The sequence below is a fragment of the Pagrus major genome, chromosome 14 (genome assembly GCF_040436345.1).
Source record: "Pagrus major chromosome 14, Pma_NU_1.0".
Lineage (NCBI taxonomy): Eukaryota > Metazoa > Chordata > Actinopteri > Spariformes > Sparidae > Pagrus > Pagrus major.
The window spans coordinates 5346642-5490820 of NC_133228.1; the positions used below are offsets into that span (position 1 = coordinate 5346642).

General features: G+C 41.2%; 3 protein-coding genes across 6 annotated transcripts; 1 reads left to right on the plus strand and 2 right to left on the minus strand.

Moving 5' to 3' along the window:
• Nucleotides 1-18745: 18745 nt before the first annotated feature.
• chst11 (carbohydrate (chondroitin 4) sulfotransferase 11) lies at nt 18746-104922 on the minus strand. 2 transcript variants are annotated; one of them, XM_073480977.1, is made up of 4 exons: nt 104820-104922; nt 41530-41615; nt 19519-19748; nt 18746-19370 (listed from the first exon to the last, which is right to left on the minus strand). In XM_073480977.1, the coding sequence occupies exons 1-4, from the start codon at nt 104920-104922 to the stop codon at nt 18746-18748; spliced, it is 1044 nt and encodes a 347-aa protein (XP_073337078.1). The 2 variants fall into 2 exon arrangements, with proteins under 2 accessions (XP_073337078.1, XP_073337077.1); XM_073480976.1 differs by having other exon boundaries at nt 104805-104922.
• Nucleotides 104923-107085: 2163 nt separating this feature from the next.
• LOC141008512 (thioredoxin reductase 1, cytoplasmic-like) lies at nt 107086-121805 on the minus strand. 2 transcript variants are annotated; one of them, XM_073480910.1, is made up of 15 exons: nt 121758-121805; nt 120734-120859; nt 118285-118357; nt 117840-117956; nt 117512-117654; nt 116192-116307; nt 115856-116081; nt 115724-115763; nt 113729-113826; nt 113504-113580; nt 113256-113412; nt 112946-113053; nt 112734-112829; nt 110094-110228; nt 107086-108535 (listed from the first exon to the last, which is right to left on the minus strand). In XM_073480910.1, exons 2-15 carry the CDS (start codon nt 120821-120823, stop codon nt 108470-108472), a joined length of 1542 nt encoding a protein of 513 aa, XP_073337011.1. In that variant the 5' UTR covers nt 120824-120859; nt 121758-121805; the 3' UTR covers nt 107086-108469. The 2 variants fall into 2 exon arrangements, with proteins under 2 accessions (XP_073337011.1, XP_073337010.1); XM_073480909.1 differs by having other exon boundaries at nt 121603-121798.
• A 299-nt stretch (nt 121806-122104) lies between these two features.
• nfyba (nuclear transcription factor Y, beta a) lies at nt 122105-128111 on the plus strand. 2 transcript variants are annotated; one of them, XM_073480911.1, is made up of 7 exons: nt 122105-122250; nt 124806-124899; nt 124993-125123; nt 126299-126496; nt 127165-127243; nt 127378-127457; nt 127570-128111. In XM_073480911.1, the coding sequence occupies exons 2-7, from the start codon at nt 124806-124808 to the stop codon at nt 127600-127602; spliced, it is 615 nt and encodes a 204-aa protein (XP_073337012.1). In that variant the 5' UTR covers nt 122105-122250; the 3' UTR covers nt 127603-128111. The 2 variants fall into 2 exon arrangements, with proteins under 2 accessions (XP_073337012.1, XP_073337013.1); XM_073480912.1 differs by lacking the exon at nt 122105-122250 and adding an exon at nt 122323-122550.
• The last annotated feature ends 16068 nt before the right edge of the window (nt 128112-144179 follow it).

Consider the following 144179-nt stretch of genomic DNA (forward strand, 5'->3'; position numbering starts at 1 on the left):
AGTGTTCTGCCTCTATTCTGTTCATTTAGCCCTCAACTCTAAATGTCATCATTTGCATAAATCAGTGGATGATTAATCATCACATAAGATAATTCATTCAGTTTGAATTTCCTGCTCATACATCTTCTTTATGGGTGAAAAACTGATTAAACATGTATAATGTTTTACAGCTAAACCCTCCCTAACAATTAAGGGGCCCAGTGTGCAGCAGAAAGTGCCTTACCGAAGGACAAGGAAAACAATCTCTATCATGTTTTTTTTCTTACAGAGCACAGCAGTCGCATGAATGTTAGAGAAGTGGGGTTGAAAGTCAGAAAATGCTGGTGTGAACTTGGACCTGCAGTATAAAATTGCAGTGACAAGCCTGCTTATCCCAGTCATGGGAAACTTGAATGAGAAACCTCAGTAAATCTGATGTTATCTGTGATAACGAGGCATGAAAACCATCTTATCACATTTATTCACTGCAGTGCGTCAGTTCAGGTTTCACAGTTGTGCTTAAGTTCCTCGGCATGGTCAAGAGGAATTTATCTCATCCATGTGTAGTAAGTTTTACACACAACTTATGTCAGATCTTTAGTTAGACCTTATCTGAACTTTAGAGTTCACCATATTAAGTTTATCTTTTGCTTTTCTTATATGAACACTGACTGTGTAATGTGAAAGGAGCCTCTTGTGACATTCCCACGGAGAATTATCTCCGGACAGTTGGCCCTGGTGTTTAGCATCTTTTAACTCATCCTTTTTTGGCCTGCAATTTGGACTTTTTATGTTCACTTACTTCTGGTCACTTACTCATCAATAACTTTTCGAGCAGCTGCTGGCAGTTCTTTTCAGAGAAAGTAAAATAAATAAATAAATAAATAAAGAAACCCACTGTGCTCTACCTACCCAGCAGCATACAGCAGACACACACAGTTCGTGACTAGCTGGTGAACATAGTGTGTCATTAAGCAGTATTTTTCAACAGCGCACTGTTAAAAGAGAGTGAAAAATGGACTTCCATTCATCAGGTGGCCAGAAACACAACTCCACATGAACGCTCTTGTTGTTCTGTGTGTGCTGGATGTGTAAAGATGTAACTGTTGGCTATCACTGTAACCCTCACTCCTTTATTAGGTCATTTTCAGCTTCAACACCAATTAAATGTGTTGCTCAATATGTGCTTAATATTTTAATTAGCTAGTGCTTGTTAACACTTTGTCAGTAACAACTTTATTAGACATAATGTTGTGTCACCTGAAGACAGAAACTTGGACACCATCATGATCGTGTTAATGGCGATATGAATAAGCAGGCTTTTTTATGTTCCATGTAAATGCATAGGCTGTCCTCATCAGAAAAATGAGCATATAGGTCTACTGTGTAAGCTAAGACATCCTCATACCTAAACAACTGAATAGGTCATTTGTCAGCATCGGTTGGAGCAACAGCAACACACGTACTGGACCTTTGTCGTACAGTCGCAGTTTGGCTAGGTTTAGGCACTCAAAGTACTTGGTTATGTTTAGGAAAACATCATTATTTGGGGTTAAATCACTACGTTACTTCTATAACTTCCGTTCTTCACTATGTCAGTAAGTTCAAATAACTCACTGTTGACTTCTGGTTTCATACTGGACATGAACAGTGATTTCTTGAATGCAAGTCCTGTGCTTGTTTAACCTGACTGTCCATCCCTGACCTCCTCCCATTACGGACTTTTCACTCTTTATACTACTTCAACTGACTTCCTCCTTTGCAGCCGTAACAATTACTACGGCCACTAGAGGTCGCTGCCTGACAAAATAACGTAAATATTAGTAGTAATGAGCTCAGTGAATTTTCAACATTTTTTTTTGTTAGGTGGCAACCTATAGTGGCAGTAGTTAGTAGTCCACATAGGGAGGAGGAAAGGGTGGTTGGTTGGGTAAAACAATTCAGGACTTTCACCCAGGAGACTGCTGTCAAGAAGAAGAAGAAGAAGAAGAAGAAGAAGAATCTTTACTTGATCACATATCATAAAATGTACAACATAATAAAACAGAGATTCTGCATTTAACACATTCCAAAGGAACAGTGGGCAACAAATGCTCCAGATCTTAGCCAGTGCTTTGGTCAAGGGTACTGACTGGAGAATCAACCTAATGTACATGTTTTGATGGTGTGGGAAACCTTCGTGCCACGAGGAAACTAATGCAAGGACGGAGAAAACATGCAAGCTCCAGCAGGATTTCAACCCAGGACCTGCCTGAAGTGAAGCAGCAGTGCTAACCACAGTGCCACCATTCTGCCAAAGATACAGGAGTAATATAGTTATTTTAACCCAAACCGAGATCTTTTCCCAAACTTGATCAAGTAGTTTTGAAGTCTACAAGCATGCAGCGAAGGTCCGGTAGACCTGTCCCTGGTATGTTGCAATGGTTATGTCATTTTGGAAACAGTGATCTATGTTGTTTTTGCAGTCATGGCAACTGACTTATTCAGTTCCCATTCCTTCCTATCTGTGTGTCATTTCTGAGTCCTTTTTTGTTGCAAATAAAAACATTGCATTCAGCATGTTGCTGCCCCCAAATAAGCTAAAAGATATGCAGGTTTAAAGAACATTACAGTTACTCCTCCTGCTTGTATTAATGAATATTAAAAATTGACAAGTTCTTACCTGATGGTGCTCATTTTCACTAACATAGACTAAGTAATCCATTCTACTCCACTGACAGAGAGCATTAATCTGAAGTTAGACTTGCCTTTAATTTTTTTTTAGGTTTAAATTAAAATCCAAGACTTCTCACATTTTTCTAATGTTTTTTAGGGACCAGGAACTGTATTCACAAAGTATCTTAATGAATATGAATTCACTGACACAGACTGTTTACCTGTCAAACACCAATCACTGCAGACAAAGATAGTGAAGTTTCTGTCTTTTTGTTAAAGTCTTCACAGCAAACTCTTAAGATGTATGAGCTTCTTGACATTGTGCTTTTTGTTAGTGTTATGTTGTTAGTGATGGGGACAAATCCACAATCCTCGTTTTGTGCATAAATGTCAAGCTGCTATGAGGCTTCAGCAGCCTTAGCAAGTCAAGTCATGTAGATATCTTTCAAAGTTAGTCTTTTTAGTTCAAAATTCACTGCAGCTCAGCAGGGAAACACTGTCTGGGGAAACACAAAGAGAGAATTTTACATTTTACTAAATAGCCTGTTTCCTCAGAAGCCCCACTTGACTTGTCTCCAACAGCTGAAGTCTTAAATTAACTTCAGTTAAACTTTGAAATGCATTTATGCACGGAACAAGGACTGTGGACTTTGTCCCCCATCAACATTCAAATCTCAAAGGCCTATGGATGAATGTCTAACAGTGTGAATGATTACAGCAAGCGAAATCTGCCTCAAAGCTCATGTAGGCACCTGATAATTGTTTCAAGACAGACCTGAAAAAGTGTTTTTGAAGTTTCCTCCTAACCTCCCAAGAGTATGAATTGAACTGAACTGCAGTAATGATGCACCCACATTAAAAGCATATTAACCTTTAAACTAGGGTTTGTGAGTAATTCTAGAAGCATTTTTTGTAATATTTCTCTTAACATCTCAACAGCAACCAATAAATAATTGCCCTGACAAATAAAAGAGAAATTCAAATAACTGTGGCTGTTGCAGTCCTCTAATTAGCCCATCCAATTGTCTCGGTCTGGTGATATGAGAGGACTGAACAGGCTACCTCTCTGTCTACCTCAGTACCTGCCTGCCTGCCTGCCGCACTCTACCCATGCCTGTGCAGTCATTGTGCTTGTCTTCCACCAGGCTAGGTGTATATAAATTGCTAAAGCTATTTGCAAGCTAGTGACACACGTGCAGCTGAAATTTCCCAGTACTAACATACTAGCTTGATAGAGGTTTGTAACAAAAGCCATATTTGTTGTTTATGTTCATTATGATAATGTTAGATGTTTTCTTACATGTGAGTGAGACATGAGGTAATGCTAGCTGGATATGGTTAGTGATGACAAAAATGCGCTGCACTCCCAGTACAAGCCCCCAGAAAGAACGGCAGGCTTTGAAACCAACTTGCATATTGACTTTTTCTCATATGCTTACATTGTGAAAGAAGCGGCTGTAAAATGGTGGATAAATTAGTTTGAACATCACAACCCCTGCGAAATAACTTATTTCACTATCTGAATTTGAGCCATTCGTTCCGATAACATTTGGAAATTCAAGAAGGGCTGCATGATTAAATCATTTTATTCCCATTCAAGTTAGCCAGGCGCTAAACCGGAAGTTAGCCGACGTGGTCGGCGGAAGTCTCTAGTTCACATGGCCTTTGAGTCCCACAGTGCGACAGATCCAGGTTATTTTATACCCAGGAAGTCGAGCTTTTTTGGCTTCATGCGCCACTGACTGACTTAAATGTAACTGATTATGATACAAGATTACTGCCATTAAAAAGTAACTTGCTACGTAACCGCGTTATCTACTGAGGAAATTAACTGGTTAGAGTACTTAAGAGTTACCAAAGATTACAGTGTAACCCCTTTGTGACTCGTTGTGCACATTGGTTATATCTTTTTAAACACACAGACTCACCCAGCCAATGTTCTTTTCTCACCTGTTTACTTTACTCACTTCTTAAAGTAGTGATAATAACATGTCCTCTTGGGGGTAAGGACAAGATACAATAGATATTGTAACTCGTTACAACAAAAAAGTACCTAGTAACCTACTAACTATCGCGCTGTGTAGCCTTTTTGGTGCACGTTATGTGTTTTGGAGGAGTTGCTTCAGGTGAGGCTTGGAGGGAGGGGGCGGGACTTTCAAAATTTAGCTTGCTCTTTGTTGGTTTCCACAATCTTATTTTCCTGGATTTTTTCTCGTGCATTTTCGGGGACAAGAAAGAGATATGAGACAACTCACTGTCTCAACTGTATTTTGCTTGCCTTGGTCAATTTCTGAAGAGTCATCAAAACATGACAGTTGCCTTTTAGAAGAGGCAAGTAGCACACAGCCTGTTTAGGAGGGAACCTGCCTCCCTCTCTTTTGTTTTTTCTTGGTTGGAATATGAGGCTGCTTTCCTTTTTTTCATCCTTCACTGAAACACACGCACACTCACGCACCAGTTGCTGTCGGCCTCCCTCTAATGACAGGGTGTGTAGTGGGAGAGGGTAGGAAGGGCAATGTGTATTTCAGAAATCTAACCACAAGGTCAGCCAGGAGGAGGAATCCTGCCAATTGTGTGTGTGTGTGTCTAAATGTGTGGTTGCTGAGGGGGTGGAGTGAAGGTTGGGGGGGTCAGGCAAGTGGTTGCACTCAGTTGGCAAGAAAACAACACCACCACTCCCTGTCTTTTCAATCTGTCTGAACGTGTGTCACACGCAGGGTTTGAATTGCGGACATGTAAAAAGTTGCCACAGGGTCTACATCAGGCCATGAGCTAAAACATCACAGTAAATGAAATGCATACATTAGTGTCATTGTATTGCTCAAGGAAACTGCCAAGAACAGAACCACCAACCTGTGCCAGTAATGAAGAACCCACTTGCCACCCCTGACCATGAGAAATGGCCAGTAGTCTAAGGTCTAAACTGAGCCTAGACTCATAACTTAATGTGTGATGTTTCAAGTACTTGATATAAGCAGGAATACATTGAAGTACCACATGCTGGGTGTTGCTCACATGTTTGGATTAACGGTCCAGTGTGTATTTAGGGGGATTTCGGGGGATGGCTCGGCAGAAATGGAATTTAATATTCATGATTATGTTTTCATTAGTGTATAATTTTTTTTAACTTTGTGTGTTTCTTAGCTACAGTGGGAGCAGGTCCTCTTCCACAGAGTCCGCCATTTTGCACTGCCGTGTTTGTACAGTAGTCTATAAACTGACAAATCATACGCTGGCTCCAGAGAGCGACTTTTGTGCTTTCGCATTATTAGCAACACCCTAGGCTGTTCATACACACTTGGAAGAAGAGGGTGAGTTGAGGAGTGTTCAGTTGGTTACAATCTTCAACCACACTGCTACATGCCACTAAATACTACACACTGGACCTTTAAAACTGCCATTATTAGATAATCTATGCATTATTCTTTATCTGTATATTTAACCTTTTACAGATATAATCCAAGTCTCCAGAAGCCCCGAGATCCCAAATTAAGTAACATTCTTTACACCCTTTTTAAAACAACACTCTTCGCTCTAGCTGCTAAGCTAATAGCGTTAGCGTGGAGTCACCCAGACACCCCGTCTGAAGTGGCAGCACAAGCCTGACTGCACATCGAGGGTGTGAATAATGTCTTTTAAAATCAATTTGTAATGTCTGAGCTTCCAGAGACTTGGATTACTCCAGGTGAGCTGGATGAGCTATTTCAGATGTTTAGGAGAATGCTGCAACGCTATTCTGCTGTGAAGCTAATCCTTAAAGGAATACTTGGGAAACACCTTATTTTCTTTGTTGCCGAGAGTAATATGAGGAGATATCATATCTCTCATGGTTGTACATGTAATGTCAAGCTAGAGCCAGGGGACAGTTATCTTAGCTTAACTTAGTTTAAAGACTGAAAGTAGCAGGCGAGCCACGTTATTGCTGGAAAAATAACTAGTTCAGAAGTGTTTATAAGTGTTTGAACAGCCAAAATCAAAGGCTCTGATTAGGGCTGCTGACAGTGTGGCCCACAATAAGGTTCAGTTTTCAATCATTTTAAAAATGATAGTAGACATCCCTGTTTATACTGTTTTATTCTGTGAGGTAAAATGTTCTTTAAATAAGTAGGATCCCTAATTAATAGTTATTTTTACATAATCTTAGGCTTTGGCTGGAAGTAAGTCAATTAAGGAACCATTCTGCATCTTAACAATACAAAACACAGTGGGCCCTATTTAGACAGTCTATAGCACATGGTCTAAAGCTCAGTGCGCGTGCGTTCAGGGAGTGTCCGAGTCCATTTTGCCAGTTAAACAGCAGATGATCTGGGCACAAAGTGTGGCGCACGTCGCACAGAGGTGGTATTTAGACTCTGAATTAGTCATGGGTGTGTTTTGGGCGGAACATAAATCAAACCAATCAGAGTGTCGACTCCCATTCCCTTTAAGAGCCAGGTGCACCAGGACCTGACACATATTAAAGAGTAACACTTGTCTTCACTGAGGGACAGGGATGTGATCCTCAGCAGCTGGACCCTCTGCCCCGCCGTTTCACAATCATCTGTCCCATCAACAACTCTGTTTGACTGCATATGAAAAGATACACTGATATTAAACTGAGGAGGAGGAGGAGGAGGAGGAGGAGGAGGAGCGCTGCTGCGTCCTTCTGTGTGTGCTGATCTCAGTCCTTGGATCAGGCAGGACGGGTCATAAAAAGTATCATCCTGATCAATAACGGTGGGATGAGAGGGGTGAAATACTTCCTTAATCCTTAGCAATCCTCCATCAGTGTTCCTGACCACACCTCACTTTAAGACCAACACGCCCAGGGGTGCACAGGTCCATTTGCTATTTACACAACGTGGGCACTGGGTGTGAAAATGACAACTGCCTCAGTCTGAAACTAACAATGACACTTGTGCGGCGCTGTGCGTAAGACAGAGCCCTAGGTTTGCTTCTCACCATTAAGTTTCAGTTTTAGCCCTCTGAGGGAAAAAAGTTTAGGCACTCCTGGCACAGAGACCAACCAAGACAAGCTAGTTGTTCACATGAAAAAATGACAGAAATAGTTGTAATACAAAGAGTGTTAAATGGTAGTTCAAATCTTGGCTCCACTGTGTCCGATTGTTGGTTGTAACTCTCCATAAAATCACAAATGTATTTTTTAATGAAGCATACACTGAGATAGAAATTATTTACAATGTCAAATGAGTAAGTCATGCCACTTAAACAAGCCCAATACAGGATAGATATTCACTCAGACTACTGAAGCTAACTTCTCGATTTGCTTCTACATTCATATTTGAGTATGAATATTTTGTAGGACTTGCAGTGTTTCAGCTCCAAATCTCTCCACACCAAATCACTCCTCAGAATTGCATCCAGTTTGGCTCAGAGACATACAGTAAATAAACACAGCATTCAGAGTACACAGCTGGCCTAGGGGCTTGGACACATTTCATCATTTCATCTCCCATGCCTCTTATCTCTGCTGTGAACTCTCCAGTAACCTTAAAATGCTATGAAAAAGCTATAAAATATGCAACAGTTATGTAGAACTTATTGTAAAGCAGGAAAGATTGTGTCAAAATCTGGCCTGGAGTCCCAACACTATGACACAGAGTTTGTGTGTGGAGATCAGAGGTCAGTCAGCGGGTTGTATATTTTAACAACACTCCAATGTGTGTTGCTCACGGATGAGAGCAATCTTTCTCTGCCTTCCTCTTTTATCTTTTTTTTTTTTTGCATTTTTCATGTGGTATCATTTTTGGACCCGGGGCCTTTTTTTGTAGAGCGAGCCACTTTAAAGGAACCACTGAATGCAGCAGAGCACAGTGTTGGCGTAATGAGAGAGATGGTGGTCTTTGCAGCGAGGCTGTACAGGCTCAGAGATGGACAGAGATGTAAGCTGAGATATAAACACAGCTGCTGCAGCTGTAATGAGCCGTGGCTTCAAACTAGCAGGTGCATCAGAGGCGGGAACGTGACGGAGGCTACAAATCATGCTAAATTCTACCAGCAATTCTGTCAGCCAAGATTGATCACATGTGTTCATGTAGTAATGACAATCGTTGTTGTCATGCTTTTTGTTGCAGAAAGCTACCATTCAGTCTGACCTACCTTGTCTTAATTGGTTCCGGGGTATGCATTAAGTACAAAATACAAAGTAATTTTATTACATTGTTTATGTCATGCAATACACTTAGGAACTACAGAAATGTAATTCAGGTAATTAACTGAAGTCTAGTCCAGAACTGTTATGTGTACCATATAATATATAAAGAATCTATAGCGTCAATTCACTCAAATGCTTTTATCCAAAATATCCACCTACTTATATAAATAGACCATATTTACCCTGTTGTGTTTATGGACTGTGAAGTGCACTCAAAAATTCATGCAAAGAAATGTGAAAATTTGTGTCTGTGGCATGTACACTACTTTCTGATGACAATCTATTACACGAAATGACTATGATTAATGAGCGACCAAGTTCTCCTTTTACTTCTTATTATAAAGTAAATGAGGGAGTAATTTTAAAACATAAATTCAATCAGAATAAAAAAACACAAGTGTGCAGATGCTTCAGTCTAATAGATCCTGTCAAGAGACCCTGTCAATTAGATCAATTTAAAGGGGCAAAACCCTATAAATAGAAGCCATTTAGAGATGCCCACGAGGGAGCCATAGACAGGGCATTGACTGATAATGATGGGGTGAAGTGATGATAGCCGAGAGACATCGGCTGGAAGAGAAGGGTGTGAACAAATCACAGCAAATTCACTGTAGTATAACTAGGGAAAGCTATTGAGTACTGAAGTGGTACCAGCTCCTGATTAGTCAGTACCGAAATATTGAAAGGCTCCTGTTCAAACGGTTCTGCTATCGCTATTTAAATAATGTTATATATTTATATAAAGCTTCTGTTGTCAGGCGAGCTACGTTTGTATACGGTTGTATAACTGCGTGTTTACATTCTGTGCTCTGCAGTCATGGCTGACAGAGGAGTATTAAAAACATGTGGGCTGCTAAATTTAATGAAAATCTGTTAAAAACAATGGTAGTTGACCCAAGAAAAAATAGCAGAATGTCACAGCGCCGTCACCAAGTTTATCTGGAAACATTTATAGCCCTTCTAAGTGCTGTATCGTAGGCAACTGGACATGTTTCAGTTCACCTCTCAGCCAAGAGGCTTCTTCAGTTCTAACTAACTGGAGGGGAGTTGCAGGCTTTTAAACTCTGTGTGGGAATGTCCTTACAGAGTCGTTAAGGACACTAAGAGCACGTCTGGGGAGGGACAGCTTAACAACCATTCACACCTGGGCGTTCCAGACGGCCATTCCAGTTTGACATAGATGGATTCTTTAATTCTTTTACAGGAGTAAAAGAATCCATCTATGTCAAACTGGAACGGCCATCTTTAAAGGTGGCCTGCGACCCACCTACAATGCAGTACTGAGTTCCCTCCCCAGACATCTTAACAACCATTCACACCTGGGCTCACCTAGCCCTAACAACCCACATGAAGGCCAGTTGACTCTGACACTCAGAGCTCACACGTGTCCTTAGCGACTCTGTAAGGACACTCCCACACAGAGTTTTAAAGCCTGCAACTGCCCTCCAGTTAGTTAGAACTGAAGAAGCCTCTTGGGTGAAAGGTGAAACATCTTCAACAAACTGAAACAAGTCCAGGTGCCTACAATACAGCACTTAGAATTACCATGACCTGGATGACTGAGAACCTTCATCAACATTTATAGCCCTTCAATACAGTCCAGTAAGTCCTCAGTCTTCAACAGGGGGTCTGTAACCTTTGGGGGGCCTGAGAGTTACTGCAAAATTATTGTTTGATAATATTTTGAAAAAGTTTTTTTGAAAAATTTAAATGTGTGTGGAAATACAAATGAACACCAATCCAACATATGATTGGAAAAGATACATTTGTAAAAAACAAAACAAAACATTAATGGGTGCAATGGTGATAATTTCAGCTCAAAACATACAAAAAATGAACTAACTTTATCAACAGAATGATACTAGTATTAGAGACGTCTATGTATTGTGTTGCAGAGATATACTGAAGTTAGCATGTAGCCCCTGTCTATCCTGTCTTGTAATATCATTTTGCACCTCAAGTCATCAAAATAGGTCACTAGCTGCACAGCTACTTTAGCTAACTAGCTTACGGCAGCTAGTAGCTACAGCCAAGAGTATAGCAGCAATTAGCAGTTACAATGGTGATATACTGCACCCTATTTGTTTGGAGTGACCTTCCACCTCAGTGCAGAAGGTGAGGCTAACGTGTCGAAACATTAGCCATGCTTCAACTGCTGCTGACTTTTTTATACATGGCACTCTTGGCTGCCCTACATGTTATTGTTGGCCCAGTTTAATATGCAACATAACTGTATGAAATATATGTATAGAGGGTCTGTAACTGTCTCAGAGACAGTTTGATTGATGTGTTTATTTTGTATGTTTCTGTCATACCTGCATAATCATTAAAGTTCATACAGTCATTAAAAGGTTAATAAGAAATGTGTCTAAAGGGTACTTAAACATGTTTTAAAAATATGTTGCTCTTTATATAAGGTCTTTACTGCGAAATGTACCATGACTGCAGTTTAGATGAGGGCATTTTAGGAAATGTGATGTTGTATGTTGGTCATTGTTGGACAGAACAGCATGGCTGCGGATGAGGAACATACGACTCCAGATGATATTCTACATGTGGTCCAAGAGGCGCACACAATCATTTTATATGTTTAATGTTTATGTATAATGTTGTTAATGTACCTTTGCATGGACATTAGTGATGCATTTTAAGTTATTTTATTGTACTTCAGCACATTTTAGTTATGCTATCTTTTATTTTTGTTGTAGTTTTCACGGTGTCTGTCGAGACAGAGAAAGAGAGAGCAAATAAATCTTCAAAAGACATCTGTCTGGCCATTATTTAATTGGACCAGTGTAGCTATGGGAACCCTCTGTCTCTCTATCAGTCAGAGGTACTTGGCCTGAAAAACACTGAAGACCCCTGATTTAGCTAATCGCTAGGAAGCTTAAGTTTGACCCTAGTGTGCACTGTGTTAACCCATTTTGTGAGTCATCTTATGGTTGTTAAAATTGTTAAAAACTATGGGAGGTGACCACAGCCCTTATCACTTGAAAAAGTAATAATAAAATTACTGTTCAGTCTTTTTTTTAAACACATTTTCATGGCATGTCTTCAGTATCGATAAGCAGTATCAGTATTGATATCAGTAGAGATAAAATCCAAAATCCAACCCTAATTATATCTAAGAGGTAGACTTAAAATAATAATTCTCTCTCTATTTGGACTGGCACTAAAAGTCTCTATGCTAACCTATTGAGCTCTATCACCTTTATCTTCCATTCTGACAGAAATACAAAGGTTATTATGGAACGTGAGATGAGCTCACGGCTTGTTGCTCTGCATGGTGTGTTCATGTGCTGCATGTACTTTGCTATGTCAGAGGTCATGTCCAGCTGGTATGTTCTGCTACATATTTGACGTCCACACGTGAAATAAGCAGTTGGAGGCTCTGAGGGTTTCAGTGTTCTTTTATTGTGAAAACATCAGACAGATGAACCGCAGGTCGTGCTGCTGTAGGATCGACACCACTCTCCTACACTCAGTGTGCAGTACACAGTCAATTATTCATGATTTCAGTGAGTGCGCCTGAAAATGAACGGAGTAAAACAGAACAGTAAGAGGCTGTCCCGGGAGGAAACGAGAGATACAGAGAGTTTAGGTGTGTTGCCATGGCGATAGCGAGGAATGAATATGGGAAAGTTGTCTGAGAATAAATAAATAAATAAGTGGCGCCTGTTTGAATGGGAATCACGCCCCACTCGGAGACGTTCCCTCTAAGGCAGAGTGGGTACAGCACACACTCACTCACGCACACACACACACACACACACACACACCTACACACACTCGTGCAGCCGTTATCCAGCCGCTCCGCTTGAAGTTACAACACATGAGGCACTCCGATACACACACTGGTGAAAAATGCTGATGATATGGTTTAAATTCAGAAAGAGACACTACAGATTTAAGACTTACTCCTCAGAAGGTCACACAAACATTACTGTACAGGTTACAGCACAACATCCACACCATCTGGTCGGACATGGAGCTGCTGGAAACACTAAGGAGATCAGAGGTTGTGTGACCTCTGCTCAATGGAGGAGGACGTACAAGATGTCAGGGCAACACAGAGACACATGAAACCCAGCAGGCCTGCTGAGGCCACAGCCACGCTAATGTGGACAAATTTGACAAATGCTGTTAAAATGTGAGAAGCCTTCCACCCACACTAATTTATCAAAGCAAATTACATAAATATGCTCCACCGGGCATGTTCTTCACACTTACTCTGCAAACAACTATGAACTTTTCAAAGACGGCAAGATCATTTCACTTTATTACACCTTGGATCATATTATGGTTCTTTTGTCCATTATTTCCATTGGTTATGATAACGGACTGACAAAAGTCATAGCTGAGACCTGGGATCAGAGGCAACAATCCCTGCCTAAACTTTATATACCAAAATCTCATGATGTGGAGGACAAGCACATTGAAGTACGTTGCACATAATGTAGCTAAAAAATGTAGTAAGCTTGCTATGTTGGTTGTGAAGACAGCTGTTCTGTACAGTTAGGGGTTATTAGTAACACTGCAGTGATCTTGCCATGTTCTCAGACCTCAGCAGTTGCTTTGAAACAAAAAACAAAGATTCTAATGTATCCACATTGGTGTGAACATGGCCTGGGAGCCTCCTGAGCTTCCCTCTGCTCTCTGTGTGTCTTGGTGCAGTCACATGGGCCTCTGCAGGTGTTTCACTGTGTAATATCACAGTGAGTGCATGTAACAGTGTGTGTGTATACTGTAGTGAGGGGGGAGTGTGAATGGAGTTCTCTTCAAGTGAAAATAAATCCTCAATGGTGATACTGTATGAGTTTTGTGTTTCTCAAATTAAAAATCAGTTACAGGGTACTTCCTGTTGCAAAGTTGTTTAAGGAGGGTCAATGGCCAAAAAAAACATCCGATAACAGAAATGCTCATTTAAGTTCAGTCCATTGCAGCTGGACTAAGGTTTGCACTGTGACAAAACTAAAAATAATTCTTGCAAATCCAAAATCTGAGCTCAAACAGGCAGACAATCTCGTCTCCTATGGTCCCAATTTCTTTTTATACTTTTATTCATAATTTACAACAGCAGAGCTTGTTGAAGGCAACAAGTAGTCACTGTGTGTATAGGCCTAGGTGTGTGTGTCAGTATGTAGGGAGGCCCAGGTGACCACAGAGACAAGGTGCTCAGAATCTGTTCAGCGGCTCTGTATTGCTGTGAGTGAAAAATCAAAGAAAAACAAGTGCCACACAAATGTATTGTGTGTGTGCATGTGTGTGTATGTGCGTGTATGTGTGTGTGAGGCAACCAGAGTAATTGATCGATCAAACATTCACACATGACAGCTCAAAAACAACAGCAGTATGAATGACATCATGTCTACATTGTACAAAAACATCCTGCACTGGGACTGTAAGATATGTGAGAAATGAAACCGGCAGAGCATGAGAGAGGTTGATAAAAGCTTCCTGGCTTTGTCCTTATGTGCTGATGATATTAGATATTACAGTAGTTTTTCCAACAATGTATTTTTGGTGCGGAAAAGGAAACAAAAATAAAACCAAACCACCAAATCTATAGAAAAAACGTCTTGTTTATACTCCAGGATATCTTCTGCCTTTCAAAGGAGTAGTCTGACATTTTAGAAATACATGTATTTGATTTCTTGCAGCGTCAGTTGAGAAGATTGATACCACCCAGGCCTATCTGTTCAATATGAAGCTATAGCTAGCTTCCCTCAGCATAAAGACTGGAAACAGCTCTAAAGACACACTAGTGATGTGGCATCAGTCGACCCACTACTACGGTCCAGACTTAAGTCTCTCAACAAATCAATTGAATGCCATGAAGTATTGGATATAAATCAGTGGTGGAAACTAACTAAACATTTACTCAAGTACTGTATTTGCGTACACATTTTTAAAAGATAAATATTGTACTTTTTACTCCACTCCATACACAATACACAATACATACAATACAATATTTGATGATTAATACCTTTGTACTTTTACTTAAGTAAAAATATTAAAATATTTGACCATAACAGAGTATTTCTACACTGTGGTATTGCTGATTTTACTATAGCACAAGATTGAGTTCTTCTTCCACCACTGATTCATGCTCCCCACAGGATGAATCATATAACAAATATTAGCATGCTAACATGCACAAATAAGATGTGAACATATTACCTGCTACACATTAGCATTTTGGCACGGATTGTGAGCATGTTAGCATGCTAACATTAACTTAAAGTACAAAACTCACTAGCAGGGCTGTAGACTCTAAGTTTTGTTTTACCTTTGGTCAGAGCCAGGCTCGTTTCCAGTCTTCATGCTAAGATAAGTTAACTATTTTCTGTTCGTAGCTCCTTCTTTATTAAGACTTGTATTAATTAATTAATTAATTAATAATTCAACACAATGCCTTACTATATAAAAAAAATGTGTTCATCTGTGCATAAATAACAAAATAAAGATATAAGCACCAAATCACATCATTCATTCCTCATCCAAACAGCACCAAACAAAAATGTAATTCAGTCTAACAATAGACATCGTCAAATGCAACACACTTGGCTAGACTTGAATATAAACAATCCTACAGCAGGAGCGGACACTGGGCAGTGCGCAGGCCTGGATTTGTGCAGACTAAGAATAAGGACAAAAGTGCCCAAAATGCAGTTGTTTGTTTTTGTCAGAGGCAGAAAATCAGCCGGGGCCTCTCAATGCTCGCTTGGTTCCCTGTGAGAATTTTTTTCCAGCTCTGTTTGCCTGAGCAAGCTGCCCTTTTTCTGCAGGGATCGTAGGGATCATTGACACTGACTTCTTTTTTTATATAGGAGGCCACTTTTAGAGTGAGTAAGGAGAGGAGAAAATAGCACGAGGAGACGAGAGGCCTCTGTAATGGCTTGTTTGCAGGCTAAGAGGTCCTTTGTGTATCGTTCGTCTTCCATTCTGGGAGTTAAATGAGCAATTTAAGCCGAGCCTCAGTCACTGTGTTAAAGTGGAGAGGTGCTGCCCGCCCGTGCCTCTCCTTACAACTGCTGAGTAAGATGCTGTGTGGCATCAACATCAGCAGGAGTGCTAATGTACAAGCTGAGTGTGTGTGTTCATTTTTGTGTGCCTGTCTCAGGAGGAGGCCGTGCTGAGAATACAGCCATTGTTTCTGCAGGAGGACGACTGCCGGGGCTACAGGCCAGAGCAGTAGCTTTCCTCTTTTATTAGAGCCAGATGTATGTCTCTCTCTCTCTGTGTGTGTGTGTGTGAAAAAGAAAGCTGTTCTCTCATTATAACCCACACACAGACATGCAGACATGTGCATACATGTAGGCCTACTATAATAAAACTAAAGCTACAAGAAGAGCTTGGCAGGGAAAACCACCACCAGAATGTGTCCTGAAGGACATATCTATTTGTAATCTATGATTTGGTCATGGGCATTAGTCATGGACATCCATTAGTTATGGTGATATTTTACTTTTAATGACATGGGGTCTTGGGGTGGACAGAAAACTGTATCCAGTCAACAGCAAAGGGAGTCAGATCTCTCACATCCCTGCCTGGTGAACGTCCAACTTACTGTACATACCCATGCTGGGTTTAAAAGAGTCTCCGCAACACATGTTCTTAACTTATCTGTGTTCACCTTCAGCAGCTTGAAACAAAGTTAGCTGGAAAGCTATACTGAGGAAGCTAAGCTAAAAAACGCTGTTGGGGCCCTTAAAATGAGGATGTTATGATAATCTGGGCTCAGAAGTACATGGCTGTCAGACATCAGGGATGGACAAAGGCATTGTCTATTGGCCCAACCCTAATGGGGTCACCACTAGACATAACGCTATCGTTAAGTTGACCTTTGCAGTATGTGCTATCAAGTACTGTACATTTTACCTGACTCAATTTTGATGAAAATAATGAAGGGAAAACATCTCCTGCACTGCAAAGCTGTATGTTTGGAAAATAACTGAAAAGCTGGTACTCCAGACAATTATTGCACTGCCAAAAGATTGGGTGACTCATTAGAAACAGATTTATAAATGAAATCAAAGTCAAAGTACACGAATGCGTTCGTTAAAATATTATGTCTGGTTCAAACAAGTTGAACAAAGAGATGCAGCTTTTCCAAAAAATGTCTCTTCCACTTTGAAGCTGGAGTGGTTTAGAATGTACAAAGAGGTGTAAAAAACAAAACCACTCTCTCTCCCTCCTGTATGATGCCCACACAACAGCCTGTAATCCAATAAACTGCGTGATGGAGAGTACAGTTATTAACCTTGACATTGCTTAACTTTGCTAACATTAATCACATTACAGTATGAGTGCAGTCTCTGTTCTGTGATGTGGGCAGTATATTGTTGATATGTACACTGAGAGCAGCAGCCAGTTCTCATGTTCTGGCTGGGGAATTGAGGGGGAGATGATGTACACCAAACACCGAGTGTGGATCTATGAAGCTCTCACAGCCATTTGGCACCAAATGTTTGACAACAGGAAATGGAAAATAACCCATAAATCTCTGATGAGCTCAGACACAGAAGGACAAAGCCATGGGCTGTGATGTACCGTACACCCTTCAGAAATGAAAATGCTGTGAGGCATAAATAATGTATCAGAGGCAAGTTGCGAGGAAGAAATCAACATGACAAAACAGTTCAGCTTTAAAATGTCCTAAATTGTCATCAGCCCAGGAAAACAAAAAATTAAATCTTTTCTCTTTAATCAACAAAACAAATTAAATAATATTTTGTTATTGCTGCTCGCAGCAATGCTTCATAAGACAATAAAAATAAAAGTAAGCAAGAAGACAAAGGATAATCTTAATTTACTGAAACACATGTTTGGTCGTTGGAGTAGGGCCTTGTGCCCTGGGTGTGTCCACTGAGCCCCCGGGCGGGGCATGGTGGTGCACGGCAGGGCGGGGTTATGAAATCCAGTGCCTTTAACCCTTTCGAAACCACACAGGCTGTCTCTTCTCTTTCAGTTCAGACTTTCTGCACAGACTTGTCGCTACAACTGGTGCGCCCACTCATGTGAGAACAACCCCTACCTTTCTTACCACGTCCTGTAGCTCTAAGTGTTAAGGATGCTTGGTGTTACAGGCAATGATTTATTAAGCGCTTCCACACTTTACTTCTGCAACAGGAGTCTCCGTTTTCAATGGGTCCTCAGATCGTAACACAAGAGGTTCCTTCTGCCAACATCATGGTGAGAGAGACCGGTGACAACTCATTTCGTTACAACTGTTATCTGAAGGCCATGTCACCACAGTTACAGTTGTGAGGTCTTGAGAGTGAAGTCAGTAGCCATCTATTACAGGGCGTCCTTGAGGCGATGATGAGCCAGTTTCCCTCTGAAATGTATAAATCTAATGAGGGCAAGGGTGACGGGTGCTAACACGCCACGCTGACAGCGCAGCAAAGGGCATGAATTGTGTTTTACAATTTGACGGAGTTTCTCTATTGATCAGGGGGAGGTGGAGATAAGCTTAGCTCCCACGATGCATTGGGGTCAGGGCACGTGCGAGGCCGCTGTTTGCTTTGTAGAATCTGAAAGCAGCCTAATTTGTCAGCAGTTTGTTTAAACATGTAGGGAACATCATCAGGAGAATTGCTCTTCAAGTCCGTCCTCTGAGGATAAGTTCCCCTTTTAAAACACCTTGAAGACCTGCTTCACCCACACATTTTAGTCTTTGCATGCGTTTGGTTCATTTAGCCCACAATCTCAGCCAATCAGCTTTCTCTGTAACACCCCGAGTTGACTGGACATCCTCCCCCTGTGCCCAGACAAGCATCATTACCTTTCATTCTTTCAGCACCTGTTTTTATGTCTAATTCTGACCCCACGCCTGCATACAACGACAGTTTTTTAAATCAAGTTTGCTTCCAAAAAATTCTCTCCTTCACTCATTTTGTTGCCTCTCCCTAAACAAGGCAGTCATTCTCAGAGTCCCAGCTCTGTCCTCCATTAGTCCAGCCGGAGGTAGCTGGGTGTGGAGTAGTTGAACATGAGGAAGTCCATCTTGTAAAGCTGGTAGAGTTGGACCTGCTGTTGAGTGCTGATATTGCTGAAGAACTGGGCTGTCATGGCATCTGTGGTACGAGTGGACTTGGCATAGCTCGGGAAGCGCAAGGAGTCGCCAACACCCACCAGCCGCAGCACGTAGTTTGCGTCATCTTCCAGCGTGTCATACTTGCCCACCAGATCATAGTGGATGTGACATGGGTGACAAAGCTGGTAGACAGTCTGCCAGTGCTCGTTGAGTGGACCATCACGCTGCGTGGCCGGGTCCACCAAGTACTCAGCAAATTCTTTGAATTTGACATCAGCTCCGTTGAGCAGGGCGTCCTGTGTGGCGTTCTTGCGGTAGCGCCGGATGATGCGGGTGCCAAAGCGCTTGTGGAAGGATGAGTTGTACTTGAGGGTGAACTTGTTGCGGTATGCGGAGACCAGCCTCTCAAAGGGCTCACGAACAAAGAGGAACTTGAGGTAGTTCTTGAGGCGGTGGTTGATCTCAGCAATACTGTACTGGTTCAGCGTCTTCAGGTTGGAGGGAATGTGGGCTTCATTGGAAGGTATTTCCATCGGGTCACTGTGGAAGAGAGGCACAAGGACTGTGAGGAATGACGACAAAACAAACAATATACATTCACGTCCTTGTATCATCAACATAAAAATGGAATGAATAGACCTCAATACTCTCAAATCCCATTTAACAGTCTGCCAGGCACTAGACTGACCTGTATTTGCCCCGGCCTGTGAGCACCATCATGACGCGTTTCCAGTTGGTACAGGCCACCTTTGGGACATAGCAGTAGATGAGCTCATGGTCCTCGTCCACCACAAGGTGTTTGAGGTCTCCGGGTGTCAGCACTCTGCGCTTACGGCTGGATGCACTGTAGACTCGACAGGCATCCACGACTTGATCCCTCCTGGCCTGGTGGAGGACCGCTGCTCCAGACAACTCCGGCTGGGTTGGGGAAAGATAGAGAGAAAGAGACATTGCTGTGAAATTTTAACAGCTTAAGGGTGTCAACCATTTTTCATGTGGCCAACCTGTGTGACCTCCCTTCTCCCCCTCAAACAAGTGTGTGTGCCGATTGCAAGACTTATGAAAACCCAACATTTCCTGGTTTGCTGCTTTAGAGTAAAAGCTTTTCAATAACTACATAATGGGGGACTTTTATTGTGAAATTTCTTTAGGAAATGTAACATGTTTATCCCAGAATTACTGGAGCTTTGTTAGCGGCTATTCTTCAATTAAACTGTGGGGAGGATAATTTACAGCTGCTCTTTGACTGCTACTGAAGACAAGCGCATCATTGGTTAAAGAGACACCCTCAAGCAGGGGGCCCTGTTGTAATGGAGATGCAAATTCCTGCCACGCTTGGCTGATGTGCTGAGTAAAGCGGAGTCAAGCCAAGCCGGACCCGAAACTTATAGTGACAAGCGATCAAATAAAACACACCATTACCTTGGTTAAAATTATAGATTAGTTTGGGTTTGAGGCAAAATGTTATTTGATAGGTTTTGCATTATATTGCAAACGCATTACAAAATATCTTTAATTTCCATACATGAAAAATCTATTACACTCTTTCACATATATGTTTTTCTGGTCTGGTCTGTTTTTTTTTTCCATATGTGTTACTATGTAATTTCCTTGGCATTGTAAGGAAAGACTTACTGTGCCAATAAAGCACTCTAAAATGAATGAAACTGAACCAAAGCAGGAGGAGGAGGAGGAGGAGGAGGAGGAGGAGGAGAGAGAGAGAGAGAGAGAGAGAGAGATGAAGAGAGATAGCCGGGAAGATGGGCAGACAGATAGTGAGAGAGAGTTATTAATCTCAGCCTTTATTATCATACTCATCTCTTTATTGACTCTATCTTTTTCCCCTATCTGAGTCACTCCACAGACTATGATAGAGATAAGTCCATGGCTATGGGGGAAAATAATGATATTGGAGGATATTACAGATATTGAGTGTTCAATATGCATAAATTCAGTCAGCAATCATTCATCTGAGACATATTTCATATACACCATGACGCTTGTGATGAGGTGGACCACAGCATGGGGGATAGGACGAGGCTGGGGAGAAATTGAAAGAGTGTGAGGAGGAGCGATGCATCTGAAGGGCAGGAATGTTTTCTTGCACCTCTTGATTATTTTTCCTCTGGGTCTGAATTCCCCTTCAGGGCAGTACCCTGGATTCCTCACGGAATCTAAATTGATTGTACTGTGGCCTGCATCTTTACCACTACGTCCCACTCACAAGTGTGGCCTTTCAGTGCTACACTGGCCCGGGCTGAGAGGGAGGGAGAGCTGCTGACATGACGTGCTGAAATAACTCAGGGACCACCACCGAGCGCTATACACGAAGACAGCTTCACTGAAGAGGTTTGTTAGTATTTCTCTTTGAAGTCACCCTTCATGTGTCCAAGTGGGCAATTCATCATGCACCCAGCCAGCTACAAGAACCTGGGAGGAAACCAATCATTGCAAAAGCATGGAGAAGTTAGGATTGTAACAGCCAAACACATGACAGCTATTTCTGACTGTCTGTGAAAATCATGTTTCATAGTCTGTTATTTTCTCAATAAGCTCCATTGGATAGTCATGTGGGGATACAGGTCATCGTAGGTTGATGTTTTCTGGTTTTATTTCCTTGAAATCATTAGTGTGCAGAGGTGGGGTAAGACTTTTTACCAGAGTATTTACCACAAAAACATGCATATTCAAGCTACTACAGGAAACTTTTATTTTTTGTTGAGTCTGGTCTGGTCTGTGGACAAAAGATGACGATGGTGAAACAAAGTAAAAGCTGTTCTAGTGCCATACCACCAGACTACAGAGAAGCTTCTTTCCCCAGCTGTGAGACTCCTCAATTCATCCTAAGCACTCTGCCATGAAAAATAGTCTACATTTTATGACTTATGTAGGTCATATAGAGACATAAGTACTACATTGACAATGGCTCATAACCAGTGAGAGGTCTGTGTGTGTTTTGTGCTGTTTTTGTGCAATATGGTGAATATTCAAAATACTTCATTGCTAGCCTCAGGATGCAATGTATAGTTGGTGAACTGATCTAAAACTGATCCAAAACACAATAGTGAAACGATTCATATAGCTGAATGTGTCTAATTGGCAGTATTGGTTTTAAGTCCACATTTCTGGAGACTGTCATGTACAGTCTAGTCGAGCTGGCAGCGTAAATGCTGAAAATGGAAAGTTACTTTAAACTGGTCGCCAATGGTACACCATAAGCAGGCTGGCAGCTGTCACCTTTTCTTATTGTGGGATTTGGTCATTTTAATGCGAGGGCTTGCAGAAAGTGGCAAAACATGGAGACTCATCTACTCACTAGTTCATCCTTACTGGCAGACTTCATTTGCAAACTCTAACTTTACAATTTGTAGATTCATCAATTTATAGTAAAGTGTCTATAGTATAGTATAGTAAGAAGCATTTAACCTTCAAAGCCATTAAAGGTTTAAAGTAGTGTTCATTCGTCAAGGCTATCTTGATGAACAAAACATGTAAGTATCATGAATTTGTATTTGCCACAGAGCTTATTTACTGCAAAAATCTAACTGAAAAATTCTCAAGGCTTTTTGTCAAGGGAAACAGGACAATGCTAATATCTGGGTTGGCCTTCAAAAATACGTCATCCCTGCAGCACTCTATATCAGACTGGCAATGGTTGTAGCCAGATCTTTCTCTAGCAAAGGCAGAGTGCTGTAGAGACAGGTCTGGTGATGCAAGACTATGTACAGTCTTGAAATGTGTACAAACAATAAATCGATCTTGTACCCACATGGTGAGAACCTGTGTGCACAGTATATGAATCTTGTCACAAAAATAATTTCACAACATAACACAACATATAAATCTTCTTTCAACAAGATAATAACTTCTGCACTCAACATATGAATCTTCCCACAAAAGAAATCTTGCTTGCACACCATCTGGCTCTTGTTTACAAGGAAACATATTATCTTATTATGACATGATAGTATCTTATGTGGACATATTAATATCCTGTTCCCACAGCATATAGTTTATCTTCTTGCACTTTATCAGTTTCTTATTCTCTATGCAAATACTGACTTCCCATCTCCTTGTTGTTACCTCTGCTTTAACCTGTAACACTCTTATCTATATCTTTTTTTTATATCAAACATCATTTGATTTCTCCGTCATATCAAACAGTGCTTTAAAGCATTCTGAGGGAAGTGTAAATTGACAAGGCGTGATGAATTTTGAACATCTCTGCTCAAGAAGAAGGCCTCATCTTGCCCCCCTACCCCTTCTCCTCTTTGTGTGCTCTCCACTCACTCCTCCCTATGCATCATCAAAGCCCGCTAAGGCATAACAGTGCATAGCAAATAGCAGCTCTTTGTTGATGAAAATCTTTCCTTTCTACATCCGCTCAGAGACATCAAGCCATGATTCACACAAATGTTGCAGTGAGTGTGCAGCCCTCCATCCCAGAGGAGGACAAATGCTGTAATTAACATGGGAAAAGGAGACAAGGGAGGGAATCTTGTCATCTCTCGCTCCGTCTCAGTGTTCCTCTCCTTATCTCTCTTCTTTCCACAGGATTACTTTCTGCCATTTTATCTCCTCTTCAAGCAGCTCAGTCATGTCTCTTGTGCAGTTTCGATGAAAGGCTGAGAGGGAGGGAGCAGAGGACGAGATGAGAGAGGAGATATGTCGATACAGTGTGAGAAGGAGCGGCGATGGAGATCACTGACCTCTGGCCATGTCAAGCCATTCCCACGGGAGAGCAGACACCATTATTTGTGATTTGCTTGCATATTACCCCTATACTCCCCTGTGGACATTTACTAGCGGGTCAGCATCAGATAAGGGCTAGCAACAGCCATAAAATCACAGCTATAAAAGTAGTTAGCAGCTTCACATGATATGGTCAATTTAGTTTGATATAGTCTGACTGGTCAATGTCCCAGAAGAGCCTCAAACCTTCAGCTCAGCAGTTTCCCTGCAGCCGTGCTATATGATGAAGTACTTAGCATTACAGCATACTGATACGATATATTCATTTGAATGCGAGGGTGTGGGTGCATTAGATGAAGACGAGAGGGACAGAAAATCCTTATGCTTACATTCAAACCTAATCTCACTATAAAAGCCATTATCTGTGCTGTATATGCAAATAGAAAAGTCTCTTTTTTCTTATCTTCATGAGACGAGCCCATTGTACATTCACAACGATGCTCTTTTGTTGTCGCTGCACATTTGTTGTTAAAATGTGTGAGAAACTGATGACAGAGTAACGCGGAGATTGTGTTTCCACATTTCAAGTCTTCATTTCCTCGCCACCTCTGTATTATTCTCACTGAAAGTTGTTATGAGTTTGAAAAATGATCTGAGAATCAGTGTGGAGGCTTGTGGACGCAGTGGTGGTAATGAATAGCTTCCTCCTGATCTGCTGATGGTTGCAAAGTAAGAAGGACACAGGAAGGAAGCTACGAAGCAGGAGATTACAGATGGAAGAATAGAAGGAAGTTACTAACAGGACAAAATGGGTATCTAAAAATCTATCTATAATCAACTCAGATTACACAAAAATATATTTTTTTAGATAATAGCAACAATTTTGACTGTGAAACTTTTGTCATGATCGCCAACACTCTGTTAACTCTTAAAAGTGCATCTGACATATGAAGAAAAAGACCTCAACTTCAAATCTGAAAAAAACACCCATATTATGTAGAATGCAGTCAGCACACTTATAGTTTGTGCCAGTACTGTTTTATAAGAATAACTCAATTTGTAAATGCTGAATATGCGTTTTATTTGCAATGAAAATATTGTGAGAATATCTGTGGAACTTTAAACTTTTTTTTTTTTTAGTATAGGTGAAACGTTTGATTTTGAAGTAATCTGATAAAATCTTAATTACTGTACATTCTTATGTAATCCAATGGATAACGACACTGATTTCTTTCTCTTGGTGAAGCCGGAAGGCAAAGCTATTGATTAACCAGTTGATCTACATTCCTTGAGCTCGGACATCCGGAAGGAGCTCGGAGAGCCTCATCTGACCTGGGAATGCCTCGGGATTCTCCAGGAGGAGCTGGAAAGCATTGATGGGGAAAGAGACAGCTGGAATACCGTGTTTAGCCTGCTGCCACCACTACCCGACCCCTGACAAGCAGACGAAGATGGATTGATGGATGGATACTTTTTGTATAGTTTTTGTTTTTGTGTGTGTGTGTGTGTAACCCCTGCTGAATTTTTGTTACAAATTCTTGTGTTGTATATTACAATGAAATTAATCTTGAATCGTGATGTAAAGGAAAAAGAAGAAGAAACAGGGTTCTCCAGTGTACAAGGTAAGTACACACAGAGGTGCAAGGGGGGTATAGAGGTCAACAGCAAATATCTCCCTCAGGCCCCTCTTAACAGTTTATTATGGCCGTAGTGAAATCACAAAATAGAATCTGTTGAAATTAATCACAGACTAAGTATTAGGGCTCCAAGACAGTGACTTAAAATCATATTGAAATATACTGTGTCTTCAGAATGTTACATTTGCACGTTGAATTACCATACATATGGAAACAGCTTTCTGCTGATGAATTATCCCTCAGAATGCAAGAAATATGTTTTAAATGCTGTTGGGGAGAAAATGAGATGCTAATGCACCGTGATTTGTAGCCCAGGGATTCAGCAACAGAGCACTTTGTTTAGGGAAGATGCCTGAAACATTTTTTCCTCTGAGAAATGATGAGAAATAAAAAAAACTGCTTCCTATTGCAATTTAAACACAGCAGCAGTCAATACTGCTATTTGGATATCTCCTCAGTTAATAGTGCAGTCTTGTTTATTTCCCGTGCAGCTTCTTGGGTATTTATGCTCTTCTGTCTCGGGAAGATTCGAAAGTGTCTGGAAACAGGCCACGTAGAAAAAAATCATTGTCTTGGAGAATTGGTGAATTCACGCCCCGAACGTCCAAAGTGAATGAGGTGACGGCAAAGTGCTGCAGAAAAAAACTCCTCACTTTAGTCTGACATTGTTAATGTTTGACACTTTCCTCTGCTAAACGGCTCGTCCATTTTGTCTCCTCAAACTTGAGCCATCTGCACGCCTCGCCTGCTGTTTGTGCATCAGCTTCTCTCTCTTCTTTCTAGCCGTGAAGTCATCTAAACAAAGATCAATAGCATTCATCAAAGCACCTCTCTTTCTCTTGCACACATACACACATACACACACACACACACACACACACACACACACACACACACACACACACACTGAGCACTAAAGGCAGTCTGTCTCTCTGACCCTCTCTGCTTACAGACTGGCATTCATAGAGAAGGAATAAAGCTGCCAGTGTAACACAACTGTACCAAACACACACCTCACACACACATACACATACACATACACACACACACACACACACACACACACACACACACACACACACACAAACACCTGATTTTCAAGTGCGTAATGCTTCACCTGAGTCTCTGTAAAAGGCAACAAGGCAAAGCCCCTCTATAAACCCTTAACAATGCTGACCGTTTATGAGGCAGATTCGTCCTTTCCACTGAGGCTGGCATCACATTAACTTTCCATAATGTCATTTATGAGAAGTCGGACCCACAGAGGGGGATCATGCCCTCACCCCAGCTGCACCCGCTGCGACATGGAAAAGACCTGAGGAACTGTTTTCTTCACCTTTATTTATGCAAGGAAACGACTGAAAACACATCCTTTTTTAGAATACCCAGCTTCCTATTCATGCAGCTCCACACATTTATACCTGGAAAAAGCTCAGGACAGCCGCAGACATCTACGGAGCAGCCCCAAACACGGGGTCAGAGGGCAAATATATTCATAAGAAGCAACTGCTGTTGGGAATGATCTCTAATTATATGGAAGAGACATAACCAGTTGATCAGTTAACATGATAAAATGTATTTTCTGTCTGTCGAATAACAGCTCATTAGACAGAACTACAACTATGATTATTTACTACATAATTTTTCTCAGTTTTGAGAAACTGGTTCTCCAGCACATCAGAGACAACATCTCTGCCAGCCTGGATCCTCATCAGTATGCTTTCAGAAGCAACAGATCCACAGAGGATGCCATATCTACTGCCCTCCACTCAATCTTCACGCACCTTGAAAATAACAACAGCTACATCAAGATGCTGTTTGTCGACTCCAGCTTAGCATTTAATACAATCTCACCCATGGAGCTGATTGGAAAACTAAACACTCTGGGCTCAATGTAACACTCTACAATTGGATATTGGACTTCCTCACAAGCAGACCCCAGAGAGTTAGGATTTGCAGTCACACTTCCCTTACGTTGGTGCTCAACACCTGAGCTCCCCAGGGCTGTGTGCTCAGCCCCCTCCTGTTCACACTGTACTTCATGACTGCACTCCCCGAACATCAAGAGAACTCTATTGTGAAGTATGCAGACGACAACATTATCATTAGCCATATCATAAATCAATCAAATAAGTCAATCTAGCTTATTACCCATAAATGTGGCTAATGTGAGTTTATGGGTTGTACTAACTCTGCGCTCGCCAACTCTGTTTTACAGATTCAGGGCAACCAGGACATGTGCAAAACAACATATACTGTATATGGGCAAACCCAGATTATAATATCTTAGACCTACCAGCAAAAAAACAGAAGTATCTGGTTATACATTTACCTTGACCCACTATGAAGCGACAGGTATTGTAAATGCTTCATGTAAAAATGTTTATTTGGAAAGCTTTAGGGCTCGTGCAGCTATCTGCGATATACACTGATCGCGATATGCGCAAATCCTTATTGTAAAAGTAAGCATGAGTCATAGCGTCACAACAGCCACATTTATGGGAAATACACCAGAACGAACTGTACCACAATTTTCCTTTAACAGGTAATCAGTTCTGTTACAGGCAAGTAACAAGTACAAGTGGTGCAAGCAGCAATTCCCATTCCAAGTGAATACATCATAAAAATCAATGCTCTGCCCTTGTATATTCTAAACAGCTGCTGAAACAGATAATACTTCACTTTAATGTTGGCTTTTCATTGACAAGTAGCATAGCATACTGCCTGACAAAAAAAATCTAGAGGTTAAAAATGTATGGTGTGTATGACTGACAGCAAGTGGTGATGAACTATGCCATTTAATGTAACTTTAATGCAGATTATTTCTCATAACACTCTTCAAAATTCTATTTCAATGTTTTGTTAATGACTTTGCCTGGATGGGGAAGTTGTAAATTCAAAGTCATATCTTGACTCCATGTTGTTACGGTGCAACCTGTATTTTTATAGTCTATCTCTCATAAATAGCTGGTGCAACAGGCTGCAAGTCATAGCCAGCATCTCTCACCTCTGGACATCTCCCAAACTTTTTGACACACTGTAAAAAAGCAGTGAATCTACTGATTCATGATTTTTGTGCTGATGCCTGTTATGTAAGAGCACTGCAGGGAGGCAGTGAATGGACACTGTGTATATCAGAGGGCCAGGGGCTAAAAGCACTGGGATTTCCTGTTGGGGCCAACGAGGCCAAACAAACATGCAAACACATAGGCATCCATACAATACAAGGTACAGGTTCAGTTTTTTTTATCGTTCTACATTAGAGGGCTGTGCAATGAAATAAAATATATAGTCCCTTTATGCTACTCATAGAACAAAAATGATGTAAATGGATGAATAAATAATAAGTCATAAAAACAGAATATCATTTATGGTAGAGTGTGAAGGATGAATTTAGCTTGAGGAAAGAAGCTGCTCTGTAGTCTGGTGGCACGGCAGCAGATACTTCTGTATCCTTTTCCAGATGGCAGCAGGGTGAACAGACTGTGGCTGTTGTCTTATAGTATCCTTGGGGCTCTGTGCAGACATCTCACTTCACTGACATCACTAATGCTAGCTGGATGGGTACCAATGATGTTCTGGGCAGTTTTAATCACCCGCTGTAGAGCCTTTATGTACTGGGCCGACGATGAACCATGCCAGTTTGTTATGTGTCCAGTCTGGACGAAGTTCACAGGAGCCACTGGCCGACTCATCTGCATGTGCCGCCATGTTAAAACATGATCCTATTTGCTGCAGGGTTTCTGTTTAATTCTTAATTTATTCTCAGTAGCAATTAATGAGAATAATGATAATGTATTCATTTGCTAAATCCAAATATTTCCCTTTCGGCAAAAGTCTAATTTAGGTGAGTCAGTGTTACCCACCAGTGGGAGTGTGGATATTATTTTTTCTCTAAGCACTTCAGGGACGGTTGTCTGTAAAAGGTGCAGTGGAAACCTGAGTCCTAAAGGTGCTGTTAACAGATGATCATAGCAGAGGTTTTTTATTGGAGAGATTTTAGTGCCCCATGATGGCCCTTCCACCTGACAGGGATATATCTGTGGGAGGAAGCACTAATTATTGAGATTTTTTTTCTCCTGAAAGGACAATATTAGTGGTAGAGGAATCAGTTTAAAGAGGCACTCCACTGATTTAGTATTCAACTTCCATAAAGTTGGAGGAGTCACAGGAGGCAGATAAAAAAGAATGCTCTAATGAAAGCTAAGGCCCAGATAATATCACTGTTAGTGTCACTATTAAATATCCCTGCAGTGAAAAGTATAGTTAGGCCCAAGACTAGTATAGTCTTGGGCCTAACATATGGTTAAACTTCTGATATTCACTCTTCAGATATTCAAAGGGCAGAGGACAGGTCTGACTCAACCCAGGAGCTGAGGAGGAGTCAACAAGGCCCAAAGAAATTCCATCTGTCCTTGAACCCTCACTTGAACCTCCACTGAACCCTAACCCTCTGTCTGCATGACACTAAGCATACCTTACAAAACTATACAGAAACCTTTAGTTTCAGTGTTATGTTATCATTGTGTGCAATGATGCAGTTACTGTCCTCAAAACTCTTCTAAAAATGACCCTGTCCATATTGAGTCTTTGACTCTGTTGTTTACCACATGGTGGATCAGATTTTCTGACAAACCAGCCTCTGAATGCATTGCTTTTCAGCAACCAAAAAAACAACAACAAAAAAACATACACTATGATTCTGGTGTGTCCTTGAATGCCCCACACGCCTGTAAAAGCATTTTTTTCCCTCTCACAGCTGCTATGCAATTCTCATAAAATAATGCAGTAAGTTGTTTGAATACAGGCCCTGCAGTTCACTGCTGACAACAAAGTAGAAACACATAAACCGCATAAACATGTCGGGTCAATGAACTCTGCTGTGGTCAGGTAAATCTGCAGGATATCTGACACCTGGGTAAGCCTGACTCTCCCTGTCCCACGGTAACATTAAACCTGTTACCTGAGCTCAGAGACATGGCTGCTTCCCAGGGTAGAGTCAGCCCGCCTATGACTGCCCCTCAGACCCTGTGGTAAACATTTACACTGTGTTTTCTGTCATTTTGACTCATTATGCTCGAGCTATGCTGTGAAAAACAGGACAGTAGAAGAAGCAGTGTCACTAATGCTGCAGCTGCACATGTAACGTAGGCGCTGATATGTGTTTGCTGCTGTACATCTGACGACCACATAATTATATTTGTATGCATGTGTGCTTGTTACTTGTGTGTGTCTCTGAGTGTGTATATGTGTGTTTCTCAAAGAGAAAAGTGGGGGTTTAATTATAGCACCACAGACAAGATAATGACAAACTGCTCTGACTTTCCCTCAGAGCCATCAAAGTTTCTCTCTGCTTTCATGAGCACTTTACGCTTTTTCTCTCTGCACGGCGTGTTTTTCTCCCAATGGAGCAAAAATCAGTAGAGAGAACGGAGTAAAAGGAGGTGAAGGGGAAAGTGGAGGATTTTACTTATCACATGGTAACTCCACTCTCTGTTTTACACTTAAACCTGGAAAGTTGACACATCATTTCCCTCAAAAGAAAAACACTTTTTTTTTTACTTGAAAGGACTCATTACTCAGAAGTCATGTAGTGTGGTGTGATGTCTGTTAATATCAAAGCTAGTTGGTAAAAACATGAGAATGCTAATGGGTAGTTTTTCTGCTGCTTACCATAAAACGTAACTTAATTGAATTTATACTACACACACATCAGAATGGTGAAGGTTTTGATTAATTGTTCAGCATCTGCTTCTACCTGTCAATAACAGAATTGTGTCTGTTATATAGCTTACCTTCATGATTTAAATGGGGTTGACATAATAAAAGAAACACCCTTCAGTATAATGCGATACAGTTCAGCGGTAGCAAGAACTACATCCTCCAAAATTATCCTATAGTTGAATCAGTGATTCAATTATGAAGGGAGGTTTCATTGCAGAATTGTTAGACTGCATTAGATTTAGCTAGGTGTACCTAAACCTAAAATGGCAAGTGATTGAAGAGTGGCTCAAGAACTGGAGTTGTGTACTTCTTTTTTGCCTTGTGCTAGTACCAGAGGTGGGTAGTAATGAGTACATTACATGCACTTGAGTAACCGTTTTTGGGTATATTACATTTTTGCATTAATGCAAAATACATTTACTCTTAACTCACTAGATTTTTCTCAAAAAATCTTTAATTAAACTCTGTTACATTCTGATAAAATGGTGCTACTAATGATGCTACCTGAATTTGTTATCTTATGCATTCATGCACATTCCATTGAGAGACAGGTATTAGCAGGTCCCAGGTCTGCTGGTGCTCTGTTATGGATCTCACCACAGTAACGCCTCCACATGACTCTGTTCAAAGCAGCAGGAGTACGGCTTTCAAATCGAGCTAACCGCTAATAGTTACGGATGAATTAATAGCACACAGCGCAGTGGGCTGCAGTTGTATGAAGTCAGTAGAACTTCAGAGAACCCATCGCTGACAGACAGCTGTATGTGTGTCTGTTGTTGTAATAAATTTGATAATATATGCACATAGTATATATATGTCAGACTCTTTATATTTTCATTTTGACATAACAGATGCAGTCTATTATTTACATTATTTGATGATTTCATACTCGTCTCTTTTGATTGAACTCCCCATGACAAAACAGAACTGAGGAGACCAAACTTCCAAGAAAAACTGAAAGAAGCTTCCTCACAGGACACTGAGCCTGATTCACTTGCTTCCTAAACCTCCAATGCCTGTAAAAAAGGATCCAGTCCAGGTGATGGACAGCCCAAAGTCATTTCCTACAATGTAAACAGTGATCGAAAAAGCAAGATATTTCACAATCCTATCCCTCAATGTACAGTTGGTCAATAGCTATTGACTGGCCATCATTTGTTGAATAAGTTACTGTACATGAGCTGACATAGCTGTCTAGTACTTGGCATTTCTCAGCTCCCTTTTGGTCAGTACACTGCATTGTAACACCTACACTGTGCTGTATTATGCCTATGTCTATGAGAGATTAAAGTAAAGTGCTGTGAGAAATTTACAGTCTGCTCGAATCAGGCTCAGTGCAAGTGTGTGTTAAAGCATTTGCATACAATGAAACCTTTTACCTTAATAGGGTTATTTTATCTTGAGCCTGATACTGAAACCCAAAGTGCTCATAATAATTGCTCCATCAGTGTGTGAATGGCTGAGTGTAGAAATATTGTGGGGCTCAGGGATGAGCAGGTCCACACCTTGCATGGCAGCCTCTGCCATCAGTGTATGAATGATGGAATTTGACAAGTTTGTAGAGCGCTTTTGAAGTTGGTAGACTGTATAAATGCAAGTCCATTTACCACAAGATTAAAATCTTAGAAGATGTTCCATACAGAAGCATAATTATTTTGATCAAGCCCATCCTCGTTTGATCCCACACATGGGTGTGTGCAGGCGATGCTCTTTTCATTGATGCATTATCCTTGCATATGATATAACCTTATATTATAATCACAGATAATGTTATAATCTAAAAAAAATGCTGTCACAAAAATGTTTTATAAATAACATTATAGAAAATATTATTTCAAGATTGATGCTCACGACATAACCAAACATCCAATTCCAATCGCAATGTAACTTTAAAAGAGTTAAAGTTTTTGAAAAAACTTTTGAATGTATTTTTTTGCCTTGATGGTGTAGTTATAGCTCTCTTTTTCAGTTTCATTGTAGTTTCATTGCATTTTGTAATGACTTTGAGGAAAGCTGGTGCTTAGTCATTTTCTTCATTTTCTCTTTCTGATGCCAGAAGCATTTTGTCATCCGTCAATGCAACAAGAGAATTGTGTTCGTTGTCGGCTGCAGTGAAACGTTCCTCTTGCAGCAGGAAAAACAAACAAACAAAAAAAAAAAGTGTGGACAAGAGATCCAATGGAAAAACAATTTAAATCTGGGTATTCTTCAGTGAGAATTGGTGATGCAAACAATGAGCCTAATGCCTTTTCAGGAAAGACACAGGGATGACAAGCAACGAGGGCCAGAGCTGGATGTGTGACGTGCTGTACATTGAAATAATTTGATGATCTCGAGGAAAAAAGCAGGTCATGTCAAGATCATGAAACAGTTTCCCTTTGGTCATAAGGAAACTATAAACATTATTTATACATGTTCTCTATACAGTCTCTTCTCTCTCCACAGTTGATCCTCTCAGAGAGCAGAGAGCGCTCATCTCCTCTAAATCCCTTTGTCTCTCTCCTTTCACCTCCTTTCTTCAGCCCTGTTCATATGCAGCCTCCAGAGATGGACAGACACAAAAAGAGTAAAGCCTCCTCCTCTAAATCCCTTTGTCTTTAAACCCAGAATGACTTATCCAACTTCCCACACACACACATACACACACATCTTAAACCCACACCCGCAGTGTATAGCTGTGCTCTGGTCTGATGGTTTTACAGCAGAGCAACACTCAGACAGATGCTTTTGCTTCTTTGCTGTGGGTGAAAGGTGCGACGTTTCTTTCAAGTCTGTGCCAGTCTCTGCCGCTCCGCTCCTGCATAATCTGGCCCAGGGTGCCAATTCCAGGGTGCATGAGGGTTTAGCGTGAGAAAACACACACACACATACACACACACACGCGCGTGCACACACACACACATACACACACACATGCACGCACTCAACTAAAGTGAAGGGATTGTGTGGTTAGCAGGATATCTGCAGCTGGTGGAACAATCCAGACAGGTATTATCTAGTGACACAGACACATGCAGACACTTTCCTCTCTTCACTGAATACATTCATTGTGAAACACTAAAATTACTTCTCTCCACAACATGATGAATATTCAGAGCATGCTTATTTCAAGCCATTTCCAATGATAACTACTGGTTGTCCAACCAGGACTGACGACGTTCATGTCCCTCAATTTGTAGAAATTTCAATCGTGTTTTATTTGGGGGGGGACAAAGTCTTAACTGCAAAGAGTCTGAGTCTCTCTTCTTACCAATCAGTCTACCCTGCTGTCCTAATGATCAGGAGCTCTGGGTAATGACTAAAGGGATGAGATGCCGGCCTAGTCATCAGAATAAAATGTTGGCATTGTAAGTTTCTGGAAACTGTACATCAAATGTGTACATTTTGTGTGTATCATATCAACATTTCTACAAACTGTGTCATATCACATGCAGATAACAGGTATATGAGCTGATTTTCATGTCAGAAGGTGAAGGGGATGGTGGTGACGTGACACCTAACGAGCAACAGACCACTGTTTGAGACAGCATTTTTCTTTTAAAAGTTTTTTTTTTTTGTCCGGACAGCTTGAGAGATGACAGGAAATGGGATGAGAGGGGAGGAATGACAAAGCCTCTGTGCATCAGTCGCACGCTCTACCAACTGAGCTTCTGGGGCGCCCCTGAGACAGCGTTTTAACATTTCTAAGTGTGAAACCACTGAAGAACCACTTAAGAAGACCTTAATAAAATCAATTTAAAAAAGAGTTTAACATAAAAACCTGATAAAAATCAACTCTACAACTGCTCAGAAAATAGGAACATGAAGTGTGGACTCTTAAATATGAGATCTCTATCATCCAAAGCTGTTTTAGTAAATGATTAAATATCAGATCATAATATTGATTTAGTCTTTCTGAAACCTGGCTGTGTAAGAATATGTCTGCCTTAATGAATCCACTCCCCCCAGTCATTTTAATACTAACATTCCTCCTCAACGGCTGAGGGGGGTGGGAGTTGCAGCCATATTTGACTCAAGCCTACAAATCAATCGTCAACTCAATCATAACTCTTATGAAAGCCTAATTCCTAGTCTTTCTCACCCGACATGTAAAACAATACAGCCAATCCTTTTTGTTAAAGTGTTTTTATCAAGTTTAATCCTTAAAACAGATAAAGTTATTACCATGGGTGATTTTAATATTCACCTGGACATTGATAATGATAGCCTTGGTACTGCTTTTACCTCATTATTAGATTCAATTGGCTTCAGTCAGTGTATACATACATAAACACACATGTTTTAACCACATGCTCGACGTTGTTCTGGTATATGGTATTGAAGTTGAACATTTAATAGTTTTCCCACAGAATCCTCTTTTATCAGATCAATATTTAATAACTTTTCTATTACTATTACTGGACTACACGCCACAAGGAAAACATTTCTTTTCTAGATGTCTCTCTGATAGTGTTGTAGCTAAATTTAAAGAAATGATTCCATTGGCTTTCAATTCAATTGCATGTCCCAGTAAAACAGAACATTCTTGTACCAATCCTAGTCCCTCCCAGCCTGATCATCTGGGAATGACACTTGACTCTATTGCCCCTCTAAAAAAGGAAAAAAATAAAGCATAGGATATTAGCTGGTACAATCCCCCTGGAGGAAGCTCGATTGGCAATGGTATTGACAATGCCAGAGCAGCTTATTATTCAGCTTTGATAGAGGAAAATAATAACAAAGTCGAGGTTGACAGATAGTCATAGCTCTATTGAGTCTTGTATTCTTAAAACACTGAGCAGTCTAATTAGATACAAAAAGATTATACTTATAACGGACAGAATCCATCACCTTCTGACCTCAGATGGTACCAATTTAGCCTCTAACACAGAACCCTTAGAAACAACTGTAAAACCTGATATGTATCTAGACCACTTCTCTACCCATTGACCTTCACCAGCTCATCAACTTGTCTGTCAGACCCACTCCCAACTACCTCTAGTTAGCACCTCTCTACTCTACATGATCAGTATGTCCCTATATCTAACCCATGTCCCACCTTTCCTTTTCCTTAGAGTGCATCATGGCAGTGAAAAACCACTGGTTAAAGTTGCAAATGACCTTCCAATTGCATCTGATGAAGGACTTGTCGCTGTGCTACTGTTAGATCTTAGTGCTGCATTTGACACCATTGACCATCACATTCTATTACAAAGAATGGAACATTTGATTGGCAGTAGAGGAACTGCACTGAGTCAGTTTAAGTCATATTCATCAGATCGATCTCAGTTTGTACATTTTCACAATGAATCCTCATTGCATACCAAAATTAGTCATGGGTTAGGGTGATAAGCTATAGGCTTAGACTGCTGGGGGACTTCCCATGATGCACTGAGCTTCTCTCTCTTCCTCTTTATCTGTACACATTCATGTCTCATTAATGCATGATACTGACTTGGCTTCTTCCCCGGAGTCTCGGTGCTTTCTCATCTCGCAGGTTCCCATGGATCATGGTTGGTCCTGCTGCTGTGATCCTGCTTGACTCGTATTATCACCAACATCACCATTATTATTATTATCATTATTATTATTATTATTATTATTATTATTATTATTATTATTATTATTATTATTACTATTATTGGGGCTTCTGTACATTTCCATGCCCAATGTCACTTTCAGTAAATCATTGTGAATTACTGATTCTTCAGTGTTGTGTAATTCCTCTTCTCTTGGATTAAGATTAGGTGTGTACGATTTTCAGTCTCACACTTTAAACTCTTACAGAAACCTTTAACCTTAAAATACAAATCATCAAAGGCTTTTACTTTGGTGGATTTTCCTCTGCTCTCTATCCTTGTGAGAACATTTGATCCTCTTAAACACAGATACCTTACAACAGACACACACAGACTATAAATACATACTTCCATTACAACCTCCCATTAGTGTTAGTTTTGAGTCATTCATCCCTGATTCAAACCAAGAGCAAGACCGTGCACAAATGCGCACATCCTTCTCACCAGCCTTTTCTGAATCAGCATTTAACTGTGAGCCAGGCTCTGGCTCGGTAATAATGGTGTCTACATGCCCCTGTGAGCCAGCCTGTGATTACTGGTAGGAAGAAAAAAATATTTCCATGAGGAGGAAAGATTATTACTGTGTTTCCTTCCCTGTATTTAGATGATATCTGGCCATGTGTGTGGCCACATCAAATCATTTCCTCTGGAGCGTTGCTGCATTTGGCAAATCAACTCACTCTGATTTTAATTTTGATTAATGAAACCAGTGTAAGCCCCAAGGACACAGAGTTCAGGTTTACTGGAATGCACTCCAAACACACCATAGGTAAAAATAGCACAGAAGAGGATCTCTGTGAACCTCTGAAAGCCTTAAAGACACTGTGTTGCTCCCTGCCTACTGTACCTTCAGGCCTTGAATTAAAGTCTTGATTACTTCTTAACTGTTGGGTTTGAAAAGTGGATAATTTTCACTCCTGCCTGACTGCAGTGAAGATCCGCGGAGGCGACCTCCATTGTTGGAGAGAGAATGGGAGTCTCTGTTTAGTTCTGAGTTCATTGAGAGGCTCAACATGTACATGAATGAGGTAATGTATAGAAGTTTTATGTTATATTCTTATTATATATATATTCTTGTTCACCAACTTCTTTCCTCGCTCTCTGACTCTCTTCCAGAAGTATAGCGTTGGGCCACCAAATGAAACGCACCATTACCTTGAGTAAATTCTTTGGGTTTGAACATTGTTGGAAGCATTTGGGATAATCTAAGTACACACCTCAACCAAATTCATAACAATGGTGTTACTATAAAATTTACATTTTATTGCGAAATGTCACATATTATATCTTTGAGTAAAAGGAGTTTGTTTTTTTGTTGAATAAGGTTTCTCGGTAAAACAACAGTTTATCTTTCTGGTCTTTGAATACAGCGAAGGATGTGTGATACAGGAGCTTTGGTTCTTTTGCAAACTTGCCGCCAAACAGGCCATTTTTGCAAATACTGCAAAGCTAAAGTCAACCAGCGAAGAAGCGAAAATGTCCTCTAAAATATGGCAAGAATGTCCTCACTCTGAAGGTCTATAATTCAAACAGTCTACTGTCTACAAGGACAGTGCGACAGGAACAACACACACACACACACACACACACACACACACACGCACCCCCCCCCCACACACACATACACACATACACACACACACACACACACACACACACACACAGCAACAGCTCTGTCTTGACCACTGACCCCAAACACCCTGCTAAAGTTTACTCTAGCTGCAGTAACACCCCCCTGTGCACACAGAAACATATCAATGGGACTTCACATGAGTGAGGACGTGTGGAAAAATCCGCCACAGCAAATTAACCTATGGTGGGTCCACGTGCACCTGGTCTATTCTTAGCATCCCAGAAAACCACTTAAAGCCTCCCGTATACATTTAAAAGGTGCCCGGTGCTAAATGGTCGATACAGAAAAGGAAATGAAAAGAGAAAATGTGAGACAGGGGGAAAGTGACGTGGAGACAGCAAAGGACAGAAGAGGCAGAGCAGAGGGAATAAAGGAACGGTTGGAGATGTGAGGAGGCACGTTGGGGTTGGTTGCAGAAGAAAGAGGGAGACAGACAGTGTGATAGATAGTGAGGATGACAGTGATGGGACAACAGAAGAAGAGCAGAAACTATCCAATCTGTCACCATGATAGCATCTCCCCCAGCAGTGTCCTCCTGTCTTCCCCTCAGCTACAGCACCACACTACTGATACTCTGTCCTCAGACACAACACACACACCAACCAAATAATTGTTTTTCAGCTTCTGCAAAATATATATATATAGTCTTCCCTCAACAATGTTCCAAAATGTCCATTTAGGGAAAATGTGGTTTTGCATGATGTAGCCCATAAACTACACATTGTGTATACTTTTCATCCTTGCCAACCCTTTTAAGGTTGTAGAATTGATTTTCTACCTTCAAGGCACCCATTGGTTTCAGCTCACTTGCTTGAGATTGGTAATCCATCACAGTGAACAGTACGGCGCCTTGCTTTTTGGCAGAATTACATTATCATTGCAAGCAGGTACTGTTTTGGATATTCTCTTCAGTGATGCGTTTAAGGACACTTGGAGGTCTGTGCCAGATAGAATTATTATTATTATTATTATTAGTATTATTATTATTTTTTTTTTTTTTTTACAGTCTATGACAAGTTGAGTTTTTATCTCCTTAGCCCGAAAATTTAAAACCTTGTGGTTTGAGTTTTTCACGGCTCCGTTGGTCATAGCAATGTTATACTCAGCAAAGTAAGTGCTGAGATGAGGCAATATCACTAAAGATAGGTCCAAAGGGCCAACAATTCTGACAGTCAGACACAGTAAAACTTAACCCTAGGTAGTCAAATTTATCTGGAAAGCAGAATGAAGGTGAATAGTAAAATTAAAACCCCAACTGTCCATTGTAAAGAGCTTACAAGACCTTATCAACTTACTGGTTAACGCAACACTATGTAACTCTTTACCTTAAAAAAATATTGAACCGGGCTCAGCACCCTCTTTATGACAGAGGTGAAGAGACCAAAGAGGACACTGATGGAGGGAACAAGAAGAGAAAAACAGGCAGTGACCGAGTGAGAGGCAAGAGATAAGAGTCTCAGAGTAGCTTTCAGTTGTTGGTGATAGCTTCGCTCAGAAAAGAGCTGGACTTGTTGAATAGTAAGTAATGTTAGCTGTCCTTTGAAGTTATATGTCCTGTTTCACTTGCTCGATGTTTGGTTGTGTGTTGCGAGGTTGGCAACTCGCTAGTTTTTGATCATAAGCCAAGTCAGCTCATTTCTGGGGTTTAACCATTAGCATGTTATAGCCAGGCGTTATTGTCTCTGGTTCAGGTTATGTTAGCTTGGCGGGCTGATACTGTTCTGAGTTGTGTGCAGCGCTTGTGCAAAATTTGACTGCCGAGTTTTGTTTGTAGTTGGCCCATAACGTTACATTATATCTGACAAATTGTTACAGAAATCTGTAACTATCTTGTATTTACGACAGTTGTCTTGCACTCAAAAATGTCGGGGGGAGCCACATCATACTAAATCTGAATTTCTACATAATGCTGCTTTAAATGACTACAACATGTGTCATAGTGCTGCACTCATGCTGTCTTCTTATGCAGTGAGGGATTCTTACAGACATTACTGGTGGGCTAACTGTTGGCTTTTGCGTACAAATTTTTGTTCTGATAAATGTGTTTCTGCAGCTTTAAGCAAGGCTAATTAAAATGCATGCAATCCAAACTGTATTTTCACCCCCTTGTACTGAGAAAGGCTTAGACCACACACAGAACGCATCAGTTGCGACTGTGATTGTCTCATTTTTCTAGAAAGCAAAAACTGTAATGAAAAGCTGTAATGACAAACAGATTCTACACACAGGGGCTTTGAGGTTAGTAGTGAGTCAGTAAGCACAACCCTTTTCACAACATTTGCTCTTTCCCTTCCAAATTTGATTTCCTTATACAGTATAGCTTATATGAATGAAATACTTTTTGGCAGCCACATCGATTAGGCTGCCAAAAAGCTTATTTTTTTCCCTTAAAACTAATGACTGCCTTTAGGGTAGGAAATCATCCAAAAACGTATATCATATGCTTTGGAAAGTGGTCAGCAGTAATGACTACATAAAATACCCAAGGTTTGTAGTTAATGGGCTTAATTTTGTGAAATCAAAATACAGTTATTTAAGATTACTGAGAATATTTTCAAGAAGTTTGGTCAACTATAGCAAATCTGTATTGTTAATGACCTGTAAAAATGTTAATATGTTTTTGTCTTTTTTTTCTTGCCTGGTGCAGCTTTAACAGTAACCATTAACATTGGGTTGTCCTGCAAGCTCAGCAGGTTGAGACCTTTGTCACCATCTTCATCCCATTCTACCATGGTCCCTCTGTCTCTCCTCATAGTAAACTGCCCAATAAAGCAGAAAAGCCATTAAAACCGCAACCCGTAATATGCTTTAATTTCATTCCGGCAGTCATGTAGTTATAGCAGGTGTCATGTTCTCAGATGGCTGCCATCTCGTTAAGTTTTTATATCTAAATTGTGAAATACTAAATGAAGTGAGGACTCACTGGCTGAAACAGACACTGACAGAGCAATAATAGTCCTGCTATTCATGGAGACAGATGAGGGATAATACCTGCTGATGCAAAACACTTTACTTTAGTAGCTTCTTCTTCCCTCTCCACCCTTGAGAGAGGTAAGTTGTCAGACTTCAGGAAACCCAGTCCTTTTCTGCCCATTATTGTCTGTTCTCATTCCTGGATTGCCTGAAGATGGCTTTGTCGCCTCAGGCCTGTAAAGCTTTTTTGCCTATCGCACAGAAGATGGGCGGCCATTATGCTAATTCTGTCCCCTGGAGTTTTCATGGAGCAGTCAATGTGAAGGATTGCTGATTCCAGGTTGTCATCTGGGCACTGACGCACACGTCACAGTCTGTAGGGACTGAGCAACTATCCACTAAAAATGCTAAAATCAAGCTGACTACGTCAGCACCTCAGAGGGCCTTGTTGGGTCAGGAGGAGAGTACACATACTGTAGGAACAGATGAGGCTCAAGAGAGACAGACAGAGATACATAAAGAGAGGACAGTTAGCCTCCTACCTGTGTGGGGTTGTAGAGCTCCTGCAGGGCGTTGCGGGACCCTTTCCTACAGCAGCTGTCCACCACGAAGGGATTCCTCCGCATGACTGAAAAAACAGAGAGGAGACACCACTTAGGAATTTAAAGACCTTTTACCCAATCCAACCCGTCAAAACAGAATAACTGGGAATACAAGTCAGGTCATAGGGATCAGTTAAGACTTAACATGAGCAAGCACATCACTGTCTGTATCCGTATCCGCACGAGGAATCGGTAGGACTAAAACCACAATCGTTGGGACTAACTGGAAAATGTTAGGGTTTTTGGCTAAAGACCCTGAGAAGATTTTTATCGCCTTTCACTAACTGTGGAAAGAAAAGGCTGATGATCCAGAGCTCTGCAGTTCTGTGGTTGATGCAAGAGTGAAATCTAACTATACTTTGTCTTGCTGCCGTTCCCCTGGACCTCTCCTCAAGGACGCCACTTTGGGTGCCATCCCTTTAGCGACCAACTGCTGTGAGAAGGAGGTACAGTAGAAAGCTACAGGGATAAATAATGAGAGCAGTGACTATATGCCAAGGGCGAAGCCACAGTTCAGCGTTTGTTTGGCTGGATCTCAGCTCTTTACACAACTCGATACAGAGCAGTAGCTGCTGGCAGCGGCTCAGTGGGAGCAGCCAGCGCAACACTTCGCCCCCGCCAACACGCTCTCTCCAATTACTCTGGATGGAAAAGCGCTGAAGGACGGCAGAGGATCGACAGGAAAGAAAATGAAGCGCTAACGAGAAAGCCAAGGATTTAATGCAGTTTATTCCACATGTCATCTGCCTCATGTTCATGGATGAACATGTGTTACTGCCATCAGGAAAGCTGATGATGAGAATAACAAATGATGTACCAGTACACTGGATACATTTTGTACAGTGTATCTCCATCAGGAAACCTTCTCAACAGTGCATGTTTGCCATTCACATCACAAGTAGTTTAGATTATACAACCATGTTAGCAACAAATTCTGCTTTTTTATGATAGCATATAAAGCATATATGATTAGCAACCTTAGTGTTTTGAGCAGTTCAGAACCAATTATTCAATAACTTGATTGGCAGCGTTTTTACACCAGTAGTCAGTATTTTATCATCAGAAATGTATTACCGGCAGCGTGAGGAGGGCTGTGAAGCAGCATTTACTGTACACACATTAGCTTGTTTTAGTGCAGTACCACCAGACTACAGAGCAGCTTCTTTCCTCATACTGTTTCATAACCAGTTAAAAGTTCCTTGTAGTTTCTTAAGATTAAAAAAACAAACAATTAAACTACAACTCCCAAGATAATCATCCCAGAGTACTGTGGGCAGTTACACCGATCAGCCACAACATTAAAACCACTGACAGGTGATGTGAATCACTTGATCAAAAATCAGAAATGGATCATCTTGTTACAATGCAATGTTGTGCTGGGAAACCTTCGGTCCTGGCATTCCCAAAACTGTTCACCTGCTCCACCTCAGCAACAGTGATGTATACAGGGGTGTGTCTTTGCCTCCTTCTTTCTGATCTCAACAATCAGCTCCTTGGTTTTTGCTGACGTAGAGCAGTAGATTGTCTCTGTGCACCACTCTGCGAGATTTCCTCCGGATATGAGCTTTCAACGTTGTTTATAAAATGGCTAATGATGATGTTGTCGTCTGCATACTTGACAATAGAGTTCTCTTGATGTTCAGGGAGTGCAGTCATGAAGTACAGTGTGAACAGGAGGGGGCTGAGCACACAGCCCTGGGGAGCTCAGGTGTTGAGCACCAACATAAGGGAAGTGTGACTGCAAATCCTAACTCTCTGGGGTCTGCTTGTGAGGAAGTCCAATATCCAATTGTAGAGTGTTGTAGTCAAGCACAGAGTGTTTAGTTTTTCAATCCACTTCATGGGTGAGATTATGTTGAATGCTGAGCTGAAGTCAACAAACAGCATCCTGATGTAGCTGTTCTTATTCTCTGGGAGTGTGAAGACTGAGTGGAGGGCAGTAGATATAGCATCCTAATCCAAAGCAACATGATAATTGTACTGCATATTTCATATGGAAGTGCAAACAACTAATTGTGATTTAGCAATGGGAGAGGTTCTTTTCAAAAAACAAAAAGAATAATTAATGACCACGTTAAAGTTTAATTAATACTAAATCTGGGTTTACAGTGATATATTACTTATATTTACATATTGACATTATCTCATGGATATGAGGTCAAGGCTCCGTGTAACATAAACTGTAAGTGTCTGTTCTTCAGCAGCCACATTATTAATATAGTTTAGAGCTGATTTGCCTACTTTGTACACGTGCATAAATGCAATACATTTAAATACATTTGCAGCTCATTTATAAGTAAAAGGTTCTTTGTAGCTGTACTTAAAAATAAGTAATAAAACAACCTTTTGTTGCTCCTAACCTTCTCTGTCATCACTTTATTAAACAATATAGCCAATCACACAACACAGATGTTGACTGCTGTTCAACATACTATGAGCCATGATCAAATTTTGTACTTGAACAGATATTTAAAAAAGAAATACAGCCCCAAATTACTGGCTTTCACATGCCTGTGCCCAGGAGCCCATTGTTTCATAATCAGTAGGTTATTATATACATTTGCACAAGTGGAACCAGTTCTGTCTATATGTTTGCCTCTATTTGCAGTGTGCAGTGGGAGTAGTACAGGATGCAAATTTGCACATCTGCTGCGGAAAGCTGATAATGTCAGAATCCACTTTTGCTCATCTACACACCTGCTCATGCGCTGAACTGTAAATTCACAAATCTGTTGACAGCAAACATGTAAATCTGTCTCTGCTTTCCAGTCAGCACACACTCAATATGAGCATAATGAGGATGTTGTCTGTCACTGTCACTGTCATCTTATCTTATTGAATATTTTCTGTGCTGCCTCAGTGGCCAAACATCCCTTCAAACATCAGTAAGGGTTTGTCTGATCTTACTCTAATCATACATGTCAAAGGAACATCAAAGCAAAGAAAAGGATTCACATTTCACAGCAGGCTCTTGATTTTTTAAAAATACTGGTTGAAAATTAAAATACGCTGACCACAAATATACCCAGTATCCCTGTATGTGAACTGTAATCCCTCTATTGGCTCCAACCAGATCCACTGACAGATCCCTGGGGAGTGAGCTGAGCGCTTGTTAGTGTAACGAGCCTCAACAGACGGCCATGACCTTCAAACACAGAGGGGAGGATAGAGGGAGGCGAGGGATGCCTTTACACCGTCAGAACACACACACACACACACACACACACACACACACACACACACACACACACACACACACACACACACACACACGCACGCACACACACACACACAGCGTGATTGATAACCTGAAGCTGGTCCATAATAATGCAGTTGAACACAAGTCCTACTGTGGACAATGTAAACAGGCAATTACTGCTTTCTCAGAGGAAGTGGGCTTTCAGTGCAATAATGCAATCATGGAATATTTGCTTTTTAGGCTTGCTCACACAGAAAAGCAACAACACAAAGCTTGCGCACACACGGTTTCACTAGCAGCAGGCTGAATCAGCAGAGCAGTGGTGTCAACTGATTTCTGTGGACACGGGCTTAAGGTGGAGCTCAAGGTAATGAAGATTCAGCTCTGGTGCGTGTGTGTGTGTGTGACTGCGCCATGCGGCACTGATGGGTCACAGAGCTGTGGTGATATTTATCTGCTAGCACCAGTGAGCCTGCTGCTAATGACGACGGATGCCAGAATAAATCAGGTTGAAAGCTGGCCTGTGCTGAGTGTGAACACCAACACATTCAATACTTCCAGTCATCTGTCCTTCCCATGAGGGATGGTCAAGATAGAATTAGTGGGCTGAAAAGGGAGGCTTTGCTATAGGCTGAACAAAGTCATAGCCTCTCACCTCTAAAAATGCATTCATGTAATTATTTCACTTTTAACCACTTTAAACAGTCTCTGCTGCCAATACAGCAAATACTGCAGCACCCAATAAAGACAATTAATACATTTTGTGGGAGCGTTTGAGGGAACGTTGCCCCCCTTTGCAAGTAGATGCAAGTTCCAACGTGAATTTCTGGTGTAAACTAATGCCCCCAGAACACCTCAGCTCCCCCGACATTTTGAGAAACACTGTTTCAAGAGAATGATGCACCTTACATTCTTCCCAGTTAAAACCTACCCATTTTAGTGACAGGTCATGTAAACTACGTGTATCATTTTAACTGTTCATTTTTGTTCATAATTTGATCAGTGTAACAATGTACTGTATATTGCATGTTCATGAAAACGTTTAGACATACAGAACAAAGACTTTCATACAACTGTACATCTGCATATCTGTTGTATCTGTTGTACTGTGCGTGTGGTAACACAAGTTCTTCTATAGCTCTAGTATTATCATCACTGAAGATACATCTTCCAGAGCAGAGTGTTTGTCTATCACCATTTACATTTTTATGTTGTAATTGATATGGTTGTTATACTGCCCCAGAATTAACTGATCCATTTTGGTGTACTCAGCTCAGTGACCGCACTGTTTGTCTATATCAGAGTAAACCAACTCAACTGGGAATCCTGGCCTGTGGTAACTTTATATAACACAACACAAGATGTAACCTGTCACAGAAGCAACAAGTTCTAAAGCATTTCTGAACGCACAACATAGCTGCAGGTGCTTCACAGTAAATGTAATTTAGCGACACCTCCCCGCTTTATGGGTTAGGGTTAAAGGGTTAAAGCTTTTATTGTAAAGGAGCACTGGAAGCATACAATTTAGCCTGCAATTTGAATTCATTGTTCAATTAAATGTTTGATTTTAAGGATCAGCTGAATCATTGAACTTTACTGCTCTGGCAAAATATAACAGGGAGCATTAGCAATTTTATTAATCTCAGCCTTTCAGATGCTTTTCAGCCCTTCTTCATTCAATTAAGTGTGGAAGATGTGTGTTAAGCAGCCCTGATCCAACTGCCTGCCCATGACGACCAAAGTTCAACAAATTCGACCATTTCAATTGAAAGCAACTGCTTTCTTCTACTTTCTTGGTGTTTCTCAGCCAATTTCGAAGTGAAACTGATTTCTGTGTAGGTTTATGCTGATAATAAAAGTAATAAAAAATCCCTTTGTCCTCCTATGGTACCTACCTTCCCTTCCCTCCCCTCCATAAACACACACACACACACACACACACACACACACACACACACACACACACACACACACACACACACCCAGACCGACATATTGTGTAAATTAAATCCATCCACACAAGCCTTATCACTGTGCTTTGGTCTGCTCTGCTGCCTCCAGGTATATACATAAACACACACATCATACCCAAGTAGACATGGGCATGGACTTGTTTAATCTGTCAATAATCCTGTCTCTCCTGTCGCTGGTCTGCCTGCGGCTTTCAACTGACTGTTCACACACACACTGAAGGGACTGGGTAAAGTTACGATGCAGCTGGGAAAAAAAAGAGCACGGTGTGTAACCAGTGTATGCCCACCCAGTCACCGGGAACATAAGGTCACCCTTAGTCCCCCGCCAACACCTGGCTCATTGGTTGGTGGGAACTGAGCCGTAACCATGGAAACCGCTACCCTTCACCATCCTCTCACCTGCACCGGCTGGCTGGATTCCTCTGGTCTGGAATCAGGTAAGGTCATGGGAAAGCCGAACCTTCTCATTTCCTCAGTGCTGACAGATACTGTGCACTACTGTACACACAGAAACACACTCACACTCATGATGATGTGCACACAGGCTCACGTATTACAATAAATACGAGGCCAGTGTTGCAGAATCAGATTGTCAGCTTTGAAAGTACAGTAACCTCTGCATTTATTCTGGAGAAAATGTACATTTTTTATGTTACAGCCAGTGGAGGCAGTCAATAATGCAAGACAATCTGTCTTTGGAAGAGAAACATGATTGTTGATATTTAAGAGCTTTCACTTCCAAAAAGAATCACTGCAGCCACAAAGTCCACAATGTTGGCAGAGGGCAACCAGCAACCACCAAAGCTTTCCTCAAACATATCCCCAAACATGCTGGTCAACTCAATGGTTAAAATAAAAAGGACGTTTCATTGACTCCCAACATTTACTCCCAATTCAGCCTTTTCTAAATTGACTAAATTTGCTAGGAGCTCTTGACTGCCCTCTGAGTTATTGAGACATGACTTTAAAGAACTCCATTTACTACCCTCTCCCTTCGCCTCGATTCTCCCCTCCTCCTCCCCCTAATTGCCCCTCCCTCCTCCCCTGGCTGTAACGCTCTGAGCGGTGCTCCTGTCAGCCCAAATACCAGCAGCCCAGTCAGAATATCCCCTGAAGGTAAGAGACGCTCTGTGTGCTCCACACACACACACACACATGCACACACACACCACAGAAACACAGCACACACACTATTCAGCTTTCATACTATACTCTCATCAGACTGAGCAAGGATAGTGTCACACTGACAACTCTCTGCCTCTCCTTCTCCTCTGTGTCACCATCACCTGCTCTATTTATCAGTCCTTATAAAAGCAGGTGGAGAGAAACTGGGAAGCTTCCAGCTCAATATAACAATCAGACCTCTCTGTCATCCACTAAGAACCTGAGGGAACACTTAATGTGCCGTCTAGTAAAAACGTAATGCTCCCATGCTGCTTCCCAAAGCACGGCTCCTCTAAATTAAGCTGTGTTGTGCCCAAGAAGGTCAGAAACAGACAGATTTCACAATCCACTTAAAACATCCAACATAATGCCTTTGTTGGCTTTGAAAGGACACCACAATGAGAATGCCACCCAAAGCTGCCTCTGCCAAGTAACAAGACTGGAAACTGACGGGGGAGATCATGAGCAGTAAAAAACATCAGAGAGCTCAGAATAGCACTGCATGTATTACACAGCACATCACCCATCCTTTTCATTAGCTTTTGCTTTTGTGTCCTTTCTATAAGGAGGGTTGTGGCCATCCTGTTTGTTTACTAGGGCCTGCATTCATTATAACCTGCAGCTATTCAGTTCTGAATAAAGAGAATTCTCTTAGGAGTTAAAAAAGTTCTCATAAAAGTGAAGAAGTACCCTTAAAAGGATCATCCTGGTTTATTTAAGCGTGGGTCTTATTTTGGAAAAAGGAATAGGAATAGGTACTTAACATACCTATTTTAAATCAAACCACGATCTTTTCCTAAACCTAACCAATTAGTCATGTTGCTTAAACCTAACCAAATAGTTTTGTCGACTAAACCTAACCAAATACTTTAAGTGCCTAAACCCAACCAGTTTTGTTGCCTAAACCTAACAAAGCCTAAATCTCCGCCCACCATTGAGTACGGTTCTGCTCCAAGGTTTCTGCCTGTTAGAAGGCATTTTTTTTCTCACCACTGTTGCCAAGTGCTTGCTCATTGGGGAAATGTTGAGGCTCTGTGAATAAATTGATCGAGGAGTATGGCCTCGACCTGCTCAATTTGGAAAGTGTCCTGAGATTGAATTGCCGCTGTACGAACAGTACGAAGATCTGGTAAGCTGCAAAAGTCATGTTTTGGGAACGTGGATGTATGATTTTGGAATTGTTAATCAACCTATTCAGTTGTTAAGTATATGAGGATATGTTGACATAAGAATGCTGATGTTGCTCTGTGTTGGCTGTATATGAAACTGCTGTTTGTACGTAAAATAGAAGAATTTCTTTTAAAATCTATCTTTAACTTAAAGAGTCTCTTTTAACAGTTTGATAAATCCAGACTCTGACCTCATTTGATGTGTTTTAAAAGAGTTAGACAAACAGGGTTGTGCAGAGTAAATACAACACCCCAAAGGGCAGTAAATACCAATTTGGTAAACCTCATGACGTCTGATTTGTTGTTTGATTCAACGCAGTAGTCAAGCTTTTAAACGAACCTATTGCAGAACCTCATGCACTGCAGTCAGTAAGTATTACACTGCACTATATTTTCTCAGCATTTGATTACACACAAGGCACTGAGTAAACAACAGGCCCGCTCCCGCAAATGCTCAGGACAGGCCTGCATTCACGTATAACATCTGCCGCCATCTCTCAGCAAAAGATTATGGGCCGCTGGAGGAGGATTAATTTGTCACTAATCTTACTTTCACAGTGGGAGAGGTGGGGGGGGATCCATTTCACATCGGTCCGCCCGCACATCAGCCAACACACACACATACACAGGACTGATTGGGTATAATCACTGACGTACAGTGCAGCACTTCTTTATGGCTATGTGTGTGTGTGAAGGGTTGTTATCATCCTACACAAAACTTAAGCACTGCAGCCTAATTGGGATTTAAATGAAGAATGCAAGCAGAGCAGCGAAGTGGAGATACAGGTGATTAGCAGTGTTGACACAACTTCATTAAACAAAGCTCAATAAGAACTTGCAAAAGGTGTGTGTGTATGCGTGTGTGTGTACCACCAATCAAGTCTCCAGCAGCGATGATTGGCTGCGTGCATCTCTTCCTGGTTAGAGTGCTCCATCTAATCCTCTTAATGATGATTACTAACATGACGATAATACACAAGCAATTACAGTCCTCACCTCAGGCTCAGAGACAGAGTCAGGAGGGGAGAGAAGATCAGATATTACTCCTAACCAAGTTTCTACTCCACTCAGCTTTATCTTCAGTCTCTATCATTACAATCCCACAAGCTTTGACTGACAGCATTGTGCAGGAGGAGGTGCCAAGCAGTTTATCACAGTTCGACAATAAACTTCACATTGCAAGAGCTTCGGACCTGTTTCACTAACTAACTCAAACATCTCTTGCAGGGATTCATATCAGCAGCGATCAGATTTTATTGATTTTCTTATTTTATTTATTCATACGTATCAAACAAATAGCAATGATTAAGTCTGTCACTGGGAAAAGTAAACTGACTGAGGCCACTTTAAAACAACATCTGACCTGAAAACCAGACTTAAGTGATGAAATTGTAAAATGTAAAGATAGAAGTTTTTAAAAGTGGATTATGTGTCTTTGAAGAGGCAAGAACACCCCCTCTGAGACATCTTTTGGAATTACTGTACTTTATAGCTTTGGTCCTACATATGGTCATGCATATAGTCACAGTAGTCATCAATCAATCAATCAATCAATCAATCAATCAATCAATCATGGGAGGGAGGGAGAGGGAGAAGTATAGTCATGTAAAAACAGTATAAGACCTCGTTCAGACAGAATAAGGGATGTGGCGGTGTGGGGGTGTCATTCCACGGTTCATTGACGTAATGTTGTGAACTTTAACACCAGTCTATCCAGAGGGTGGCACTAATGCACCTGAAAGCAGTTTGCCAACTGGCACTTAACACCATAGGAGAAGCTGCTTTGTTCCGTTGCCATGAGCATGCTGGTTCTATTAGTGACTGTTTGTCCACATTGACATATTAAAAAAAGATAATAAACAAACATTAAGGATACAAGGCATATCATTAAGGTGGGTTTTGAATTGGTGTACAAGGCCAAACTGAGTGACTACATCATGTTACACTACATTCGGTGTGGTTTTGATCAGCCTTGCTGTTAGCATTTGCTAGCCATGCTGAAAGTCTTCTAGTCTGATTGCCAGCTTACGTAATTGGCCACAACATATTAATTTTTTTTTGATAAATTGGAAGATTAATTGATTCAATCCATGTGTCTGAATGGCTATTCCTCTTTTGTGATTATTAATTATGATTAATTATGAATCAACTTGCACAGTAGCTCTGGTAATGTTTGTTTTCGGCTGTGTTTAAGCTGTAACACTGACAGACCGATCTCTTCTGCTGCTCCCATCAAAGTCACTCATCCTCTGGAGCCACTCTTCGCTGCAAAAGTGTCACTAGGCTGGTATGGCAAGCCTTTGCAAGGGGGCGGCTGCCCTACCACAACACCCAGCGTCTTTGCTTCACCTAACCAGCCGAGAGACACTGCAGCCGCGACAGCCAGAAGTCGGTTTGTTTACTGGTGGGGAAACCACAGCTCACAATCCTCTGCATTAGCTGTGCCGCTGGCTGTTTGTTTTTACAAACCAGCAGTGAGAAAAACACAACGTCAACCCATTAACACCAGGCAACCAGTGAACATACAGTTAGGAAATAATAACATGTCAGTTACGCTGACAGAGATTTTTGTGGCCCTGGTCGTCTATTGTACAACAACAGGAAGGGAGATCAGTGGGGCCCGCAGCCGAGTGTGTGTTCTCAGCTGTCCTACCATGTCACAACCCCCTGGGTGCCCTGGTGCAACCATGGCTACTTTCTGCACATGCTTAGGTCATGGCCAGCTACTATTATTTTCCTATAGAGGGAAAGCAGAAGTACCTCAAGTAAAAAGTGAAAACAAATTGTATACGAATAATAAATGCTGTACACTTCAGATATATAAATCTTTATAGCGCCAATTCACAACAAAAGTCATCTCATGACATGTCATTTTCCAAATGTATATATATATATATATATATATATATGTATACATACCTACTGTCCTACACTGCCTCTTTGCACAGAATGTGAACTCCTCCACCATGTGCATCAGAGTGCTTCATCACATTTCACAATGTTAGCTCTCAATATGTTAGTCAAAAAAACAAATTCAAGCGCTCTCATTGTTGCTGGCAAATGAAGTGATTCTAAGTCAGTGTGTGTGATAAAGAAAAGGAGAGAGCAGCTGAGACAAAGATAACACCTGACAGCTTTTGAAATGTCTAGATCATAACACAAGAACAGTGAACAGTGAAGCTTTTCAGGCCTCTTTTAACACATCAGAGCCGTCACTGAGCACACTGGAGCATAAAGCACAGTGGCAGATGCAGCAGGTCAGGAGGAGGAAGGGTGAAGAAGAAGAAGACTCACATCCAGGCAGTGGACGTCTCACTCAGACAGCCTCTGCATCGCCCTGCCACAGGCTTCATTCATTTAACATGAGGGATTTCATTACTGATGCATTATTTCTGTGCAGACGCACTGCGGTAACATGTACTGGAAGTATGCTACAGTATGTATACATTGATAATGCACATGAAATCTGAGCCCAATCCTGCTGTGCTTTGTGTTTAATCATACATTCTATCCTTTTTTATTCATAGGATCAGGATCATTGTTATTTCTCCACTGGCTCTAGGCTCAATAGGCCAGAATGCACTGCAGCTACTAGAGTACTGCGTGAGTTGCTTTTTATTTAACACGGGTGATGAGATAATTTATGGAACCTGACAAAACACATTTAATGAACACATTCATTATTTTGTTAGAATCTTTGGGATAAATGTTGTTTCAGGGAAATAAATAATACAGTTGCAGCTTCAAGGCTTCTTCCATTAATTACCTCAATAATTAATGCCCGATGAGGGGAAACACAGTAATCACTTGGTATTTAGTAATGTTATTATGCTGCAAGATTATGCATGCAATCACAAACAAGTATGGCTTCAATTTTAGGGGATAATGGTGACCCAAGGGGAGGGTTAGAATGACCACAGTGGAGGACAAGACTCTTTTTCTGTCTGTGTATGTCCGTTTTTTCCCTGTTCATTTCTCTTCCTATTCATTCATGTTGACTCAAGGTCACCCGAACTGGCCCCGTGGATCAACTGATTCACAGAGGGTGTGTTAATGCAGAAAAATGAAATAAGTGAGTTGTCATGTTTATTTTAAAAGTCAAATGGCAAGATTGGAGCTGAAATGTTGAGTCACATGTGCTTCAATCGCCAAGACTTTATTGGCTGCCTGATTGGCTCACTGGCTGAAAATCTAGATTCATCACACCAAGTGCCACTTGAAACATGAATAAGCAACGTGTCACATAAGGGCGCCGTTGACTTGTTTTAACAAAATGGGCTTTTTTTGCACCTTCAGTTGTGCATTCCACTGTACTGGGAACTTGGAAAAAGAAAATGACCTCTGACATGGAAAAGTGCAATGGAGCGGTCATCTAGGTTGGAAAAATCAGATCCACCAAGCCCGAATTCATCGACACAAAAACAGATGACATCACAGCAGTATGCATACAGTGAACAATTACCTTTCACAATTTTATCATTGTTCACTTTATGTTTTGTTTCTATATATTTTATGATATATAATGTCTGCATCTTTCCAAAGGAAGCACTGTCCTCTCCTGACTGTCTTTGATGGATTTTTAATTCTGGCATCTTGCATAAGAATATTAACAAAAAGCCTGGGCCAAAAAAGTCTTTAAAGCAGCTGCAGCTCCTAAATCTAAAAGGCAACTTAGATTAGCATAACCACACTGTTATCAGCTACCAGCTTCTCTCATTTGGATTTGGCCTTTGCAAAGTAGAAATAAAGTAAATTCAACAAATGGACCAAAACAGGGACAAACATACAACAGCAGTGTATGGTGTATCTATGGTGCACCACAGCGAAGTTAGGCAAAATAGTGTGTCTTAATTAAGGATCAGCTCACACAACTTACAACACACTCCTTCAACGCTGTTAGTGTGTAAGCTTCTCTGCAGAAAGTGATGAATTTATGTCTCAACGTTTTGAGATGCCTGTCTCTGATACTTTTCTCCATCATTTTTCAATACAGCATTGCATTTTACATTACATTACAATCTTACACTCTGCATAATCCAAAGTCTGTCAGCAGTTTTCAGTAGGTCTGTTTATCTGATAGAAAGTAGAACCAATGAAAACTTTTCTCAGCGAGGTATGTGGAAAGATGATGCTGATTTTTTTTAGGCAGTTTGTCAATGATGTGAGCATTACAAACTAAATTCCATTCCCTTCCATTGTATTGGGGTGGAGGCAGAGACAGAGATCTCAGGCACTGATAAAAGCAAAACTATCTGCATGGCTGGATGCCAGTGGAGATACATGGGAGAATGTGTTTGTGCTATTTTGGTGATCTGACCCTTATAACCTCTGCAAGCTCCCATCAATGACGGTATCTCCTCACTTCCACATATGCTCATTCTCAGTGTCCCAGGACTCCTGAGTCATACTGTAGCTACCCTCTCACTGTCTGACTCAACATTCCCTACTCTAAAAAAGGAAAGTAGTTCGTATCTAGTAGCCTGATGGGAACCAAGACCTAAGATGATGACTTAGAGGACAAGTCGGCTATATACTCACCCCCATGTTGATGGAAAGTTGGGTGAAGTTTCGTAGTCTACAAACATTTCTGGAGCTTCACAGCAAAACAGTGTTTCTTCTAAACGTCTGAAAAACAGTGTAAAATGGCAGCATACAGCTTGTCTGGTGTAATCCAAGTCTCCGGAAGCCCAGAGGTCCCAAATTGATTTTAAATGATGTTATTTACACCCTTGGTGCACAGTCGCCAATGCTGTTAGCTTGGCAGCTAGATTTTAGCTCTAAAAAGGGTGTAAATAATGTCTTTTCAAATCAATTTGGGATCTCCGAGTTACAGAATTGGATTATGCCAGACAAGCTGTATGGAGCCATTTTGTGCTTTTATTTCCATAGTTTTTTCAAGGCCCCATCTACTTCAGCTGGGAGAATGCTGCAATGTTGTTTTGCTGTGAAGCTCCACAAATGTTTTGTGGATCGTGAAACTTCACATGACTTTCCATTGGCATGGAAAAGTAGACATTGAGTGAATTTTCATTTTTGGGTGAACTTTTCCTTCAACTCTCCGTGGCTATGTTATGACCCCAACAACACACATGTGGTCGGTTGCCAAGAAGCTGTTAAAAAAAGCATGAGTCATTCAGATAGCATAAATGTATGATGTCTTTGAGTTTAAAGTTTAATAATTTACAAGATAAAGCTTTTGAACCCGACTTTAGACAATGGTGTGAGAGTAAGTCTCCCTTTTAATCCTAAAAATGGAAATTGTGTTGAGTTCAGGGACATTTTATTGGTATGGTAACTTCTGGCTTTAAATAAAGGGTGTTTCACAAAACTTTTATTGAACACGTAAGAAAATAAAATGTGCAAACAAAATAAAGTTTTATTAAGAACCTCCATCATATCAAAAGTTTGCAATGCAATAATGGTTTCAGTAGGCGGATGGAAACGGAGGCAATGCGGACTTAATGGAGCTCAAGGCTTTGATGGATGGCAGGAAGTCAACAAGTGATGACTGTTTATAGTCCGCCCCTCCCCTGGGGCACACACTCACACACACTCTCACACACATATATACACTCTGAAGTGGAAATGGACCAGCGGTGAAATGCAGTCAACCGTGGGCCAATTCAGTCGGAAGGTGACCAAGCATGGAAGAGACCCAGTCACATGAGAGGGCCGACTGGGGCACTGGAGCAGACTCCGCAAAAACCACGAGACCACGCAGACGCTGCAGGGGGGAGTCATGAGGACGGAGAGAGGAGAGACTTCTGCCTAGATACAGACAGACAGACCGGAGAGATCAGAGTGAACTCACTGAACCTCTTCTCACATGCCCTGTGGGAGTCTCACACACTCCAACACACACTTCATGCCTTGCACCCTCCACTTCCCCTCTCTCCACCGCGCAATAAAGAGTGTGAATGGAAGCAAGCATGAACTAAGTGAAGAAGAAAAAAACGAGCTGGGATCAGACAGTGGTATCTGATCCCCGAGGCTTGACGGCAAGCTGACAAGTCGAGCTGTCATCCACAAAACATCACAGACTGGCAGGCATGGCAGGCAGACAGGCAGTCAGGCGGACTCAGAAGGCATGCTGGGAGAAGAATCAGATGACGCGGGGCAGCAACAAAGCCACTTAATTCCCTTAAAAACTACAGAGTAAAATTATCTTTGTCTTCCCCGATCCTCTCTGCCTGCACTCCAGGGTCTTATGCATAAAACATCTAAAGTTGGAGAAACGCTCTGAGTTGACGGGAGGTTGTGAGTAATTCATGAGGGTTTTTAGCCGCGAGATTCCTTCAAGGAAGGAGAGCTATTGAGCAGTAATGATGATGACATGAGGGGCCTGACTGTGATCAGATGTATGGAGTTGTATGTTTAATCTGTTTGCAGTGGCAACATTTAAAAGTAAGTTAAAAATATATGTACTGTATATATTAAAAATTGGTGCTGCTTAATAATTGGATTATACTGTTAGAGTCTTTAGATGAAGTCACAACTGACTTCATTAATGGTTGAGGAATGATTTATTAACACCTCACAGATAAATGAAAAGTCATTAGTCAAGACATGAAAAGAAATAACTTTTGCGGTGAGACGATGTAAGTCAATTAAATGAATTTTGTTTTGTCTATGCCTTCTACCAGCACAGCCTATTAAGTAGTTATTAAACATTAATGATGTGATAAGTACCATCTTAGAATGCCTTTAAATGTACAGTATAATTGGTTTACAGTAAAGTGTATTGTCAATGGTGAAAATAACGTCTTTTCCAATCAATTTGGGATCTCTGGGATTCTGGAGACTTGGATTACGACAGACGCCCCCAAACTCCCCATCTGCTTCAGTTGTTTAGGAGGATGCTGCAATGCTGTTTGAAATGTTTTGTGGACTACAAAACTTCACCCGGCTTTCCATTGGCATTGGGGTGTGTCGATAATGACAACATTTTCATTTTTGGGTGGACTTTAAGCTAAATGCCACGCCAGCATGTTAATAGGATAATGTATAATGCAATGCAAATGACATTATGTTGGTCGTTAGCAGGTATAAGTTTATCATGTTCAGCATTTTAGTTATGCCTGTGTTAGCTGTTGTTTGTGTTTAATGTTTTGTCCTTACATGAATCACTGTGGTTGATATTGGATATTTTACTTGATTTACATTTGTCAAGGACTTAAAGCTAGTCTGGTTATGTGAGGTTATTAACAAACTGCAAACTTTTGTTCATTTTTGGGATTTCTTATTGTTCTGTTTGGTTGACAATAGATCCCCGATGTTATTACAATTCATCCCGAGGAGGGCATGAATGTGTGTAATAACTTCCATAACGCATCAATCAGACGCTGTGACATTTCATTCCAAACAACTCGCAAATCTCATCCAGGCTCTAGAAGAGAGTTGTAGTCGGAGTCGTTCTCTGGGAATCATGCGAATATCCTGTAAATCAATCCGACACTTGTACAGAAATTTCTGTGCCATCATCATCCCAAAAGAAAAATGTCAACCTTATAGTGGCATTAGGTGTAAGTCAGCTGGCATCGACATCAATAAAAAAACACATTGCCTGATGATTAATCTCAAAACTCTCAGGTCAGGTCCTATCATCCACCAGAAGTATTCACATAGCCAGAGACCAACCCTCCATGTACTGCCGCCTGTTAAGTATGGAACAGTTTGGTAATGAACGTTATAAATAAAGGCTTGCATCTTTGAATTAAATGGATAATGACATCATTTTTATAATCCCTTTAACCCTCAGGCCTGTAATCATTCAATCAAAGCAGAGGTTACATTGTTTAAATAATAGATAATTAAGTGTGGAATGAGAGTCTGTAGATATTGTAATTCTAATATTCAGCAGAAGGTCACCTTCAGTCAGCTGAGAAAGCTGTTCTTCTCCCTGCAAAGATGAATGAATAAATTCAGTGCTAAAACTCATGGGTGTGATTCTTTTTTATCCACCAGCAGTTAGAAAAACTCTTTTTCGTCAAGTTTTAATGTGAAGCTGGAGGCATAAAGCCTGAGGGAATCTTCGAAATACAGCTGCGAATGCATGTACATTACATTCTAGCCAGTAACTGAAATCTTAGAAAAGCCTTCAGTTTCGAGAATCACCAACCCACAATAAATAGGGCCAAGGATCGATACCACAGGGGTCTGATAATAGTCGTAAGAAATAGAGTTGGACATTATAGTGTCCTTGGTTTATTTAGCAAGATGGGAGTGCCACACAAAGAAAGATGAGTCAGATGTAGCAGCTCCATCACACACAAGCCTGAGAAGAGGAGCGATGGCGCAAGAGTGGACGTGAAGTGATTCTTAAAGAGATTAGTTATCAATTCAAGCTGAACATAAGGAGGGACTGCAGCTCTGCCTGTGGCAATTAGCTCAGAAGAAGAATGAGGCCCAGGTGGAGCGATGCCCCAGCTGCTGCAGGTGAGGGGGGGCTGTGTTAACGCCAACAGCCTGGTTCAGGAAGGTTTCCGGGCCAAACTATGCCTGGAAGTGTGAGGTTGCACCTCCCACAGAGGCCTGACACACTGGAGAATCTAGCCATACACTCATTCCAATAGATAATCAATGAGTGTTGTTCAGTACACTGCAGGAGTTCTTCTGGGATGAAATGTTGTGATCTCTTAACTAGCCTTATTCTTCTTCTGTTAGTGTCTTCCTACATTTCCCAGAATGTCTTTTGATAGCTCCCAAAGAAATAGACCAATTTTCTTTTCATTTTATAGCTAATGCAGATGACAAGACCAGTGCTATTGTGTCTGTACGCTTAATATAAAGTTAGAGCCAGCTATTGATTAGCTTTGCTTCGCATAAAGACTGGAGGCAGGGAGGAAACCGTCTGGGGGTAACAAAATACCGCTCAAGCTTGCTAATTAACACATTATTGTTGCATTTATAAATAGCCATTCAGAGAGGCTGAGCGCAATCTGGCATAAACTGGACCTTTCATATCTTCAGAGGCTTTTGGAATATATCGTTAGTCAAAGCTGCACATTCTGGGAGTGGCGGAGCACACAGAGCAGTCAGTGTTTCATGAGCAGATGAAATGACAGTCCTAGCTAAATGTAACAATTGTGAACTGATGGGTGAAGTAACAGAATAATTAATCAGACATGAACAGAGAAGAGTGAGCTGTTTGAATGTGTAATGTTTGCTAACTGCTGTGTTTCTAAATCTTATTGTCATAGGCATATTGTTACAGTCAGCGTTGGGCAAGTTACTTCAAAAATGCAATATATTATATATTACTAGTTACCTTCATTTTAAAGTAATGTATTACGTTACAATATTACTGTTGGCATAGAGTAATAAATTACTTATTACACTACTTTTTAGTTACTTTTTTTTAAAAAAAGCCCAAATAATCTATACAGAACAATTAAATATATCTTTTTAAATAAAGGAATTGGATGAGCAGGCAGACAAAGGAACCAATTCTGATATATTATGAGATAGGAATACATTTTTTTATAGTATGCTTAGTTATATGAAACACAATAGACCTATACCTTCTATAATATATATAATAAGTCCACAGAATAAGGAATGCATGGGCATATGTGTTCCAAGAATGTAAATGCACTCGGAGGATCAGGCTTCCTCATTAGGCTCATTTCAGTCACACAGAGACTGAACAAAGAACCTACAGGCTCGGCTATATTAAACACACAGAGCCTTTATTAATATGGTCATGTTGGTGTGGAGGGGTTCTTAGAGAAACAACAATAAACGCTTCACTTTGGTCTGTAACGTGGATTGTAACGCGTTACGTGACATAACTGTAGTAATGTATTACTGAAATATTATTAGTAACACATTATATTACTCCATTACGCGTTGCTTTTGTAACGTTTTACCCCCAACACTAGTTACAGTAGTGCATAGTAGTACAGTAGAGGTGCTATTCTGTATCACAGTACATATCACTGGGAAAGTTTGTATTTCATCCAGCGTCAGATTGATTTTACGAACGCACCCTATATCTTTGTGTTTACTAAATACACAAACAGAATAGCAAAAATGACAAGTTATGGGTTCGTGGGCTAGCTATTGCCCCTTGATTTCAGTCTTTGCGCCAAGCTAAGCTAAGATAAGCTAAGCTAAGCTAAGCTAAACTAAGCTAAGCTAAGATAAGATAAACTAAGCTAAGCTGAGCTACTCATCTCCTGGCTGTAGCTGTAAAAAGTAAACCAAATCAATTTGAATTTAAATAAAGTGAAGGGAAGTGTGCCTGCATGCACAGAATAAAAATGACTAACCACCACCAACATCACAGCAAGTATAAATCACAAAGATTACTCCTGATGATTTACAGACAGATTTTTTTTTATTGCACTATTTGTAAGTGAAATCAACACCCTGACCAGCTTAATTAAAAATCAAGAGTGTGCCGCAGTGGGAGGCATGTGCATCACAGCTTAGCAGGACACAAACACAGCCAGGGTCGGCGAGGGGGTTGTCTCCGCCTGGGTTGACTGAAAGCATGCAGCATATCTCAATGTAACACATGTAAAGCAGGTGCAAGGCAGAAAAACATGACAGGAAGAGAGATAGGTTAAATATGCTGAAAGCTGCTCACATGCCAGTCGATAATTTAGCATGAAATCAGGAGCAAAAGCATTTAACGGTGTGACTGCGGTGGCTATTCATCAGGGTCCTGTTCTTCATACATGGACAACTGAGATGACTGGGATTGGATTGCTCATTGTTAATAAAGCCTGGATTTTTCAGTTCTTCAGAAGATCTTGTTTTTATATAGCTACTTAAAGCTACTATTATCGATATTTATACATCAACAATGCATTAAATGAACATGTGTATTGTGAAAAGTGTTGCTTAAAGTGACAAACCCCCAGGATGTAACATTACTGGCCAAGAGGTAGGCAGATTGAGTGAAGGAGCTCCTACAACCTCTATGAATTTGGGGAGAGTCCATTCACTGGACCTTTTTGGGAGCCTAGCCATTTCTGTGGCTGAGGATGGGTGTGGAGGCAGATTTTTCAGAAAAGGTGTAAACGTTCAGACAACACCTTATACAAAGTCATTTGTTTGGAGCTAAATGAAGCCTTTACTCTCTGTGTTTTGGCCCAAAGGCACAATTCAAAAAGACAATGTGAGTTAAAACGAGCCTGGACACTGCAGTTTAGACATTAAGCTTTAAAAAATGACAGCGGGAGGAGAAGGAATTTAAGCCTGTTTCACAGCTTGATGGGCTTAAACTATATCTTGAAGTGTTTTTGGGCCATTGTAAAATCAATCTAAGCCTCCTTTAAGACTCGCTGCTTCTCAATACTGTATGCCATTTATAGGAACTGATGTCCACACCAGCTGCTGTACAGACTCCTTTTTCCCTCTGGATGGATGACAAATTTATGAACATCAATACCTGTGTGATATTTCAAACACACTCTTCTTCATCCGTTTGAAGCTCCTCTGCATTGCTTCTGTTATGTCCCCCGTGCTAAAAATATACTCCTCTCTGTTACTGAGACAATTCCGATAAAAGTGTCCAGCAACCGTACAACATGTCTCCAGCACACAAATACTATTTATTGTTCTGTTCTGTTTAAACTGTTGCAAAATGATACATGACTGCCCACGCAGCTGCTGACCACAGCCCAGCAGGGAGTCGTGTGATTACACACAGCTGAGTTGTATCAGCGTGGCTGTGCTGCGGCACAACGCAGCAGGGGGGGGACACGCCTTCAGGCAGTCCAAAGCTGCCGCTAAATGCTCCCTGCAATCCTGCCGCTGAATCAGATCACTGGGTCAGATTAAAGAATGGGATGAGAGAGGTCAGCACCACTGGAATAAGCACACGCACACACACATGCACAGATACACAGCTGGGACATGAAAGATAAAATGGTACGAGACAGAGAAGCAGTCTGAGTGATGCAGATCTGTCATAAACAAAGACGCCCACAGGCTGAAACAGCCTACAGTACACACAAGGAGGAAGTGAAAAGAATCACACACACACGCACGCACGCACGCACACCGAGTGTACCACTTTCATTAAAGTTCTCTATCAGATAGCAGCCAGCTCGTCAGTGTTAAGAAGAAAACACTTGCTGCTTAAAATCCTTTAAAACCCTACAGAGCACTCTGATCCGAAAATGGCTTAGCACCACATAGACACACACACACACACACACACACACACACACACACACACACACACACACACGAACACACAGAGGGTTACCTTTCTTTCTAGCAAGAGCATAACTGACCTCTCTCTGGAACTAATCACCCTTCAGTGAACCATAAAACACACATGCAACAGCACATAATCCATCTTGCACATTATCTCAACATCCTTGAAGGGATGTTCTGTCTGTGTGTGTATGTGTGTGTGTGTGTGTGTGTGTCTGTGTCTATGTGTGTGTGTGTGTGTTTGTGTGTGTGTGTGTGTGTGTCATCAGGAGTTGACAGGGAGGCACAGGCCTTGACTGTGTGAGGTCTACAGTATGTCTCTATTTCTATGATGAATGATGAGAAGTGTGGGTGGATCTCTCTGCACAAATGAGCTCCACGCTGTGAGAATGCAGCAACAGTAACTCTTGCTGGTTATTGCTTAAGGTGTGAAAAATAGTGGGTGGCACACATACACACACAAACACACACAGTAATCTCACCTTTGTTTGTTAGTAGTTAACTCAGTCTCCTTTGAGTTGGGAAAGATCCTTAAAGTAGTATGTAACCAGTGTTGTTCTACCTGAGTAGAACCAAAGATATCATGCTAAAATATTTCTTTGCTTAAAGTGAGAGTCACCCACACCAGTAGTACTTGAGTAAAAGTCTCATAGTATCTGATAATAAATTAACTTGAGTATTATAAGTACAAGTAAAAGCAATTTATAAAGATATTTTCATGTATGTATATACAGAATACAAGGGGTTGACAGATGATTACTATTGACCAATATTCAGCATTTTGATGAATCAGAATTAGTGTTAAAATGTTTGTTTTTTATTTCATTATAAAATAAGAATAAAATAAGTTAACTGAAAAATTTGTTACTTTGGCTTGGAAGCAACATTCAATCTGCAAAGTAACTAGTTATTTAACTTATCAAATAAATGTATTAAAAGTACAATATCTGCCTCCAAAATGTTGTGGGGTGGAAGTACAAAGTTACAGAAAAGGGAAATACTTTAGTTAAGCACAAGCACCTCAAAATTGTACAGTGACAGTGAGCTTTATGAAGGTAGGTGTTTTATTATCATGGATGTTGCCTCTATTGCTTTATCTGTTTTGTCATTTTGCTTTATTGTTTTAAATGTTAGGGTGGTAACCCCTGTCCCTGCATGAAGAAGAATGACAGTAGTAGACCGTCACTGAATAAGACTATAAGAAATTACTTTATGGCATATCTTGTTTTAAGTATCATATTGTTGATGAGTAAAATCTGCAACAAAAATGTGGATTAAAAATGTTGATTGAGATGAGATGAAATGTGATTCGTGGGCGCAGTTTTTCACTGCCTAAACTGCATTTAGCTGTTTTACACACCACCATCCAATGGGTGGCAGGAGAGAGCAAGTGGCTTGTCATGGTAGCTTGGACCAGCTGGACATCAAAACAGAGGAAAACTGTTTTTTCAATAACCTTTGTCAAGGTACCTTAAAAACTACTGACTAGAGGCCAAATTTCCATTACACTTGCTGTTGGTATCCGTGCTCCATAGAGGATGGATCCTAATATTTCCGGTGACTCTGACCGAAGATTCCACTGAGCAGATTGGAGCAAAATTAAATAGAATTTTTTTTTTGTATTAAATATTAATAATCTTGTCTTCTTTCCTGTAGCACCACCATAAGGACAATCATCTTCATTATAGTGAACACTGCAGCCTCTACAGGACACTGATGGTGTTTTAGGCTTTTTTTTTTTCACGTCTTCTCTCTCTTATCAAGTTCTTTAACGGCCTGCATGTAATATTTAACAGCGCTGGATTGTAGCTGTCTGTCCAGATTTGAACATGCTGCCTTACAGCAATGTGCACCCCACTGTGGCACACACACATACACAGCTAGCGTTAAGATTTCAGTTTTTTTGGTGCCGTGTAAGTTCGGTCTCCATCTGTGTGTTTTGATGAAAGATGCTGCTGGATGTCCAAGAGAGATTGCCTCAAATCTGTAGAGCTGTAACACATCCAAGTCAAAGCAGGGGGCTTTCAAAAGCAAGCGCACCCAACGACACACTGAAACACACGTGCCTCCACAGCATGCAAAAACACTCCTATTACAGCAATTTGGCTTTTCGGATCGTAATTTGTGCCAATATTCGATATCTTTAATTTGGATTCTTTTCTTGGCAGAACATGAGTCAAAAATGGACGAGAAGAGAAGAGAAGAGAACACAAGTTTCCTCTTGTGGAAAAGCTTCTGAAAAAGCAGTTAAGTGCTTTTGGGAAACTAAAACCCTCCATTACAGCTCAAATCTGTAACTTTCCCAACACTGCCTTCCTCTCCAGTGGAGGGAGGTAATTGAAGCGACGCTGGAACCGAAGCAAAGATGTTGGATTTGTTGTGCGGAAGCCTGCTGTTTGAATCAGCCACTGCAACACGTGCAAAATTGCACCAAGCTAGTGAAGTGTGATACTGCTGGGGCTTATGCTGTTAGCTGAATGCATGGAAATACAAACATGGCATGGAGCTCCTCGGTGTGCTGGCTCTGTCTCGAACAGAATTTATTGGCACTGGCAGCCAGAAAGAACAGGTGTGACCTGAAGAGCTGTGACAATCTAATCAACATTTCCCTACAGCAGAACAAGAAGAGGATCTATTCATAGTAAATGTGCTGCTTTGTGATACTGATTCTATGATACTCTAGATATTTATATAAAAGATGGTATGGCCCATGAACCCTATTCTTTAATTTGGGAAAGAAATCTGCCTGGGTCAGGTTGGTGCTGGACATGATGGGTTCATCAGGCTGAAAACAGCTGCCTGCTACTGCTTGAAACAAGGTTTATAAAGGCAGTGAGACTGAACTAGGGATGGGAAAGGATAAGACTTTATTGATACCAAAGCCATTATTGATTCTGATTATCACTTCCTACTTTGAAGCCGTAATACTTACTACAGCCACCACAGGTAGCCGCCTAACAACAAACGCAAACATGGGTCGTAATTATAATAACTATATCATAATAATAACCTTATTTGTATAGCACTTTTTAAAACACATAGTTTTCTGGTCAGAAAACACACCATATCCCGCTGTAGGTTATCTGTATATCTTTTAAACATCACAGTATAACACAAGTGTTTTCCAATCTGATCTCTCAATACAGCTGATAGGTGCCTGGTTTGTTTCCACGACGCAACAGAGTGCATAATTAACGGTTTCAGTGTGGACACTCTGCAGTTAGAACACTGTGTAAGACAAAGTTATTAGATCTATTGGTCATAAAGAATACAGATTAGTGCAGCTTTAATGCTAACCGATCCTCTGTGTTAGACACTGATGAGCTGATTACTGCGTGATTAAATATAAATAACCAAATGAAGTCAAAGTTAAACCATGTTAAATTATAGATTTTGCTGTCTAAAAGAACAGCATATAAGAAGAAATACATGGCAGTAACAAGTGCACACACAGACACACAGACACACATCCCTAAAGATGGATGATTAAAGCTCTCTGAGCTGAAATGGAGGCATACAGATTTAAAACAGGCAGCTGAAAACTCACTGATGTACACACAGATGGAGAGAGAGAGAGAGAGAGAGAGAGAGAGAGAGAGAGAGAGAGAGCGAGATTGAAGTGTAGGTGTAACAGATGATTAAGCGTGTGACTTTCCACCATTGGCTCATTTAATTGGCTTCCTTGGTTCTCGTGGCAAACAATAGGCGACTTGGCTGCTGAGGCCATCCCTGCTGTGCCTGATGGTCCTGCTGCAAACCATCAACAGCTTCAGTCCTCTGGAACGATTCAAACTCTGCAGTACTTTCTTTAAAAAAAATTTTAGCCTCCAAGACAGTCATTTGTTTCATTTAAAGAAACACTACATCTGGATCCCTACCAGCATGTAATCAATTGTTCTTTGGCTAACAGCCTAACTGCTCCCACTATGCATGGAAATCTATTCATCAGTTTAGCAAACATCCTGCTGACAGACACACTGATAAAAACAAACGTGTATGAATTAATTGATGAAAGATTAATGTGATTCGTTCAACAGGGCTGTAATGTGCCAGATAGATCCTGATGCTAATATTAGAGCCCGCAACATCTGTATTCGTGGATGTAGTCTGAAAAAAAGTCAGAGCTTAATGAAGACATTCAAAAGCTGATGTTACTGTCAGAAGCACTCAGAGGGAACAAGACAACAAAACAAGTCAGTTTGAAAAACAACAGTAATTGTATTTCATCGTAGTCCTCTTGTTTTCCACAGTTAGCACTTGAGTGTAGCTGAGCTGTGACCTTTGACCTTCCATTCTGCCTTAATGTGGCTCATTAGACACATTGATTACAGGATAATTAAAAAAGCATGCTGGTTAATACCCAGATGGAGTCAGACTCCTACAACACAGCTTCACCAGGCCGCTGATAATCAGAGATAAGCACTTTATAACACAAAGGGGTTACACACACACACACACACACACACACACAGACAGACAGACAGACACACACACACACACACACACCCACTGTGTTGAAAATATACATAGATCAGAGATACTAAGAGTTGTTCTATTTTGTGTCAACCACATGACATCAGTAATTAACTCCTACAACAAATCACACTGTGGACACTTGTCAGGATTATATTCTCTCAAAATGGGAATTCTATGTGACAACAGTTCAAATTGGTTTATTTGAGCAGCGATAATCTATCTTTTCTGTCCATTTGTGTTTATGGTGGTCCTATGGCACAGAAAGCAAAGTGCAGGTTTTCGTATGTCAAGCTTGCATATAAGGCAATGCGAGCTCAGAGAATACTTTTAAAATTTGGGGCTTAAGAGGTGGATTTATCTTCACCCATGTTTATCAACCTGACTGCAGCAGCTATCCGTGGAGGCGACCTCCACTGCAGGTGTTTATGTACTGTAACGGCCACATTATTACGGGCAGGGGAAAAAGCACAACACTGGCAGGTTTATAACCTTATAGAGTTGTCAAACTTGTTAGCAAACATTTGCCTATTCACTCATCCAGACACACACCAACATTAGCATTCATTTGGAGTTATTCTATTGTCACCCAAAAAATGTAAGCCCAGTATTCACTCGCATTAATCATCTTTTTTGCTTTACAACAACTCCTGAGGGAAATATTTGGCTGTTTAGCTGCTAAATGCTCCACTATATTCACTAGCTAGATGCCAACTTTGCTGCCAGTGGGGGAGGGCAACTGATAAGAACAGTGAGAACCACACAGTAAAGCTGTGGGCTGTAAACGGCAAAACAACAAGCTAGAAAATGCTGAAATGCTCAATAGAGCTCAAGTGGACTTAACGTTTGGGGTTATACTATTCTCCCTCTATCATTTTGGTATAGGGAAGAAAAACACTCCCGCTTGTTGTTGTTGTTTACCCCAGCAACGGGGATTTTGACCGCAGAAGGGAGGAGAAGTGACACCTTTAAAATTGCACTTCTACTGTGTAGAACACAAATGTTCTTTTAACAGTGAAGCTCTAAGGTTAGAGACACAATTTAATTATGGATACAAAAAAACATTTTATTTTCAATCTGTTGGGTTTTCATCAATGAGATGAGAAGGGACCAAAATGTCAGTGCTGGACTGACAAAAAATTAATGATTTTTTTCCACACAATTGTGCATCTACTCTGTCTGTCAAAATCACTGACTGTATGGAATAGTGAACACATAAATGCCACCCATAGGTTTCTGAAGAGCCAGAATGAAGCTCAGAGTGAGTGGTACTGGCCGTCGCCATAGATGAGAGCAGCCATACATCACTTTCCTGTTGCCAGATCGACCACGCCCTCCTTTTGGTGAAACAAATGCTCTAAAAGTGATGGGGCCAAACAGAAAACAGCTAGTAGCAAGATGCCTTAAAGCTGCTGTGTAGCATTTTTTCACATCAAGCAATAAATTCCGTTACTTTTCCAAAGAACTAAGGACAGTAAGAGAGGAGATCTGTGGCTTCAGGCCATCCACAGAGAGGATGAAAATGGTGAGACCTGGCAAGTCAATATGTGTCTGGTTAGCTTTGAAACTCTCAAACCCACACCACAGATCAGTGTGTGTATGTCACAGTCCACTCTTTTGATTATTATTAAGTTGTTTTCTCATGATAAATGATGTTGTTATCTTGGGAAAACAACAGTTGTTATCTTGTGACAATGACATAAATTACTCGTGATGTCAGGAAAACGAATAAAAGGGCAAAAAAGCTCACTAGCGCCCCCTAAAACACAACCCCAGGGACTACTTTCACTGATGTGTGAAATTCGGTACACATTTGTATCATGTGGGGCAGAAAATCCTAGAAGTGATAGTTCAGGTCTTTTGATGTGGGGGTTGTATGAGGTATTATCCCTAGTCAGTGGATTACCTGCAGTAGATAACCGTCAGCTCTCCCCCGTGTGGAGAAGCAGCGCAAAGCACCAGCAGGAAAGCAGAGCATTGTACTGCTAAACTGTAACGACAGCAAGACGTATCTTAGCCACCTATAAGAAAGCAAACCTAATAAAAAATATATCAGTTTAAGTGTACGCTATATTTTGAACATCTTTACATTGTCATCAGACAGCCCTTTCCTTTGGCACTACATTCCCTCAACCGTACAACATCCATATTCCTACGCACAAGCACAGCTATGCCTGACCCGCACTGTATTACACAGCTGTCTGTATCCTGCCTCAAACATATTTCTGGAAATTCTGCTTCTTTTTGTGCAGCTTTTTTGCATTTTATGAGGTCATGCCTATTGCTCCACCTCTCATCCATTTTGGCTGAACAAACACACTTGCACGCCCTTAAGTTCAAACCATAAAGCTGCTGTGTTTTATGGCCTGCAGCCTGTGGACAAGTGCATTGTCTCATGCAAACCTCCCATTTTGCTTTGGGACCTTGAACAAGTCAAAGCTGTCTGCCAAGCATGAGGTCTCTAACATTGCTACAGCAGCACTTTAGAATTAGCGCCATTGACCGGGTGTTGTAAGAAAGGTGCCTGGGTTCAAATCCCAAGCATCTGTCCCGCTGGAGAGTCCTTGAACAGGACACTGAATCCCGTAGCTCTGGCTCCTCTGAGGATGGAGCCACGGTAGTAAAAGCTGCCGATACAGGACCTTAAACTGTATGAAATAAAAATGTGTTTGTTTGGTGTGATGGTCAAACACCTGATGTGATGATGGCCTGTAAAATGCTCAGTGGGGATCCTCTATTATACTGTCAGATTGTGAGTTATTGCTTTAAAAAAGCCATTAACTTCAGTCCTATTTAATGGTGATTCTTATATCCGTGTCAGCCTTCCAGACAGCTGTAGCTCAGGAGGTAGAGCAGGTCGTCCAGTAATCAGAAAGGGGGTGGTTCAATTCCCCGGATCGTCCAGTTGCACGTTGAAGTATCCTTGAGCAAGATACTGAACCCCAAATTTCACCTGATGAGCAGGTTGGCACCTTGCATGGCAGCCTCTGCCATTAGTATATGAATGTGTGAATGTGACAAGTGTTGTTGACCGCTTTAGGCGGTCAGTAGACTGGAAAAAGTACTATAGAAAGTTCATTTATCATATTTTAGGGGGTAAATTTCTCCTTGTGCCCCACATGATGAGAGCAGGTCAGGATCAGGCTGAGTCAGTCTGCCCTTCCAGCATCATGTTGGAATGGGGTATGACTGATGAGAAATGTCACTGACTCAACTGATGGAGGGCATTTAAAGGTCAAAGGTTCAAGCTTTATAAGGTTATAAGGTCCTTGACCTAATTTAGGAATGATGCCCCACATTTCCACATTTGATTTTGTTTGAGTTTTTGCATCTTGAAGACAAGTTAGTGTGTGCATGTGCAGTTCTTCACATAACACCTAACCCTTTTGCAAACCATGCCACTTCATACATTGTTTCTATCATTCCAGGTTTTTCATTTTTTTCCCAGACATTTCTCTACGATTCAAAAATCTATTGTCAGATGTAGAAACCTGCTTGAGCTGTGTGAGCTGTTAAGTCGGTATTAATTATAGCAAACTGTAAATTGAATTGAAATGCAGAACAGGCTATTCAAATCGATCTAAATTCAGAGGAGATTTATTGAGTCTGAGAAAAATAACCCTGATGATGTGACCAGGTATATTTAACTTAATAATCATACTACAACACAGGGTTTAACAACGGAATATAAGTTCTAGTACCTTTATGCTACACAAGAAAAAAAAAATGATGGAGAAGGTGTTGAGAATGACTTGAGGAGTCTGTAGTCTGGTGGTGCAGCAGTGGGTACCTCTGTATCTCTGGCAAGGTAGCAGCAAGGTGAACAGATTATAACTTGACACTTGACATTTTTGACAGAAGACCTGCATTACAAACTGGGGCCATGCAGTTTGAAAGGGCCAGTTAAGAACAAGATTTTAGTCCTGTTTTTGTTTTGTTGACATATTATTTACATTTTAGCCAATCTAAACCATGAACAGTCATGCCACTGTGCTAGTGGTTACAGGAGGGTTCTGCAGCGGTTGATTAACACCATCCAGAACGTCATGGTACCCATTCTATAAGCATCAGTGACATCTGTGAAGTGAGGTGTCTGCACAGAGCCCAAAGGATACTAAAAGACAACACCCACCCCAGCCACAGTCTGTTCACCCTGCTGCCATCTGGACAAGGATACAGAAGTATCTGCTGCCATACCACCGTAACATCTATGTTTGCAGGTGTAGCATAAAGGGACTACAACTTGCATTTTGTTGTACAGCCCTGCGTTGTTGACAAATAAATTAACCTTGAACCTTAACTTGTCCTCAATGTACATTACTGTCATCTGTGTTTTACATAACATATGCATACTGTACAGAAATTAACTGTGAGAGAGGAGGGAAAAATATCATCAAATACATTAAGTACTAGACCATGGTTTTCTAAATAGCTGTAATGTGAATGATTTGTAATAAATACGCAAAAAAAAGAAAAATGTAGTCTTTCTTGTTATGATTTAACGAACAATAGGACACATGCAAGAGCACAACACACAGTCTCTGTGTTTTCAGTGCTTCCTGCTCACCAAGCGTTCGTTGTGGAAGGTGACATCACCTCGGCGTTAGCGTGCTGTTGACACAACGCCTTGATCTACGTCACAGAGTGTGGGTCTTTCAACAGGAGAGAGTGAAAGAGAGAGAGAGAGAGAGAGAGAGAGAGCGAGCGGAAAGCCCGAGTCAGCAGAAAAGGCTGGGTGTAAAATAACTGATGACATTTTGACAAAGCACAAGTCTGTCTGTGTGTGTGTGTGTGTGTGTGTGTCTGTGTCAGGGTGGTACAAGGCTGTGAAGCTGACAGTTTTCCTCGCTGTCAGAAGCCAATGGCGCTCCAATGTCAGCCATTCAGGTGAAGGGATGGCTGACAGGTGCTGACATACTGTTATTCTCTCATGCTGCAGCGCTCCTTTCTCCATACGTCACCTGAAGGCCACTTTAAATAGTCTGTCAGCGTCACACATAGTGTGTGTGTGGTGGTGTGTGTTCTCACTTTGTTCCCTCATCCTTGTAAGAAGCAGTTCAAATGAGTCGTATCCCATTTTTTAAACTTTTTGGCGATGGATAATTCCATGGCAATGTGGCCAGTGAGGACATATATTACTGCAGATGGTCCAAAATGTTTGACAACTCTGGTTAGTCAGCTTGCCAATACTTTCGTGATGGAAATTAGAAGCAGACCTTGGGTTAAAGGGAAAACCCAGCACCTTACGTTTCTGTGCTTTGACTGTATATCATCATTTCTGATGTTAAGTGCATTCCAGGAGTCATTTCTGCCATGAAATCTTGTAATTTGCTTTTTTGAGGTACACACCCACACTCCCTAACCCCAGCCCATCTGTTTCTGTCTCGGCTGATGGTTTCCTACACTTCCCAGAATGCCTTTCATCAACCCACAGAGTATATAGTAGGTTGAAGGCCAGATGTAGGGATGCGTGTGCACAAAAATAAATGCACACAGAAACTGGCATGAAGCCACGGCAATAGCTCAACGTAGCCTTTTTACCACATAATCCATGAGCTGACTGTGATACTGTGATCAAGTTTCAGTCACATCTATATTTGGATGCCATCCCTCAACATTGTTTCATATAATAACATTTAGAGATGACTGTCAGGAGAGGACACATACAGTTTGTGTGCAAACAAGGTTAAATATGGGTGTGTCAGCATCTATTTTGTCAGCAGGCTCATTTTTAGCCTACATTGACACACGTTTAGGCAGAAATCATAACTGTTCAGATGTGGTAAAGACAAGTAGGAGGAGGAGGGAGTGGTAGTGATGACTACTGTGGCTGTAGAAAAGGGTCTCTGCCTCCTCTCTGATAGATCTGTAACTGTATGATTGTTGACTGCAAGTGCAAAATTGTGACTCTTTATAGATTCTCTCACTCTGTGATCTTAGGAACTGATGCCAAACCCCAGATTGCTGAAAAGAGTTCTGCTTTTAAACTCCACTGTACAGTTGTTTCACTTTGTTTACACTTGGCAAGTTGGTTGACCTTGGAATCATAATCTGAGATCTGTTTTAAGATACTTAGTTTAAAAGTTCAACCTTGTTAGCAAGGCTTGGTTAAAATAATAGGCACCCTAGAGGTACTTGAAATGTATAATAACTAAATACTCTCACATTCTTAAATGGGGGTTTCTGCTTTGGGTGAATTGTGATCACGCCGACTGGCTGTTCTGCTAAGCTGCTAATGCAATTTTGATCTGACTTTCTCTTAATTTTTCCTAAACTGTATAGTAAAAATCCAATTTCATTCATACAGTCCAATATCACGCTTATAGTCAGAGTCATTCTGAACAGGATTACACTGAATGTCCAAAATGATTACAGGTCAAAAATGAGAATATTATTAATCATATAATGTGTTTTGAACTGACTTTGAACTGGGTTTTTTTTTTTTACTGTACAGTAAAATGAGTCCAATTTTGCCATGCTTATAGTCAGAGTAATCTTGAACATTGACAGACGTACAAGCTAGTTGGCCATCAGCTATAGTCTTTGCGATGTGTTCAAGTGCAGCTTTTTGGCTGAGACACAGGTGACATGATGTCACAGCAACAGTCTGCCTTTGTTGCCACTAGTTTTTTTGGTTTGGCGTAAGATGCTTTCAGTTATTTGTACAAAATAATAAAAAAAATAAAATAATAATAACACCTGAAATGGATGGAGCCTCTGAAAGTCCTCACAAAGATATAAACAAGTGTTTGTGTTACTCTCATGGGGAAACGTGTGTGCCAGGTTTCTTTTCTCTTCTCTCTTTGTTCCATTCACAGGCTGAAAATGAGATTTCTGCTCAAAGCTAATGAGCTGCCTTTATGGGCTCATTTTCTGCTTTTCTCTCGCACTCTTTATTTCCTCCTCCACACTCTTGTTCTTTCAAATCTGCTTTGTAGCTCGTCCCGTTCTACCCCTTTTACCCAACAGTCTTTTCTCTCTCTACCCTCGCCAGCATTTCATTCATACAGCTCCTCTCTGGGGTGCGGCCCGTACGATTAGGGGTTTTGTGGGAGAGCTCAGTCCCAGCGTGGGCTGCTCCAAGCCAGATCAGCCCCCTCCGGAGCCACAGCTGGCCTCAGGGACTAAATATAGAGAGAGAGCTTAGGCTTTGGCAATCCAGAGAGAAAACAGGGGGTGAAACAGATACTGAGATACGAGGAAGGAAGATCGATTTAGATCAAACAGCAAAGGCTTGTTGCACAGCGAGAGAGAAGAAACAAATATAATAAAGACGGTGCGAGGAGCAGAGCATGAGCGCATAACAGAGCGTGTTTTACAATCTTAACCTCCACAGTGGATTGAGGTGATTTAAGAGACGCTGCTGTGGATGGCTCTGCCTGTGCTATCTATCTGCGCTCAGGCCTAAGGCTGAAAGGGCTCAGTAGATCACAGCAGTGGCAACGCTGCGGTCAATCCCGCTGCACATTATATCTTCGCCATGAGGCAACGGAGCCGCTGTGGCACCAGGAGCACATGTCATCGCATTGTACTTACATTACAGGTGATGTTTTTCCAAAGCATACCAGTTGTTTCGCTTCATAAATGTATCCTGTATTGTGTTCTAATGTGTGTTATTGTGTGCAGTTGTTGTCGGGAATCCTAGACATCCAAGATTCGTCATTCAGCTCCCAAACAACAATCATTGGTTTCATGAGGTCCACTTACTATCATTTTGCACGGCTTTCAACTGCATCACAGTCATCTGTCTATTACAACAGAGCACACTCTATTTGCTACTTTTACACTAAAATGTGACAGTGTATGTACTTATGCAGCAAACCCACTCAAAGTAAACAAGATTTACTTTCTGTTTTTTTGTCATTTAAAGTGTATTTTTTTTTTTAAATGTATACACTTTAAGTAGCTTTTCATGAGTTTGTTTCAAGCCACAATTTTGACTGTCAAGTAACAACATTTAAAAAGCTATTATGCTTTTTTCCCTTTTCTTTCCATCAGAGTTTTTTCCTACAGAAAACACTGCTCCTGAAGTGCCTAAAATGCCTCATCAGTAGTCCCGCCTTTAAATCCATTACTTCTTGACATCATGTATGTCACCATGTCATATATTTGCATAATTTATGCCAACGTTCACGGTAGAAGTGAAGCTAACTGGAAGCTGAAAACACGACAGAGCCGACCGGAGACACGGTTCAGGCGTGTGTGAGCTGACCAATCAGAGCAGAGTATTTGGCAGGGGGGCCTCAAAGGGACGTGAGATAAAACAGATCGTCTCAGACAGTAGGCTAATACAGTGCTGCCGTACTGGGCAGTATGACAAAACTGATGTGTTTTTTGAATAATGATGTGATGATGTGTTTTTTTTAAGTTATTAAATTATGAACCTGAAACTGAGCATAAAATGTCTTTTTTAAGTGAAAAAAGCTAAGAGAATATATTTCAGTCACACTAATGATCATTAAGTAACAGTGTACAGTATTCAGTATTTCCTGCAGAGTACAAGGACTGCCATAAGGTAGCCCAGGTAGCTGAAGAAAACAGCACCATGTGTTGTGGTGGTCCTTCAGCAACACAGTCGAAGGATGGACTAAAAATAGATTTCCTGTCCGAAGGTCATAGAGCTGTATATATCTGCTGTCGTGTGGAAACCTTGTAACTCCAGTGTTTTGAAGTTTGACAAAAGCATTCTACCTCTCATGCTGAAGGAAGATAAGTCAAGCTATTAATTTCTGGCGTAAACTTCCTTTGCAGTTTTACTGATGAAATGCCAGAAACATCAAAGCGAGCCAGTGCGGAAAAAAGAGTGAAACCAGCCTTCAGTTTAGATTACATTACTGCCTTAGCAGGAGCAATGGGCGCTAACGTCCTGTGTCAGCTCTATTTGTGCTTCGTCGCAAGTGCAACTAATGCTGCTGATGCATAAAATGGAGAAGGAAGCAGCAAGTTTCAACCCAGTTCCACCAATGGGACATGTGGAGAAACAAAGTCCATGTGGCTATGATGCTGACAGGAAGAGAAATGGGATTGATTTTACACTAACACTAGCTCAGCAGCCAGGCTCACTTCAGAGGAGGAGGGACTTAACAATTAGCTGCTAAACGTCTACACAAACCATCAATGGTGATCAAATTGCCGGCCATGCTGCTGATAGTTTGATTTGACCTAGCACAAACACACACCACATTTCTCACAAAAGTCGATCACACATCAGTTATGCCACGCTGACCAGGAACACGAATGGATGTGTGTGTGTGTAGCAGTAGGTGTGTTTGGGGGGCTGTTACTCTAGAAATGCAGTGGAGAGTAAAACCACCTTTACTCAGGGTCACTTCACGCAAATTACAAAAATTCTTGCTCTCTTGTTCTAGTTTAATGAACTGACCCTTTACCAAACACTACATTTTATTATGCTTTCTATAACATCTCTTCTTTCAGACCAGAGGGAAGAAAATATCCAAAATACAAATTTAGCTTTTTTATTCTAGTTCAGATTTCTATTCTGGACATTTACACAAATTTGCATAGATTTAATTAGAAAACAGCATTTGTATATTCAAAGATAACATATCAGGAAACTTGTAATACAAAAAATAAATGTCTTAATGTAAGTAATCAACAGGAGAAGGGGAAGTGTTCACCTGCAGTGTCTCCCGTTAAAAGTGCTTATTACACACAGGACTGTGACAATGTGCTTTACAGGATTTGTAAACTGATGGGAAATTACATAAAGCCTTTATATTCTTTATGCCTAGTGTATCATATTAGCTTTGAACCTTCACACTTCACCTTTAATGGCTTTATGGGTTGGGTTTGGATTTTTTCACTCTGTATATACATAATACATGCACGTACTTTGAAAGAGTTATTAGTCACCGTAGTCATTCCTCCCTCCATACTGGCTGTGACATTTTACCTTTGTACCATAGTAATAAATGGGGTACAAAACTCCCAAGCTGTCATTTGGTTGAAAAATGCATTGTGAAATTCGACTGAAGATGCAAGCTAATAAGAAGCCTCTGCAGTCTTAGACAAATCAATGGGTATCTCAAGTTATGGCATTTAAGAGCAAAATTTATGGTTTCTCGCTGAGCTGCGGTGGAGGGATACCCCTGTCACATGCAGGTATGTTGCTGAGAAAAAATACTGCTACATAGTATGGAGTCAGTGTTAACTACCAGAAATGTGCACTTGCACATGTTTGATTTGACATCACAGTGTGTTGCCAGATGTTGCATTGCACTGTGAAAAAAGTTGACTAGCAGAACAAAGATCACCACTTGACTCAGCCTGCTGGACCCTGAAATTAGCTGCAGCTGAACTTTAGAATGCATGTTTACACGCTGAGAGGACTGTGCATTTTGTCCACCATTGTTTATGTTCGAGTTACACGACAACGGTATAGCTTCAGGGCCTGTCCAGAAGTAATAATTGCAGTGACTAATATCTCTTCAAACATACAGAAGTTATTATTTTTCCACACCTCATGTCACATGTATGTATCAGCATTGTCAAATACCGCAGTGAAGATACCAAGATGCTATGACCTCGCAGCTGCATTATTCAATGAAATCGAATCATTCTCAATGTCTCGAATTCATTTAGAGGGCAAATTATAGTCAAAGGGTTTTTCAGAGGGAATTTTGCTACCAACAGCCTTTTTTTTCTTTCTTTTTTCTCCATTTTTCCCTTGTTTTTAGGGGCTAAAATGTTAAATTAGGCTTTGAATGACATATGAACAAACTCCTCCAAAAAAAACCTTCAGAATATAGATGAAATAAAACTGGAACGTTTAGTGTATGTAGGTGCCACCTAAGCAGAGTGTTGTGGCTCAAAGTATGAGACAAAACTTACTTTGAGAATTGTATTGTAAAATTCCATACTTTTTTTTTCAGACAAAAAGGTAAATGATTAAAAATGTCACCATGAAACTTCCTCAGCTGATTACCTTAACCAAACAATTACTTTTTGTATACAAGTTTTCTGATATTTCATGCATAAAAAAGCACATGATGTTTTCTAATTAGTTAGGCAAACAGTTTCATAACTGTGTAGAACAGAAATCTGAACTAAAATGAACACCCAAATGTGTATTTCGGAAGTTTTCTTTCCACTAGTCTGAAAGAAGACTACAGGCCAAATAGGCCAAAATCTCAAAATTGACAAGTGCAAGAAATGGTGTTCCACCTGTGCGGTTAATGGGTCTATTCTTTTCTTTGCAAGTACCAATGTAAAGTAAGTAGAATAAGAGCAACTAGAACAACTTCTAAGAGCCAGAAACCAAGCTAAAGACAACTAAATATCTGACTTTGAGCTCAAGCTGAAAATTTTTGTCATTGTTCAGGAAAAATAAACAGTAATTAATGCATGGGGATTTGCAACAGATGGGCACCAAGAGAGCATGAAACAAGCTCTTAATTTAGCAATGAAGCCAACTGTTAATGTTTTCTCTCACTGCTTTGCATCATGAAGACTGGGCTGCTCTTCTGTTCTGAAAGAGGATGAAGAAAAAATAGATGTACATACTGTCTTTATGAGTTTCTATCAGAGAGGATTGGACTGTAAATGCACATTAGGCTGAGGAAAATAAGAAGTGAGACAATGACAGATTGATTGGAAAGAAATGATAGGACAGTTCTGGTGTAACGCTGCGGCTCCTCTCATCCTCCAATCACGTCCGGGCGGCTTTGAAGTGCGAACAAGTTGGGCACTCGGAGGGCTGTAATTATAAAAGCCTTAATCAGCAGGGAGCAGAGGGGAAGTGTGTGTGTGTGTGTCCGTACACTTCAACTCAGATACTGCTGCTGTCAGCTGAGACTTACACACACACTTACATTACAAAAGTAATGTGTGTGTGTATGTGGTTTGGCGATGGAGTTTATGTGTGTCTGTGCACGTTGAAAATGGGTTTAAAATGAGTGCACATGGTTTGGGATGATGTACGAGTGTATGTGTGAGTGTGTGTTTGTGCATGTGCGCAGATGAAAATAGATTTAAAGTGGTGTTGTGTGCATGGTTGAAAATGGATACTAAATGAGAGTGTATGGATAATGTGTGTATATGTGTGTGTATGTGCAGGATTGTGTATGTCCACCTAAATGACTTTGCACAGCTGAAAAAGTTAGAAAATGAGTGTGCGTGTGGATCATGATGATGTGTATGTATGTGTATAGGCCGCTGTGTGTGTGCGTGTGTGTGTGTGTGGTTGAAAATAGCCTGAAAGTGAGTGTGTATGTCCTCAGATGTGCGTGTGTGTGTGTTTGTGTGCTCCAGTTAAAGTAGTTTGGAGTGTGTGATGTTGTAGTGTGTGTATACGGTGTGCTGAGATGGTGTGTATATAATGCTGCAAGTGTGTGTCTGTGTGTGTTTGTGTGTGCACAGCCAACATTATATATAAAATATTGATAATACTGTAAGTGTGCATGCCCAGTAAGAGTATGTGAGTGTGTATTTAAGCTGGTGTGAGTCCCTGCATTTAAATTTTTGTGTGTATAGCAACAAGCACCCTCCAATATAAAGATAACAAGATGAGTCACTTTATTTCCGCAGTCTACCTCATTACCTTTAAATTGTTTTCCCTACAGGTAAGAGAAAGCTTGCTGATACACTCAATAGTGTGTGTGCCTATGTGTGTGTGCGTGTGTCAACAATACGTTCACATTGGGAGCGTAATTATTTTAATAGGTTGTTTATGGCACACTGCCCTCCCCCTCCCCTCGCACACAGGAGTGCACGTTGTCATTTTCTTCTTCATTAGTTCCTCTCGAGGCTGACGTTTCCTCGGCCGCATGCTGCCACTTTGCTTTCATCTCCGCTTACATTTAGGGAAATCTATTCCTCATTACACCTCCAAATGAAATGAACCTATTACCTTTTTGGCTTTCTTCTCCATTCCCCCTTCATTAGACTTGGAATTTCATTCTGCTCACCCACACTCTCACCATTGATGAGACGGGTGGTGTCTTTATTAAGTGATCTAAGTGAAGTATGTTTGTGAGAGTGGAGAAGTTGATGAATTCAGTCATGATGCATGAAGAGTTTTAAACACCTTGTGACAAAGTTGGAGACTTCCAGACATCTGAATCACTGCCCACATGTCTGATTTGTTCACTGATTCACAGAGGGCTGGTGGTGTGCCCTGACTGAAATTTCAGCAGGTCAGACATTAGTATAAACTACAGAAAAATGGCCACAAAATGATTCTGTGAGTAGAAATAATAACTTTTTATCATCATTATGAAAGACGTTTAATGCAATGCTAGTGAGTCAGATACGTCACTCACTGCTGATTTGTTAGTCCAAAACATATCTTGAAGATGACATTAAACTGACAATAGACAACTTTTTGCTTAAACACAGATTGCACAGTGTAATGTCTGTAAAAAAAAAAAGAAGTTCTACACTGCAAAAGAAAATGTACCCCACTGATGGAGGAGGCAAAGAAGGTGAAGACGGAGAGTGATAGAATCCGAGGTAAAACAAGAGTGAAAGGAAGGACAGTCACTTGATGGAGAGCGTCAGTGTTGTGTCAAAGTCTGTTCCCCCGCTGATGTGTTCTCCCTTATCGCCGTGACATGAGGCAGCATTCTTTCCACTAGATCAGTAAGTAACTAACCTGCCTACTTATTAATACAACCAGGTGTATTTACATATGACTGGGATCAGTGTTTCTAGGTCAAATTGGGAATCATACAGTTGTTTTTCGCTTTGGACAGTAGCCAGGCCTGTAGCGGTAATAGGGACTTTGAGCAGTGATGGTAGAGGGACAACTATGGTGTCGGCCAAACATTCCAACAGCTTAGCGAATCTAGTATTTGTCACTGGGCTGTTTGATGGAACTATCATTCAGAATCTCTTACTCCATAATCTTTTCCATATTGCACTTTGAATTCATTTTGAGATGAAACAGCTGTAATGTAGCTGCCCATCTTCAGTCACACCTTTAGCATGCCTGTCATTAGTCTTTAAAATGTTAATGAATGAGATTAAATTAAAAATCCAAGAATGTCATTTATTTGATATTTTCTATCCCTGGCACTGCTAAGCTATTTAATGTATTCGCACCAAGAAGTGTCCCCTTATCCTAACCTCTATATCCTCGCTTGGTCTCACATTCCTGGCTGATTTAATGCATGCAGAGGAAATGATGCATGCTGGATGTGAAAGAGAAGCACTAATGAGTTGGATCGTTATCAAGCTTATAGCTGTATTTTTTGACCTGCTTGGTTACATTTGAGAAAGACTGGTCTTTATATTTGGCCTTTATGTCCCTCAAATAAAACGCAGGACATATAGTTTAATCATGTTTTACAAATGAAATGTTGCACATGATGTGGACAATGGCTAATCTGTGTGAGCAATGAGTCTGTGCTACCAGAAATACACTGGAGGAGCGATTTAAGAAAAGCAGGGAGCGGTTTGAGGGAGAAAGGCACTTGGACCTTAGACGCTGTAAACAGAGATGTTTGGTTCTTCTGAGTCAATTCATGCCGGTCTAGGAGAACATGGAGGAGAGAGAAACCACTGGTCTAATGTCCTCATCAGTTTTGATGAAGATGAGTGGCAGAGTCAATTTTGTATGTCACAGAGCACTTTTAACTTCGTGTTGGAGCTTGTTGAGCCACAACTGAGGCGCAGGACAACAAACTGGCGACAGCCTCTGGAACCTCAGGTTTGACTCGCCGTTCTGCCATGCCACACCAGGTAAATACTGATCCATTAGTTGTACTTTTGATGCCGGTGTCTCCACCGTGTGTTGGTACGACCAGTTACAGCAGCACTAAAGAAGGCCCTTTTTAAATGTTTTGTTGACTTGCCGAGTGGTGCACGTCTTCAGGAGACAATGGACAGATTTGTATCCAATGAGTGCTGGTGCCATAGATGGCATACAAATTCCTATCATCGCCCCCCATGACGACGCACCAGTCTACTACAATCGGATGGTCAACCTCAGAACTTTGGTGGACCACAGTTTCTGGTAAGGATCACGGCCTGTGTCACATATACTTGTTTTTCGGTCAAAATGAATGTGTTTGTGTCGATCTAAACACTCAGTGTTTTCTGTTATTTTGTTTGTTCCAGCTTCACAGATGTGCACATTGGTTGGCCTGGTCACACGCATGAAAGGCCAAAGAGCAAGACGGATACCTCTTACTGTGTGAAGTAAGTACACATTTTGCAGTAATACTGTTTATATTGGACAGATCACAGATGTTTCAGTGTTATGTTATCAATATCAGTGATATGGAAACATTTTGGTTTTAAAGAACACAATGCAGAAAAAGATGCTGAGATATATATTTGTTGCAAGTGTTTCGTTACCACACGAGGGATCATTGCAAAAGAAAATGTGTGTATATCAGCTGATGCATCAATATCTGTATATTTTGTTTTTGTTATTTTTGTTTGTTGGGCAGAATCATCACTTTCAAAGAGGAATTTATGTATGTTCATGCAGTATATATTGGAATATTATAACTGATTCTTTAACATGTTAGCAGCATTTTAATGTAAGGCTTGCATTTCCCCTGCTTCTTGTCTTCATGTTGAGCTAAGCTAACTGCCTGCTGGCTCTAGCTTCATATTCAGCATATAGACATATCCTCTAATATAACTCTTGGCAGGGAGAATAATAATAGAATTTCTCGAAAAACTCATCAGCACCCAGCCACAATAGATGAGCTCACAAGTTTACACAACAGCTGCCTGCTACTATTCTCACTTCATTTTCTGCGTTGCCCCCACAGTGCCACACTTTCACACATAGTGACAGACACAAAACATGGAGGAAGATGTGTGAACCGAGGGCCATGTTTCTGTTCCTTTGTTTAATCTTTTGTTTCCGGCCGAGGCCCACACAGAAACAGGAAGACAGATCAACAGACACGCCATCAACTCCAGCCTTCATTTTGTTTATTGCTGCACGGCAGCCAAGATCAGCGACAAATGCGTCTGTCTCCATGTGAGCACTGAGCCATCACAGCATGGACGGTGTTATTTTGATTTTTTATGGAACAACTTGGAGGAAATGTAAATAGCTAATTTGCAAGAACATAGCGTTAGACTGAAAGAGAGATAAATGAAGGACAGAAGCACTGAGTCATGTGTACGTCTGTATGTCTGTCTGTCTGTCTGGCCTTCTCTCTCGGTGCTCAGATATCTTTAATGCTGCGTGCTCTCGCAACTCTGCACTTATGCACCGCTAAATTATAGTGTGTGTGTTTTTTCGAGGACTGCAAACTCTCTTAAAATAGACAGCAGGGGAAATTATAGCCCTTTGTGCCCATGTGTGACTGTGTGTGTGTGTGTGTGTGTGTGTGTGTGTGTGTGTGTGTGTGTGTGTGTGAGTGTGTGAGTAACTGAGCATGATTCAATGAGCTGCTGGACCCTGAAAGACACAGAGAGGGGAAATGTAGCGGCATCTTAGGTGTCTCTGTTGTCTGTTAGTCAGATCTACAGCTGACCACGGCCATGACTTGGCAGGAGGATGTGTGGGAAATCGATTCAGGACGGCACGGAGACAGTAAACATGTGTCCAAGTCATCACAATTCAGAATCAGAGAGAAACGATATACAGGTGGACACTGACAGATGCAGGGTTGAGAAAAAGAGAGTGAGCAGACATACCTTACATTCCAGTGTTTTTCAACCTGGTTCTGAAAGGGAAATTGAGTGACTTTTACACATTACAGTATGTTTCCAGGTGTTGGGGAGTACTACCATATGTGTGAAAAAAGTTGTATAAAGCCTTTCATGGCACCAGAGGGAGCTGTTTTTTACGTCATTGTTTCAATCGCATCGCGTCAATGGTGCTGCTCAGAGCGATAAGACGTGACATCACGTCAAATCACGTCTTATCATTGACTTTGCATGTAATCTAGAAGCGTGAAGCATTTGCGTCGCATTTGGTCTGAACACAGCAGTACAATGAACAACAGCATTTTACATCACATTATATCCGTTTGTTTAGCTGATGCAATAAGAACAGAAATTCTTATCTTTTTGGTAGCGTTGAAAAAAAACTAGGGCGTCAACATGGGAGGGTCGGGGTCCTGACAGCTCCCGGGTGACAGCTTGCCTGCCTCAGTGCATTGCTCGGTGGTGCTAACGTTCCTGTCAGTGCTAGCTGTTGGCAGCCTATGTTTCATCTTTAGATGCATAGCAGACATGTTCCTTTTGTTCTTCAGTACAACTGTACACAGACAACACTTTTTTTGTGTAATTGGTGTCATCTTTAGTACTTCCAAGATAGATCCAAGAGCCTTTAACTGCACGTCAGCGCCCTCTGCTTTGGTAGCCACCATTTGGTCCGCGACTGCTGCCTACAGTGCCGACTAGCAGTTATAGAAGTCAACTAATCGACAAGTTGACTAGTTGGTGAAACCCCCGACTGCATGGGGCTCAACTTCAGGGGCAACCTGCTGCCTAGGCCTAACTGTCTACACACACTGGTTTGGCTACAAGTTGAACGTGTTGCTTTGCCAGAGACACGTTTCCCAAATCCTGACAATGTACGTGGCAATTATTTAGTCATCATGCCACATAACCGAGTGAGACGCAGTTAGAAAAATACCAAATTTAAGCCACACTCAATCAAACTTATTTTCCTTCCTTCCCTCCTTCCTACAGATGCTTCCCACCAAAATGATTCCAGTAAAGGGAGGGATTGTGCCCTTTAAACTGCTGGGAATCTTACTGACAGCAGCATAAGATTGATTACAAAAAGTCGAACCAGCTGTAATAAGAAAAAACAATATTTCTCGATAAAAGTAGTGATTCTGGCATGGACATTTATATATTTATGGAATTTGTGCTGTGGAAATGTACATTGTGCTGAATTCAATAAGGCAAAGGGGAAACGTGGAAGAAGTGTTGAGCTTTCATTTATAGCAAGCAGCTGCAGCAGCAAATTAAAACAAGAGCAGATCAGAAAACAGAGACAACTTATGAAAATTTCATAAAATAAACTTGAAAAATGTATAATAAAACCACGTTTTTACCTGTTCAATAAAGTCCTCTGCAGTTGAAGTAAATGAAGAATTTACAGCACACACATACATGTACATACACAGTGCTGTGCATAGATGCATGACACATTTTTGTATCATCCAAACCTCACTTCCTTTTCTAGCTATTATATCACCAATGCCACATGGAAACTGCAAATTTGGTCATCTTTATATTTAAACCCAATTAAAGGACCATACTGTTCTATGGGTTGAGAAAATTATACATGCTTGGACTAATGAAACCCTTTCAAACCCCACTGGATAAACTCAAAAATGCATCCTGGCTATGCAGTAAACAAGGCTGTTAAAAGGGCTGAAAAGTTGACACGAGGGTTTTTACACGACAGTGATTGTAAATACAGACATTCTTTAATTCAAGCCACAATTTATTCATCTCCTAACATTATAAATGTGTTCAAACACCCACACAATAACTGTGAGGTGAAAATAGATGCCAACAAAGCTTTTCCAGACACTCTCACTGTCAGAAATCACACCATGCTACGCTACTGCGTTGGGCGTACCCCAGCCAACCGGGATGTCGCTTTGCTCCCATTGCAGCCCTCCCTCTTCATCACCATGGCAACCCCATCCCGCTTGCAAAGCAAGCTGGTAGTAAGTGGAAAGTGGAAAGCTTTGTGCATTTCTTTCCCCCTCCTGTCATCTATCTATCATTCTCTGTTCCTCTTTCTACCTGACGCTCCCCTCATCCTTTCTCTCCCTCTATCAGCAGGTAACAGATGCCCAACCAGCCTTCATAAATATCTCCTAATCACCATCACTGCTGATTCATGAAGCACACAGATGGATAACCTTTGGGTACATATACAATTCTCCCACACACACACCCAAGCAGAGGACAGATGGGCCTTCTCTGGCTGAGAGTGACAGATTACTTTGAGGTTCTCCTGGGCTGCCCGGTGAAAGCACCTGGGCTACAAAATGAGCAACCACAGGAGAGGCTAGGATGAGGAAAAGGGAGGGAAAAGGATCAGGATCAAAGAGGGGAGGAGAAGAAAGGAAAGGAAAAGCCAGAGGCGAGCAAAGAGAGGATGAGAGTAGAAAGCAATATCAGTTTTGCACAAAAAAAAACAGTATGGTGCAGAGTAATGAACACATTCATACCAGTGTCTGACCATTTATGTCAGACCATAGTATTAGCTATAAGTAAATACCTCTCCATTCACTCAGACACTGGTCTGAGTACTTCCACATCACTGTTAAGTGACTATTTCACTATATCCACTTTGTATCAGATACCCACTCCCTGGCTTGATACAAAGGTTACATTGACTTACTTAAACTGGCAATTAAGTTTTTTTTGCTTTAACTCATCATTATAAAGTAAATGATGACTGCACAATGTAATGGTTATAGAATCATTGGACCATCAGCATTTAGATTGGTTCCCTTTATACCTTAGTTTCACTATGCAATTTTGTCTGCCATTGGGCCTGAACTCTCCCAGGAAATGAAGGGGATCCAGTCAGCCTGGCACCATTTCTATCTGCTTTCATATCTCCTTTATAGTCTAAATCAATGCATAAACTCAGTGTTGTTGGTAGTTGCTACTCTGAGGAAAACAGAAGGCGATCCAGTAGCTTTTGCAACAGCAGCAGCAACAATAAAACCATATGGAAATGCTAGGAGTTGGGCTGAAGTTGTCTCTGTTTCCACTATAAGGTGACATATTGAAATTCTTTGTTTGATTTGAGCGACAGTCCGAAACCAAAAAGTATTCAGTTTTTTAAAACAAAGAAGAAAAGCACATACTCATATTTGAGAAGCTGAAATAAATACATTTGTGCTTCAACAATGTTATAAACGATTATTTGATTACCAAAATTGGTTAATTTTTTGTTGATTGACTAACCAGTTACTTGACTAATTGTTTCAGTTCAAAAATGTCTGTATGTGGTCTGGAGCCCTAGTGTTTCCACCCTGGTGTGGGACCATTATAATACTGTATGTCACTTGTCTCCTAAAAAGATCATCATAGTCCACATAATCTGTATTTGTTCAGTACGTTCGAGTCATTTTGGCTTCAGCGACACTCACTTCCTCAGCCCCTTCTGCCGCTGTCCTCCATCCATGCAGCAGATGCTCTCGAACTTTCCCCCCCTTTCCCAGGCCCTGCAGTAGCCCCTTTCCCACCTTTTTCATCACCTGACCTGCTCTGTTTCCACTTTCCCTTATCAGCCTTGCAGTATAGCATATGCCAGCCTGAAACCTTAGCTGCACCTGTGCTTGAACCTGGAACCTTAACCATCAAATCTGGAACCTGCACCTGCCTGAAAGCTTATAAATCCTGAACCCTTCCCGTCTGCCTGGTCTGACTGCCTTTACTTCCTTCCCATGCTGTCTCGTACTCTCCTCCATGACAGCATCACCAATAAATCACTAAATATATCACTTCCAGCTGAGCTTCCTGCAGCTTGTTTTTCAGGTTTCAAGTTCTATAGACATTTTATTGCCCTTTGGCAGTGATTTGGCAGTGATTTATCTCTCCCTCTGAGTCACTATCGGAATCCAATGTAACTGCTGGGGCTGATTATTTAGTATTCAAAGGATAGATTTTAGATGGAGTATTCCTATTCTGCTTCAACATCAGTAAAAATGGTTGCTGTGTGGTGTTGATTTTATCTAGAGAGCCAACACGCTGAACTGCATGAATGCAGCAAATTAATGCAGCAACTAATGCTCTATAATCATGCAGCAATCTCTGTGATCCAAAATATCAATTTATGGTTGCTGCAAGTACAGAAGGGTCATATAAGCCACATTGCTACGGTAAAGCCGTGCTAAACTATAGCCTGTTAAACATAGAGGATGTGCAATACTGCCTCATTGATGACTTTTCATTGCATGTGTGCCAGCATGTGATTTTGGATAGCATGCCATGAGTTCAGTGTTATGTTTTGCATACATGTCTGACAGCGCTTTCTAAACAATGCCTTAACATGGCAATTATCGTTTACTGTCCCTGGTATATATGGTGGTTGATCATATCCTCTACCTACAGGGTAAGGAGCTCACGGACTGTATTTTTTCCCATTTTTTATTTTTTTTGCTGTTCAAATTCTTTTAGTTAGCTATTAACTGCTAACTTTCACACATAACATGTTATCAACACATCCCACCTCTGTCCCATATATTGCCGGCTCACTCCTTCGGATGTCGGATGTTGATTTGGCTCTGTTACTACCTCTGCTGCCAGCTCAGAGTCGGAACAACAATCACCCCCATTCTATTTTTGCACCATTTATACAGAACGCCGAGGCGGTATTTTAAATGTTACAGACATTGGAGAGACAGAAGAGAAGAAAAAAGAATGGAAGAGCAGAGAGGCAGACAACAGTAGAGATCAGAGGAGCAGACAGCTGTCATTAACCCTCTGGCATTATGACGTTCTGCCATGCTTGTCTGGATGTGGTTTGGCTGGAGCCTCGGACTGTCCAGTACAGTAAGCAGGCTCACAAACAACTTGTCGTTTAAAGGTGCTACGTGTACTGTCGCGTTTTCATGTCACCAAGACATAAGTACACTCATTTTAGAGAGAGAGATTAGTGTAATTACTGTAAAGAGAGGCTATCACTAAAGAACACTGACAGCATCTAGCAGCCTCTGTAAATTGCAGTATGCATATCCAGTGAGTTCTACCAGTAACATTTTAAAGGGAAATCTGCTTTATAGCACAACTATCTATTATTTTACATCACAGATCAAGAGGAGAAATCAGGTGAATCGGAGCTGACGTGCCAAAAGGAATAGTTTAACAATCTGAGAAATATGCTTATTTTTTATTTTGCAGAGAGTTAGATTAGAAGAATGATACCACTCTCATGTCTGGGTCCTAAAAACATATTAAAAGTTTAGCTTAGCATAATAAATGGAAACAGGAGTAAATAGCACTGGTCAAAGCTAAAAAATCCACCTATAAGCACTTCTAAAGGACTTAACACACTAGTGTTAGCTTGTTTGCTTAAAGCAAAGTTTAAAAACAGCATCAGGTAGCCTAATGTACTGGTCTGTTGGTCTAAAGCAGTGACTTCCAGTCAGCACTGGTCAACGTTTGAAGATATAACGTGAATCAGTGAGACTGATCTGTTGTCAGACAGATTTTTGAACTTTGGAGAGAGCCCAGCTAGCTATTTTCCCTCTGCTTCTGATCTTTATCCACCTTATTCCTAGCCCCCATGATACCTTGCATGCAATATGGGCACAACTTTTGGCACGTCCAGTTACTTAACTAGTACTGGCATTTTAAATAGTAACAGGACGCTAATCCTCGTTCTTAGAGCGTCTTGTATGGCGTATCATTCATTCATGAAGATGAAGGTTAGCAGCTTTATTGAGTGACTATTATGATACTTTGTTTCTTACACTGGCTCTAACAAGCACAAGAGGTATCACCCATAATCACTTCCCCAGTGACCTCCCAAGGACACTCAAGTAGTAAAGTAAAACTGGTAACGGAAAAGCAAATCAGCACAGCTCTGTTTGACTCGGCAAAGGCCATTAGTGCTAGTGGAAAAACGACAATGGATACCAAACTAAGCTACCTCCTGGCTCTAACTGCATTCACAATGCAAATAAATGAAAGTGGTTTTGATATTTTAATCAAACTCTGGGCAGGAAAGCGAATATGTATATTTTTCAAAATGTCAAACTTATCCTCTGAGCCGTCAAGTAGAAAAAGGAGCTCTTAAAAAGAAACGTTGCTCGAGCCATGGCTGCAGCTTTGCAACTTATCAGCAAAACAGGTGAAAAAAAGCATGGTGTAGAGGAGCTCCTTACTTTAAAGTAAATAGGTAATTTTTACACATTTTACACCTTTGTGAATCTTTGATCTGCTCTGGCAATTAGTGTCTTAACATAGCAGATGGCAGGAGTGAAAGCCAGCAAGTAATCACTTCCACCATGTTTATCTGCGCTCAGAAAAGCCGAAGAGAAAACAGGTTGAGCAAGGCAAAAGAGGACAAACAACATCCTCTTCATGACAGGAAGCAGTTTAGGGAAAATGTGGCCCTGATTTAGAGAAGCTCAGAGCTAACACTATCAGGGACATACAACAGAAGCTCCAATCATCACCACCAAGAACTAGTTAAAGCCTTAAAAGTCAGTCTGAACAAAGAAAACAACATGTCTGCTTTGACTTAATACTGTCCCTTATTTCTGAGATCTTTTTGTTTCTGTCCCTCTGCTTATTGTGTCTTTTGGACCCTGCATCCTCTCTTGCGTGATCTCCATTCTCTCTACTGCTGTCAAAACTTCCTGTGCCGTCCTCCACTTCTTCTGTTTCTATCCCTCTATTTATTTCCCTGTATCCCTCTTTTCCTGCCCTTTTTCCCCTCGGCCATGTTTAGAAACAGTGTGTCCTGGCATGACCTGGCCAGACACCACATCACAGATGCTACATTCACAGAGGTTTGGAGGGGAGGTGGGATTGGGAATGTGTGTGGAGAGAGAAAGAGAGAGAGAGAGGTCCATGTGGGAAAATGTGTCAGAAAGTTGTACAATTATTTGTAGATCAGACGTATTGGCAATGACTATTAGGTTCCAGTTGGGTTCATTTTTTTACCCTATTGGCATAGCTGGTAGGTCCATCCATACAGCCATCTCCTTGTGCAACACTTCTTGGTATTGAGCATTAAATGCCTCTCAAAATTGGTATTGATATTCATGAGGAGGAAGCAGCTGAAGGCTGAATTACATCTGCTCACTCCCTATAGTTGCACGGCGAAATCTTTTGTGCTAAAAGCTTGGTAATGACAGCCTGTGTGACCGAACTAAGACGAGAGTTTCTGCCATTATGGACTATGGATTATGTCAGAGGTCAGCTTTGTAATAGCTGGTCCGCAATAGGTCAGTCACATACAATTTTGGGGTCAGGATTCATCAAAGTTTGACTCTACAAGAAAACTCCTTTAGCCCAAGAATGCCAAAAAAACCTTCAACACCTTTAACTGGCAAGAGTATGCCCCTTAACGTTTATTAAGTAAAGTGTCATTTTCATTTTCTCACACCTTTTATTAACTCTTAGGACCTTTCTGACTATGTAAAAGGGTATGGTCACTGACACAAAATTATCTCTGCCTACAGGAAGACAAAACTGATCAGTTAATGTTGAATAGATTCCTAAACAGCAGCTACGGTAGATCAGCAACCAGAATGGCAGAGACTCGTGTTTGGTTAAACTGCCCAAACTTTCACCCTTACAGGCACAGCTGAAGAGTGGCATTGTTCCATCCATCAATCAAACAATTTCTCTGGCCAAGACTTCAGTTTAGAGCAATAAACAGACCCAAATTTGGTACTGATATCGGACAAGATTGGAGAATGGAGGATGGTGCAAAGGGCTGATTCCTCATGAACACTACTGACTAGATTTCCATGAAATTAGTTGTGGATATGAAAAGTCACCTGAGGATGAATCTTCCCCTTTTGGCTCTCTGGTCTTGATACAGAGCCTTTTGTAAGGCACCACCTCAGAAGACAGTCTCTAAAATCCAATGAAGATATCACACATTCATGATTCTCTGGACGAATTCTATTTTGGACTGTGAGCTTATGACCAGCACCACTTTCAGGCCTAAGTCAACAAACCCAAAAACTAACAGGCAGATTACCACGAGCACATTTATGCACCCGAGGGGGATGAGCTAACTTTCTGAGAGAATAGGCTCATTTGTGCTGCAAGATTGCCTTGTCACACCACTCCACAGCTCCATCTTCAAGGTTTGTCGAGGCTGATGTGTGTCTGTGCACGTGTATGCCTCTTCTTGCTGAGTCAGTGATGAGGAGAGTTTTGTTTGCTCTGCTCTGCCAACATGTCCGCCCTGACCCCTTTGGAGGGACATGAGAGGAGTCTTTGAGTCTCTGTTGGAGCGGCCAGCTGAGCAGGCTCTGCGCTGCCATGCCACACCGCACCGTGAAGTCTGCAGCAAGTCCGGTGGCAGCATCCACCAGCTCCCCGGGCCAAACTGGCCACGCTGGCAGAATAACCCTGGCTGGAAAAATTCCCCCGACACTATGCCCAGATGGACGGATATTGGGAAGAAGAGATTCATGAGGGGGAGGACAAAGAAGTGGGAAGCGATGAGGGAAACGCTGAGGAGTTTTGACTGATGGGGGAAATGGTGTTTGGCTGCACAATTAATCAGGCAGAACTGCACGTAATGGCTTAAACTCCACAGATTTAGAAGGAAAGTAATTTTACTCTTCACAACAGAAGCCATGGTGGAACTCAAACCTGTCAAGACATTGATATAAGCAGCAAAAGGAGTGGAAAATAGCTTCTAATCAAAGAGCCTGAAACACTTCACTGATACACCTTGCATTTTGGTTCCTGTGAGTGGCTGGCAAAATGGAGATGGAGACATCAGTTGTCAGGTGTTGGTGTCGGCCTCTCAGGATCAAAGAGGCTTTTTATCTAGCACCAGTCTTCAACAATCATACAGGGAGAAATCCATCAAGAGAGAGACATAAACACATTCTCTATACCAATACGTAACAGAAATTAGACATGAATGCAAGCAGGGACCATGCATTTTGCTTGATTTCCCCCGATGTTACTCTTAGAAATTATATAACTGATTTCACAGGCTGTGTAATACTCCTCGAGACTAGTAAAATAACCTTTTAGGTGTAACATTGGTCACCTTAAGGGCTCAAATTTGATCAGTTGCAATTTTAATCAATTTCATCAATATAGGAAATCCCCAGCTGAAGTAGTGCACGGTGCAGCACTTAACAAGAAAGTAGGTACACTAAGAAAGTTAATTGTGGCACTTCATCACAAAATCCCTTTGAGAATGGCAGGAATACCACAGACCAATGACATTTAGCAGTGTTTAAAGAGTATCCAAGGGTGGATTATTCCTTTTCTTTGGTGAAAAGAATGAGTCAAAATCCAGAGGGAGACTGGAGGAAGAAGAGGAGGAGGTGGTGGTGGAGGAGGAGGAGGAAGAGTGGAAAATCCCTCCCAGTTGTTCAGTTAAGTGTCCCAGTAGCTGGTGTGGAGCAGGCGAGTTTAAATGTTCCTCCACCAGCCGTTAAATGAGACACGGCTCAGCCCTCCTCCACTTAATTAAAGCCATGATTCACTTCTCTTACGCCATGCAGTCTACAGTACATCTGGCAGCTGAGGACACCAAAACACACTGTCACACTTTTTTCTTTCATTACACACACCATACACTGTTTTGAGTTGACTTTCAAAGAGCTGCGTGCCTCACCATGCACACTTTCTTTCCTTAATCCCCAAATCAATACGTTGACATTCATAAAGATAAAGATTCCAGTCACACACACACACACACACACACACACACACACACACACTTGTTGCCTTATCCTCTGGAGGCAAATTTGTCTTATTTTGGGCATACTGCATGCCTACTCAGACATACTGCATTTACACAAACACACACTCACAAACACACACTCCACTGGCTCCTTGCACTCCAGAGGTAAACACTGACTGTATGATCTGGTCTGAAAGCAGTTCTGTCACCGTCTAAAAATGCCCCCGGCCTTCGCCTGCCCTGCTGTTATTAATGCCCAAATGTGGCTAACGTGCGACGCTTGCACTCTCGACTTACCGCTCAGGGCTAAAACCTAACCACCAAATCAATATTTATCGGCAGCGGCGGTGTGATTACATACCAATCTGCGCCTGCTGCTGCTGCTCAGGGCCTGCAGACAAACAGGGGCAACCGTGCATAATGACCACAGGGAACCATTCCACTACCACTATACACTTATCAACATGTCAGTACTCAATGCACACACGCACACACACACGCACACACAGGGGTACAGCAGAGAACTTCAAGATCCTCAGGGCAACATATAGATCTGAGCCCCCCCACCACTCCAAACCTTTTCTGATATTACACAATGATCTTATGAACCTGAATCCAACAGTGGGTCTGCAATGAAGACAATTGTCTCATTCAACATTATTGAAATCTTATACTTCAATGTTTTGGGAAATTATAATTATTTGGCTCCAGAGATGAAAAGTGATTTTCTTTATTTTATTCAGCAATTGTGGTACGGTGCTTGTAACGGTAAAGCAAATTTTGTCCCTTTTAGGGAGCAATATTTTTCAAGTAATATGCATTTATACATTTATTTTGCATCTTTAGAAATGATTTATTAATGTCCCAAAGTTTGCCTTATTTTGAATGTTCAAGTACAACAATTCATTTTTCTTTCTCCAAATATAAGACAATGTGTCAATGAGGGAAGACATACTAAAGAGTCTGTGTTACACTGGCTAAATCATTTAAAAAAAAAGGCAATTCATAAAAAAGCAAACATGTTTTGAACACTACAGGTCTTCGCCATTATGTGAAGACCAAATCTTTACAATTGAGTCATGAAAATATAATTGCATTTCAGGCTAAATCACAGCTGGTGACTGTGGTTTTATGCTACTCTAAAGGGATCAAAAGGTTTATTATTTTGGGGCTACTATCTGCTGTGGATTAAAACATATTTGGTGCATAATGCATTGTTATGCATCGTAAAGTATTACTTCCAGTGATGCCAGTGGCCCAGATTCCACTTGTATGCTAAATGTTAGTGAAGACCAGTGGCGCTTTCAACTTTTCAAAGACAAACAGTTTTATGCCATGAAAGGTACAGTACATGTTTTCATACACAAAATGCAGCAGTTGTGATTATTTGCGTGTTTTTATATGCGAAAAAACAACAACTCTGGCAATGTAGCGACAACTTGTGTGGCGTGTGATTGAACTACGTCAGAGCTTTTTCCATGTTGGACTCATTTCTCATTATTATTGTTGGTTTGTAACTGGTCAGTTACACAGATTCATGTCTCCAAGATGACCAAAGTTAACCTGTGTGAGAAAGCTGCTTGAATCTCCTTTGAGTGAATCATCTATTCACACTGATTTAGTTGAAAAGGACTGATTTTCGGCTGGAGTTGCGCTGTTATCAGTGCTCACACAACCAGGCCCTAACTTCATCTGGAAAATACAATACCATTTAAAAGAACTAAAAAGTGAAGAAGACATTTTTCCGCCCCTTAATGTCATAAAATGGTTTAGAGATCAGATAAGGCCAATGAACTTGGCATCTGTTATCCTCTCTCACACACACAAGACACCAAAAAAACACCATTCAGCATCTTAAAAAGTTATTACTTTTAACTTGTAATTTCAATCATACTGACATTTTATCAACTTTCCTCAACAGCAGCTAGCGAGTGCAGAAAGGACTTATCATCAGCTCACACATACAGTTCACACATACACTGCTAAAATCTGTTGAAAAGAACAACATACAATATGTCTCAAAAGTGTGCTGTTTAATGACTCTCATTGTGTGACTTCTGGTTACTGAAATCCTTAATATTTGCATTTCTGTCGCTGCCTTTGAAGCTGCTGGCTTTGAAAAAAAACCCTGCATCCACTTTATTTGGAGACTCCATTAAGTACTGGCCCTTTTCCTTCCAGTAGCAGACACCCTTTTCCCCTGCACGCACGCACGCACGCGCGCACACACACACACACACACACACACACACACACACACACACACACACACACATACACACACACACACACACACACACACACACACACACACACACATACTCACACAAAGACAACCACAGACAAGCCAGATGTCAGTGTGGAACATGGAAGTCTGACAGATGGGAACCATGTTTCAGTTTACTGCTTTAAACCAGCCTGCACACACTCACACACACAGATTTATAATCAGCCTTATCACAATAAAACATGATACTGTAGATATGTAAAGCTGCCACTACATGACTACACAGTATATGACCGGATGAGGATTCCTTGGCAGTATCCACTCTTTGTCTTTGGGAAAGCGACCTAACACAAGACGAATGGATACCCATCAAAACATGCATTAAACAACCCGATCAACCTGAGACACATTTTATGGTGTGTGGCGGGCAGATGTTGAGGCGCAGACAACAGTGCTGACACTGACATTTCCTATCATTAACGTCCCCACCTCTGATTCATGGGAAAACGATGGACATGATGCTCAGGGATAGAGAGAAATCCCAGAAACATCTGGGAGACTGTCATCTGTTACGTACAGACGTCTGAGCTGAAACACACCGCACCTCTCACTCATTTGTGTTTCAACATGAGGACACACACTTGTACAGTTTTATGACACTGCTCGGTCACAATCAGACACGCGTAAAGCTTGGCCTCAGACCAGGAGGATCACAGACACAGAAGACTGCTGTTCTCCAGACAGACAGTGGTTTTTTCAGGGGGGAAAGAAGGCGGGGTGATGATGATTTTCCCATGTGCAACTCTACCGGTATGTGTCTGCTGTGAGGGATGGGGTGAATGTACAGTATGTGTGTGTGAGAGTGTGTGTGCTTTGTGTGTTAATCCCTTCAGGCTTGTTGATGACACACAGAAGCTATCAGGGATTCAAAGCTGGAAGCGAATAGGTTGCACGGGCCTCACACACACGCACACACACAGACACACACTCAATCACTCTGAAGGGCAGACAGTGTCTGTCCATTGTTTCCTTTCAGAATAAGCCTGTTTGTTGTTCTGAGCTATAATATCTCCCTGTTTCTGTTAATGACTTAATGGTCGTAAAAGCTGTGTGTATGTGTGTGTGCTAGCTTGGATGTGTGTTCTATAGTTATACTTTCAAAGACAAACGTGCCTCAGGAGGTGAGAAAATTTCTTTCCTGTCTTTCCTGTCCAGGCTAACTTCTTTCACACACTTCTTTAAGTCTCAATCGAGGTCCCAAAAAGAGTGTGCATGTGTGCATGTGAGTGTGTGTGTGTGTGTTCATGTGTCTTTCTTTGTGGCAGCCCTTTCATCGCCTCTCTAATGAGGTCCAGACGCTGATGCAGATGGTTATCAGCTCAGTGTTGTAAATGAGGAGTCCTCAGTATCGGCCTCCGGCTGCTGCCTGACCCAAAGTCCAGACAGTGGAGCAGCACCCTCGGTCTGCTCTGAATTACTCAGAGAGAGATTCAGGAAGGGACTAAAGAAGGGAAGACATTACATGATCTAAAGCCAGATTCTGCCCTGTTGCTCTGACTGTTTCATTTTAGAGAGACCGTAGCAATCTATGTAAAGGAGTTGAGCTCATAAAGTACAGAGGCACATTTTAGCTTGTAGTAAAAAAAAGGGATTTTTGTTCATACTGTGTGCGCCTTGACATGATAATGACTAAAGTAAAATTTTTGGGTGAAACTTTTCTTTAAAGTATATGATAATGAACTATTTGAATCCTTTTAATGATTAAGAATCACACCATCTGAAGGTGTCATGATCACATCACACATGTTTGTTTTTAGAAGTGGAAGCTGGACAAATCAGACTGTAAGTTTGAGGTGAATAATGACAGAAACTTAAATTTAGAATTTTACAGATGACTGTAATTTTCCCAAAGTCCAGCTTGACAGTAATAGGTTGACATTTTCAGAAGTATGCCTTTTTCCCTATAGTTATAAGAAAAGTTAAATACCCCCTCTGTATGTCTGTGTGTTCAGTACAGAGCTACTCATTTGTTTAATCAGTACACAAAAGGTAAAATATGACAAGTTGTGGTTTCATGTTAATGCTTTACAAACGTTGGTGTGTGTATTTTTGAACCAGTTCTTTGTTGTAAACTAAATGAAGCTCCTCCACACTCCAGCTCTGTGCTTAACAGACCCACATGACATTTGTATCATCTCACTCTCTGAAATAAAGCAAGGAACTATTTACCAGGATATCAAACTGCAATTTTCTAACCTGGCTGACCCCAGTCTTACTATTAAAAAGTAGATGAATGCTCTGAAAGCAACACATAACTGTGCCAATTGTCCCTTGAAGGTGTCTCATTTCTACAAACTGAAAATCTGCATTTAGAATTATTTGAAAGATGCAAAATCTGTACAGAGCTGCTTTCTTTTCACAGATAATTAGACTTTTACAAAGCTGCTCTATTCCAACCTTGACTTGCATTAAAACGATGAACAGATGGCCCACACAATGTGAAAAGCTTGTACAAATGTAGTAAAATCAAAGTTGCCATGCCTGTAGATGCTACTTGAATAACTGTTGAAGTGTCTCTGTGACATCAACTCAAAACAGTTTCCAAAGCTGTTCTATCCAAAGCATTCCTGGGAAACAGAATGGTTTACTGTATGTGTGGGCTCAGTCTGGGATGCTATGGTGGGACACAGCGGGGGATCGCCCCCTCCCCCGCGATGCTGGGATGTTTGATCTGGGATTTAGCAGCAGAGCTAGGCAGGAAAACAGCACTAGCACTAAGATCACACAAACAGGACGTCCAGGATACACTCTCACAATACACACACATTGGGTCAGAGGACAATGGCTGGGGCTAGGAGATGGGGGAGCACAAACACACACAGGAGCATGAACGCTTTCACACACAGTATCTTATTTCGGGTCATCTCGTTTCTCAACGACCCTCTCGGTGTGTGATAACATCAGCACATTAACACAGGAGGATGACCCTTTGACAGAGCAACCCGGAAGAGCAGCAAACAGGTTTAAAGAGCCAAACATCGTTGATGCTTACTGTAATATCGAGATTTTCAGAGTTCTACCACACTAAGGCTGGCCGATATGGCCATTAAATAATATTGTGATTATTTTTAGGCTATACTCAATAAGCAGTATATCGCCACAAAAGCACTTCATAAATCAAATATCTCAATTTTGCAACAATGTTGTAGGAATGAGGTACACAAAATAATAACACGATGAGAGTTCTCAGTAATCATCAGTAATGTGGATAGAATGTCTAGGTGGGTAAAGGCAAGTATTACAACAAATAGAGCAGTCTGATAAGTTCAGAAAATGGCCAAACGGCTTTAAAACCAGGAAAAGACAACACGTAAGCCATATCACGATTAGGACTGTCACAATATCAGATTTTCACTATGCGATTATGGTGGCCTAAAGACTTTATGATAACAATAGTATCACAATATTTATGGCTAGCTTACTCTTTTTGGTTGAGGGAAGTGTCTTGTCTGTCATCTCCGATGATTTTGTGCAGCAGTTGTAGCCACACACTGTCGTAGTAGGTGGCTGGCTAGTTAAAACATTGTTTTCTTTTTTCCATTTCATGGTCAGCATTAAGGTGCATTACTACCACCTGTTATGACGTGTGAGAATGGAAAGAAAGTGAAATGATTTATGATTTTCTGTGTTCCGCTGGAAGCCGCTCGATAATTTATGTTTGCAGACTCCATTTTTAAACTAACTTCAGCTACTGTTGCTTTCTGTTAGTGGAGCGGAGAGGGGCACTGAGACGAGGCACTCGAGAACGTGCGTAAAGTCAGATCCTTTGGACTGTCACTGAAAATCTGACCCGAGTCATTCATAAAGAAATCCACAGTCCAGCAGCACTAAACAACTTCAACAAACAGTCCACAGGCTCATATAGGCAAACAGCACAGACGGGGAAGTCTCATTGTTTCACGACACATTACAATCTGTTCACATATGGCCAATAATAAAGTGATTAATACATGACAAATTGAAACATATAGACCCTTTAAGAGGTGCTGGATTATTTACTTAGGTTTGAGGATAGGAGCCCATTTCTGTGATTACAGGGTCCCATGTTGGAGGTCCCTGACCCCTGCGACTCAGCATTCTTTCTCCGCACTACAGTATCATTTACAGCTGGCACTATGACCACAGACCAATGAAGGTGAGGAATTTCGAGTTTCCCATAGAAATTCCAGGCAGGAATATTTCATTCTTTCCCAAGACTTTCCCATTTCTTGCTTCAAACCAGCATAGCTTTGTTCCTCATCCATCGCTATGGAAATCTCTCCCTCACACACAGCCAGACATGGAGTAAAAAAAAAAAAAATCATGTTGGGACTTCAAATGAGGTGACTCAGGTCTGTCACTGGGCGCAGCTGACCGCTCTGGAGGCACAAGGGCTTTGTTGGAGATGTGAAATGTGAGCGTGTGACTTTGAGGCCTGGGTGCACAAGGAGGTTACAACTCACAGGCTGGAAAAAACACAGTACAGTGGGTGAGCAGAGCTGCCGTCTCAGCACACACCAACACACAGGTTCCGAAATATCCCAGAGGCACTTCACAAAGAAACCAAACAAGCAGCCCACAGAGCAAACTGCCCCATTAGCCAAGCTGATCTCAGCACCTACAATGCCTTTAAAGGCGCAGCAGAGACTCAGACTGATGAGGCAGACTGGATCTGTCACAGGTGCTGAGTAACCTTAGGCTCAGTGCGAATTCAGGGAGACAGGATGGAGGTGGAAGGGCACGGGCCCCTTGTTCACGGCTATCAGCGAGCAGAGGCTAAACTAAATGAGCCGGCCCTTTTGGCTGAAATATAACAACAGGCGTGACAACCTCTATTTGGTAAAAATGACCTACACTGTGTGTGTCTGCAGCAATGTGCACTGAACTGAGGATCTACTGTGAGGTGAGATTTCCTATCAAAAACCCTACATGTTCATTTTGGAAATAGCTTTTGCTGCCTGAAATTTGTGACTCAATATTTCAGGCAGGGAGACAGGTCTGCTGTCAGTAAGCGTCTTAAATAACTTGAGTAATATTCTAATGCAAGTTTTCCTATGATGCCAGCAGTCATTTTGTCAAATTAGTGTTTCCAAAAGGTGGATATTTAATTTCAATTTAGGGCTAAACTCTTCAAGGACTCCATCAAATTTTAGGGGTTTGGGCCACTTGGTAACCATTACATGATGAAAGGCTTGGCCCAAAATCACCAGTCTTTGGTGGATAACTCCATGCTGATGCTTTTATGCAGCATATTTAAGTATCAGTTCCCTCAAATCACCTCCATGCAGATAGATTTGGTTTAATCTGTCCAGGATTTTCAAATAGCTTACTCTGAGATTCCTACCTCCACCCCGATACAAACGGTGCATTGGCACGGCAATATTTTAATAAAAACTGATCTAGGGCTACAACAAACAATTATTTTAAGTGTTTTGCAAAGACTAAGCTGAGATAAACTGCAAAGATGTCGCTTATTCAGACTGTTATTTAAAATGACATTGTGTTGAAATATTCAGGGGGATTTGTCTGTTCTGACGATTATAGGGACATTGTTTCTGGAACCACAAGTTGCAGCTGAGTTTGTCATTTTTCAATAATTTGAGCAGCATAAAAGGAATTCAAATGAGCTGTATTATATTTGGGTGGCAGCAGAAATATCTTAGCTAGATACTACCAGGAGTAGGTGGACAGACAGAACTATTTTTAACAACAAGTTGGCATGTTCCTTTAACACACGGGTACAAATAGCCCAACTGGACACTGAGCATTACAATGGGCTTGAATAATGTTGTCATGCACCTGTCTGCTTTGACTTAGAATGGCAGTATACAAACTAAATCTAATATGGCGTGCTCTCAAACTGCTGTTGAATACAGTGCTGCAGGCTACAGTGTACTCCAGGTCTGTTCATTCTTTGGTGTCCATGGCAGATGGAGGAGCTTGTGAGTCGCAGTGGGAGTTGAGAAGACGAGAAGTAAAAAATTAATTCATTGCAGAGCTTAAAAAATGTATTTTCACACTCTCAGTCAACCCAAATGTGGCGTTTCCCTCCGGCCATGAACACATCAAATCCAAGTCCGTTTGGAATGTACTGCTAGTATTCAAACCTTGCTCAGTTTGTGTCTGTGTTGGTTAAGGCCACAGTGTGATACCGCGGTGCCCACCACCCCCCACCCCCTCCTCTGTCTCTTTTACAAGAGGTCACGACCCCGCGGGTCCTGGAAGAGAGGTGAGAGTTTACACTGGGAGGCCAGACTGGATTCCCAGGACCGCTAAACATGCCTGAGCAGGGAGATGCTTGCCTAGAACTTAATCTGATCGACAACAATGGTGTTGCCGTGTGTGTGTGTGTGTGTGTGTGTGTGAGAGAGAGAGAGAGAGAGAGAGAGAGAGAGAGAGAGAGATTAAATTGGTGATAAAGTCATTTCAGGAAGGAGGTAAACATATTGCGACTGAGATAAGAAGATGGTTTGTGAAAGAAGTCAAACACTTACACACACACACACACACACACACACACTTACTATCCCTCTCACATGTGTAATCATGCATAAACACACACAACATGCAGCATTAAAGCTTATATCACTGCTTCTGCACAAACACCCTGCTTTAGCCATCTCCTCTTCAATCAGAGCGTCCTGGATGCAGCGCCCTGTCATCACCACAACAAATAGAACATCTACTTTGTGACCTTCTTGTGTGTGTGTGTGTGTGTGTGTGTGTTGGGCAGAAGCTGATGCAATGCCTGCGGAGATTGGCACAACTGTGAGAGCAGGATCCAGGGGTCCTTGACAGGGGTTTAATGGAGTCTCGGTTCAATTTTTACAATCAATTCCCCGCCTGGAAGCTCATTTAATGATGTACAGTAGAGGAGAGGTCTCACTCTGTCTAATGTTCCTGCTACAGGACACAGTTATGTCATTCTTAACTAAATGATATCCAAATACAGGCCCCTCTCAGGTGGTGTAGGGGTTCCTTATTACATGCTGAGAGGGTCAGCTCACCCAAATTGTTACAAATGATAAAATATTTTCTCACTTATGTCTTGGGGAATCTATCGTGAAAGGGTGAACTGACTCTTTAAGCCTGATGTTCTCTTTGGGGTCCTGAATAATTGGCCCCAAATGTAATAATGTCTGTGGAAGAAAACATACTGTACATTTCTTTTTGTGGCAAAAAAAGGAGCATATATTTGGTCATGTAGAGCCCTTACATCATAGAAATGTTCCCTTATTTGCTGTAATATCAACCCTTAATGCTCATTTCTGAATTTGTCACCTTCCTCAAATGTGCATGGCCAGTTTATGGCAAGGGGATTCTTTTCTACATATTGGATCTTATCAAAGCCAGATAAAAAGAGTAGAATGGCAGTAAAAAGAGCACATACCTCCGCCAATGCCCAACAGCCCCCTTTAATTCGGTCAAGCCTAATCCAATATCAAAGTCAACTGCCCTGCATCACTCTAAATATAAAACCACCCGTAACTGCCTAAACATAACTTAAGATCACAAGCTCTAGGATCAGCATCAAATTGTACTCACTCATAAATACCAGCCATATAAATATGCCTGATTTTTCACATTGAGATCCATGAATAATTCCCTGAGAGATTAACGAAAATGTTGAAAAACGCCTCACACTGTTAAAGAAAGTGAGAAAAGATTCCTGGATCTGTCCTGTTATCCAGATCCACACCAGAGATGAATGGGGCCTATTCTGGGCTGAGACACGTCCTCCATCCAAGTTTAGTGGAGATCTGTTCAGTGGTTTTTGTGTAATCCTGCTGACAAACCAACCAACCAAACCAACAAACGGACATGAATTAAAACTAACCTCCCTGGCGGAGGTAAAAACGTATAATCTAAGAGAAAGAAGGTGGAGTTTGCAGTGGGGTGTGGAATTAAAGCCGAGGTCAACAACACTGAAGGGGTGAAAGTGGTCCAACTATTGATCTGTCATCAGCTGCTGTCAGGTGAAAGGTGGGCATCCTCTGATCAAATCCTTTCCAGACACTGATTCAGTAATTCACTTATGTTTTTACAAAGAATGTATTACAATACAGTCATACAATAGGTATTTAACTCACTACTATGTTCCCCGGAGTGGTGTCTGGTGATTTTCTTCTGGAGGAAGATTAGAAATATCAGTTGTCCCCGCTGCCAGCTGCAACACTGGTGACTCACACAGAGCCGGTGCATCCGGAGGAAAATGCCTCCCGATCAGAGATGTGACAGCATGACGGCTTTGGAATAATGATGGTGTGGATGGTGCTCCTGTGTGCTTGTGCTCTCTGGTGTATCTCATGTTTCCTCTTTTATCTAAGCGGCCCCATCTCAGAAGCAGCAGGAATTCCTCCACAAGCTTTCACTTTTCTCTGCCTTCACATCATCATCACCTATAGACTGACACACAGTCCTGTACCGTTCACCTTACCAATGAATACAAGAGCAGTTTCAGATGCAAACCTTCAGTATAACAGAGAATTAACCCACTGAGCCTGGCAGACTCACTGTCTCCAATAGCAGCATTATGGGATTATCATTCTGCTTGGGAATGATTCAGTTTCTGTCATGGAAAGAAATTACCCAGAAAGTTTTTTTCTTTTCTTTTTGCAACATATACAGTAAACCTGTTGTACTGTGAGTAAGTTCCGCTCTACGTGTCCTTCCTTTGCGCTTCTTGGATTTTGGCGCACGGAGACGCTGCTGTGCGACGCACGGACACCACATCCAGGGGCGGTGATTCATTAAAACGGAGATTTGGCAAAGCGACATGCAACTGAATTCTCCTAAATTAACATAATTTGATGCAAATTCTCCCTCCGGAACCCCCGCTGGCATGGAGAGGATTTTCTTTATTGCGCGATAAATTATTTAACGGGTCTCCAGAGCGCACAGATTAGAGAGGACACCGGTCCTAAACGCTCCCTCAAGACGGCTTATTTTTAGAAATGGACTCCAAATTGATTTTGCCATTATAGCCCGGTCTTCGCTCTCGATCCAGACCTCTGTGTGGCTCAAACTGGGATCGCAGGTGCCCACTGTGCCAAGACGCCCGTGCACCGATTCCCATCGTCAAGCCACGTTTCCGGAGACAAAAAGCCTCCCCTACCATCTCCGTGCCACTTGTCAGCTGCGGGTAGGTGAGCGAACAGCGCCTGGTTGCAATCACACCCAAACGCACAAACCTTCCACTTCCACAAAGAAAAGGGACCGCTTAACAAAAGCCGAGAAAAAGCGCAACAAGACAATCAATCCACAGTGTGCTTATCGTGCCACATAAAAGATTGATTGAAGACAGCGCACTCCTGCCGGATGATTTACGCGTTCACACGGTACAAGTATCAATTATTCATCTGCTGCGTTACTGTACAGCCAGAACAAATCGATGTGTCAACATGCCGGGAGGCTGCCAGACAACGTGCCATACATCAACACACACATACACACGCACACGTCCGAGAGAGAGGAGAGGAAGAGGTCCTACCTGGTTGGAACATACTTTGGAAATAAAAGATGACCAGAATAAAGGATCCTAAACAGGTGGCAAATACCATCCGGCATATCCTGCTCATCCTCATCAGTTCGCTCAGTGTCTGTTTCATGACGGGACGGACAGGCTGCAGGCTGCTGCTCGCTCTGTGGGGGAATGAAGGGCCGGTCTGTGGGAAGCTCCGGGCTCTGGTGGTACTGATGAGGATTGTCTGCCGGTCAATGAGCTGAACGCATCCAACGAGGAGCGTACCACTGCCGGGCTGCTGGGAGGGGGGGAGGGGGCAGGGACGGCACACCCCCGCTCGGAGAAAATGAGCGCGTCCAGATGTGCGATTCTATTCAAGGAGCATTAAAAGCAGCTGTTTAACCTTTTCTTTGAGGAGGGAACTACAGGAATACACAATGATGTTTTTGCAGGATACACACCCAGTACAGACACATTATTCCTGTCACATTATAAAAACAGCTTCTGTTGGTGGGAGCATGAGGAGTTTCTACTTTTGTGGTCACTCAGAATAACATGGAAGGTGTTTCTTTCTTCATGTCCACCCTCACATGTCATTCATTATTACTATAAAACAGAGGCAGAGCTATAAGAGGATTTCGGGATAATTTTGCAGAATTAGTTGCAGTAATTGCAGAAGAGGTGAAAGTCAGAAGCAGTTTAAGCACTGGTACATTTACTCAAGTGCTGTACTTACATACAGTTTTTAGGCAGCCTTATTTACTCGAGTACAGATCAGTAAAGGATGAGTACACACTCTTTAACAAGACAATAATATAAAGTACCCTTAATTCAAAAGTTGCATTGAAAAATCAACTTGATTAAAAGTTACCAGCAACAGAAAAGGTACGTAACTTGTTTTTAGATTGTGTGAGTCTAATACTGTATATCATATAGCCTAACTGGATCATTATCACAGATGCAGTAATGGTTAAGTAACATTTCAGTGTTGTGGTTTGTTAAGGAGGAGACAGTTTTAACTACTTTCTATAGGCTACTTTTGGATACTTTTACCTTTAACAATTCAGAACAATAACATATTTACAAGATGGTCACATATTATGTTAGTAATAGTAAACCCAGTAAAAAAGTACAATATCACCTTGTGACTTGTCGTGGAGTTAAAGTATAAAGCAACATGAAAGAAATAATGAAAAGTAACTAAGTACATTTATTCATTTACTGTACTTGGAGACATTTTGAGAAGTATGTCATAGATTAAGATAAAATAAGACCAACCCTTATCCAGGGGGATATTCACAAGCTACCCAGCAGTATAAAATCCTGTAAAATAATATATATTATTCTAGAATGGGCCTGAATAGTGAATACTGACTGTTGGTACTCAAACTATTTCCGATAGTACCTCAACCCTTCAACAGAGTATTTCTTTACTGTAGTATTGCTACTATTATTAAAGTCAAAGAAGCAGGGCTTCTTCTTACTTGTGATGAAATATAGAGTTCTTTTCTTTGATTTCTGATTTCATCAGAGTTTTAGCAGTAGCAGTAGTAGTAGTAGCAGTAGTAGTAGTAGTAGTAGTAGTATTAGTAGTGGTGGTACAAGGATTAGTTAGAGTAATACTAATTGTGTTAAAAGTAATATTAAATCTACGACTAGCAGAGATAACAGTTGTAGTAGTAAAGGTGACACAATTAATTATGATTTATGTATCTATAACCATCTGTTGTCATAGTAACAGCTACAGTAATTGTACTAATACCAGTAGTTGCAGTGGTTGTATGTGTAGTGGTACACATCGTTAAAGAAGCAGTTTTATGTGTACAGCTCGCAGTAAAAGCAACAGTGTGAATAGTAGCAGCAATATCAGTGACTGTAGTTACAGACATTATGGGAGTAGTTGTAGTAGGACTGCGACAAATGATTATTTTCATTGTAGATTCATGTTTTGATTATTTTCTCAATTCATTGATTACTTTTTGGGGTCTGTTAAATGTAAAAAGATAAATAAAAATGTAGACCTTTTTTTTTTTCTCAAAGCCCCAAATGACATCCTTAAATGTGTTGTTTTGTCCACAACTCAAAGATATTCAATTTACTGTCAGAGAGGAGAAATAAACCACAGAATACTCACATTTAATAAGCTGGAATCACAGAATTTAGACTTTTTTTCTCCTAAAATTACTCAAACTGATTCATTATCAAAACAGTTGCCGATGAATTTCAAAGTTGACAACTAATCCATTAATCGTTGCAGCTCTAAGTAGCAGAGTCAGTATTACTGTAATATTTTTTTTCAACACACACATCTGTTCACATCAGTTTTATTTTATTTCTCTCCAGTTATGACAAAATGCACTAATTATTGCTTCATTCATCCGCTTCCCAATACAGCTACAGTGCCATCTAGTGGTAGCAGAGCACGCACTGCTCATGGGGTCAGGTGAAACCTCTGAACACTGTCCAAGAGGAGCAGGCAGTGATAGATAGACCTCTATGCAGCGTCTTAACCTTGCTGTGAGACCTGCACAAAGTCATGGCTGCTGCTTTGCCTTGATCAAATTATGCTCTAATGGCATTTTCAGGCACATGCCAAAAGAGACACTCCTGTGCACTTTTTCTAATTAGGATATCTGTCTTACTTACACGAGCAGCTTTGTCAGGGGGGGAATCAGAAGATGGTCTGGAGGATAACCTTGCAAGATTTGCATCTAATTGCTGCAACGTTCAGCCAGCAAAAGCACAATGCATGCCACTACAGGCATTAACATGGAGTGGATGGGAACAGCTGTACTCGTGACAAGCTGCAAGGCACCAAGAGAATAAAAAATGACGCCCTTGCACATCTGTACTCTGCAGAGTGTAGAGTTGAGGTGGCAGGCTAAACTTAGAGGGTCAGCAGCAGGCTTTTAGGAAATATCTGCACTCTGGTCGCTGCATTCATGTGTATGAGACACTTCACATAATGATCTGCATGAATATTCAACAGTTGTTTTAAGACAGTCGTTATGCTTGGCGGTGCTGAACCAGAGAGAGAATATAAAAGTGGAAAAGCAAAAAAGAGAGTGCATCAGGAACTCTGGCCTAATGTCTCAATAAAGACACCATATGCATCAATTAAAGCAAGAGCATTCGCCGATAAACACAATTAATTTGGGTAATTCCATAATCCTCATCTAGTTCATTACATGAAATTAAGGCTGTAAAATCCCTGAGGCCTGTGCCATAGCAATAAAAACACAGAGTCTAAGCCCGAGCTTTCACTCCATGTAAATGCATCAAATCCCAGAGTCTTATCACTCTCCAACAGCCTTTAAAACTCTGCTATATTAAAGCTTACAGGGGCTTTCAGAGGCAGAACCTTAGGGAGCATCTTATCTCCCTTAAAGCCGAGAGCCATTAAAATGCATCAATGCTACTGTATTTCAAAGTTACGCTTCAAGCACACAGTTCATAAAAAATGCAAACAAACCTAAAAAGCAGCACAGACAATAACACGCACAAAAACAGGAAGTAAGTCAGCAGCAGAGCATCGGTCCTCGCCCGCCTGTCTGTCAGGCTTCAGGTGAGGATGTCATGGGACGGTCCATTGGCCATCCTGCCGCCATCTCTCTTCAGGGTGATAGCAAGCCCTTCCCTGCTGTCTTGCACTGTTGCCAGGGGCAACTGTGATTGACAGCAGGGGGCTAACCTCAGCAGTTCCCACGCATCATTAGGGCCTCAGACATACGCTGGGTTTGGGTCAATGAGATGAGCACCTAGACAGAAGAGAGAGATCTTATCAGAGTAAGTCAGCAGGCCAGGAGGCTATACTGCCCTGCACAAGTTGAGAGTGTGAGAAAAGTTACTTTGTCCTCGTCGCTACATAGAAAATATAAACAGATTCTATCATTTAGTAACATTTGTGAGATGAAAATCCAAGCCCAATTCAATCCCAATTGAAGCCCAACTGTAGGATGGTGATTTCCATTTACTAATTGCAATTAATTAATAGCGAGATAGAAAGTAATGTTAACTCTCCATATGCTTAATGTCTTAAAGCCCCTATGATATTTGTAAATATCCTCCCAGTTCCAGTATGAAAAAAGAGTCATACAGCAATGCATGTCCCTGATCCCCCATTGATCCAACACAAGACTGCTCCAAGTTTTTGACTGTCAAATCTTTATACAAATAAAACATGCATTCATAGTTTGTTTGTTTTTTGACCACTCAACAACTGTAAACACAACACTGACATTATAAAGTTCTCATGGCTAAACGGTGACATTTTCATTTGAAAAACTCAACAGCAATTTCCCTCTCCAGAAATAATGACCTGTTTACTCAAGATAATCCACAGACCTTGTTGGGATCAGGAAGCATCCCTATGGCAGATATCTCCAAAACTCAACAACACAAACAAAAAATCTAAATGGAGAAAGAGCACGATAGGAGTAGCTTTCGAGATGCTCTAATCCCACATCTCTACACATAGTGGCTTTAAAATATGAGGTAATTTAATCAGAATAGCAAACTCTGCCCAAAATGTATGTCATGTTATAGTGACCAGCAGCCTTTGTTAGCTATAAAAGAGGTCTGGTGGGACTTTTCAGTGGAACTTTATAAAGGAAAGCCAAATGATGTGTGCCCACAAGCAGTCCAAGACTCTTCAATATGACTCAGTGTAGTAAGAACAAAAGTGACAGCATAATGTATGCTAAACACAGACGTGTTTAAAAGCATAACACGCTTGAAATCTAAGACCAAATCTCTGAGCTCTAATATGTTAAACATCAATCGAAAGTTCATAATTACAGAAACCTCCCTCCCTCAGAGCAATCAATTCACCTAATCAATCAGTCCAACGGGGTTAGCCATTAAACAATATCCTCAGACCTCTTCTTAGCTTAGCTGTGACCTCAATTAAACTCTCCACTGAATGTCTTATTAATTAAGTTTAAAAAAGTAGAGAATTAACCCGCTCATGTACTGTGGGGTCAGTCTGCACAGAGATAAACTGTGAGCGATGAGGTTTATTAAATATTGTCCATGAATAATTCAGCATTCGGAGCAGCAAACTCATTTGATTCTGCTGGCCTGGCATTGACCCCAGACAGCAGAACCTTTTCAAGGACTGAACATGGTAATTTCTCAAAACTGACCTCACAGCATAGTACCTCAAAGCAGAGTGTGAGAGCACATTAAGGAGGTGATGGTGAATTAATATTATTGCTGGAGGAAAAAATCGATAGGTGTCAAAAGCAGCAGATAGCCGTTTGTGCCTTAATAGCTATCAGAGCTTTTATGAAGTAGTGTGGAAAGAGGGATACTGACTTGGGCTGACCCGGGGTGGATGCCCACTGTAGCATCCAGCTGTTGTTTTGTAAGACCACATTTCATTGCTGCAGCAAAGCCTTGGACGATATCTCCAGCATTGGGGCCCATGACATGGAGACCAACCACACGCTCCTGTCGAGACAAAGCAGTGTTGTGGTAGGTCCACCAAAGTTTGAGCTATACGTTCTTGATGTTTAAGATGTTCAGAGGCACCAATATCATATTAGACTCAGAGATTAAAGTCTGAGTAGGCGAGGCTCTGTCCACTTGGAGTCTCATATACTCGAAGTCTGAATCACATCAGATCTGAAACATCACATCTAAAGTCAGTCCCAAATCTGTGTATGTGAGAGTCTAAGTCCAAGCTGAGTGCAACGCTCTTTAATTGTGTTCTGGAGTTGCAAAGTTCATACCCAAGTCAAGTCACAGTTCCTTTGTTCTCAAAAATAAACCCAAATGTGAGTCACCGAGGTCCTGTCTGAGTCCTGCCTACTATGTGGGAATCTTAATCAAATCCAAGGTCTTCTCAAGTCTGAGCCTGGTTCCAAAATCCTGTGGTACTGTCTGAGTCGGAGTCAAGTAGAGTTCAACTTCCTAAAGTCTTCTCAAATCTGAGCCTGGTTCAGAATTCCTAAGGCACTGTCTGAGTCCTGCCTACTACGTGGGAATCTTCAAATTCCAGGTCTTCTCAAGTCTGAACCTGGTTCCGAATTCCTATGGTGCTGTCCGAGTCGGAGTCAAGTAGAGTTCAACTTCCTCAAGTCTCCTCAAATCTGAGCCTGGTTCAGAATTCCTGAAGTACTGTCAACATCCAGGTCTAGTAGAGTTCAAATTCCTCAAGTCTGAATGAGTATATGAGTCATCCATGTAATGGCCAAGTTAAGTTCCAGCTACTCAATGTGTTTATCAGAGTTAGAAATCATGTCTTAATAAAGTAGCAAGTCCTGAGATCTCAAGACTGAGCCTGGTTTCAAGTCCCCAGTATCCTGTACAAGTCTAGTTCCCATGTTGCAGATCCAAATTCCTCAGTGTGTGAGTTAATTCAATTCAATTCAATTCAAAAAACGTTATTTGTCCCCGGAGGGCAATTAAAGCCATCGTGTTGGAGTGGTGTCCAAGTTACTCAGTGTGAGAGTGAGAAAAACCACGTCTAAATCCAGTCCCAAGTCCTCTATTAAGCCTGAGCCTGGTTCCAAGTCTCTAAGATCTTGCCTGAGTCTACAGTAGTTCCCATGTCAGAGTCAGAGCAATCTCATGCCATCTGAATGAACTGAGTCCTAGTCATCATTGTAGTCATGTGAAGAGAGTTCTCAAGCTTGAATGGGAAATTGAGTCATCAGGGTTATGACAAAGCTCAAATGAACCTCAAGTTCATTGACTTCAAGTCAGAGCTCCTGTAATGTCAGAGGTAAATCCAAAGTCCAGGTCTGAGTCTCCAGACTGACTGAAGTTGTCCACACAAGAAGACATTTAAAACAATAGAGACCAACTCCTATCAATAAGCTAGTTTAGTGGCTCTGATGGCTGCAGTGTATCTCAATCATGATTACTATCTGCAGACAGGGAATAAAGCCTAATTAAAATGGCACGGATGGCAGTATAATTTAACACACACATAATCAGTGCAAATGAGCAGAGAACATATATAATAACAGTTACCACCAGCTTGGCAGAGATGCATTCTGAAATGCAGTTATCTCAAGTGGTGCTAAGTCAGTTGTGGACAGAACTAAAAATATAACAGAAGGTAGGTGGATTAATGAGGTGTGAACTGTTGCACAACTTGTGGCATTATGACTAAATATCCGGGGGAAATGGAAAAAGCTCACACTCAGGGAGGCGAGTGGGGGGACCTTCAGTTTGTTTAGACATATCACATAGCTTCAGCTGCCTCATTAGGTGCTTAGTATTGTAAATGATTGCATAGTGATACCTCATCATATGCCATACTGAGCAATATTATATTATGCTACAGATGTCGTGACATACTTTTTGATAAATTAATTCTCACAATGTAAAGTTAAATGCCAACTATAGGAAGAAAACTAACATATTAAGTGAGAACATTGGCAGATTCCACTCTACTAGAACAGACTTGGCTAACAAAGATGCATGGAAATGTAAGCCAATTCACACAATCAGAGACATCAGGTCTAATGGACCATCTGAAAAAAGAAATCAGCTCCATTCCTGGTACTGAGAACACTAAAGCATTAAAATGTGTATTAAGTGATTGTTTGGCCACTTGGGCCACCACAAGCTGTTAGCATATATTAGCACCTTACAAAGACACTGATCAGGAGTTGTGTTTCTTGCCAGACAAAAAAATCTAACTTCTATATTCATATAGTTCTGTTTTGGGCTCTACTGACTCCTGAGATAAAGATCTGGCTATTTAGCTGCTGGTTCCGAAAACATGATGAGAGCAGTGAGAGTGAACGGGACAGTTATGTAACGGGCCGTAAAACCAAATCAATGAGCTAAAAGCGGCTAGAACACTTCATAAAGATGACGGCAACTGCAGGACTATTCATAATTCTTTGTGGGTTCATGATAAATGACACCTTTCACATTACACAGTTACTTGATCTACTGTTCATACAGAAAAATCTATTAGTACAGCTTAAAAACTCATACATGGTCAGGGATGTGGCAGATGACTTTAACATAGCAGGAGTTTTTATTCTTTCCAGGAAGCTCCCACTCCAGGGGCCAGTAGTGGCTGTGATAGACCTGGAAAAAGGGAAGACATTTTGATTTTAGGTAATTGTTTGAGTATGTATACTAGTGTGTGTGTGTGTGTGTGTGTGTGTGTGTGTGTGTGTGTGTGTGTCTGTGTGTGTGTGTACCTCTATACTGGCTTCGCCAAATGTTAGATTAGCTTTCTCCTCAGACAGACCACAGGCAGCATATTCCAGTGGAGTGAGCACAACAGTGGGCACATTGGAGTAATCACACTGTGAATGAAAAATGATGTCAGCTCAAATTGTTTCTAACTTTAATGTCTCATACGCATCATTTGGCTGATACACAGGCTTCAAAACACATGCAGAATGAATAATGCCAAAAAATAAGGCCCCTGTAAGACTCATGTATCAATGGCCATGGAAAAATTATACATAATGTTGCAGTCAGTATAACTATTTACAAACTCATTACCAAGATGCTGTCTCCTCTGTAGAGTCGACGGGCCAACAGTGTCCCAGCATGCACTGAGAGGCCTGTAGCGGAGGGGCGTCCATGCTGCACTGATCCGATGGCGTAAATATGATCTACACTGGTCTGATCCCTCTCATTCACAAGGATCCTGCCGGTGCTGCACGCACATAAAAACACACACACTGTTAACAAACCATGACGCGCTGCACAAACTGACGCCAAAATGAATATGGACAGACTAAACGCACTCCTGGCTGCGCTGCACCCCAACACACTCCAGGCCAATGTCGCTGGTAATGGCTTTCCTTCCAACGGCAAGCAGCACCTGAAGGGAGGTAAACATCCACAGGATAGTCACAAGACTTCATGGTCCTCAATCTGATAACAAGGCTGCTTTCTACTGATCTTTGAAACACTGACAAGAGAACTATTGGAGAGAAACATTAAATATGAATTGGACATAGATGACGTACTGTATCAAAGTCTTCCTGTATAGTTTGGCCTTCCTTAGAGATGATGGTCGCTCGAAGTCTCCCCTTAGAAAACTGCTGCGGTGTTGCTGCAGAATCATCTATTTATAATAATAATACAAAATGTAACTGATTTAGCTTCTAGTTCAGCATAAACATCTTAATTAACTCTGAATTTCACTTGTAACTTAAGTAGCTGTAATTGTTTATAGTGATGACAGCTTAAAATTCATTTTACAAGTTGAGGCTGCAGTTTTCAACATTTTCTTTGACGTCAACAAATCTAATGAGAAACAAATCAACTCTTCATAAGTCCATTTCTCAAATATTTCTGACTTCTCTACTAAGACAATTTGATTCCTTCTTAAAATGTCAATTTTTCACGTAAACACCTCAGAAATATATCATTTCATTCTTTAAAAACGCTTTTCTTAAACAGCTGATCACTGTAGTTTTTATCAAATGTTATTCAAACAGGAGAAATGCTGTATTTGTTTGTTTTTGTTTGATTACTCCACATTAGGTACTCTAGTGAGTATTTGGGGCAGCAGGACGGTGTATGTGCGACTGAGTCACAATAAAGTAGTTTGTACGTTCATCGTGATGAAGGAACGTGTGACCGAGTACAACAGTGTGACCTGCTGACGTGTTTTTAATAGTTTTGGGGAAACAGTGAAGCTCGATGACACAGAGGAAGAAGATATATCTTTGATACACGCATGCTTACTTTTCATGGGATTTTACAGTTAGAAAAATATAGAATATCACTCGTCCTTTAAGTAGATGACAGACTAAATGACAGCACCACATACAGTGTCATATTTTTATCTGATTGCTCTAAATCCTTACTGAAATAGGATTAAATTTTAACTGAATTACATTTTTAAATTCAATCAAATCAGAGTGTCCGGGGGTTGTCTGTAACTTTGATAGAGATCTCTCCCTGTTACTCAGTTTGTTATGTTTGGTATCTTTGGAAACACAGGCTGCTGGACAACTTTAACGATCATCTTCTAAAGGTGATCTGAGTTTGATCTATAAATCATGGAAGGTTGGACATCAAAGGGTCTGTGTGCAGTGGTTGAAGAAGTACTTTGATCATTTATTGATCATTTTCTAAGGTAAAAGTATAGTTCCACATTTTACAAATACGCTGGTACATTGCTGGTGGTATCATCACCAAATGTACTGATGGTGTCGAAGGTAAAAGTACTAATTTTGTGGGAAAATTGTTGTATTACAAAATATGGCATTACAAGTAATTAATAAGTAAGTTAGTAATACTGATGCAGTTATTTTACTATTACTTTACAGTTTAGTCAGTGATAAATCTGAGGGATCTTGATATAATTAACGAGGATAGAAAAGATGAAAAAGAAACAAAGTTTTTGGACTTTTCTCTAACATTTGCTTTTTGGGAAATATTTGGAAGCTTTACCTCTTCACATCTGAAATGTGATAAAGGGCCTCAACTAGATACTCATTTTTTGTAAGGTGCCACAAGCTAAAAAAGTAAGGCCCACTTGTTTAATCTGTAACAATGCATTGTATCTTATAAACCTATACTTTTTTGTGTAAATTCTTATTCTGAAAAGTACTTGATACATATTTTAAATGAAGATAGAGAGGTAAAAAGCACAATATTGCTCACTGACCTGTATATGAAGTATAAAGTTACACAAAAGCAAAAACTCGAGTCAAGCCAAAGTCCTCAAAATTGAACTGAAGTACAACATTTGAGTACATTTACTGAATTACTTTCCATCAATGTCTGTGGGGCGCAGGAGTTAAATCTGGAGTATTTTCTGGTCAGAGTTCTGCTCAGCTTTGAGGAAAAGTTTAACACAAAAAATACAAGTGCACTGAGTTGAACAGTTGAAGTGAAAAAGCACTGTATCACCATGTTTAGCCTCTTAACTACTTGTCTCACACTACTTTTTCAGTAAGCTATCGTTTCTATCATAGTCCTGATTATTCAGCTTTTAACAGTTGTTTTACCTGAAACAACATCCTTACTGCTGGCTTCAGTCTGCTCCACCTAACACAGACACAAGCAAGACAACGTTAAAAAACTGACTGTCAGTTTTCTAATTCATGTGATACAATCCCTGTCTTTATCTTACTCAGTACCTTGGTGAGTGAACAGTGATAAAGGAACTTCACTCCACTGACGATCATGTGGTTCTCTATCTTCTGTGCCGTTTTCTGATCAAACCCCTGGAGCAGGTCATGTTGCTGCATGACGGTGACCGGCAGCCCAAGGCCAAACAGGAAGCCAGCGATCTCCAGCCCCTCTGCAGACCCGCCTACCACCAGAGTCCGACCAGGGGGGTGAGGCAGGGAGAGGAGATCCTCACTGGGAGGAGAGAGGGAGAGGGGACTTCAGAGGTGATGTTCACAGTCTGTTTGTATTCAGACATTTCTTTTAAAGTGGAAACAGAATGTAGTGTTTGAGTGCTGGGTGACCTGGTTACGCAGTACTCTCTGTCTCCAGGTATGCCCAGGTACTGAGGGCTGTCCCCTGTAGCGATGACCAGGGTCTCTGCTGTCACACGCCTCTTGCTCCCATTCATGTCTGTCACCTGATTAAACAATAACAAGAAAAAACACAGATTACACTGATGATGGAATTGTGCCATATGGTAAGGGCCACATGCAGGATATTAGGAAAGAGATGGTTCCCATGATTTCTATTTCTAATCACATTTTGACCACTGAACTACAACTTGAGTCAGCCACCACACTGAATGCTGTACTCTATTTCTGCTTAGATTCAAGCACATCCACCTCCAACCTATTTTCACTGGTCAAGGACATGCTGCATGTCCTTCGCTGCTCTGTTTTCCTTCCAGTCAGTTTCACTAAGCAGTCAACATGGACGAGAGACCAATTTAAGATCTGATTCAGCATTAAAGTTTTTTTTTACTTACCCAGTCAGGCAAACAACAGATTTAATTGTGAGGCTTAGTCTTATCTGCCTTGCGCTCAAATTCCGCAATATGGTGCTTTTACAGTCTACTGACTGCTCAAAGCACTTTATTCAGCCATACACTGATGGCAGACGCTGCCATGCAAGGTGCCAACCCTCTATCAGGAGCAGTTTGGGGTTCAGTATCTTGATCTGGGATTACTCGACGTGCAGCCAGAGGAGTCGGGGGAATCGTACCAGAGACCTTCCGATTACTGGATGACATGCTCTACCTCCGCCTATGCCGGAGCCAAGCCCCACATGAATCACGGTGAGCAGAAGGTTTGCCGGGCTGATGGCTTTTCTGAAAAGGAGCATACTACTGAGACTTTTTCAACTCCTAATCTCCACCGGCGTGACAAATGTGATTACATGATTAAGAAAACGCTCAACTTCTCTTTAGGAATATAAAGTCAATCATGATTTAGGTCTTAATTGCTGGTGTGACTTTTTGAACGTGTGTTTCAGAAGGATATTCATAGTCCTAGTCTTTACTGTTTTGGCAAAATTTGAATTTTCTGCCTCCAAACAATTTAGCATAGAAGGGCAACTGATGAAGTCAAACTGCAGTATTCAAAATCATCTGTATGCTGGCAATGCTTAGTTAAAACTATGCATTTAAACTTCTACTGTAAACTACATATACAAGTAAGGGATAAAGATTCAACACCACTATTTGGGACTACATATAGTCCTGGGGGCCTAGAGACCTAAGGCACTGACCATATAAATATAAAGTCATTAGTTCAGGTCCAGCTGGGGGACCTTTTATTGCATGTCAGCCCCTCACTCCTCGTGATGTGTTCGTAAGTGTTTACCTCCACTGTGTGGGGCGCTACTATCTCTGCACGAGCATGGAGGTAAAAGACTCCACAGCGCTTCAGCTCCTTCTTCAGCTCCAAACTGCGAGTCTTCACCTGCTGTTGCACAGCCTCTACCAGCTCTCTCCAGCCATGAGACACTGACATGAAGCAGACATTGGATACTTGCTGCAGATGATTGATATATTATGTATAGCCCATTATTATGTATTCGGTCACATTACCTATTCTTATACTGTCATGTCTCATTTGGTTTTAAAATCTTGATTTCACTGAATGCTTCACAATTATCACAATTAAAAATGAATGATTTTTCTTTAATTACCTTGCTCCTTCGCCCTCCAGCCATATTTCTGAGAGTCTTGAATTGCTTTTCCCAGGAAAGATGCCTGGTGGAGAAATTTCCTGATGCTGTTCGTGTTCAGACTGGAACCTCCCAGTTCTGGAGGAAGGGAAAGGAAAAGAGAAGACAAGGAAGACGTGGAGAGGAAAAGACAAGAACTTAAAGGAAAGGAAAGGAAAGGAAAGGAAAGGAAAGGAAAGGAAAGGAAAGGAAAGGAAAGGAAAGGAAAGGAAAGACATGAAACAATGAGAAGTGAGGAGATTAGACAATATCTAATTAAAACAATTCTAATACATAATTATAATAGTTATCTAATTTTAAGAAGAGAAGAGAAGAGAAGAGAAGAGAAGAGAAGAGAAGAGAAGAGAAGAGAGGAGAAATGACTCATAATCACCATGCCTCTTCAGACTGAGAGTTAAGCACTCACCCCTGTTGGTCCCTCTTGGAGAGGGAGCCGCAAGGTCAAGGAGCAGCACCTTTCTCCTCAACCCTGCAGCTTCCTAAAGGAGCGAGAAGAGAGCAAAACAGAATAAATGAGAGTGACAGAGTCAGACTGCAACCGAGAAAGAGAGAAATTAAATATTGAAACGGGTAAGGCATTTGTCCCTCTCAACAATCCGCGCTCCTGCCCCTTCATCTCATTTCCACTTTCCTCTAGAGCTGATCACAGATCATCCCATTACCATAAAGCCCATTAATATGATAATTATCTGAGCTGTGCTTTGGAAAAGTGTGCGTTCACTGACCAGATTAGCAGCAATTATGAGGCTGAGTTGGTGGAGTGGAGTCTAACCAATGGGAGCGAAGCAGGGGTTACAGCTGCATGCATGCAGAGCAACTTAAAGCCAAATGAAATACGAATATGAATAAATGGACAGTTTTGAAATCATACCTAATAGTCAACAGTCATTTGAATCCAAACTTTTATATGAGTTTATGTTTTTGCACAAACACCTTCCCAACATCCATCACCTAGTGATGACCCATCCTCCTCAGAAACGACCCCATCATTTCCTTTCATTTCTCCCTCATGGCATCTGTATACAGTATGTCGCTAATGCACTGTAATTTAATCTCAAACTGCCACTGTTTTAGTCATCAAATTATATAAAAGAGAATGAGATAAAATTAATAATCACCTGCAATATGAAAAATGTGATCTATTTGATGGACTGGCCAATGGCAAACAAACAGAAATAGCTTGAGCTCGCTTGCGAAACTGTTTTTTTGGCCACATGGGGGCAGCAGAAACTAATTTCGACATATCATCCCTATTTAAGAAGATACGGGGAACTAACCCGATGCCAGTCTACACATCCAGCAGCTGTGGAGCAAATGAAAAGACACTGTGAGCTGCGAGTTAATCAAAACTGTAAACTTGTGACGAGACAGCTTAACAATGCGCTGAAATTGGGGCTCAGGGGGTAGAGCGGGTCATCCAGTAATCAGAAGAACGCTGGTCCAACTCCCCGGATGCATGTCAGTGTATCCTTGAGCGAGATGCTGAACCCCACAATTGCTCCTGATGAGCAGCCTTGAACACCTTGCATGGCAGTCTCTGCCTCTCTCAGAGTGTGAATGGGTTGTAAAATGCTTTTGGGCAGTTCAAGTGGAAAAGCGCTATAGAAATGCCAGTCCATTTGCCATTATAAGAATGGGGAGCTGCAGATTCCGCTGATAATTATCTGTAGGTTCATCACTACTGGAGACCTTTTTGACACTGTTACACTGTTTTCACATTGTCATTTGAAACATACAGTATTTACCAGTGTCGGCTGGTTAATATTTAGACTTTATGAGTCTGTGTGTGTGTGTACCATTATGGGAAATTGTGGTCCTGAAGACACATTTTGTAGCAGAAACGAACACAGAAGTTGCGAGTACTGTGCCAGGTGTCTGTCTTTCTGTGGACGTCAGAGACGCGCGCAAGACACAGTACTGAGTACTCATGTAGTAATGAAGTGGTCACACTAATACAGGATTTCATGTGCCATGTTTTGTATCCACATGTGGAAATTCTAATCCACATGTGAAAAAGGATACTACAAGATATGACCCAACTCAGCCACAGTCATACCAGCAGACAACAGAGAGCTTCTTTCCTCAGGCTGTGAGACTCCTGAATTGCCCTCAACACCACCATAAAAGTAGAATAAAAGGAATACAGCTGCTTCTCATTGTACAACCCTGTGTTGTAAAATGACAATTAAATGATCCTTTGAACCTTCTGAGCCCTTAAAAAAGTCAATCGCATATGAATGTATGTAACTGAAGCTAAAATTTCACTTGTGAACATTTCTAGTTCACGTGTGAAATTGTTTTCTTTTCACCTGTTAAAATTTTAGTTTGCATGTGAAAATAGCCAATTACATGTGACAATGTTAAACTCATGTCTGAACATGTGAAAAGGCACATTTCACTTTACATGTTTGTGAGGGCACCTTTGCAGGTTGCTGTTGTTTTCAGATATGTACTGTGTATTTGTATTATATGCTGTTAATTTGTGTTGCTTTGTGCCTGATCAAAGTCTGACAGAACAACATGTTGCACAGCAACAGATATAAAATTAATAAATAAATAACTGTGGTAGCAACGAACATTACACACATTCTACTTTTGCTATGCCTCTTATATTATATACATGTAGTGTATAAGAAAGTATATATGAATATGTGTGTGAACACATGGAGTTAAACTTTCTTTAGGCCCTACTTTCTGTCATTACTGCTTGCTCTTTATCTCAAAGCTTCAAAAAATACAGAACAATTAAAAAGCAGAAAGCACAAAAATATTGTTTTTAAATAACAGGAAACAAATCAGTGTACTGTAAATACTCCGACTGACTGCAGAGCTTAGTAAGAACTGGGTAAACTGACCTTAGCCACAGCCAGGCCTCCTGACCCTCCTCCAATAACCAGCAGGTCGTAGTCATGAGGCTCCGATGACGGCCCTGTTGGCGGGTCCATGTTTCAGATACTGGAAACCTTCCTCTGCTGTTAATCCTAAGCACAGACACACAAAATCAACACCACAAACACCCTCAGTGAGGAGGGACTTTGACCCGAGCTCTGTCTGGCTGTAGGCTAGATGTGGGTTGCACTGGATGACGTGAACTGATACATCACTTTTGAATGCCAAAACTTACATTTTGGGCAGACAGCTGAAAGAAGAAAAAAAAAGAAGAATTTCAAAACTCAAAATGTTATTTTTTACACCAGCAAGTTGCTTCTTTGCAACTTTCTTGGGTGTTTTCTACCAGGATGGAAAATACTTAATTCAAAGGCATTTAAACTCTATCCCCAAGATTGTAAAAATTAAAACATAGTCACAGTTTTATGGTGTGCAATCCAATCAAATAACAAAAGCTGACACTGAACTGCTGATCTCAGACTTTTCATGAAGAATGTTTCATTGTGTGTTTAGGCCAGAGTCTGGCTGAAACGAGGGAAAGTATAAATATTTAAAATGACCAGCACCGGTACTGTGATGTGAATAAGTGGTTCTGTATGTGCAGCCATCAACATTAGAACATATCGTTTCTTATTGTCACGGTAATGTGGCGACATCTTGTGGTGAAACCGCGAACAACATGTAACTAAACCGCTGCCTCTCGGGGGTTTGGTAAACAACACTAACTTTCACTGCACGGCCACTTATAAACTGTATGAAACGCACTGATTCAATACAATCGCCAATGAATTGAGGCTTTGGTTGGCCGGAGAAGCTTCGGGTTATTACAGCCTACCTTGTTTTTGTGAAAAATGAGTGGTGAAATGTCAACGCTTCTCTGAACTGTGTGCTATAACTCGCCTAAATTGACTTTGATGGGCATATATGGGCTTTCTGTATAGGTTTGATCCTCCGGCTCAGCACTGCAGGTGCCTGAAGTGTTTGTCTTACTTCTGAAAGATTAATGAAGGACCGTCCCGCACAGTGTCTTCACAGAGGCAGAGGGAGGGTAGAACATTTGCGGGAAAACCTGTAGGATTGAAGAGATGCGTTTGCATGCTGCCATAAATGTAGGAATTATTGAAACATATTGCGATTACGACCGACCGGTGTGTATTTTCTCCTCATTTTGTCATCTCGAAATGGAGTGACTGTGCGCTTAGCCATGGTCATCGAACTAACTAAAACTCAAAATCGTTTATCACATTCAACCGACCACAAAAGCCACACTAACAATTTCACTTCCTAATACATTGTGGCCACTATTGCTATTGTGTAACGCAGGTAGGAGCTTGCGATGAGTCCCTGAACGCAGCACGGACCTCTGCCGGCCAGATGCGGTAGTGCAGCCGTGGCTCCGCGCTGGGACTGGTCCTTTCGCAGCCATTTTCTGTCCAACCAAACAGCCGTCTCAGGAAGGTAACCAACCAGGGCTTCATTGCAGGTTTGTGCCTGGCTCCGGCCAATGATTGCTAACCGATTTCTCGTTAGCTCGAATGGAAATGTCCGTCTCTGTCTGATTTTTTATTTGTTGTCTGAGTGAATGAGGGCTGCTCATCAGGAAGTATCCAGCGGGCGAAACTTTAAAAATTACAATTTAACATTTCGGCCCCGGCCATGACTTGCTCCGCTCTGTACGACAAAGAACAGGCCAACGCAGTCTCAGCAGGCGCGAGTTGCGGTGGATTTACAATGAAAATATATTCAAGGGACACTATGTACCTGAATAGGTTAACTACAAGAGGTAAAAGCCCGCTGGACAGTCTCTCTCCATCATGTCGAACTCATTAGTTTCAGTCTTTTAAGCAGTGAACCGGCTAGCTAGTTCCATTCGTGAGTCAACATTAGCTAACGTTAGCTAAACATCTCACATACCCTCGGCTGACATCTGCTAGTTAGCATACGGTAGCTAAACACAAATCAATGTATTTAGCGTGTGGCTAACGTAAACTAACCGTATCGCGGGTTTCCAGCTGTCTAACTAGCATCTTTACCCATTTAAGTTGCAATGGTGTAAACAGCATTAACAAGGTAGCTCGCAGCCGCAGGCTTGTGCCAGACTCTTGAATTTCTCGTCAGTGTTCCTCCCCATGAGCCCGCAAACACACTCCATACATAACTGCGCCTAATGTAAAAAGATGGGTCATGTGTTGGTAACCTTTGTTCTCCGTCCTCTAAAACTTGAAAAAAATATTAACCGTAAATGATCTGAATGCAACATTTGGCACAATAACAGACCGCTTTTTCGCCAAGTCAGTGACCTAATGAATAGCGAGGTCAGCTGTGGTAGCTTGTTCCCTACAGTATTACACACATTTGGCTCAATATTTGACTTGACTTAAAATGGAGGAGAGTTGATAGCGTTGGACGTGCATGTTCGTGTCAGAATAGGTTATATTTTAGTCATGGAAGTTCTCTTCAAAACACCCAGAAGTCCCTCTGCTGCTCGTGCATGGCCATCATTATCATGGTCACTAATTACATGGACTTACCGAGCCTTTGTATGGTGGATTGTTTATAAGTAATAATGGTGCAAAGGCGAATTCAGTCATCTGTGCTTATCCTGTGGTCCATTAACTGATGAACCTTATTAGTCAGTGCTGCACAAAGGCCAGCATGCATGTAGGAGTGGGATATTCCCTTCTGTTCAAAACTGGTGTGGTTAGAAAGTAGTGGGAAAGAATTATTATTTGTCGCAGCCTATTGTGACGTATTCCAAATATATTTTTGTGTAGAACTCGGTTCACTTTTACATATCAGCGTTTCCCTCACCATTAAAATGTTTAGGCGCAGTACCCAAGCTGTTTTGGGCACCATTTAAGCCGAATGAATGTAAGATCAATGTGAAGAGCATCAAAACTAACTAACGACTTTACCCACATCTAATGGTTGTAGTTTATCCTCAGTGGACTATGTTACTATTAACCTTTTTGGTTGTTTATTTCTTGTCTGCTTGTACACCGATGTGGTAATAGTATTGGTCCAAAATTATGTAAAATTGCTGTTTTTGATCGTAAAACATAAAATGTCCGCTTGGGGGAGTACCCATCTTGCCATCTTTGATTGTTGGATAATACATTTTCGACTAAATCATCAACTAAATTCTGAATGGCGGTCAACATCCCCAAAAGCAACAAATCCCACATTTAAGAAGCTGAAAAAAGAAGCTGTACAACAGCAACCAGTGATATTGATTGGATTGGAACTAATTACTGATTTTGTCCAGTTGTTTTCCCAGCTGGTGATAAGGAAACTGAGTTAGGGTCCCTTATAATTTTCAAGCTCAAATGACACAGACACACGCTGTAATTTCCCTCAATAAATCAGTTAAGTTCTTTTCAAGTTCTTGTCTTGTGTTCATCAATAACCCATCAGCTTGCATAAGATCATTGCTCAAATCAAAGATGAGCAAATTGAATCCATCTGCATGGATGATGGTGTCAACATACATACGCTACTCAAAACTAATTAGGGGTGTTGGGATATGGGTACATGTATGCACATGCATGGATATGCAATGAAAGTAAAATGAAACATATCGCTTTTTTTTTAGGACCAAAAAGAATAACAATAAACAATCAAGTGAAACACTAAAATGTCCCAATATATATATATATATATATATATATGTATGTATATATATATTGTTACATACAACAGGAGTGAAAAAAGCTTCTCTTAAATTATTATTGCAGCCAAGGCAAATTTATATCTACTCATCTCTAGTACTTTTTTCTACCTGCTTCACATGATCTAGGTCAGTCTTTTGTGTTTAGTATAATGCCATTCAATTCAAAAAGAGAATGTCTGCTCTTTGTGTGTGTGTGTGTGTGTGTGTGTGTGTGTGTGTGTGTGTGTGTGTGTGTGTGTTTGTGTGTGTAGGAGGAAGCTTTGTTAATAATTGTCAAGTAAGACTTGTAGTGTGATTCCATGGAGTATATGTCTAGTATGTATATTTCTATAGCCTCATATGTTTAAACGAGACTGTCTTTGTTGCAGATGGACGGAGACAGCTCAACCACCGACGCCTCCCAGCTGGGCATCACTGGAGAGTACATGGCATCTGGTCACTATGTACTTCAGTCTCAAGATGGTGAGTAGCAGCAAAAGAAGAACAACCCCTAGTGTTGTTGTTTTTTAGCTCTCATCACTAAGAGCTGATCCTATATGTCTTTGCTCTGTGTAGATGATGCAGAGGAGGGTCTGAATGACCATGACGACGGCGGTATCAAAGAGAACTTCAGGGAGCAGGACATCTATCTTCCCATTGCCAACGTGGCTCGCATCATGAAGAATGCCGTTCCTCAGACTGGAAAGGTGAGCGAAAGAGAAGGAAAGGAGCAGGAATACTCTAGCAGGAGTTTTGTAGGAATATTTTATATATGCTTTTTTTGCACTACATTCAGTAAGACGGGTAATTGGTGCATTGAGGCAAGAAACGACAATTCTCAAAATAGCTGCAGGTTGTTTTACTTATTTTGTAGAGCAGGTACACCCCTGAGGTAAACTTCTGTCTATCTCTAAGTCAAAAAAAATGATTTTCCCCTCCAGACATGTGTGACATTTAATAATACTTATATAATAGTTTTTCCCCAAAAAAGTTAAATTACTTAGTTTAAAATCCTTAAAATGACATCTACTCTTTTACCATATTTGAAAACCCATAATCTATAAACCAGTATGCTGTCCTTCCATTCTGCCAGTCCCTAAGATGCATGAGGGCAGCCTTGACATCACTGTGTCTGTTGGGAGTAGAGATTCTCCCTTACCTCATCAATGGGCTTATCTGCGCTGCCTTGTTCCAAGAGGCGTAGCATGTAACATCCAAGTGAGTTGCACTGGGCATGTCGGTGAATTGGGAGAAGAGTTCTTTGCACACAACCCAGCAGATTGACTTTATCGGCTTGTCTCTGAATTCACTGTCAATTCTGGCACACCCAACTGTGGAGAGGGTTAAAGACATAACTTCCGTTTTCGACTTATAGTAGCAATATGGAGCAGTTTTTCTATGAATGGGCCCGTGTTTTGTTTGTCACCTGCACCCACAGTCCTGTCGGTTGTTTCACACTATTCCACTGATTGGCAGGTGGAAGTAACACACCAAGATAGCAGCAATGCGCCAAAAAAGACAGGGAAGAAGAAGCAAATATGACTGTAAACACTGTTGGGTTTAAAATACAGAAAAAAAAAGATTAATGTAATTAATTACATTAAACATATTTATTTCCTTCCCTTATGAAACCATAAGGGAAGGAAATAAATATGTTTTATGTAGTTGTTAGAGCTCAAGTATACACATAATGTGTTTTGTTGAAGAATGTCACTGGTAGCTGAAGACCGTGCAGATTTTATAATATTGCACAAAACCTAAAAAATGAAAGCTTTTTGTCTTATTTTTTTAGTTCTCCTTTTGGTGTAAACACAAACATATTTATTGCATAAGGCCATTTAATTTGAGACAACCTTCTGTAATTTGTTTCTGTCCTCCACAGATAGCAAAAGATGCCAAGGAGTGTGTGCAGGAGTGTGTGAGCGAGTTCATCAGCTTCATCACATCAGAGGCAAGTGAGCGCTGCCACCAGGAGAAGAGGAAGACCATCAACGGGGAGGACATCCTGTTCGCCATGTCCACGTTGGGCTTTGACATGTACGTGGAGCCGCTGAAGCTCTACCTGCAGAAGTTCCGAGAGGTGAGACAAAATGACCACACAAACATTAAATTATATTTTAGGTTTAGAGATAGTGTTGGCAGATTGATTCCAGTGTAATAATTGCTCCTAAGTCACCCAGTTTTGATCAATTCTGGGCCAAAATGCAAATTTTATGAAGCTGTATGATTACAGAATGCAGTACAAAGTTTTTAACAAACAAACAATAATAGGGGATTCAACATTTTTCAGGCCAAGGACCCCTTAGCTGATAGTGGGATGGAGCGGGGACCTCCTACTACATGTGTTGTGGGGCTACAATAACCTGTAAGGCAGCCTAGAGTGCCATGTAGAAATAAGTCGTAGCCTGGCTAATGTTAGACACGTTAGCCTCACCCTCAGATGTTTCTCCCACCAATATGTTTCAAGAACATGTAAGCTAAATAGGTTTCCATTTTGGATAGGTGCTGCACAATAAGTTAGTGTACAGTTAGGTTAGCTTTGATTACACTTTATCAGAATATGGCAACGCTGGGGTTAAAAGAATACGAAAATACTGCTTTTAATTTACCACACTGATGCTGTTTTTTAAATAATTATACTGTATATTTTCAGTCAGTGTAGCTTGTAGTCACACCACATTGTTACTCATTCCAGATGTTGCTGTGCTCATATGTGTGATGTTCTCTGCTTCTCTGCTGTTTTTCCAGGCCATGAAGGGGGAGAAGGGGATTCCAGGGGTGGCTGTGGGAGAGGGCCTGGGAGAGGATCTCACAGATGATAGCTTCAGTAAGTGAAATGCTTTAAAGTCCTAATGTTGGTTTTCATTCCTCCTCTTTTGACATATATTTCATAATGTTTGTATTGCTTTTTACATTTTTGGTTCAGTCTCATTAATATGCAACAATTTCTCTCTTGATCAGCAAATCCACTGCCAGCAGGGATTATCACAGCAGACGGTCAGCAGCAGAACGTCATGGTGTACACCACCTCATATCAACAGGTAAATTACACACTGAGGCAGCAGCAGTTCACTGATCTGTATTATAAATATGTTACATATAGATATACGTTAAACTATTAATCTCTAACTAAACTCTGTGGCTGTGTTGCAGATTCCCACTGTACAGCAGATCCAGTTTTCATGACGAGGCCTTACCCCGAGCCTGAACACAGTGGCTCCATACCAGGCCCACGTTTGCCGGATGACCTCTGACCTCGCCACAGGGTAAAGGTTGTCGACGGACAGGGAGGAGGGGAGAGGCGTCTGCAGAAACCCTCATGTACAGAGAAATCACTACCTGTTCAGTAGAAAGTGTAGTTTCTAGTTGTGAGGTACCAAATGTTTTGGAGTGCATCCAGACCAGCTGGGAAAATTGAGGCTTTATTTTAAAGGCTAGTCTTATTCATTATTTAGTGGTCGAATTCTTTTTGTGTGTGTGTTTAATGTGTTTGCTTTTATGCATTTTCTTCTTTTGGGGCGGGGAGGGGGGCATGGGGGAAGTGTTGTATTGAATGCTTATTTTTGAACGCCTTCTCTGTTTGAGAAGCCACGTTGATACTGTCACATCAGATCATGCAGCTCTTTTGTAAGTTCACACGATTTACCATGTGCTTTAATGTTATGTAAATCCTTTGAATAAAAATTCAAAAGCGATGATTGAAGTTCACCTTAATTTATCTGTCACATCGAACAATCCAACTGTGCATAACTTCATATGCAGTAAAGCTTAAGCCATAACTTTCCTGTCTGTAGAAGGAGTTGATTGATTATAGTTGTTTTGAAGGTAAAGCAGTAGATTTAGTGATGTTAGTGATGTTGCTAGGTTTTCGACATAGTGAGTCCCCAGGACCCACAGGTGGTCCTTTGAGTGAGTCCCAGGGAAATTTAGTGGGTCCCCAATAAAAATGTGATTTCTGACATTGTAGCGTTTTACAAGTCGTGTTTTATGTTGTATGGTTATAATAATGGTTATATGTTTGATGAAAATGTATCTGAAAATTAAACAAAAAAAAAGTAAAATCCCAAATCTGAAAACAATACGCTGGCACATCTAAGGCTGCCCTCTGAGGGTTGATTAGCCAGTTAGTTGGAGATTTTTTGTCAGTCAGTTGTGCAATTTAGGGGCACAAATCTTAATCTGGCCCAGGGCCAGCACTGCTCTGAGTGTATGTCAGGAGCCGACTGGAGTGACGTTGTGAAGTACTGAACTATAAGCAGGACGCACACTCAAACTTTCTCTGACTGAGGAAATCTGACAGAGGCTTAGGTAAAACATACTGATGTAGGCTGATAAAGAAGTTTAGTGTGGCGCTGAACTGACAAAAGACGAATAGTTGAATGTTTATATTGAACAGCCAAATCAGATTCAACTGATAAAATCCTAAATCGGGTATGCTTACAGCCAGAGCTGGAGTTGCACCGGTAAACAAACCAACAACACTTGTAGTGTTCGTAGCTGAGTCTAGTGAGTGTCTAAGGAGCTCAGCATTGATCTGAAAAAGTGCATTGTTGTTTTGAACAAGTAATGAAAGTAACTTGAAGCCATTTCAAATCAGTCACAGGTCCAACAATCCGTTGTGCAAACAATTGTAAGTATAAAGTTCACGGCACAGTTATGTTGCTGCCACAATCAGGAAGAAAATGCTAACTGCTGAGAGAAAACTGGTCAGGATGGTCAAGAGTCAACCAAAAACCACCAAAAGACAAAAAAATTAGAAGCTGCTGGAAGACAGGTGTCAGTATCCACAGTCAAGTGAGTTTACATCAACAGGAGCTGTGAGGCTGCCCTGCAAGAAAGAAGCCCTTGATCCAGACGTGGCACCTTAAAGCTCGACTGGAGTTTGCTGCTGATCACTTGGACAAAGAAAAAAGCCTCTGGAGGAAAACTGTGGTCAGAGGAAACAAAAAATGAAACTGCAACTGTATGGTCAAGGTCCAGCGTGTGTATCTTGTTATGGTGCAATGGCCACGTTGTTTTGGGAACAGTGATGCATGTCATTTTGGGAGACGCTGACAAATAACCTTTTCAGTCGCTTAGGTATATGTGTTAGGAAAAAAATAAAGAGGAGATAGGTTGTGTATCGGACGCTGTTTCTGTGAGTTTAGCTCTCTTAAAGTGAAATAGTCAACAGAGACTAGTTTTCTGAAAAGCTCTCAAACATTAACATTGCTTAAAAAATCAGAATGAGGTTTTTGCATGATAATACCAAAATATTTCAGACAAAGAGGAATAGACACACCTAAGGCAGCAGCAGTGCAGCGTGCAATCATGAAGCCAGAGTTCAACCCTCCATCCTGGACGAGGAAGGCCGGCAGGTCACTGAGGGCTGGATTCACCACCCTTTCAGTCCTCCTCTCACTTTTTCAGCCAGCTCGTGTACATCTATGGCCACGTAGTCATGGGCCTGAAACCACAAAGTCATACCCAATGTTCAGCCCAACATATACAAAAGATAAGACGATCCAGAGTATAAGGGGGTGGTGGTGACTCATTTGAATTTTTGAAATGACCAGCCTTTTCCACTGTGTCACTTACTGAGATTACACTTGGTGTCCTGCCAAAATAGTCAGCAGATGAAACATTGCCAGACAGACACAATTTACGGGCATTTAGCCGCTGACTCTCACGTCCTTGTATGTCCTCTCCACACACTGTCTGCCGACTCAAACACCATCACCCACTCAAACCAGGATGAGACAGAGAGATACAAGAGGATAAAGGACCATAAATCATACGGAGATCTCATTAGTTCAATGCGACTTCACCTTGACTGGATACTCTACATGGAAATTCCCACCTGATATTGTTTACCCAGTTTCTGCAAATACCAGCTGGAGATAAGTTAAGGGTTCATAGAGCACCAGTCAGTTTTATTGGAGTTTGTTAAACACGGTTCCCTTGTGGTGAAACGTATCACATTCTTTAGGGGTAAAATGTAGAAATCCTGGTGTAAACTGGCACAGGCTTTCTGTTGCTGTCGGCCATCTATACAGGGAGTTTGTCTTATTTGCTACTTCAGCTGGATGGTGTCAATGTCAGAAGCTTTCAGATTGCTTTAAGGCACCCTTAGGACATTTGTTTTAAAGAGTCCAGATCATTAAAGTTCAACTTATTTTATTAGTTTGGGAAATACGCTTATTTGCTTTCTTTCAATTGATAATACCCTCATGTCTATCCATTGAATATAAAACTGGATGGCCGGATAGCTTAGCTTAACTTAGCTAAGCACAAAGACGGGAAACAGTCTGTTTACTAAGCTAGCAGCTAGCCTGCCTCTGTCCAAAGGTGATAAAATTGACCTAACAGCAACTCTTACGCTACCTACCTCAGCCTGGGTCATGTCCTATGACCTGGCTCACAGGAGGGCCCAAAAAGACCCCTCTAACCCTTCAGATTATGTCCTGGAGTGGCCTTCAGAGATCATCTTGTCCTGGGCACAAAATAGCTCACAAGATTACAGGTAAACAAAATATTAATCATAAAATCTTAATGATGTTGACTTTAAAAAATGTACAGGGCTACTTCATTTCTTAAATTGTTTTATTATATTATATTGTATTAAAGGTGCTGCTATAATTTCACATACCTCAAGATGATGTATTCAAATTGCTTGTTTTATTCGACTAACAATCCAAAAATATTTTGTTTACAATTGGGTATGACAAATAAAAGAAGCAAATCATCACATTTGAAGCTTTAACCATCAAATGCTTTGGATTTCTGCGATATACATAAATTACTAAAATATATTGTGGGGAGCATGCAGAGCTGATTCTGTAGGATACTGGGTTGTCCACAGCATTGTGCAGCTCAGTGGAGATCACATTCTGGACAAATGCAACTGAGTCATTCACCAGTCCATGAACCTGCAACAACCAGAAAGACAGACAGATAAAAGAAATCTGACTCATTCATTCCATGACTGTTGTTATTGGTGGGGACGGCCTTCCATTCTGAAACCCCTCCATTGCGAAACACCCCCACTCCGAAACACCGCTGTTCCGAATCCGACTTTCAAGTCCCAATTATTTCCCAATAGGGTTAGGGTTAGGGTTAGGGTCAGGGGTTCCCCAATAGCCTTTTCGGAATAGCGGGGTCTTTAGAAAAAATGGGAAACCCCGCCATTACGAAGAATGGAAGTCTATTTTCGGAACAGCGGGGTTTCGGAAAGGTGGGGTGTAACCGTTATTGGTGGGGGAAACATAATTTTTAGAACAGTGACTTTTCAGGCATGATTAAAAACATAGCTTTGATTTCCCATTGACAACAGCACAAATTTGAAATCAATGTCTTGAAACTTTCCAAGGGTAGACTCTTATTACCACACACACACACATACACTTTACCTGTGGAATACAGCGCAGAGTGGAGGAATCCTGGACAAGTGTGAATGATCTATGACTCTCTACAGGAAGAACATCATAAGGAAATCAGAAAATTGCCAAAAAACATGATCACACTAGTAATTAAAAAAAAATTACATACAAAACTAACATACTGAGTTTCAAACAAGGTCAGGGGTCAATATTGTGGTCGTCAAGCAGGTCCTACCTGAGATCTGAGAAGGGAAGACATCAGAGTCTAACAGAGAGCTAAGACTCTCATCCACCTCCATGTGACCGGGGTGAGGCCTCACCGCATGGATAGCTACGACTCTGTTCATTACTGCAACTGTTTGGTCTCAGTGTGGTAATGTGCATGAGCAGTGAGTTCTGGAACACACAGTATAATAAAAGACAGCAATTGACATTACAATATATGTAACAAAAGACAGCTTGCTAACAGCTTTCACCATATTGTGATGTTTGATAATTAGGAGATTAGTGGGTATTGCAGAAACAGTGCCACATGGCTCATGTGTGGCTATTTGAGGAAATAGCTTCTCTCTCAGGGAATTTTAAATCTTGCACCACTGTGCCTTTGTGCTGCCTTTCAGGGATTCCACAGTTATGGCTGCAATTATGACAGCCTGTCTGGCAGCGCCCAGAGCTCTGTCCACAGCCTCCACACCCAGAGATGTTCTCAGATCAGCCCCATTGATCAGAGTGAGTCCCTATTCAACCAGAGTCATCACACTGATCCATACTGATCAACTGAGATTTAAATATACTGTACATCTATGTGATATGTTACATTGCAGAAATAGAACACTGTATTTATTTTTTGTAGTTTAATTTACAACTTACACCAATTGTTTCTTTTGGTATTGTTCCTTTGGTTTGTGTGCAAACTTTCCCAAGCCAGTGTTGACTCCATACACGTCTGCAGTGAAAAACAATACAGTGCACAAGTGTTGTCTGTATATTCTAAATAGCTAATATAGCTGAATAGTTTTGTGCCTAAACCTGACAAAAACTGCCATTTTCAGGTTGACCTTGTGTTATAATGGCCTTCTGGCAGGAAGGCTTTGAGTGTCACACACAGTCAATAAAGGGTGCCTCGTGCATCTGTACAAGATGCTGAAGAACACAAGACATAGCGGCATGAGGTTTTGACAATCTGTGTCCAGTACCATAGGGTAAATCCAATAATAGCAATTGACAGGATATTATGTTATCAAGGTAAGGGGTTACCGTTAGATTCAGGCATATTTGCAACCATCTGTGTGTCTTGGTTGTGTCATTTCTGTATTGTTTTCCTTGTGTTTTATGTGTTTTCTGGGTTTTGTGTTTTCTTTGGCTGTTTCCCCTCCTGTGGTCTTGTGTTCCTGTGCTCCTCCACAGCCTGCTTCCCCCTCAACACGTGCTCTGCATCACCTTCGTTAGCCCAGCCCTGTCCCCAGTGTTTGAGCCTATTAGCTCCTTCCTTGCCCTCTTGTGTCCCCTGCTCATTCTCCTCACCCCTCTCTCCATCTGCACCTTGTTAGTTAAGTCCAGTCTAAAGTTCAAACTCTGTTGAGTCACCTGTTGTGTTTGGCCAATCCTGCTGTTCAGTTTTCCTGTTCTGGTGGTTTATATTGATTAAATGTTCTGCAACGGATCTGCCAGCCTGCCGTCTCCTGTAATTGGGTCCACCTTCTTCTGCTCTCAACATGACACTATGTGTATGTGTTCATACTCCTCCTCCACCCATCTTTTGATTTAAGAATCTACTAATTACTTCATACATACAGCGTGTCAGGCAGACAATAAACCCTTCTCCAAATTTGGGCTCGGTGTGTTTGTCATTGGAATATTTAATGTCAGTCAAATCTGGCATCCAAAGAGGGCCTGAGGACTCAGAGACTGTAAGAGATCCTCAGTTGTATGAGAATTAGTTATGGTGTATGTTGGATCACACCATCACAAGTATGTTGTCTATTTAGACAGGCGGATGAACAAGCTAACAGCCGCATTTTTCCAAGCTTTGTTTTGCAATTTATTTAAGGACAGTGTTATGGGCTTTTTCTGACTACCCTACAAGTGGACAAGCTAGCAAGACTGCCGGTAAGTAGCATATCGACACCTTCCAGCAGTATTGTCATTCGCACCAAACATCTTTATTTGCCACTTGAAACAAAACCTTTTTTCCAGATTCCTCCCCCTTACACATCTTATATACTTTGTGTAAAATGTAAGTTTTTTTATAATCTAAATATCATTTTGCAGTCACAGGAAGTGTTTAGGCTGTGAACCATTCACCTCCTGCCATTTGTTTCTTGTATCTTGGTCAATCTCGGACATTGGTCTTAATTGTACTCAGTCATTCCTGATAAGCTAAATACCTCAATGTACATGTAATGTAAATTTAAAATGTCATATTTCCTGTGGGTGGCCCCACCTCAGGGCCCTGGAAGTGGTCTCCGTCAGACCCACGCCCACATGGCTCATTTCCTGCTATAGAACATTGGGGATCGCCTCTCGCATTTTTCTCCGGTAAGCCCCTGTTGGCTGTTTCCTGAGACGCCCCTCACTCTGTGAACAGGCAGTACACTGCGGCGTCTGCCTGTGGACCCATACATTCCTTGACGGACAGACAAATAGACACACTTACAATAAACTGGCTGCACATCGATCTTCAGTCTGACGAGTTGCTCCCAACAAGGATACAACCCAGCCTCCTCCCTTTCCTTTTCCTCCTTTTCTGCAGTTTTACCCATTTGTCTGGTCTTCCTCCCCATCCACCCATCCCTTTGTTATATTTAAGGCGCTCTAAAAATAACAGCTATAAGACTGAAAGTCCAAGTTCAAGTTTTACTGTGGCTTAATGAAATGTATGAAGTGTTTTCCCCTTGGAAGAATGATCATACTGAGCAAATTTGATTGCAGTTTCATTATGAGATGTTGATTGCAATTGCCATTTTTTACTGATGGAGTTGCTAGATGATTCAATCCAGATTAAGATGATGTTCTACCACACATTTATTGGATATCAGGCTATTCGCTATGTGTAAATTGATAGGTTGAGGGTGGTGAGGAATACTCATTAAGTGACAAAAGTGGAATATTGTTTTACCTGGGAATTATTCCTGAACAATAAGCGGAGAAACATAATGAATGTAGATGCTTTCCCAGGCACCGTACGGTAGCTGCCCACTGCTCCTCAGGGATTGGTTCAACGCAGAGAACAAGTTTCACTATGTTGTACTCAGTATGATTGTATGGGACTAATAAAGATTCTCTTAGCATTTGTCCTTCATGGACCATGATAATCCCCAGGGGTTACCAGAATCTTCTTTCCTCCTCTGGGAACCATGAATGTTTCTACTAGATTTGGCAGAAGCTGCAAGATATCCACCAAACTTCTAGGTGAAGGCCATCCGCAACAGAATAACATTAGATGTTTTTTAGAAATTTTTTAAATGAGCAATGTCACATACCGTCCTCATCAGAACAACTGTTTCATCTAGTCGGTAAGGTTCTTACATAACATTTGTGAGTGATTTGCTTTTTTTTTTTTAACCCAAACCACAATAATTTCCTGAACCTAACCAAGTAGTTTAGTGCCGCAACCTAACCAAACTGTGACCTTAAGACATAGGTCTGGTATACTTGTTGCTGGTACAGTGCAACAGTCATGTTGTCATGTTGGGTTTTATTGGCAAAAGACCCATTCAGTCATTTAGGTATGAGGATGTCTTGAATGTCATGCTGACCTGACAAGTGACCTCTTGTGGTCATGCATAGGAAACCCTAAGACCAGATGAGAACAGTGATATTGGACAATTCTGCAAAACCTCAGATTTTGTTGTTGTTGTCATTTGTTCTTCAAAAGTATTTTTATTCACACTCTCTACTGTATCTGTAGATTTTAATCATATCACACAGTCTTCACCAGCAGACAAAGTTTGCTCAGCTGTCATGTAAGTAGATATTCAGATGTTCCATTATTTTGAGCACTTTGGGACTTTATTTGGGACTATTTTGTCAGCTGCTATTTCCAAAACCCTATAGTTCTAAGCATACAGGAACATTTGATATCTTTGCTTGATGACTGAGAAAATCTTCTGATGAAGACTGTGTGATTTAGTTGGAAGTTCAATTCAACAATCAAGTAAGGGGGCCCTGAGCGTAGATTGTTTTGTCAGATATATGAAATGGTGAGAAGAGGCAGGAATCAGTTGTGTTCCTTGTGCTTCATGAGAAAGTAAATGCGCACGTGTTTATTTACGCTTGACAACAGCTGATTGAAATTTCTAAGCTGGCATTAAAGCTGAGAGATGACAGTGAAGGGAAAACATTCCTTGCACAAAAGGTTGGCAAGCACAAAAGCTTTGACATCAATGCACCTGGTGTGCGTCACGTTGTTGCTGATGTTTGCCAGAGAAAAGGTGAGTTGGAGATTTCTCTTCACTAAAACAGAGTCTTATTCATCAGGGAACACTGCAGCGGACAGTGGTGTCTGTTGTGGTTCTGAACAGCAGTCTGTGGTGTCAGTCAGAGACGTAGCCATGGAGCAGCACCTCCAGATAAATCAGTGCACAGGCACATATAGCTATCTGTCTGTCAGCTTGACCCCTGCTGTCACAGATTCCTCTGAGGCTCCTGGGCCCGATAGCTTCCTCTTAGGCATTGCATCTGGAAAATGTTCCTCCAGGGCCCACACACACCATCCTCCATCCTTCCACTCCTTTCTTAGGTTATCCTACGTCACCTCCTTCCTCCCTTTAACCTTTGACCCCTCGTTCCTCCCCTTCCATTTTAAGAGGGGACGATGATTGCGTGGTGGTGTGAACTGAAGGAAGGAGGGTTAACAACAAAGCTTCTCACATTCAAAGCAGAGGAAACAGGTTTTTGACACTGAACCAAAACCTCTGTCTCCTTCAGAAACATACACACACAAACACACACGCACACACACACAGACACACACTGTACTTATGGCTCCAGATGCAGCTCCACTTGGTACCAGGCTTTTGATAACAAGGTGTAAGTGTTCTGCCTCTTATCATCACTCTCATGTCAGGGTTCCTCCCACACCAGGCATGCTGTGCAGAACGGAGCAGCAAACACCGAAGACCTGATGACAGATTTGAAATTCTCAATTTTAGTCATTACCCTGTTGACTATTGCTCATCCACACAGCTAAACATGATGCAAACATGCAAACGCTTCCCAGAGAGAAACATGAGCTGTTCTACGTTCACACAGTAAGCCAGACAAATAGTGTTTATACATGTTTTGATAGACTGATACATTTTTGTGCACAGCAACTTGGAGCACTGGTTTGTCCTCATCTGTCAAGAGAGAAGATGATGGAGCCGAACTTTTTTCAGAACTCAAAAGATTCAGAGTAGAAGATTCAAAAGATGTGTATAAAATTTGATTGAAGGGTGATGAATGAAGCCTATAGACCTATAGATCTTACAATAGGATCGCACCAGCCGCAGCACAAAATCAGTGTGTTTGGTGGAACACATGACTTTAGATAAGTGAGCTTGGTGAAACAGGTGAACTGGTAGATTTATTCAGTATGCCTAACCATCCTCACATGATCAACTTTAAGTTACAGTATGTTAGTATTGGCATATATATGTGTTTTGCCTTGTTTGATAGAAGGAATGTACACCCATCAGCCACAACCACTGACAGGTGAAGTGAATAAAATTGATCATCTTGTACAATGCATTGCTCTGCTGGGAAAGGGGTTCCCAACATTCCTGTGGAAACCACTTCATGTGCACCACCCACCTAAACACCGCTGTGGATCATGAACACCCCCTCCTCTCATGGGGCCGCCATGTGTTGGACTTGTTTCAGGACTTCCCACGGATGCTCAATCAGATTGGGATTGGGTTCATTTGGAGACCAGGTCGACATCTAGAGCTCTTTGTCACAATCCTTGGGTCATTCTTGAGCAGTTGTTGCAGTGGCAGGGCCTGTTGTCCTGCTAGGGGTGGGGGGGCACTGCCTTCTTGGAATGCTATTGCCATGAGGGGGTGTACTTGGTCTGCGATAATGCCAGGACCCAAGTTTTCCCAGCTGAACATTGCATTGCAACGACATGATCAGTGTTATCAGTGGGTTTAATGTTGTGGCTGATCGTGCTCAACATTAAACATGGAACAGTCAATCTTTTTCCCAACTCACCTCTCTGATGCCATGTGCTTAATTGCACCATACACTGATTTGGCGTTGTGGCTGGTGTGATCCAGTCGCAAGATGGTCTCTACCAATGACGACATTGTGGCTGGTAATGTCTTCACCTTGTGAGCCTGTGTGTGTGTGTGTCATCATGGCAAAATGTGTTCTTTGACACCTATTCTAGCAGGAAGTACCACAGAAGCGATTTTGAGTACTGAACCAGATGTTCATATGCTGTCACAAAACATTTCCGGTGTGTAGTCGAGATCAAAATGAAGGTTTAAAGATGGGTGTGGTCCAAGCGAAGGGGGAGAAAGTCGGGGGTAGGAAGTAGTTTTAAGTTGTGGATCACTGTATGCTAGTTTGAATCAGTCCTGTCCAACCTAAGACATTAGGTGAAAACCAGCTGTAATGCCAAATCATTGTGTATGGTGCAATGGAACACATGACATGAGAGAATCATTACATTAAAAAAACATGTTTGCATTATTTTTTTACTACAAGAAGGTCAAATGTCATTTCATTTGGTCTTTAAATCAGACCAACACAATTGGCATCAGAAATCACAGCTTATTCTTTCCAGGGATAGCAGTTGACTACCATCAGGAAGGAAGATGATTGTTGTCCATCTATCGACTGTTGCTGATTCGGCACGTCTTCATATGGTGCAGACTACCCAAAATGTAGCAATATCGAGTTTAAAAAATAGGCTTATAGCCCACAGCTAACTCACTGACACCCTGGGAACATCACATCCTAGTTAGAAACACCTAGCATGGTGTGTACACTCATGGCAAAAAGTCTTCTTCTGTTCTTCCCATAAGGAAAAGAAAAAATACATGAAAATGACTTAGATTATTGAGATTATTATTATATGTTACAACAATACCAGCCAACGCTGTCATGGGTTGTAACAATTACAGTAGGCTACTTAATTAAACAATACATAAAAATGTAGAATAGTAAATATCCTTTTGGCATTGACATGTGGATCTATTTTTTAATTGACTGTGACTTCTGATGCCAAATAGACTTCTGCTGCTTAAACGTGAGCTGTGGCTTCACCTTTTAGTCTGTAAAAATGTTTTGTCTTGGATTGTTTTCTGCTGCAGTTCTGTTGATTTAACTTTCCTTTCCTTTATAGACTACAGTTCCAAGATTGCTAGACTACAATTTCCTTTCCCTGTTTATGCACTGAAAGAAAAATAATGAGTGCCGTATCTGTGTGGCTGTTACTCAGAGAACATAGCTAAACCTTGAATGATGAACCAAGGGTTGGAGTATGTGTCACAGCTATTGGTCAAATTTATACAAGAAAAGAAAAATGTCATTCTTGTGCAGAGATGCTGCCACAATAAATCTGCTAAGGCTGACACAAAGAATGTACTAAATTCTGGGGAGGATTAGAGTGTTATCTCTCTGCGGATGGTACCATGTCTATAGAGAATTTGGGAAAGCTATGATAGTTTGGGAAAGAAGCAACAAGGAGCACCGCACCGAGGTGGGAGGTTTGAGCCTGGTGAGGAGGAGAGCTGTGTAAGGGGGATGCTATGTGAGATGAGGAGGAGTGTGAGGACAGAGGACGGCAGTAGGGTGGCAGTGAGTGTTTAAAGGAGACCCAGAAGGTGCTGAGGAGGTTACTGGTGGGGAGTTGGGGGGTACGAGGAAGAATGCTCTCTCACATTCCTAGCATGCCCGCCTCATTGTAGCAGGCTAATGAGCCGAGGGAGGGAGTGAGCACTGCCCTGGTCCCAGAGAGAGGACAAAACCACCGGAGCACCGGCCGGCATAGAGCGGCTGAGCTCACGGCTGAGGAATTCCAAATGCCGGACATGAGAGGGCAAGGCTCGCTGCCAGCAGTTTTCTAACTGTTCACACACCACACACTAACATACACATCTATATCTGATGCGAGAAGTCCGAAATGAGCCAGTCCTATCGCTGATAGGATGGAGATTCCCTTCCTCACAGAAAGACTAAAACCTGAGAGTGTACTTTATTTTTCTTTGTTCAACAGCAGTTATGTGGCTAATCTAGAATTCCATCAGTTTAGGTATCAATGAAAGATTGTAGTGTCACCTCAGGATTTGTTTCTCCAATCTAAAAAGGGAAAACCAAAGACTTGGGTGTGTTCACACAAGGTATTTTCAGTTTATGTGTAATGAACCTGGAACCTGAATGGAAGGACTTAAAAAAAATAAATATATAAAAAAAAATAAAATTAAATGCATAAAATTAAAAAAAGATAATAAAATATTATGAACTGTGAAATATTCTATCTAGTTTTTCAAAACATTAAAACATTAAAAACACTTCAGATCATCAGCTGAACGATATTTCTATGTTATTTTTATGAATAATAATTCAAACTAGAGACCTTCTTTGCGATGGGATCACACCAGCTGCAACACCCTTCAACATGTTCATGTTCTGATCATTGGCCACTTATAGTCATCACTACATCATTACATGAGTACTCACTCATGGGTGGAACCACACCCGTCTTCAAACTTGGCTGGAAGTTTTGTGAATGCATCTTGCATTGTTGTGACGTTATTGTATGGCGACCAAATCTATCCAGAGACAGACAAACACCGCTACAATAGATGTCTCCAGGACCACATTTTACCGTTATGACTCACAAGCTGAAATCATTACAGCCGACTCATATAACCATTCATGCAGAATTGACTCACAGTGCCTCTGCTGCCTCACTTAACAAGGTAAGACAAGATGATCGTATCGTATTGATCCCCAGAGGGGAAATTTGATCGTTGCAGCAGGAGAAAGACAAAAATAATTACAGATGAATAGAAAATAGTAAAATATAAACACTAGGAGAAATATAGAACTGAAATAAAAATAGATGTCATATGACATGACATGTTTAGGAGTTTATAGTGACAGTAATATGATTAATAGTGGCAGTCAGCCAGTATCTGTCTTTACTGACATAGAAATATACTGTAGTATATAATATACAACCTATAGTACAATATAGCAAATTATAACATAATATATAGAAGAGAACAACAATACTGTATAACATAAAATTCTTTAATATGGTATACTATGAGTATAGTAGTATAATATAGTACAAGGAAGCATTTAAATCAGTTGAACAGAGATGAAGAGCAGTGTGAGCGTCCCAAATGTTCCACTTTCAAAGTTGCATGACAAGCTAAAATTAAAAGCAGTTTCATTTTACAGAGTCAGCAAACAGCTCTACCTTTAGACACAGTTTTTCCTGTAATAGTGTTGAATCCAAAATGTTTTTTACTTCAGAAGAATTACTTCAGATGCTTGGTGTCGACATCATGCATCCAGCTAGTTTTCTACCATTTTACGTTAGCATACATACTAATAGTTTTACTGATAGGGCACCAGAGCAATGGTGGATTACATAAAAAGTGTACAGCCACGCGGGGCAGCACAAACAATCGACTTTTAAATTGATCTGGTGAACTTGCGAAATACTATCTGCATCTTTCGGAGGAGCAAAGTGATTTCATAATTTGGGAAATGAGAAATGTCTCAGTAAAAACAGAGTGATGCTTTTTTTCCCCCTCGCTCAACCTTTTGTAAACACTCAGAGGCTGAGTTTATGGTACAACAACAAACATGAAGGAAGTGAGATGGAGGGGTAGATTGATAAGCCTGTATCCACAGCAAACTTGCCTTTTGTTTCTCCAGGCATGTTTTTCCAGACAGAAAGCCAAAGTTGCAACTATATTTTTGTTTTTGTGATTGAGGTGTTCAAATTTACACTATTTACTGGTTTTAGCTAAAAATATCAGCATTGGTGTTGGCCTCCAAATCATCCATATAACAGTGTCAAAAGCCAATAAGCTGTCTCAGACACAAAGCGGTTGTGATCAGCAGTCTATTAGTGGAAAAGTTGACATCAAAGTGGATGAGGAACATCCTTCCTACTTGAGTCACAGCTGACAGGCAGACCAACGACAAGTGACTCTAGAATCAGTCACATTCAGGAAGCTCTGTGGCATATCCTTCCCTCTCTCCCTCCCTCCAGCTGACATTTTCTCTCAGTTCAGTGAACTGCTGATGTGCGTGTACACCCTGTCTGTCCTGGATCCAGCCAGGCTGATGAGGTGCATCATCCAGGCCACATGGAGGTAATGGAGGGTGAAATCTACGAGGAGCTCGAGGATCAAACTGCTCTTTAAACACTAAAACTAACATGACATTCCTCCGACCAGCTGCAGGAATCAGGATGGCTGCTGGCAGTCGTGCATGCAGACACACACAGACATTCATGAGTGTTAATCCGACTGAACTAATTCTGTTGTTTACGCTTTAATAATAACAATTGTGTCGTAAAGAGAAACCACAAAGTATGGGGGACATTAAAATCCAGTCAGGTGATACCAACCTCTTTGCTTTAATCTGGCTGAATCAGGCTTTGAAATGTGAGTCAAACATCAACCACAATGAATCTAATAGCTATCTGAGCCTAGTGTAACCAGATTCACAGTAGAAACCCTTATGTTGGGGTTCTGCTGCCTTCAGTGTTGCCAGGTTGTGACCCCAAGAGCACACTGGGGCGATTTGAAGCAGGGCTACAGACTAACTTCTTTCACCACTGTCCCAAAAAACAAAAATGTTGTGTCTTTACTGGGTTAACATAATCTATCTACGAGTGTCCTGGGGAGGTAACTGGGGAAACAATTATGGGTGGTACTTCCGTTGCTTGGTGTAACTAGCATTAGTCAAATTATCATAATAACTGACACACTGGCGGCACTTTCAAGGCTGTATGTGTGTCTCTTTAGCAGCTAAATGCTCCATTATGTTCACAAGTCAAATGCTGACTTTGTCTCTGCTGTTTGCTGATGGGCAGGTAGTGCACGGTGGGATTATCAGAGCGTTTTCACTGACAGCAGCTGCCTGCAAGAGTAAAGTTGCGCGTACTGAAACCAAAATGATGAGCTGAGCGCCATTTGAGCCGTTAATGGAAAAATACTGATCATAGCAATGATATGAAAGGTTTAAAAAAAGACATGGCTTTTACTTGTAGGTATTTTTACATTGCCATATTATTACATTGCAGATCGGAATCAGTTCTAATGGCCTTCACTACTTCAGGGTATTCATTATCTCCCAGTAACACAGCATAGTCCAGCCAGATGATGAACAGCGCTATTAGTGAACTAATGCAAATATAAATACACAATTACACAGCAATCCTGATCTGCAGTCAGAGCATGACTCCTCATGTTGTGGGCATGTCTTTGAAGCTTTTTATTAATGAGTCCTAACTGTTCCAGTGGAAGGAAACACCCAGGAAAGACTCCACACCCCTGATCTTATCTATCCTATTTTTTTCTCAGACTTCCCATCAACAGCCAGCGGAGCTTGCATCAGGTTCCCAAAAGCACAGCAGCAGTTCGGTGATTACAAAGTATTTTTTAAGAAGACTTTGTAATCATCTAACTGCTGTTGTTGTTGCATTTTGCATTCAGAAAAGGATCTGGATTAAATCCAGTCATGACCCGTCAGTCAAGGGAGATTTGGAGCTAAGTGAATGGAGGCATAGTAAAAGTGCCCTGAAAGCAATTCCCGGGATGTTTGTGAATATCCGTTGCATGGCTACAAGAGACGGAGTCAACTCGGTGGTTCCTGCAGGGCACAATCTGGCCCAACTGCCTGACTTTAATCCAAACGTCAAACACAAGGCCAGCTGGACCAGTGTGCCCATTTCTAGAGTAAATTAAAGCATCATTGCAAGTTAATGGAAACGGAACAAATGAATATTCATCATTTAAAACTCCCAGCACAAGAAAAGACACAGCTAGCAAGGGTTCACTGGAGTGATTGTCACATAGTATGTGTGAATGATATCTTTATCAAATTACAAAAGCAGAAAGAAGCCTTTTTGTTTGTTTATGACAATTGATATGAAAATGTTTCAGAGAAAGAAAGAAAGAATAGAAAGAAAGAAAGAAAGAAAGAAAGAAAGAAAGAAAGAAAGAATAAAAGAAAGAAAGAAAGAAAGAAAATGACTGAATGAATGAAATAATAATTTAATTAAACCTTTTGCTTCTTTGATTCAACGTTCTTTACAATTTAAAAAAACTCAATGACCTGTTTTTTTTTCTCTTGGGGTGAGTCCAAGTCTCAGCTAAAGTCTCAAGTACATCCTCATATATGAAAACAATCTGCATCCCCGTTTTCAGGATGTTTAATTCACCATTCACA

What these genes read in the sequence shown, in the direction of transcription:
- chst11 (XM_073480976.1), bottom strand. Translation starts at nt 104,922, where the DNA reads ATGAAACAGACACTGAGCGAACTGATGAGGATGAGCAGGATATGCCGG. An exon ending in CCAAAGTATGTTCCAACCAG is followed by an intron (nt 41,616 to 104,804) that starts GTAGGACCTCTT and finishes CTGTTTTTTCAG; the next exon opens with TCATGCGGAGGAATCCCTTC. An exon ending in ACAGGCCGGGGCAAATACAG is followed by an intron (nt 19,371 to 19,518) that starts GTCAGTCTAGTG and finishes TCTCTTCCACAG; the next exon opens with TGACCCGATGGAAATACCTT.
- LOC141008512 (XM_073480910.1), bottom strand. Translation starts at nt 120,823, where the DNA reads ATGGACCCGCCAACAGGGCCGTCATCGGAGCCTCATGACTACGACCTG. An exon ending in TCCAAGAGGGACCAACAGGG is followed by an intron (nt 117,957 to 118,284) that starts GTGAGTGCTTAA and finishes CCCTTCCTCCAG; the next exon opens with AACTGGGAGGTTCCAGTCTG. An exon ending in AGAGAGTACTGCGTAACCAG is followed by an intron (nt 116,082 to 116,191) that starts GTCACCCAGCAC and finishes CTCTCCTCCCAG; the next exon opens with TGAGGATCTCCTCTCCCTGC.
- nfyba (XM_073480911.1), top strand. Translation starts at nt 124,806, where the DNA reads ATGGACGGAGACAGCTCAACCACCGACGCCTCCCAGCTGGGCATCACT. An exon ending in CCGTTCCTCAGACTGGAAAG is followed by an intron (nt 125,124 to 126,298) that starts GTGAGCGAAAGA and finishes TGTCCTCCACAG; the next exon opens with ATAGCAAAAGATGCCAAGGA. An exon ending in ACCTGCAGAAGTTCCGAGAG is followed by an intron (nt 126,497 to 127,164) that starts GTGAGACAAAAT and finishes CTGTTTTTCCAG; the next exon opens with GCCATGAAGGGGGAGAAGGG.